The following is a 144,179-nucleotide window of genomic DNA, read 5'->3' as shown; positions in this document are numbered from 1 at the left end:
TCGTTTAATGAATCTTCATGAAATTTTCCAAACTAATTCTTTGTTCATATCAGCTCCTATTTGGGAAGTTTGGGGGTGATTCGTCAAGGGGGGACTGAGAAAAAAGGGGCGTCCCAAAACGTGTGTTCTCCATGTTAATTTCCATAGGAAAATTTAGACAAGGCTACAGGTCGAACGGGTGAACGGAATTGCCCCAAATTTGACAGGGAGAAGGGTCTTGGTCTAGAAAGCACGCTTTTGTTTATTTGGTGTACATCCGTTCAGTAGTTTTGGAGAAATATTGATATTTACAGATATCGATATTTGGGAATTCTGCCATCTGATTGGCTGAGGCGTTAAGAGCACGAGCTTGCTGCTTATTGGTTGTGAGCGCTGCGAGCGGTTGCAACTAGGAAGTGTTGGCCACCATTTTGTGATTCCATTGAAGCGAGTAAGGGGGAATAAGGGCGAAAAGAGTAGGAAACAGGAGGATAGGACAACTGTAACCTCAGTGTGGGAGTGCGAAGCGAAGTAGTCACACCTGCCGGTCTGAAAGTGCAGTGTTGCTCAGAGTGACATGGTGCTGAGATGAGATGGTGAGATGGTGCTACAGTCGGGTATGAAACCTAGAGCCTAAACTGGGAGGTCATTGCTGTAAAGTGATGTGCTCTGGTGTTTGTAGGATACCTGTGGAAGTAGTGTTAGTAGGCGATTATACCATACAGGGAGTGGTGAAGCGAACTACTGAGCTCTACCATGCATTTATACTATAGTGGGAAGTGGGAAACGAAGTACTACGTCTACCGGTGTGAAGACTCGGGGATCAAACTGAGCTGCTTGTTGTAAAGTGATGGGCTGTGTACGCTGTAGCATACTGGCTGCTGTAGTATAACTGTAAGTAGTGTTAGTATGTGTTTATACTATACAGGGAATAGGAAGCGAACTACTCACCCCTACTGGTCTGAAGACCCGTGGATTAAACCGTGAGCTCATTGCTGTAAAGTGATGTGCTCTGTGTACTATAATGTAAGTATGTAATGTTAGAATGTAGGGCTGTCATGGGGGGAATCTTGGGGAGTTTGTACATGGTGCTGGAGAAGACGGAGGCCTTGGTGTCTGGTCCTGTTGGTGGCTGTTTAAGCTGTCTTCTTTTCCTGCAATAAATCTACTTATCGGATCCACTGCTGTCTTGCTGTTCACTACATAAATTTGGCGACGAGCGGGAGAAGGTGAAAAGAAGGCAGCACTCACCAAGAATTTGCACTTGCTTCCGTTGTGCTGAAGACCCGTTTTCTTGGTGAATCTGTTTCTAATCATCCCAGAGTCGTGTGCTGAAGAACCGTTTTCTTGATGAATCTGTTTCTACTCATCCCAGGGTCGTCGGCTGATCAAACTATGTGATCCTACCTGTGGTGGGATTTATATTTTTGGATTTTGGGCTTCCTCTGCCTCTTCACTACACTCTGGTTGCTGTACCACAAGTAGTGCTAGTATGCGTTTATACAAATTCTGTAGTTATGCATTAAACAAAGCATCATGGTCCCATGGAGCGCCACCTCCCAGGCGCAGGTCATACAATGTCCCGGGGTGTGCAAGCGCGGGACATTTATGTTTGCTATTACAGGGCGGGAGCATTGCTTGCACCCTGTGATAGTTAATTCTTGTATGCTTCGTTGAAGCGAGAGGAGGAAAACCTCGTATTGTTTCAATAAAGCGGAACCGGATGGTAAAAATGGAGGAAAAAAAATGAAGCGGGGTCTCAACCGTTCATTTAAATGAGCACACTGGTGGGTAATATTCCGGGGCCAATCCTATTATTATATTGCGGGGTCTCTGCAGCACTGGGGATCTTAATCTCACATGTAAATTAGGTGCGGGAGGGCAGAGAGACGTTTCGCAGACTAGGGGATCGACAGCTCCCCAGGTATTGTTTACGAAATCTTCGGGGGGCTTCGAGGCCAACTCAAGACCGGGGATCGGCAACCTCCGGGGCTTTATTTAAATATGGAGGGTGGGCCTCACCAGTCCTTGAAGCCTCGGTGGTCCTAGGCAGTACCTTATTGGTTCTGAAATCACACGGGCAGTACTCATGGTGTTATAAAGTGATGCACTCATAGAACTCTTGCCATTGAACAATTACCCAGGCTCCATTTGTGTAATAGTGTGTTGGTTCATATTTGGTAGGTGCACTGGAAAAGTAAACAAAATTTCCCTTATAACCTACTATTATCCACCGATTTTCACAATGAACTACAGACAAGTGTTGTCAGAAAAAGAAGACCCATACTCTCAGTTATTTATTGGTAAACAATAATAACTTTTATTAACACAACACAAATTAATGGAAATGTAACTTTATTAGACCAACAGTAAAACATGAAAGAAGTGGGTGGGACTCCTCCTGAAGCAGCATACAAAACCTGCAAGACAAAAAAGAAACATAAGTATGTGTGTCATGTCTAAGAGAAAAAGAAAGGTAGAGAGAATGAACAGTGGAAAGTGGGAATGGGACAGAGAGCGAGTAGGTGGAAGGGAGAAGGGGAGGGAGTGCGAAAAGAACAGAGGGAGGAGGAGACAGAGCGTCGGCCTACTGCACCCAGCCCTCACTGTTCACCTCCCGTCACCCGTGTGTCTGGGATGCTGGGGTCCGCGAGAAAGAGTGCGGTCCAGCAAGTCCTTAAAATGAAACAGAGATATGAATGAGGCCAGAGATTACATTATTATTTATGGCAACATCGCTTGCCTGCACCTGTGCACCCAGGCTGCTGCACCCCAGCCCCTTCCCCCGCACTGTGCTCAATTGCAGCTCCTGCACGCCAAGGCTTGACTGCTCACCTGCCACAACCGGTGTGTCCAAGGACGTGCGGGTGCGAGCTCCAATTCCGGGGTGCTGCATCATCACAGGGTGAGCACCCACTCCGCCCATTTTGGCTCCACTAACCCAGTGTCTGAAAAGGGGGAAAAATATAATGTTGGAAACGTCTTGAGGTAAATGGAGGTTTCTTTCAACGTTAATAGAGAACACCAGTTAAGTGCATCCTTCCTTCTTGAAGTACGATCTTCGAACTGTTAGTGGTAATCATGGTTCAAAGAGGAGTTGGAGTGCACGAGAATACACAAGGTTAAATAATAATATGTTATGCCAACATTCACATACAAAAGGAACAGAGCGCATGCTAGAAGTATAATGTGCGTGTGTAATGCAGTGGTGCAAGCCTGTGTGCATGCACACTTAGTAATCAGCTCACTACAGTGCCCCAAAAGCCAACACCACGTGTCTGTAGGGCAGCGCTGCCCGCTGGCTCAGGCCTACAGTGCGGTCCAGCAGGTCCTTAAATGAGACAGAGATGTAACTGAATGAGGTCAGAGATCACATCGGTACGCAGGGTAACATCGATTGTTCGCACCTTTGCACACAGGCTGATGCACCCCACCCCTCCCGCAGCACTGCGCTCAACACGTGTCTGTAGGGCAGCGCTGCCCGCTGGCTCAGGCCTACAGTACGGTCCAGCAGGTCCTTACAATGAGACAGACATGTGACTGAATGAGCTCAGAGAACACATTATTAAGCAGGGCAATATCGCTTGTTTGTACCTGCGCACCCCAACCCTCCCGCAGCATCGTGCTCAATTGCAGCCCCTGTGCACCCAGGCCCCACTGCTCACCTGCTGTCATTGTTGTGTGTCCAAACGGGCAGCAGTGTTCACAATTCAGGTGCAGTGTTGATTGCGACGATGGTGTATGCCTCATGGATCCCTTTTTTTTATTGCACATTGTGATATGCGAGGTGGATGCGGCCATATCACCTGAGGCAGTGTAGAAGAACTGGGACATGTGGCGCAGTCGTTATCCTATTTATACGTACACAAAGTGGGCTGGGCTTGCGTATGCCAGGCAAGCGTAGGGGTGTGAATAATAGATCCAGGGACCTGGGCGTGGTTCAGTTCCTGCCTGGCCAGGAAGTGTACTTATGTGTGTTTCTGTTGCAGTTTTGACGTCGCAGAATGCGCATTTTACATTAATGTAGCATGTACCGGGAGGGCGGCAACTATCGCTAATGAGATGCTGTTCGAAAACATTGAATGGCCAACATCACATGTTGTTGTCATGGTTGTGGATATGCGCAGACACTCATGTGAATGGTGTGCGGTATTATTGAAAGTGTTGCTATCGCGAAGCGCACACATGTGAATGTGCTCGGATGGAGGGAGGCTCAGCAGTGAGGCTACGTCATAAATAGTGATAACGTTCATTATAGTTAAGCAATGCATGCCAAACGTGAATCTGAAAGTCTCAGATATGACACACTACTATACTGGTAAAGCCTGACAACAGAGAATACAGCAATACAAATGTACGCATTACTGTTTACTGTTTGTCACATGTGATCTAGGATGTGCACTCTGCCCGTGGCTGTTGATACCCCTTCGGGCCAGCAATACCCAGGCCGAAAGGTAGCACAATAATGTGCACACACACACACCAGGGGCATTGTGTAACACACATTTGATTTTTGATGTAACGTTTGAGATGCATGGCAACCACACGTGGAAGGCTAATGTACAGACCATGAATATTGATCAAGATGATCGTTGCATGTTGTGTGTAGTAGAAGATATGTGTGGACAGCAAAAAACTTTTCAAAAAAGCTCACTAAGCAGAAGGGGTGTGTCTCATCAAACGCTGTAGAGAGAATGACTAAAATGGGTGGGGTCCTCCAACTGTTACAATGGGAAATGTTATGAATTAATCAGATGCTTTTTTTAAGGTGACATGGCAATCGCGGATCGAGGGCGCAAGGAGGCCGCACCCGACAAGATTTTGAGAAAATATATTTATCATAATATAAGTTTATTACAGTTAGAAATATACAAATGTTTAAAATATTTTAGATTATCGCTTGCTCTCAAATACAGTTTAAAGTTATTTAGATCTAGTTTTGAGACATAAAAAAACAAGGGAATGGCGTACCCGGCGCGACACCATACGTCTATGACGTAACACAGGGCCTGGCAGAGTGCACTCGTCGCATACGCAACGTGCAGTGGGAGCGACCTCATACGTACATGACGTAACGCGTGGCTTGGTACTGCGTACCCGTCGGATACCTATGTAGCAGCTGGAGCGAACTCATACGTATATGACGCGGTGCCACGAATCCATCGGATACGAAATGCGCATTCTTTACGAGTTTTGCAATATGGCGGATAGGATTCGCGGGGTAATGGAGCTCGGTACACTACCGGTATGGGAGTGCAGTTTACTCAAAAAATAACAAAACAGATATACATATTTTTGGGTGAAGATTTAAAACATTACTTAATTTTTTAAGTTAAAAAAAAGAAGTATAATAGGGTTGCAAAATATTACAAAAATGAATAGAAAAAATATAGGTTTTATAAACATTAAAATATGAAATTAACATTTAAAAAACCTTCGAAATTCACTGAAAAAACCATAGGTTTTACAGACGTAATATTTAGGAATTAGCATTTAAAAAACCTTTGAAATTCACCAAAAAAAACATAGGTTTCAGGGATGTTATAGTTAGTTGGACATTTGACTCATATAAAACCAGAGAAATTTGCCTGTTATAGTTAGTTGAGCTAACTATAACTCGCGCGCCCGCAATGCACTGCTGATGATGTCACATATTACATCACTCATGACATGGTCAGTGACATCACTGATGACATCACTGATGACATCTCAAATGACATCACTGATGACATCATCCACGTGATAATCTGATGCACATACTGATGCTTTAATATAAACTTTGGTACACCCATTCTAAAATGCAGACTACAATTTTTGAAACTATATACACAACAATGCCATACGCTACATACCACTCACTGCTTCCTAGGTCTACACACACATCTAGTCACTTATACATGTAGTTACTCATCAATACAGTAGTATAATATGCACTCATACATCTATACATGCAGTCACACTCCACCGCTCATCCATAGAGTTAGTCACACACCTAGTCAGTAATGCAAAGAATCAATCACATATACATTTACTCATATATACAGTTATACACACCAAGTCTGTTATTTATAGACACACCATATTACTTATTTATAGAGATACTGACACATATTTACTGTCTTATACAATTAGTGATACAAGCAGACACTCATTTATACACAAACTCTTCAAATAACTTACTCACATGTATAGTCATTTATATAGTCCAACACTCACATATAGTGCCTTAAAACATATGTAGTTAGTCACACATATACCACTGAGACATTCATTCACTCACCAACACACCCATACACACAGTAACTCATCCATAGAGCCCTTCCCAAATGCGCTTTTGAATCCATACAACCAGTGAATCACCCACTCAGACATCCATGCACCCTACCACCGACCCATACAGACACTCAGGGACGCATACAGATACTCAGACAACAAATAAATAACCCATATCGATACTCATGTAGCTATTCAGCAACCCATGCAGTTGCTTACACACCAACTGACAGACTAATACAGACTTTCACACAGTGTAGTCACTAACCCATGCATTCAGTAAGACATGTTCAATCACTCACTTATACAGTCAGTCACGCACCTACTAAATAATCCTTTCAGGCACTTGTAAATGCATTCACTCTTCAATACACCTTGGCATAGATATATATGAAAAATATTTAAACTGTATAGTAACATACATTCACTGGATGATGTCATCAGTGATGTCATTTGAGATGTCATCAATTCTGAGGCAATTGACATGATTAATTAATTTGCACTTTAAATATGTTTTAGATATATGATTTAGACATGTGTCTCTTATGAATTTGCTTAATGATGTGCACTGTATGCACTTCAAATAGATATGGAACATGTCCCTGGCATGAGAAATAATGAGATATGGAGTAAGGAATAATAAGTAAATGAATTCTGTGAACTGAAACAAGTGCGTGTAACGGGCACTTGCCTACAACTCTGATGGAATTGCGATGATTAATTAGTTTGCACTTTAAATGTGTTGTAGATACATGATATAGACACTTGTCTTTAATGAATTTTCCTAATGGTGAACACTTTAAAGCTGGTAGTGAAACATATCTTTAAGTTTTGATTCGGACATGAAGCATGTCCGTGTGGTGAGAAAATGATTTTGCTACAAATGTGTTCTAAGGTGTGAGTAATTGCATTTTGGCAAAAAGAATCGCATTCTGTGAAATATCGTTAGGAGTCTTTCTTCGATGTTAGTTTGACTCCCGGAAATAAAAGGCTGTCCACGGCATGTAAACTGCATGTGATCAAGGCCGTCGTGATGGCTGAAGTGCGTCGTGGTTGATGAAGAATAAAGTAGTGTGAGCAAATCCGCAATTGAGTCCGCTCCATTTTGTTTGGGACTTTGACGAGCGAGAAGTTGTCGTCACATATTACATCATTCATGACATGGTCAGTGACATCACTGATGACATCACTGATGACATCTCAAATTACATCACTATGGTTTTTTCAGTGAATTCCTATGGTTTTTTAAATGCTAATTTGTAACTATAACGTCCCCGAAACCTATGGTTTTTTCAGTGAATTTCAAAGTTTTTTTTAAATGCTAATTTCTAACTATAACATAGCAGTCGCGTTTGCAGAGTGGTGGAGAAAGGTGAGCGTGGCCTCCAAACACCTTTTAGCAATCCCACTGTGTGTGATTTACTGGAGGTAACAGGAAGTTGAAGTTGAAGTTGAAGTTGAAAGGTTTTATAGAGCGCTCTACTACCAAGCGGTTTCTAGGCGCTGAACAAAGACTATCCTGGGAAATGCAGGGAGGATACTACAATTGAATAGGCCATGGAGAAGAGGTGGGTTTTAAGAGCTTTGCGAAAGTCCATGTAAATAGAAATGGATCTGATGGCAAAAGGAAGTGCGTTCCAGAAGAGGGGGGCAAGGGTAGAAAATCTTGAACCACCAAGTTTTTTTCTTCGGTAGCGAGGGACGCTGAGGAGGAACTGGGTAGAGGAGCGAAGGTTTCTGCCCGGGACGTAGGCATTGATCTTTGATCTAATGAAGTCTGGAGCCGTGCCGGCCAGTGACATGAAGATCAGGCAACCCATCTTGAATAAGGATCGCTCCAGGATGGGAAGCCAGTGAAGGGTCTTTAGGAGGGGGGTAATGTGATGGAGTTTCGGAAGCCTGTAAATAAGGCGGGCTGCCTGGTTTTGGATGAGCTGCATACGGCGGCGCTCGTACGCAGGAATACCGACATACAGGCTGTTGCCATAGTCCAGGTGGATTAGAATCATGGCCAAGATAATGAGTTTGAGGGCTTCCACAGAGAAGTAACGGGAGATTTTACGGATGATTCTTAGGGACAGGAAACAGGATAAAACCACCAAGCTGATCTGGGAGCGCATAGAGAGGTCTTGGCTGATTTTAATACCCAAGGTTTTCACAGACACAGAGGGAAGAGGAGGGGAACCGAAGGTAGGGGGCCAAAAAGCGGGGGTCCAGGGGTTAAAAGGACCACCGATAAGAACCAACTCTGTCTTGTCGGGATTCAATTTAAGTTGGTTGAGGTTCATCCAATCATAGATGAATGTCAGAGTGGAGCGGAACTTGAGAATAGAATCAGGAGAGGGGGAGAGATTGAAAATGAACTGAAGGTCATCGGCATAGTTAAATACAGTAACCTCCATTTCCTGCAAGGCGGCAATCAGGGGATATATATAAAGATTGAAAAGGAAAGGAGAGAGAGACGAGCCCTGGGGCACCCCGCAAGAGACTGGACAGATGGGGGCGGAAAAGCCCTCCAGTCTAACGGCCTGGGTACGGTCCATCAAGAAGGAGGTGAGCCAGGCCAGAGCCGAATCCCGAACGCCGGCGCCCCCGACACGGTCTAAAAGAAAAGAGTGGTCGACCGTGTCAAAGGCAGCGGACAGGTCAAGGAGGACCAGGGCCTGCGGAGAATTGATGTCAGCGCTCCTCCTGAGCTCATCCACCACGGAGAGGACAACGGACTCCGTGGAGTGAGCAGGGCGAAAACCAGCCTGGTTAGCGGCGAGGAGGTGATTATCTTCGATAAAGGTGGAGAGGCAGGAAGTGATGTAGCTCTCCAGGATCTTACTCAGGAATGGGAGTAAAGAGATGGGTCTAAAGTTCGAAAGAAGGGTGGGGTCGCACCCACCTTTTTGAGAATGGGAATGACCGTAGCGACTTTAAACAAGTCAGGAAGTATTCCCTGAGAAATGGAAGAATTAAGCAGGGTGAGGGGGGGATCAGGGCAGCTGGAAAATATCTCCCTCAGAATATGGGCGGGACAAAGATCTGAGGGGGAGCCTGTCTTGGCTTTCCTCAACAGGGTGAGGAAGGTCTCCTTTGGGATCAGAGGGAAATGGTCAAGGGTGGGGAGGGTAGGCGGTGGTAAGGGACAAGAGAAAGAAGGGGTAGGCCGCGGGATGTGGCGCTTGATCTTGGCAATCTTCTCAATGAAGTAGTCATTGAGGGCATTGCAGAGGGATTGAGAGGGGGGAGGCTTAGGGGCAACTCTATCAGAGGCTGCGAGCTCGTGTACGATCGTGAAGATCTCTTTTGGTTTATTGGCCGCTTGATGGATTTTCTGGGAAAAATATTCCGATTTGGCTGAAACTATGGCTTTTTTATAATCCCGGAGAAGGGCCGAGTAATGAGCCTTCCGATCCGGACAGTACTTGTGCCTCCAGCGGCGTTCAGCCTGCCTAAGCGCAAGTTTCAGGATTTTAAGATCGTTGGTGAAACATCTGTTGGCGTCATGGGAGCGACATGTTCTAACCCGTTTGAGGGGGGCAACTTGGTCACAAGTAGCGAGCAGCCAACTATGGATGGTGGTCACCTGAGAGTTAGGGAAGGTGTCAGCTAAAACAGGAGATGAGGACGCTAGGGAACGGCAAAGAGTGGGCAAATCTACACGGTTCCAGTTTCGGGCACAGATATTTTTGGGGAGGGAGGGGTTAGTAGCCACCCTCAAGTCAAGAAGGAAAGAAATCAAAGAATGGTCTGACCATGCACAGGGAAGCACTGAGGGGGTGGAAATTGAAATATTGGCGGACCAGACTTGGTCCAGTGTGTGACCGTGTGTGTGGGTGGGGAGAGAAATATGAGATGTGAAGTTCATACAGTGAAGGGTATTATCGAAATCTTTGGACATGGGGTCCTCGCGAGGATCACCCGGCCAGAAATTAAAGTCTCCTAATAGTAGTACCGTGGAATTATTGATAACAAGAGTGGCCAATAGTTCCTGTATGGCAGGTACAAAGTGGGACATTGCCTGAGGGGGCCGATAAAGAAGCACACAGGTAAGAGGGGTCGCAAGGTTGGTGGAGCGAACAACCAAGCAGTCAACTGCTGCAATGGGGGGTGGGTGAGAGGTTGAAACTGGAGGTTGGAGCGGGCTATCATCGCCACTCCACCGCTGGTCTTCCTCTCCGGGCGGTCGGCACGCAGGACGTAGTATGGGATGGGAAGGGCTGCTAAAACATCTGGCAAAGAATCGGGAGTGAACCAGGTTTCGGTCAGGAACAAAACATCGGGCTTAGTGGTATCCAGGAGGTCAGAGAGCTCCACTTGATGTTTGACCGCAGAGCGGGTATTGAGGTGGTAGGCGGTGGCCGTAGGGGGAGGACTTGCACGGGGTTGGGGCGGCGGATGCAGATATACAAAAGGCAACGCCAATGTTTGCGGTCTAAGCAGGTGAGTCGGCAAGTTGGTGTAGTTTAACTGAGAGATGCCAAGGGTATTAAGGCGAGCCACCAAGGAATTGCTAATAGGCCAATCGGCATGATAAGCTAGCAATTGTGTAGAAGAGTATATAATAATATTGGCATAGTGAAGGACCCCGGGTCCCGGACTGACGCGGACGGGCGCAGGCGGGCTTGCCTTTGGCACGCCGCCGGCGCGCCCGATGCGCGCCTCCGCTGCGCGGCCGGGAGATGGACATCCTCTTATGCTGGTGAAGAGAGGGCATGGCCTAGCGTGAGCAACGTCACTCAGGGCTTCCCCCGCGATGGCGGCGATCCTCCCCGTAACCCGCTACAGCGCCTAATCGGCTGTGCAGGTAAGAGCGGAGAGGGGAAGTGAGGAATGAGGGGGGTAAGTGCCCAGAAGCTAAAAACAAATGCCAATAATAAAATTAAAAATGTAGCGTTGCTCCCGGCTTTCCGCCTCAGGAATTAGTCAGTGTCTAATTGCGCACGCTGCTAGGGCGCGGTTAAATAAGGGCGAGAGTGGGCGTGGCCTAGCATCAGCAACGTCACCCAGGGCTTCCCCCGCGATGGCGGCGATCCTCCCCATAACCCGCTACAGCGCCTAATCGGCTGTGCAGGTAAGAGCGGAGAGGGGAAGTGAGGAATGAGGGGGGTAAGTGCCCAGAAGCTAAAAACAAATGCCAATAATAAAATTAAAAACGTAGCGTTGCTCCCGGCTTTCCGCCTAAGGAGTTAGTCAGGAGGGGTAGTTAGCCCCCAACGTCAACCTTGGGGGCCAACTACCCCTTTTATTACCTCCAGTAAGTCCCACACAGCAGGATTGCTAACTTGTTATATCAGGCCCGCACCCTACCTGCACCACTGTGCAAATGCGCCCTCTGGCATGTTGTAAGTTGGGGAATATGGGGATATATTATCAAGCCAGGCGATAAAATTAACGCCGCTTCTGCCGCTTAAACGGCGATAATGGACTTGATAATATGCTCTATGGAATTCCAATTGAAGCCCATGTTAAATGTGAAGGACATCTAACATGGGCTTCAATTGGAATTGCATAGAGCATATTATCAAGCCCATTATCGCCATTTTAGCGGCTGTTTTCTGCCACTAAAGCAGCGATAATTTTATTGCCTGGCTTGATAATATGCCCCTAAGTCCTCTTGAATCCTGAGGGTCCCTGGGGGCCAACTAGCCCACCAGGTACTTCCAGTAAGCACCACAGGGCTGTGTTGCAGAGAGGTGTTCAGAGGCTATGCCTCTTTTTACACCATGCTGCAAACACGGCTTCTGGCGCACTGCTGCTTGGAAGATGAAGTCCACTTGTGTCCTGAGGTCCTCAGGACACAAGAGGACCTCATCGCCACACCAGCAGTGCACCAGAAATGGTGTAAAAAGGGGCGTGGCCTCGGACCACCTCTCTGCAATGCAGCTCTGGGGTGCCCACCCCCGGGACATTGCAGGAGCCGGCCCTAAGGGGTGGCAGTCCCCCGGGCCATCAAGGGCTCCACCTCCCATGTGTTTAAAGCCCCAGGGAGGTGATGGTCCCCGGGGCAGGGGGGTCCTTAACGGACACCCGAATTTAAATATTTAGTGCCCCGGGGAGGTGCTGGTCCCCGGGGCTTGGGGGGACCGCGAGGCCCCCCACCCTTATTTTAATTATGCCCCGGGGAGGTGGCGGTCCCTAGGGCTGCAGGGGGACTGCGTGCCCCCGTGCATAAATCATAAAGCCCCGGGGAGGTGGCAGTCCCCAGGCCTGTGGGGGCCCGTGAGTCCTGGCCCACCCGGGGGCTCCGCGCTTCATTTTTTTAATATAATTTCGGCCGAATTCACGCACCCAGCGCGAATTCGGCGGATATTATTTTTAAATGTACGCTTTTTTTGGCCCTGGAGGTCCTTGTGGGACCCCTGACTCAGGCCTAGGGGGTCAGGGTGTTTCTACCCTGCCCACTTTTCTTGTTTTTCACCTTTTTTTTTACTCTTTCTTGTGACTCGGTTCCCGAGTCACAAGACGATTGCCAACACTTCCTGGTTTGGAGTGTTGGCAGACAATCAGAGTTAAGCTCGTGCCCAGGAGGAGTCGCGACTCCTCCTCGGTACTCAGATATCGAAAGTTTCATTTTTTAAATCGCTCAGTAACTACTGAACGGATTTACACCATTTTAACAAATAGGGCTCTTTCTGAACCAAGACCTACCTTTTTTGCCAAATTTGGTGTAATTTCGTTCAGCAGTTCGGGCTGTAGCTCTGTCTAAAGCATGGGTACTCACAAACTTTCTCTTGGGGGCCAAATTTACAGTATGGTTTGTGGCCGAGGGATGCACTGGTGGGGGCAGGGTCAGAGTGGGAGGGGCAGGGCTAAAGCAAAAAAAATTGTGATCATGAGGTTGGACCTGTCCCTGCAGCAGACGCCTTCGTCCACTGAGCCACCAGACCCGGCATACACACATCTCTCTCTCTCTCTCTCTCTCTCTCTCTCTCTCTCTCTCTCTCACCCTCCCCCTCCCTCCCCTCTCCCTCTCCCTCCCCCTACCCCCGCCCTCCCCTCTCCCTCTCCCTCCCCCTCTCTCCCCCTCCCTCTCCCTCTCTCCCCCTCCCTCCCCCTCCCTCTCCCTCCCTCTCTCTCTCCCCCTGTCTCTCTCTCCCCCTGTCTCTCTCTCCCCCTGTCTCAATCTCCCCGTCTCTCTCTCCCCGTCTCTCTCTCTCCGTCTCTCTCCCTGTCTCCCTCCCTCCGTCGCCCTCCCTCTCTCTCCCTCCTCCCTCTGTCTCCCTCCTCTCTCTGTCTCCCTCCTCCCTCTTTGTCTCCCTCCATCTCCCTCCCTCTGTCTCCCTCCCTCCGTCTCCCTCTGTCTCCCTCCCTGTCTCCCTCCCTCTCCCTCCCTGTCTCCCTCCCTCTCCCTCCGTCTCCCTCCCTCTTCCTCCGTCTCCCTCCCTCTGTCTCCCTCCTTCTCCGTCTCTCTCCCTCTGTCTCTCTCCCTCTGTCTCCCTCATTCTCCCTCCCTGTCTCCCTCCCTCTCCCTCCCTGTCTCCCTCCCTCTCACTCCGTCTCCCTCCCTCTGTCTCCCTCTGTCTCCCTCCCTCCCTCACTCTCCCTCCCTCTCCCTCCGTCTCCCTCCCTCCGTCTCCCTCCCTCCGTCTCCCTCCCTCCGTCTCTCCCTCTCTCTCCCTCCCTCTATCTCTCCCTGTCTCTCTCCCACCCTCTGTCTCCCTCACTCTCCCTCTGTCTCTCTCCCTCTGCCTCCCTCCCTGTCTCCCTCTCCCTCCCTCTCCCTCCCTCCCTCTGTCTCCCTCCCTGTCTCCCTCCCTCCCTCTGTCACCCTCCCTGTCTCCCTCCCTCTCCCTCTGTCTCTCTCTCTCTCCGTCTCCCTCCCTCTGTCTCCCTCCGTCTCCCTCCCTCCGTCTCTCTCTCTGTCTCTCTCTCTGTCTCCCTCCCTCTATCTCTCCCTGTCTCTTTCCCTCCCTCTGTCTCCGCCTCCCTGTCTCTGTCTCTCTCTGTCTCCCTTCCTCTCCCCCCTCTGCCTCCCTCCCTCTCCCTCTGTCTCCCTCCCTCGGTCTCCCCCAGACTGCGCCTCTCTGTCTCCCTCTCTCTGTCAACCTCTGTCTCCCTCCCTCTCCCTCTGTCTTCCTCCCTCCATCACCCTCTGTCATCTCACCCCCTGTGTGTGTGTCAGCCCTCAGCCCGGGCTGAGACAGCTTCCCAGCGTGCACACACAGCCACACCGAGTACTTCACAGGTCTTTAAAAGACCATTTACATGTTAATAAAGCTTTGTTGTGTTTCACCTCTTCGGCCCCTGCATCTCCACTTTGACAATCACTGGAATCCTCCGGCCCCACAGAGCAGAATCTCAGAGTCCAGGCTGCTGCACCCGGCAGTGTTGGCAAATTCTTTTTTTTTTTACAACACAGGTAGGATGTCTGCAAGGTCCGCGGGCCGCCAAGGAAGGCTTGCCGGGCCGCTGGCGGCCCGCGGGCCGTACTATGAGTAACCGTGGTATAAAGTTTCCTATGGAAATTAACATGGGGAAAACGCATTTTGGGAACCCCTTTTTGTCTCGGCCCCCGCTTGACGAATTACCCCGTAACTTTCAAGACAGGAGCTGACTGGAGTGGGCCATCGTTTTAAAAAATTTCGCGAAGATTTGTCAAACGGCGCCAAACTTATTGGCAAATCGAAAAACGCTTTTCCTATGGAAAATAGGTTCAAACTATAACTACCTATTGGCGACCGCCAGTAGGTAATATACATATATATATATTATCTACTGGCGGTCGCCAGTAGATAGTTATAGTTAGGACCTTGTTTCCATAGGAAATCCGCAACATTCTATTTGGAATAACTCTGGCGCCGATTGACGAATCCTCACGAACTTTTCAAAATCGGTGGGGCGCTCCGCTCCTACCCTGAAAGTCTCGGGGGGATTCGTCAAGCGGGGGCTGAGAAAAAAGGGGGGTCCCAAAACGCGTTTTTCCCATACAATTTTCCAAAGGGACCTTTAGTCCAAGGTACAGCCCAAATGGCTGAACAGAATTACTTTAAATTTGGCAAAGAGGTTGTCCTCAGGTCAGGGATGTGCCTTTTTCATATCTGGAGTCAATCTGTTCATTAGTTCCTGAGAAAATTGCAGTTAAAAGCATATACATATCTATAGCCTCGCACCGTGCGCGCACGGTGACGTGCGCGAGCTCAATTCTGATTGGTTGTTAGATAGTAAACATTTGAATCGGTCAAAATCAGGAAGTGTCGGCCGCCATTTTGTCTCTCGCAGTCTGAGGCAGTGAAAAACAAAGGTGGAGAACGTGAAAAGGGGGCAGTGTGGACAGTTCCTGACCCCCTAGCCTTTGTCAGGGGGTCACTGAAGGACCCCAAGGGTGAAAAAAACATTTTATTTCTTTTCGAAAAAGCGCGGGGTGCGCGCACCATGCGCGCACGGCACGCACAATGCATCGTGGGCGCTCGGTGCGTGAAGCGCACCGAGCGCCCACAGTGCGCGCACGCTGCGTGAAGCGCACCGTGCGCACACAGTGCGCGCACGGTGAAAACCCTGAAAAAAAAAAATATTAATAAATACATAACTTAGCATTTAAAAAAACGTACAAATTCACTTAAAAAACCATAGGTTTCACACACATTATAGTTAGGAATTAGCATTTAAAAAACCTTGCAAATTCACTTAAAAACCGTAGGTTTCACACATGTTGTAGTTAGCTGGACATTTCCCTCGTAAAAAACCAATGAAATTCCCCCGTTATAGTTAGTGCAGGCAACTATAACTCACGTGACCGCAATCCTCTGCTGATGACGTCAGATATTACATCACTGATTACATATGTGTCTTTCTGAAAAATAAATATTTGTAATATATGTATAGCTAAAGATTAATGGAAGAAGACATGGGTAAATAGGTGTCTAAATACAGTGATGTAATATCTGACGTCATCAGCAGAGGATTGCGGTCGCGTGAGTTATAGTTGCCTGCACTAACTATAACGGGGGAATTTCATTGGTTTTTTACGAGGGAAATGTCCAGCTAACTATAACATGTGTGAAACCTATGGTTTTTTAAGTGAATATATATATATATATATATATATATATATATATATATATATATATATATATATATATATTCGCAAGCACTCTTACACTCCGCGATTCTGCCACCAGCCACGGAAAAAGAGCACGGACCACAATCCTTTAAGATCGATAGTTTTTTAATGTCCTTAGGTTACATCCACAGAGTAGCAGCCATTACGCGTTTCGTCCCTGCTAGGGGACTTGATCACATGACGCTGAACCACCAATTGTGTTGCACTTTTAAAGGGGGTAGGGCATGGTGTGTTTCGACAGTTTTTTTCACAAATGAAACACTGAAACTTTACTCACAGTCGATTAATTTCATCATTGTCCACATGTCTTTAACACTTCAGCTCTTTCGAGTTAGTATAGAGATTTTGATATAGATTTAAATATCAGAATGATTGATCTTATGTTCATCGTATCATGTTTAGAAAGATTAAAATCTTCAGAATAAATATATAAATATATAAATATGTAAACATGCATAAATAAATAGAGTAGTCTATAAATTTATAAAAACTATTCTCTATATCATGATTATAGAGATAAAATCTTATATAAATACCTAAATGTATAGACATATAAACATATATAAAAACATATAAATATATGAATAAATATATAATAAATACGTAAATGCAAAGAATTCTGAGTATATGATTGTAAAATACTTCACAATTTAAAATTCAATCTTGCAATTCGTTTTGTCTTGCATGACCCCTGTTAACTGATTATGTTAGCATATTGGGAGCCACAGTTCTCTACGTTGGATGATCACAGACTCGAAAGACTAAATAAAAAAAGGGGGGACAGATCAGATTGCCCACTATAAAATCATCCCCGATATGTTTCGTCACACTAAAATAATTTTTCTGTAATTTTCAACTTATTAATTGATTTTTTTGTGTCTTATTTGATATTAGTGTTGTTGTGCAAAAAGTGCTTGAATTTAAAACTACTAAAAAAGTGACAAGTGATGATGATATATATGTAAAAAATATATACAAAAATATAAGACTATTATATATATAAAGAGAACGGAGAGAGGAAGAAAGCAGTTTTAAAGATCTTAGTAGCTTCATAGTTACTATGATGTTGGCCGATATATGTATAGTAACTTACTACTAGGGCTTGAAAATAATGTAAGTCGCAGGTCAACAAAGGATCTGATTACCAAACTTAAATTGGATTAAAGTCTCGTTTCAGCAAGGAAAAAAAGGAAAGAGAGGAAAAAAGGGGGGGGGGCCTTTATGTAAAATACAGACTGCAAAAACTATTGTTGTACATATAAATATATGTGAATCAGGGAGTTTACATTTCTTAATGTACACGTTTATAGACTGGCGTGTAGCTCCTCCGAGCTGTTCAATCCATGTGGATGTTTGCTGTCTAGATTTAGAATGTAGTACATTTCCAATACTCTAAGTGATTTTTCACGGTCACCCCCTCTTTTGTTTTTGGGGACAGAGTCAATGAGGAAGTAACTTAAATCCTTAGGGTTACCCTCATGAATTTCTTGGAAATGACGTGCCACTGGATATGCCTGGTCGTGGTTTTTAATGGCACGTATGTGTTGTAATATTCTCTTGTGCCCAGGGAGAATAGTACTCCCTATGTACCTTAGTTTGCATGTACACTCCAAAACATATATTACATGGTCAGATTTATAGTTCAATGATTTGGTAATTTCCTTGTTAGGGCCCCCAAAGGGTGTGGTGTAGTTAGTTGTGGAGACTCCATATTCACAGGCCTTGCAGACCTTGCATTTGAGGAATCCCCGTCGTTATGACAGCCAAGATCCCTTGACTCCCACCCCACACGGATCATAGTCTACCAACATATCTTTCATAGATACTCCTCGTCTATAAGTGATAGCTGGTCTTTTTGGGATTTTTTTGCCAATTATGGGGTCCTGTTTAATAAGGTACCAGTTTCTGTTGAGTATTTTCCTTACTGCTCCCTCTTGACGATTGTATTGAAAGATAAATCTAAAGTTATCAGGTGTTTCATTGTCAGAGGCTTTTAGTTTGGGTGTTGGACAGATCAGCATATCCCTATTGACCTGGTTACATTTGGTAAGGGCTTTGTCTAGGCATTTATTGCTGTAACCACGCATTTTGAAGCGATTAATGCATTCATGATGTGCTGTTTTAAGGGATCCACCTTCACTGCAGATGAGTTTTATTCGTAGCAATTCCCCATAGGGAATGCTATAAATGAGGTGTTTAGGATGGGAGCTGTTGGCATGCAGGATAGAATTACCTGCTGTTGGTTTTCTATGCAATTTCGTTTCTATCCTGCCTTGTTCTATATACACCTCCACATCCAGAAATATTATTCCCGTTTTGCTGATGTTAGAGGTAAATTCTAGGTTTAGGTCATTGGTATTGAGTTGGTTAATGAATTCCCTTGCGCCCTGTTCTGATCCCTTCCATACCACAAACAGGTCATCAATGAACCTAAACCAACATTGAATATTGCTTTCAAAGATGTCATGATATTTGGTCATGAGTACAAGCTCCTCCCACCAGCCCATGTGTAAACATGCGTAGCTGGGGGAGAAGCTTGCACCCATTGCCACGCCGCGTAATTGTTGAAATAATGCATCTTGAAACATAAATATATTGTTAGTCAGACACAGTTCAACCATGTTAATCAGCATCTGGTTATGTTCAGCGTAGGCGGTTCCTCTTCTTGCCAAAAAATATTTCAAAGCTCGTAGTCCATCATTGTGTTTGATTGATGTATACAATGAGGTTACATCTAACGCAATCAAAAGGAAGTCTTCCTGCCATTCAAAGTCTTTTATTTTCTTCAGAAAATCGCCCGTGTCTTTAATGTATGACGTCAGGTTTTGAACAAAGTCTTGTAGAAAAAAATCCACATATCTGGAGGTTTTTTCAAATATACTGTTACGTGCCGAAATTATTGGCCTTCCTGGCGGATTGATTTTATCTTTGTGTATTTTGGGTATAAAGTATAAAATGGGGATAACTGGTTTCTGAGTCCACAGATATTTATACTCTTCAGATGTTAACAGTCCCATTTCTCGCCAGGCCATTAATTTCACTTGGTATATTGAGTTAATTGAGTTCCACGTGGCTCTATTGCTCGTCGCATAACAGGATTTGTCATTTAGGTGGTTCATGGCTTCTTTCAGGTAATTTTCTCTTTTTAATAAAACCACGTTACCACCTTTGTCTGCATTGCGGATTACTATTTCCTTGTTGTTTTTTATTTTGGTCATCAGTTGGTGATATTGTAATTCTTTGATGTTTTTTCTCCTTGTTTGCTTAGCCTTGCAGGTTATTTTGTTGAGATTCTTTAAATCAGCTATAACCTGCTCCTGAAAGCTATCAATTGTATCCTTGATTGTTATTGGATAGAATTTAGATGGTGGCTTAAAGGGGGTTAGACATTTGCCCGCCCCCTGTGCGATTTGTTGTAGTGAGCTTATTGTAGAAACTTGACTTGTTGGATCACTTTCATGTTGTAAATCATATAAGGTATCAACTAACTCTTGTGTGTTCAACGTCGTCTCTTTTCCATCTAGCGGCTGTGATGTCGATGTTTGAGTAATCTGGGCTGCCACAGCCGCTGGTTTGTTGGATTGAGCATGGAATTTCATTAACTTCAATTTCCTGACGCTTTTGTAAATATCTATACGGGATTTGGCGTAGTTAAAAGAGCTTTCAGGGCAGAAAGAGAGTCCTAGGGCCAGTAGTTGTTTTTCCGCCCTATTGAGAGTAAGGTCCGTCAAATTGATAACCGTTGTTTCATCAGTTTCGGTTAGATTGGAGCATTCTATTTCTTCCAATACCTCTTCGGTTGTTTCTTCAGTTGTTTTTTGTTTGCTCCTTCTCCGGTTGGCTTTTCTTCTCTCACTTCGTTTTTTGTTTTTCCCCGGTTTCCGCTGTTTTGCTGCTTCCGTGGTCTTAATGATTGTAGACGTTCCAAGCATAAAAAATCAATTTCATCGGTAAGTGAGTGTCTGCGGGGGTTTGCCCTTGTTTTGTTACGTGCCCTCATGTCAGAGTCACTTTCCACTGTCGAGCTGCCTTCCGATGCCGAGGTCAAATCTTGCTCTTGATTATCATGGTTGATTTGCTGTTTGTTGCTGGAATTATCAGCCTTGAGCGCATCATATTTGCGCGCCAAAGTGAAGATTCTTCCCTGTTCGTAGTCACAGCGATCTCTGTGAAACTTGAATGTTTTTCGCTCTCTTATTGTATCTTCCTCCTTTTTTAAACGTTTTTTCATTTCGCTTTTAAGTTTCTCTGCCTCCTCCTTTTGATCCATAGAGTCGATTTCCTTTGTCAGGTTATCAATCTCAACTGTTAGTTTTGTGCAGTCTTTTTCCGCATATTTCACCAATATACATAGTAACTTTCTAGATGATTCTAGGTTCGTTTCGGCCCATTCACGCATCATGTCTCGGTCTGGAGCTTCATAACTTGGGGCGATCAGAATTCTCAGGCCACGGGGTACTCTCCCCACATCTATGTGTCTTTGAAGCGACTTTGCCTCCCACCAACGTTTTTGTTCCGTTCTGGAGAGTTTTTCTAGTTGCTTGCATTTTTCTTTAAGTCCTGCATTTACCCCCAGTGTTGTTGCATTCTGGGTAGTTGAGTTTTGTGCCGGTCCGAGTTCATCACTGAACATCGAAGCTGCTGCTTCCTCTCTTTCTCTGTAAGCGTCTGCTGCTGACATGTTGGTCTGGATGTATTAACACTAAGGGTGTATTGAAAAATGTCACACAATGAGTGTTGCGATCACTGGATGTTGCACGATTTATGAAAGGTTTGTAACTGACAACACCGTGTCAGATAAATCGTATATTTCCAGCAGTGGATTACCCCACACCCAACTCGGAGCTTAATGTATCAGAGCTTCGTGTCACACCCCCTCTGCAAAACCAAAGAGGCACCGCGCTGGCCGCGTCCTCCGACGTTACCCTCGCTTACCTCTGTGTTTCGCGGTGGGTGTTTCACTTGCGCCCGTTCTTTCGCTCTGTTGGGGGACTTCGTAGCCAATAATCCTAACGGATTCGTTGAAACGTCCGTTGTCAGGCGAAGACTCCTTTGAGGCTGGAAAGTCCGTTTAGTAGAGGGGTCCGTGTAAAGACAGGAGGGGTCCGAACCTGTCTGTAATATTCGCAAGCACTCTTACACTCCGCGATTCTGCCACCAGCCACGGAAAAAGAGCACGGACCACAATCCTTTAAGATCGATAGTTTTTTAATGTCCTTAGGTTACATCCACAGAGTAGCAGCCATTACGCGTTTCGTCCCTGCTAGGGCACTTGATCACATGACGCTGAACCACCAATTGTGTTGCACTTTTAAAGGGGGTAGGGCATGGTGTGTTTCGACAGTTTTTTTCACAAATGAAACACTGAAACTTTACTCACAGTCGATTAATTTCATCATTGTCCACATGTCTTTAACACTTCAGCTCTTTCGAGTTAGTATAGAGATTTTGATATAGATTTAAATATCAGAATGATTGATCTTATGTTCATCGTATCATGTTTAGAAAGATTAAAATCTTCAGAATAAATATATAAATATATAAATATGTAAACATGCATAAATAAATAGAGTAGTCTATAAATTTATAAAAACTATTCTCTATATCATGATTATAGAGATAAAATCTTATATAAATACCTAAATGTATAGACATATAAACATATATAAAAACATATAAATATATGAATAAATATATAATAAATACGTAAATGCAAAGAATTCTGAGTATATGATTGTAAAATACTTCACAATTTAAAATTCAATCTTGCAATTCGTTTTGTCTTGCATGACCCCTGTTAACTGATTATGTTAGCATATTGGGAGCCACAGTTCTCTACGTTTGATGATCACAGACTCGAAAGACTAAATAAAAAAAGGGGGGACAGATCAGATTGCCCACTATAAAATCATCCCCGATATGTTTCGTCACACTAAAATAATTTTTTTGTAATTTTCAACTTATTAATTGATTTTTTTGTGTCTTATTTGATATTAGTGTTGTTGTGCAAAAAGTGCTTGAATTTAAAACTACTAAAAAAGTGACAAGTGATGATGATATATATGTAAAAAATATATACAAAAATATAAGAATATTATATATAAAAAGAGAACGGAGAGAGGAAGAAAGCAGTTTTAAAGATCTTAGTAGCTTCATAGTTACTATGATGTTGGCCGATATATGTATAGTAACTTACTACTAGGGCTTGAAAATAATGTAAGTCGCAGGTCAACAAAGGATCTGATTACCAAACTTAAATTGGATTAAAGTCTCGTTTCAGCAAGGAAAAGAAGGAAAAAAGGGGGGGGGGGGGCCTTTATGTAAAATACAGACTGCAAAAACTATTGTTGTACATATAAAAATATGTGAATCAGGGAGTTTACATATCTTAATGTAAACGTTTATAGACTGGCGTGTAGCTCCTCCGAGCTTTTCAATCCATGTGGATGTTTGCTGTCTAGATTTAGAATGTAGTACATTTCCAATACTCTAAGTGATTTTTCACGGTCACCCCCTCTTTTGTTTTTGGGGACAGAGTCAATGAGGAAGTAACTTAAATCCTTAGGGTTACCCTAATGAATTTCTTGGAAATGCTACAAAATATATATATATATTTCCCAAACAACAAGGCGACGTGAGGATTACCCAGCCATTTGTGTCGGGGCCTGCTAGGCGCGTCACCACCTCAATATTTCCAAAAGAAAAGCACGTCCTTCTTAGTTCGTGCACTCAGGCCCAACCAGACGTGCTCCGGTACAAAATTCTTTAATGATGGCAGATCTCACAGCATTACGCGTTTCGACTTAAAAACAGTCTTAATCATATGCAGCCAAAAATGCGAGTACATCCGTTAGCTCTCTTAAATGTGATTTAGACAGCAATGAAGGACTACAATGTATCAGCATTCATTGTTGAGTATTTCTTAAAGTTGCAGTGGACACAACGTTGCTGTTATTCTACTAATTCACCAAGCAAATTAGAGCGGAATTACTTCTCTATATAAGGAAGTTCAATATCGATCTTTACGATACAGTTTGTCACTTTATTCCTTCACAGTAATTTTCTATCGATGTTAGGAACCACAGCAACCACAATGCTTTGCGAGTGTCTTTTTCACAAAGGTACGTATCCTTCATCGCTCAGTTCTTATGTATATCCCATGAAATATTACATGCACCAACATTCCTTTTACGCCTTTAAAGGATTAAATTCCATGTATGGCAAGGTCTATTAAAATCCATATAAAGTCTGAGATAGCATTCAATTGCCTCCGGAGACTTGCCTCAAAAGTTGTTTTTGTAGCACGCTGTGTAAGGGTAAAATACCCCTGCAAACCCTGGCTCCTCCACAAAGATTTAGTGGAGTCGAAGCAGGCCTCTCATTCGTGGCCCTGCCGTCAATAATTTCAACCTCATAGATTCAGCCGGCGGGCATCCCCATTGAATAATTCCCAAACAACAAGGCGACGTGAGGATTACCCAGCCATTCGGGTCGGGGCCTGCTAGGCGCGTCACCACCTCAATATTTCCAAAAGAAAAGCACGTCCTTCTTAGTTGGTGCACTCAGGCCCAACCAGACGTGCTCCCGTACAAAATTCTTTAATGATGGCAGATCTCACAGCATTACGCGTTTCGACTTAATATATATATTTATATATATATATATATATATATTCGTAGCGCTTTTCCTGTTCGGAAATATTTCAAACGCACTCACGGGTATCCAAACAATTTGCTTTTATTGATCATAACAGCAAAAATAGCAGACAAATAACCCTACGCGTTTCAGTCTCTCCTAGACCTTTGTCACGGGTATAGATATAGATATAGATATTGATATAGATATAGATATATTTATTACATACTGGCGGTCGCCAGAAGGTAGTTATAGTTAGGACCACGTTTCCATAGGAAGAGCATTTTTTGTTTTGCTTATAACTTTGGCGTCGTTTGATGAATCTTCATGAAAGTTTCCAAACTAAATCTTTGTTCATATCAGCTCCTATGTGGGAAGTTCGGGGGTGATTCGTCAAGGGGGGGCCGAGAAAAAAGGGGCATCCCAAAACGTGTTTTCTCCATGTTAATTTCCATAGGAAAATTTGGACAAGGCTACAGGTCGAACGGGTGAACGGAATTGCCCCAAATTTGGTGTAAATCCGTTCAGTAGTTTTGGAGAAGTATTGAAATTTACAGATATCAATATATGGGAATTCTGCCATCTGATTGGCTGAGGCGTTGCGAGCACGAGCTTGCTGCTTATTGGTTGTGAGCGCTGCGAGCGGTTGCAACTAGGAAGTGTTGGCCGCCATTTTGTGATTCCATTGAATCGAGTAAGGGGGAAAAAGGGAGAAAAGAGTAGGAAAGAGGAGGATAGGGGCACTGTAACCTCAGTGGGGGAGTGCGAAGCGAAGTAGTCACACCTACCGGTCTGAAAGTGCAGTGTTGCTCAGAGTGACATGGTGCTGAGATGAGATGGTGCTACAGTCGGGTATGAAACCTAGAGCCTAAACTGGGAGGTCACTGCTGTAAAGTGATGTGCTCTGGGGTTTGTAAGATACTTGTGGAAGTATTCTTAGTAGGTGTTTATACCATAAAGAGAGTGGGAAGCGAACTACTGAGCTCTACCATGCGTTTTTACTATACCAGAAGTGGGAAACGAAGTACTACGCCTACCGGTGTGAAGACTCGGGGATCAAACTGAGCTGATTGTTGTAAAGTGATGGGCTGTGGGTGCTGTAGCATACTGGCCGCTGTAGTATAACTGTAAGTAGTGTTAGTATGCGTTTATACTATACAGGGAGTGGGAAGCGAACTACTCACCCCTACTGGTCTGAAGACTCGGGATTAAACCGTGAGCTCATTGCTGTAAAGTGATGTGCTCTGTGTACCATTTCAATGTAAGTCATGGTACAATGTTAGTATGTAATGATACTATAATGTAAGTATGTAATGTTAGAATGTAGGGCTGTCATGAGGGGAATCTTGGGAAGTTTGTACACAGTGCTGGAGAAGACGGAGGCCTTGGTGTCTGGTCCTGTTGGTGGCTGTTTAAGCTGTCTTCTTTTCCTGCAATAAATCTACTTATCGGATCCACTGCTGTCTTGCTGTTCACTACATAAATTTGGCAACGAGCGGGAGAAGGTGAAAAGAAGGCAGCACTCACCAAGAATTTGCGCTTGCTTGTGTTGTGCTGAAGACCCGTTTTCTTGGTGAATCTGTTTCTACTCATCCCAGAGTCGTGTACTAAAGACCCGTTTTCTTGGTGAATCTGTTTCTACTCATCCCAGGGTTGTCGGCTGATCGAACAATGTGATCCTAACTGTGGTAGGATTTATATTTTTTGATTTTGGGGTTCCTCTGCCTCTTCACTACACTCTGGTTGCTGTACCACACGTGTGCAAGTAGTGTTAGTATGCGTTTATACTAATTCTGTAGCTATGCATTAAACAAAGCATCATGGTCCCATGGAATGCCACCTCCATGGTACAGGTCATACAATGTCACGAGGTGTTCAAGCGCGGGACATTTATGTTTGCTATTACAGGGCGGGAGTATTGCTTGCACCCTGTGATAGTTAAATTCTTGTTTGCTTCGTTGAAGCGAGAGGAGGAAAACCTCGTATAGTTTCAATAAAGCGGAATCGGATGGTAAAAATGGAGAAAAAAAATGAAGCGGGTCTCACCCGTTCATTTAAATGAGCACACTGGTGGGTAATGTTCTGGGGCCAATCCTATTATTATATTGCGGGGTCTCTGCAGCACTGGGGATCTTAATCTCACATGTAAATGGTGCGGGAGGGCACAGAGACGTTTCGCAGACTAGGGGATCGACACCTCCCCGGGTATTGTTTACGAATTGTTCGGGGGGCTTCGAGGCCAACTCAAGACCGGGCATCGGCAACCTCCGGGGCTTTATTTAAATATGGAGGGTGGGCCTCGCCAGTCCTTGAAGCCTCGGTGGTCCAAGGCAGTGCCTTATTGGTTCTGAAATCACACGGGCAGTACTCATGGTGTTATAAAGTGATACGCTCATAGTACTCTTGCTGTTGTACAATTACCCAGGCTTCATTTGTGTAATAGTGTGTTGGCTTATATTTGGTAGGTGCACCAGAATATTAAACTAAATTTCCCTTATAACCTACTATCAACCGCCGATTTTTACAATAAACTACAGACAAGTGTTGTTAGAAAAAGAAGACCCATACTCTCAGTTATTTATTGGTAAACAAAAATAACTTTTATTAACACAACACAAATTAATGGAAATGTAACTTTATTAGAACAACAGTAAAACATGAAAGAAGTGGGTGGGACTCCTCCTGAAGCAGTGTATAAAACCTGCAAGACAAAAAAGAAACATAAGTATGTGTGCCATGTCTAAGAGAAAACGAAAGGTAGTGAGAATGAACAGTGGAAAGTGAGAATGGGACAGAGAGCGAGTGGGTGGAAGGGAGAAGGGGAGGGAGAGTGAAAAGAACAGAGGGAGGAGGAGACAGAGCGCCGGCCTACTGCATCCAGCCCTCATTGTTCACCTCCCATCACCCGTGTGTCTGGGATGCTGGGGTCCGCGAGAAAGAGTGCGGTCCAGCAAGTCCTTAAAATGAAACAGAGATATGAATGAGGCCAGAAATGACATTATTATTTATGGCAAGATCGCTTGCCTGTACCTGTGCACGCAGGCTGCTGCACCCCAGCCCCTTCCCCGCACTGTGCTCAATTGCAGCTCCTGCGTGCCAAGGCTTGACTGCCCACCTGCCACCACCGGTGTGTCCAAGGACGTGCCAGTGCGAGCTCCAACTCCGGGGTGACGCTTTCAGGGTGGCCCAGCAGGTCTCCGGTCGGGGACAGTGTCTTGATACCACGGTGGAAGGCGTCAGAATGCCCAGGGCATTATCACGGGGTGAGGACCCGCTCCGCCCATTTTGGCTCCACTAACCCAGTGTCTGAAAAGGGGGAAAAATATAATGTTGGAAACGTCTTGAGGTAAATGGAGGTTTTTTCAACGTTAATAGAGAACACCAGTTGAGTGCATCCTTCCTTCTTGAAGTACAATCTTCGAACTGTTAGTGGTAATCGTGGTTCAAAGAGAAGTTGGAATGCACGAGAATACACAAGGTTAAATAATAATATGTTATGCCAACATTCACATACAAAGGTACAGAGCGCATGCTAGAAGTATAATGTGCGTGTGTAATGCAGTGGCGCAAGCCTGTGTCCATGTACACTTAGTAATCAGCTCACTACAGTGCCCCAAAAGCCAAGCCACATGTCTGTAGGGCAGCGCTGCCCGCTGGCTCAGGCCTACAGTATGGTCCAGCAGGTCCTTAAAATGAGACAGACATGTTTCTGAACACATTATTAAGCAGGGCAATATCGCTTGTTTGTACCTGCGCACCCCAAACCTCCCGCAGCATCGGGCTCAATTGCAGCCCCTGTGCACCTAGGCCCCACTGCTCACCTGCTGTCATTGTTGTCATCAGGTGCAGTGTTGATTGCGACGATGGTGTACGCCTCATGGATCCTTTTTTTTTTTTGCACATTGTGATATGCGAGGAGGATGCGGCCATATCACCTGAGGCAGTGTAGAAGAACTGGGACATGTGGCGTCGTCGTTATCCTATTTATACATACACAAAGTGGGCTGGGCTTGCGTATGCCAGGCGAGCGTAGGGGTGTGAATAATAGTTCCACGGACCTGGGCGTGGTTCAGTTCCTGCCTGGCCAGGAAGTGTACTTATGTGTGTTTCTGTTGCAGTTTTGACGTCGCAGAATGCGCTATTTACATTAATGTAGCATGTACCGGGAGGGCGGCAACTATCGCTAATGAGATGCTGTTCGAAAACATTGAATGGCCAACATCACATGTTGTTGTCAAGGTTGTGGATATGCGCAGACACTCATGTGAATGGTGTGCGGTATTATTGAAAGTGTTGCTATCGCGAAGCGCACACATGTGAATGTGCTCAGATGGAGGGAGGATCAGCAGTGAGGTACGTCATAAATAGTGATAACGTTCATTATAGTTAAGCAATGCATGCCAAACGTGAATCTGAAAGACTCAGATATGACACACTACTATACTGGTAAAGCCTGACAACAGAGAATACAGCAATACAAAAGTACACATTACTGTTTACTGTTTGTCACATGTGATCTAGGATGTGCACTCTGCCCGTGGCTGATGATACCCCTTCGGACCAGCAATACCCAGGCCGAAAGGCAGCACAATAATGTGCATACACACACACCAGGGGCATCGTGTAACACACATTTGATTTTTGATGTAACATTTGAGATGCGTGGCGACCACACGTGGAAGGCTAATGTAAAGACCATGAATATTGATCAAGATGATCGTTGCATGTTGTGTGCAGTAGAAGATATGTGTACACAGCAAAAAAACTTTTCAAAAAAGCTCTCTAAGCAGAAGGGGTGTGTCTCATCAAACGCTGTAGAGAGAATGACTAAAATGGGTGGGGTCCTCCAACTGTTACAATGGGAAGTGTTATGAACTAATCAGATGCTTTTTTTTAAGGTGACATGGCAATCGCAGATCGAGGGCGCAAGGAGGCCGCACCCGACATGATTTTGAGAAAATATATTTATCATAATATAAGTTTATTACAGTTAGAAATATACAAATGTTTAAAATATTTTAGATCATCGCTTGCTCTCATATACAGTTTAAAGTTATTTAGATATAGTTTTGAGACATATAAAAACGAAGGAATGGCGTACCTGGCGCAACACCATACGTCCATGACGTAACACAGGGCCCGGCAGAGTGCACTTGTCGCATATGGAACGTGCAGCGGGCGCGACCTCATACGTACATGACGTAACGCGTGGCTTGGTACTGTGTACCCGTCGGATACCTATGTAGCAGCTGGAGCGAACTCATACGTATATGATGTTACGAGGGACGCGGTGCCACGAATCCGTTGGATACGAAATGCGCATCCTTTACGAGTTTTGCAATATGGCGGATAGGATTCGCTGGGTGATGGAGCTCGGTACACTACCGGTATGGGAGTGCAGTTTTCTCAAAGAAAGGGGGAAGATATAAAACATTACTTAATTTTTATAGTTAAAAAAAAGAAGTATAATAGGGTTGCAAAATATTACAAAAAAAATTGAAAAAATAGAGGTTTTATAAACATTAAAATATGAAATTAACACCTTCGAAATTCACTAAAAAAACATAGGTTTCAGGGACGTTATAGCTAGTTGGACATTTGACTCCTAGAAAACCAGAGAAATTCACCTGTTATAGTTAGTTGAGCTAACTATAACTTGTGCGCCCGCAATGCACTGCTGATGATGTCACATATTACATCACTCATGACATGGTCAGTGACATCACTGATGACATCACTGATGACATCTCAAATGACATCACTGATGACATCACTGATTACCTCATCCACGTGATAATCTGATGCACATACTAATGCCCTAATATAAACTTTGGTACACCCATTCTAAAATGCAGACTACAATTTTTGAAACTATATACACAACAATGCCATATACTACATACCACTCACTGTTTCCTAGGTCTACACACACATCCAGTCACTTATACATGTAGTTACTCATCAATACAGTAGTATAATATGCACTCATTCATCTATACATGCAGTCACACTCCACCACTCATCCATAGAGTTAGTGACACACCAACTCAGTAATGCAAAGAATCAATCACATATCCATTTACTCATGTATACAGTTATACACACCAAGTCCGTTATTTATAGACACACCATATTACTTATTTATAGAGATACTGACACATATTTACTGTCTTATACAATTAGTGATACAAGCAGACACTCATTTATACACAAACTCTTAAAATAACTTACTCTCATGTATAGTCATTTTTCTAGTCCAACACTCACCTATAGTGCCTTAAAACATATGTAGTTAGTCACACATATACCACTGAGACATTCATTCACTCACCAACACACCCATACACACAGTAACTCATCCATAGAGCCCTTCCCAGATGCGCTTTTGAATCCCTACAACCAGTGAATCACCCACTCAGACATCTATGCACAGAGTCATACACCCTACCACCCACCCATACAGACACTCAGGGACGAATACAGATACTCAGACAACAAATCAATAACCGATATAGATACTCATGTAGCTATTCAGCAACCCATGCAGTTGCTTACACACCAACTGATAGACTAATACAGACTTTCACACAGTGTAGTCACTAACCCATGCATTCAGTAAGACATGTTCAATCACTCACTTATACAGTCAGTCACACACCTACTAAATAATCCCTTCAGGCACTTGTAAATGCATTTATTTTTCAATACACCTTGACATAGATATATATGAAAAATATTTAAACTTTAAAGAAACATACATTCACTGGATGCTGTCATCAGTGATGTCATTTGAGATGTCATCAGTGATGTCATCAATTCTGAGGCAATTGACATGAGTAATTAATTTGCACTTTAAATATGTTTTAGATATATGATTTAGACATGTGTCTCTTTTGAATTTGCTTAATGATGTGCACTGTATGCACTTCAAATAGATATGGAACATGTCCCTGGCGTGAGAAATAATGAGATATGGGGTAAGGAATAATAAGTAAATTAATTCTGTGAACTGAAACAAGTCGCGTGTAACGGGCACTTGCCTACAACTCTGATGGAATTGCCATGATTAATTAGTTTGCACTTTAAATGTATTGTAGATACATGATATAGACACTTGTCTTTAATGAATTTTCCTAATGGTGAACACTTTAAAGCTAGTAGTGAACATATCTTTAAGTTTTGATTCGGACATGAAGCATGTCCATGTGGTGAGAATATGATTTTACTGCAAATGTGGTCTAAGGTGTAAGTATTTGCATTTTGGCAAAAAGAATCGCATTCTGTGAAATATTGTTAGGAGTCTTTCTTCGATGTTAGTTTGACTCCCGGAAATAAAAGGCTGTCCACGGCATGTAAACAGCATGTGATCAAGGCCGTCATGACGGCCGAAACGCGTCGTGGTTGACGAAGAATAAAGTAGTGTGAGCAAATCCGCAATTGAGTCGGCTCCATTTTGTTTGGGACTTTGACGAGCGAGAAGTTGAGATATATATATATATATATATATATATATATATATATATATATATATATATATATATATATATATATATTTATTACCTACTGGCGGTCGCCAGTAGGTAGTTATAGTTAGGACCCCTTTTCCATAGGAAATCCGCAACATTCTATTTTGAATAACTTTGGCGCCGGTCGATGAATCCTCGCGAATTTCTCAAAATAGGTGGGGCGCTACGCTCCGCTCCTACCCTGAAAGTCTCGGGGGGATTCGTCAAGCGGGGGCTGAGATAAAAGGGGGGTCCCAAAACGCGTTTTTCCCATGCATTTTTCCATAGGACCTTTAGAACGAGCTACAGCCCGAACGGCTGAACAGAATTACTAGAAATTTGGCAGAGAGGTAGTCCGTAGGTCAAGGAAGTGCCTTTTGTAGGTTTGGTGTAAATCTGTTCAGTAGATTCTGAGAAAATAGCCTTTAAATCAATCTATATATCTGAGCCCGCTTACGGTACGCTTACCGTACGCGTACGGTGGCGTGCGCGAGCGCGATTCTGATTGGCTCTTAGATCTTAGTAAACATTCGAATCGGCCGAAACCAGGAAGCGGCGTCCGCCATTTTGTCTCTCGCACTGAGTGTTATTTATCAAACATGATGCCCAAAAACATGTTACGGGGCTGTTTTGACAACTCCCTCCCACATAGTCATGTTGAGGGAGTCCCCAAACATCCCCCAAGAGCAAAAACGGTTTTATTTTTTTTTCGGCAATTTCGCCGAGTACGCTTACCGTACGCTTACCGTAAGCGTACGGTAAAAAATAGAAATAAAAAAAACACTATCCACACTTACCCCACCCCCTGTGGTTTTGGTGGCCATAGGCCACCAAATGTACAGGGCTTATTACATCAGTAAAAAAACTATATTTTGGCAACATGAAATTATAAAATCGAAATAAAAAAAACACTATCCACATTGACCCCACCCCCTGTGCTTTTGGTGGCCGAAGGCCACCAAATGTACAGGGCTTATAAAAGTTGATAAAAACCGTGCACGGAACGCACTGCGTTAAGTGGGCGCGCACGCCTCGAATGGCGTAAAGTAACTTAGCATTTAAAAAACCGTACAAATTCACTGAAAAAACCATAGGTTTCACACACGTTATAGTTAGGAATTAGCATTTAAAAAACCTTGCAAATTCACTGAAAAAACCATAGGTTTCACACATGTTATAGTTAGCGGAAATTTTACTGATAAAAAACCAATGAAATTGCCCCGTTATAGTTAGTGCTGGCAACTATAACTCACGCGACCGCAATCTTCTGCTGATGACATATGTGTCTTTATAAAAAAAAATATTTGTAATATATGTATAGCTAAAAATGTATGGAAGAAGACATGGGCAAATAAGTGTCTAAATACAGTATTAGCATCAGCAGAGGATTGCGGTCGCGTGAGTTATAGTTGCCAGCACTAACTATAACGGGGCAATTTCATTGGTTTTTTATCAGTAAAATTTCCGCTAACTATAACATGTGTGAAACCTATGGTTTTTTCAGTGAATATATAATATACTCACTGATAAAACCATAGGTTTCAGGGGCGTTATAGTTAGTTGGACATTTCACTCGTACAGAAACAGAGAAATTCGGCCGTTACAGTTAGTTGAGCTAACAATAACTCGCGCCCCCGCAATGCACTGCTGATGACGTCACATATTACATCATTCATGACATAGTCAGTGACATCACTGATGACATCACTGATGACATCTCAAATTACATCACTCATGACATCATCCATGTGATAATCTAATGCACCTCCTCAAACTCTAATATAACCTTTGATACACCTACTCTAAAATACAGACTACTATTTTCAAAACCATAAACATACCAATACCAGTTACTACATACCCTGCCACTGATTCTTAGGTCTACACACACATCTACTCATTCACCCATACAGACATTCACACATGCAGTCACTCATCAATACAGCACTATCATTTACACTCATACACCTATACAGACACTCACACACCGCCACTCATCCATAGAGTTACTCACACACCTAGTCAGTCATGCAAAGAATCAATCACACTCCCATTTAATCACCTACACAGTTATACACACACCACCTCACTTATTCATACAGATAATAACACATACTTACTCTCTTATACAATCAATGATACAAGCACAAACTCATCCACACAGCCACTCTCACAATCACTCACTCGTATAGTCATTTATATACTACAACACTCACATATACTGCCTTTCACATATGCACTTACTAGTTACTCACACATGTACCACTGAGACATCCATTCACTCACCAACACACCCATACACACACTCACCTACCCATATAGCCCTTCACAGATGCACTCTTGAACCCATACACCCAGTGAATCACCCACTCACACGTCTATGCACAGAGTCACACACACCCCACCCACCCACACAGACACTCAGGCACCCATACAGATACTCTGAAAAACAATCAATAACCCATATAGACACTCATGTAGCTACTCACCAATCCATGCAGCTGCTTACACACCAACTGAAAGACTGATAAAGACATTTACACAGTTTAGTCACTAACCCATGCATTCAGTCAGACACGTTTAATCACTCACTTATACAGTCATACAAATATATAAAACATATTTAAACTTTACAGAAACACACAGTCACTGGATGATGTAATCAGTGATGTAATTTGAGATGTCATCAGTGATGTCATCAGTGGAACTGCTTTCTCTGTAGAGAGAAAAAAATACGATGGGAAGTTGAGGAAAACGGAACCAGTCATGAAAGTAAATCCCTGACGAAGGGCCACTAAAGGCTTGAAATGCATTGGGCATAACAGCATTTATGACTGAGGATATTTGATGGATTCTAGCGTGTGCAGAAAAAGGCCTGGATGGGCATATCTGTCGCATGAGAAACAATATTGAAAACATCAGCATCTTTCGTGTGTTTTGACAAGAAGAATAAAGATAAACAAATTTCTGAACAATTTTTGGATTACTTGGAATAAGTATTTTGAAACTAAAAATAGAAATGTGTGAAAATCACGCAACGCTGTGCGCTTGGTAAAGGAGTGTAACTTCACTTCATTCAACTGCCGTCATCAGTGTTGTCACTGACCATGTCATGAGTGATGTAATATGTGACATCATCAGCAGTGCATTGCGGGCGCGCGAGCTATAGTTAGCTCAACTAACTATAACAGGCGAATTTCTCTAGTTTTATATGGGTCAAATGTCCAACTAACTATAACGTCCCAGAAACATTTGGTTTTTTTAGTGAATATATATATATATATATATATTCACTGAAAAAACCATAGGTTTCACATACGTTATAGTTCGGAATTAGCATTTAAAAAACCTTGCAAATTCACTTAAAAAACCATAGGTTTCACACATGTTATAGTTAGCTGGACATTTCACTCGTGAAAAACCATTGAAATTCCCCCGTCATAGTTAGTGCAGGCAACTAACTCACGCGACCGCAATCCTCTGCTGATGACGTCAGATAATACATCACTGTATTTAGACACTTATTTACCCATGTCTTCTTCCATTAATTTTTAGCTATACATATATTACAAATATTTTTTCTTCAGAAAGACACATATGTCATCAGTGATGTAATATCTGACATCATCAGCAGAGGATTGCGGTCGCGTGAGTTATAGTTGCCTGCACTAACTATAACGGGGGAATTTCAATGGTTTTTCACGAGTGAAATGTCCAGCTAACTATAACATGTGTGAAACCTATGGTTTTTTAAGTGAATTTGCAAGGTTTTTTAAATGCTAATTCCTAACTATAACGTGTGTGAAACCTATGGTTTTTTCAGTGAATTTGTACGGTTTTTTAAATGCTAAGTTATGTATTTATTTATTTATTTTTTGAAGGTTTTTCACCGTGCGCGTACCGACCGCACGGTACGCTTTGCGCACCGTGCGCGCGCTGTGGGCGCGTGGTGCGCTTCGCTCATCGCGCTCCCACGTTACGCAGTTTGCGGAATTTTTCCGTTTCTACCGTACGCGCACGCTATGTGCACTCCGTGATTTTTCTAAAAAAAATTAAAAGAAATTTTGGCCCTTGGGGGTCCTTCTGGGACCCCCTGACAAAGGCTAGGGGTCAGGAACTGTCCACCCTGCCCCCTTTTCACGTTCTCCACCTTTGTTTTTCACCCCCTCAGACTGCGAGAGACAAAATGGCGGCCGACACTTCCTGGTTTCGACCGATTCAAATGTTTACTAATATCTAACAACCAATCAGAATTGCGCTCGCGCACGGCAGCGTGCGCGTACGGTAAGTTTTACCGTACGCGCACGGAGCGCGCCTATAGATATATATATGCTTTTAAATGCTATTTTCTCAGGAAATACTGAACAGATTTACACCAGACCTGCAAAGGGCACATCCCTGACCTGAGGACTACCTCTCTGCCAAATTTCAAGTAATTCTGTCCAGCCGTTCGGGCTGTAGCTTGGACTAAAGGTCCTATGGAAAAATGCATGGGGAAAACGCGTTTTGGGACCCCCCCTTTTTCTCAGCCCCCGCTTGACGAATCTCCCCGAGACTTTCAGTGAAGGAGCGGAGCGCCCCACCTATTTTGAAAATTTCGCGAGGATTCGTCAATCGGCGCCAAAGTTATTCCAAATAGAATGTTGCGGATTTCCTATGGAAACACGATCCTAACTATAACTATCTACTGGCGACCGCCAGTAGATAATATATATATATATATATATAGGAAAACAATGTGCCCTGCAGCAGAGACGCACTCAGCATTGAAAGTTCCATTAGGAAATTAAAAGTCAGAAACAGGCACTTGCAGTCCGATATTCTTTTAATGCCTGACGCGTTTCAGAGCCTTGTGTGCTCCTTCCTCATAGGCTTCACTGTGAGGCAACAGACTTGCACACACGCATTTTCTCTCCTCTGCCTCGTGACACCTAATTGCCCTCCAGTGGGCCTCTGGTGAGTTAAACCTTTGTGCATACTGGGAGCTGTACTGCGTGCCTGCACATTAATCACCTTAGTAGGTTCTGTCTCCTCATCAAATTTGTGATATTTTTCAGCCCTTCAGTGGGCCTCAGACCAATCGTCCTGTTCCTCAATCAGTCTTTCCAATGTGCAGCTACAGGCTCAGCACAGTTCCAAGCCTTCTGCCCCCTTTATTTTCTCGGGTGGTGCTGTCTCTCACGGTGGAACCCCCGTGAATATTTTGGAAAACAATGTGCCCTGCAGCAGAGACGCACTTAGTACTGGGGGTCCCTGCATGGTTAAATAATCTAATTGGAGCCATCTGTGCGGTGCTGAAGTTTGCCCATGATGAAGAGGCTTGTCCTCGAAACGCATCGGCGATGAACTCACCTGAATTGGAGATGCTGACTTTCCCTTAATATAGAACCTGATGGTAAACTGCTGCGAGTGCGCCCTTTGAATGCTTTCGGGCGATTGTAGAACAATATATACTTTAACCAACGAATCCCCCAAGTAATACCTACCTGGACAATAGAACTCTGTGACTAGCAGTTCCTATGATCGGCAAGGGGTGTACGCCACATGACCAGGGGTGGAGTGCTTTTTCACCAATGAGAAAGAAGCAGGATGTATTTAAACGCGGATGTGGTAACATTTCAAAGTATTGGGGCATCTGAGGAAGGCCATTCGGGCCGAAATGCATTATGCCGTGTCATCGCCAATAAAGTATTAGCTTCCATGGAAATCCCTGTGTGGCCTCTGCTTCTTCGCCTCGGAGGAGTTACCTGTGCATATTTTCGTGTCAACCAGAGACATGCTTCAGAGGCCCCATTCAGCAAGTTGGCCTGGGCTTTACTGGTGTCTGCTCCGGCAGTTTCTTCGTTTGTCTTCCAAGGTGTTGGAATGGCCCAGGCCCGCCTCCAGATGCAGACACAGCAAGGGCGGCTGCCGCGCAGTTCATGACTTCATGAAGGAAAGGATGCATTTATTTTCCTGTCCATGCCCGGCGTGTGATTTGTAAACCTGGGGGCTTGAACGTTTAGGGATCCAAGGAAGCCCTGGAATGTTAAAATGAATCAGATGGATTCCTTTCCACAACGTGTGCTGCCCTGCCCTCCAATAGTGCACTGTGCACTTTAACCAACGAATCCTCCACGTAATACCTACCTGGACAATAGAGCTCTGGGACTTGCAGTTCCTATGATCGGCAAGGGGTGTACGGCCACATGACCAGGGGTGGAGTGCTTTTTCACCAATGAGAAAGAAGCAGGGTGTATTTAAACGTGGATGTGGTAACATTTCAAAGTATTGGGGCATCTGAGGAAGGCCATTCGGGCCGAAATGCATTATGCCGTGTCATCGCCAATAAAGTATTAGCTTCCATGGAAATCCCTGTGTGGCCTCTGCTTCTTCGCCTCGGAGGAGTTACCTGTGCATATTTTCGTGTCAACCAGAGACATGCTTCAGAGGCCCCATTCAGCAAGTTGGCCTGGGCTTTACTGGTGTCTGCTCCGGCAGTTTCTTCGTTTGTCTTCCAAGGTGTTGGAATGGCCCAGGCCCGCCTCCAGATGCAGACACAGCAAGGGTGGCTGCCGCGCAGTTCATGACTTCATGAAGGAAAGGATGCATTTATTTTCCTGTCCATGCCCGGCGTGTGATTTGTAAACCTGGGGGCTTGAACGTTTAGGGATCCAAGGAAGCCCTGGAATGTTAAAATGAATCAGATGGATTCCTTTCCACAACGTGTGCTGCCCTGCCCTCCAATAGTGCACTGTGCACTTTAACCAACGAATCCTCCACGTAATACCTACCTGGACAATAGAGCTCTGGGACTTGCAGTTCCTATGATCGGCAAGGGGTGTACGGCCACATGACCAGGGGTGGAGTGCTTTTTCACCAATGAGAAAGAAGCAGGGTGTATTTAAACGTGGATGTGGTAACATTTCAAAGTATTGGGGCATCTGAGGAAGGCCATTCGGGCCGAAATGCATTATGCCGTGTCATCGCCAATAAAGTATTAGCTTCCATGGAAATCCCTGTGTGGCCTCTGCTTCTTCGCCTCGGAGGAGTTACCTGTGCATATTTTCGTGTCAACCAGAGACATGCTTCAGAGGCCCCATTCAGCAAGTTGGCCTGGGCTTTACTGGTGTCTGCTCCGGCAGTTTCTTCGTTTGTCTTCCAAGGTGTTGGAATGGCCCAGGCCCGCCTCCAGATGCAGACACAGCAAGGGTGGCTGCCGCGCAGTTCATGACTTCATGAAGGAAAGGATGCATTTATTTTCCTGTCCATGCCCGGCGTGTGATTTGTAAACCTGGGGGCTTGAACGTTTAGGGATCCAAGGAAGCCCTGGAATGTTAAAATGAATCAGATGGATTCCTTTCCACAACGTGTGCTGCCCTGCCCTCGTTAGTGCACTGTGCACTTTAACCAACGAATCCTCCACGTAATACCTACCTGGACAATAGAGCTCTGGGACTTGCAGTTCCTATGATCGGCAAGGGGTGTACGGCCACATGACCAGGGGTGGAGTGCTTTTTCACCAATGAGAAAGAAGCAGGGTGTATTTAAACGTGGATGTGGTAACATTTCAAAGTATTGGGGCATCTGAGGAAGGCCATTCGGGCCGAAATGCATTATGCCGTGTCATCGCCAATAAAGTATTAGCTTCCATGGAAATCCCTGTGTGGCATCTGCTTCTTCGCCTCGGAGGAGTTACGTGTGTATATATATATATATATATATATATATACACACACTGGAAGCTAGAATGAGCGTACTAACATGCAAAAGTACATTCTTCACAATACATTTTTTGAGTCTAAAATGCACCAGAGTACGGAGTAGGCCTCTGAGCCCAGTCTTCATAGTGGGCAGGCTACAGGAATTCCCATGTGAATGAATTAAATACTTTGTTTGCACGATTAATAAAACCCATTGCAATCAATTACTAAAAATGGGGGGGGAAAAGCATAGTCAGTATATTAGGTACATCATGAACTGTAAAAATAGAAAGAAAGAGAAGTTAAAAAAAGTTTAAGATCGTCACTGAGGGCTAAAAAAGGTCCTGGTCAAGAAGCAACAAAAATAAAGTGCTGCAGTGTCGTTCTTCCTCTTTAGATGGTAAGCGACAGTGGAGTGTATGCTAGTGAGTCCAAGTGAGTACTAGCGGTATACATTCTAAAATCGTCCCTTTGCCTTCTTGCAAGCGCTAAAGTGCATAATATCTGACATGCTTAATGTGCAGAGTTGCTAAAGTGCAGTGCATTTGGCATTGTCATGTTTTGATCCAGTGATAAATGGGGGTCGGAGGTAAGTCATAAAAGTGGGTTATATGCACGCTTCATTGTGGTTCCGCCTTTAAAAAACAATCAGCAAAGCATGCCATGGTCATGTAGTAGCTGTCAGGTTCCCATATGGGCCTTTCTTGTAGATGGGATATATGATTGCCCCTTTCCAGGAGTCTGGGACTCTGTTTTCCTTTAGGCAGGTGTTGTATATTCTACCTAGTTGGGTGCTCCAAAATGATTGATCATTTATAAATCCTGCTGCGGGCAGGCCATTTGGGCATGGAGTGTCGATGCTTCTGCGGGCCCGTAATCTTGCTTTGATCTTTTGTTCTGTGACATTTAAGAGTGGCACTCCACTGAGCGTGCTCGGTAATGGTTCATCTGTATTTGGGTTCTGATACAGTTTAGTGATGTGCTCTACCCACCTTTCTTCGGTCACTGTATTTCCTAGGGCTCCAGCGGGCTCTCGCTCGAGTTGGTTAATGATGGACCATAGTGGCTTACAGGCCTCCACAGTTCTTACCCACTCCTGGTCCATGTGAGCCTGCTTGGCTTCCCATACTGCCTTTTTGCTCTCTTTTCTTATTTCATGAAAACGTTTTGGGGTTGGCACCTTCCGTCTGTTGGGTCTTTAGGTTTCTGGCTGCTTTATTAATTTGCTGCCTCCTTGCTCTATGGCAATTCTCATGTAAAATTCTAGCTGAGCTCTCACTAGAGTTACACAGCTTGTTACACACAGAGAACGGTGATTAGAACGTTCCTTTCCAAGTAGGATAGAGGACAGGCGCAGGCCTCCTTCCTTTATGAAGATATTAAATACCTGATTGAATTTGCTTGCAATACACGGTTGATGTGTGTCTTGTTAGCAGGGCCTTGAGTAGCCAGCCTGGGGTTTGTGGGATGAGATGAGAGATACTACCTTGGGACCCAAGGACCGGGATGACAAATCATTGTCTCATGGGCAGACATTCCCAATGCTGTGTGGGACTGTTGGACTTGAACAAGAAGCACTGCATGGGAGAAGATTTTTAAACCAAAACTACCACACCTGCTGGAAATGAATCCATGTTTCAATATAGCCTTGGGCCTTGGAGGGGGGTTGGGTGGGGTGAAGCAGTTCTATTTGGTCACCTGAGGAATGAGAAGGAAAAGGTAGCGGGTGGAAGTAGTCTGAGTGAGTGAATGTAGAAAGGTGCTGAGTTGGGCGTCAGGAGTGGTCCCTGGATTGCAGTAATGACTAAGAGTTGACAGGAGAGAAGCCAAAAGAATAGCTGATTTACCCAACAGAGGAGTTTTCTAAGCTCTGCCCAGATCTGGACAGGTGTTTTGGTATAGGGATGAAGGGAAGATGCCCTCATTCTAACACGGCATTAGGTCAACATAAAATCTCAAAGTGGGAAATTGAAATTACATTTTAACATGTCTATTTACAAAATCATTTCTGTCTTGTGTTTTGTTTGGCGGGGGGTGAAAGTGTCCCACGTGTGAGACAAGAGACTAGAAATCCGTGGTTGTCACTCACTACTATTCAACACACAAGTAACTTTCCACACATATATAAAAAATAAACTTGCCCTTTGGTTAAAAGTCAACATCTCTATTGTAACAGAGTTGGTCCTGGACAGTACCTTATCTCATGAACCTTGGGTTGTCTCTAGATGATCTTTCATACAGTAGATGCACAGGTTTCACACTTTGCCTACATACACTTAAACAGTTTTTCTCTACACATCTCTTTTCTTATTGACTGTCTATCCCGACAAACAGGAGAAGGTACATGAGCATATGCTTTATTTTAAGAACATGTCAAGATGTCCAGCAATGATCTTTGGAATGCTGAGTTATATTTAGTTTGCTGTTGAACTGTGCAGAATAAGTTTGTTATTGTTAAAATAAGTAACATAAAACATAAAAATGCTGTGCTTCAAGTGCCTTCCAAGCTGAAAGAGGAGTGTTTTACATACACTGAAAACCCATGTTGTACAACAGAACTCAGGGACTTTCTCAGGAAGCATTGCCTGGGACATGACTTACCAGATAAGACTTGGCGAGTGGAGGTGAGCACTACTCCATAATTGTAGGGAAGGAAAGTATGACAGTCCTTGAAGAGTGTCAGTGCTGTCTGCAGCAGCACCCCGATTACAAAGTGCATCTTCCAGCAGGCCGTCTAGGATTCCCGGGTATATCTTTCCTTGTTGCCCACATTGTCTTTGCTAAGCAATCATGACTCTTTGTTGAAGCAGGGCCTTCCTAAGCGGATCTAGGATTTTCTCTGTAAATAACTTGAACCATTTTTCACATTTAATTCGAACTTTGTTAAAAGACTGTAAGATTGTTGTTACACTTATGGTTAGCCTGTAATGGTACATGAAGGGTGATTAGGCCAGAACTATTTTTGCATAAATCAATTACTTTGCGGTGGCATAAGAGTTAAGTAAATCTACAACATCATCTTCCATATAGCAAACACAGTGACTAGGCTTGAAGTTTTTCTCCTGCTGCAAGAGAGAAATGTTCATGAACATACATTTTAGATAATCATTTTATATGCATTTGGTTTCAGGAATAGCAAGTTTGACATTAAAGAATAAAAACTTGGTCACCAAGATATATCATTATGGCGTATCCACTTACTGTTGCAGTTAAATGCAGGACTGTGGTGGCTGGTCACTAAAGATATCTCTTATTGCCGTCAGACAATCCCCTACACCTTGCAGTCCGCACTGCTCATCAGAAGTAACGAGTCAGAGTGGTGGATCCAGTGTCTCTGAGTTCTCTCTTATCCCATTCCCCTTCTCTGTTTTTACCACTGGCGCTTATATTCTTGTGTGTGTGGTCATTGGTAAAGAGAGTGACAAACGGAAGAGTGCATCTCTCCTGTTGGATCTTGAGCACAAGGTAAATAAACTCAGATATTCATGTCAATGTATTATACACATTGACATGCATGCACCAAGCCATTTCAAAGTGGTTCAATACAGGAAAAAGCCAAAATGATCAGATAATAAATGAATGTAATGTCTGCAATCCTTTTTTACCTAATGCTTCAGACTGCTAAATTTTAATGCAACAGTACTGTTTAAATTCCCCACAGAGGAGACTGATTATGGTTCTCTGCGTGTGATTTGGGCCTGGAGAGAGATAGAGTATGGTTTTCCTTTCAAGTAATTATGTTGGATTTTTGATAATGCACAATTCACTGTTGGGGAATTGCTGATTTTCATTTTGACGTTCATTAATAATAATAAATCATTTCAATACTTTATTTGATTTTTGTAAAAATCATTCAAGCGTGCAATAAATTATAATAACAATACTTTAAAAGTGAAGCAGAATGATATTGCACAGATATATTTAAAACTCATCCAATGAAATATAATAGCAAAATGTTACAAATCCAGCACAACGATATCGCACATAATTAAGAAGGAGGCGCCACCACACTGTAGCCTGGTCAATACTCATAATCCAAATTTTACCTGATCTAAATCACAGACCATAGGTAACAAGATAAAACACAACAGATTGATAAAGATATCAGTTGTTGCAAAAACAATAAAGCAGGACACCCTTGCTTGATTTTGTGGTCCTATAAAATAGGCAGGATAAAACACTTCCTAGGTATCTTATAAAACGTACAAAAAAAGATTACATGAGAAGTGCATTGATCAGATAAACAATCACACAGGCATTTAGCTAAGGTGACCGACCAATCACTGGTGTTAGGAAAAGTGACAAGTCGTTAGAAGACATCAAATCTGAATCTCATCAGAACAAAACAATATTGGTGATTGTAAACGTATTTAATATAGAGTTCCATACCATCAGTAGTAAGTAAGCATCATTTGGTTGTTGATGACACCGGGTTTAGCTAGTTTCACAGATAACCTTTGACCTTCAAACAGGGATATACAACTATTTTTTAAATCCCTCCTTCTTATATGGTGTAAAGAGTCAGGGTTATCATAATATTCTGGACAGCATAATTTCAAACAGGTATGCCTTATGCATTTCAAGAATGGAATTTGTAAGGACAGTGCTGGCTTAAGACAGTCATTCACCATCTTTTGATTTAGGGCAGTGTCCTCGCAGGGCCAGATCTTATGCCATAGCAAAATTGGTTGGACTTTAATCATATCAGCTAAAAACTGAACGCAAACAAAGGAAGAGCTACCTGCAGGCACTGCAAGGAGTCTCCTAAGGAAGGCGTTCTCAGCCAATTGGATTGAAGGATTTTGATGTTACTGCATCCCCACACTCCCACCCCATACAATACCACAGACAAACACTTAAGCTTGTAGATAGTAACCATTTCACTCAGGGGTCTCTTTCCAAGCTTAGTTGTGAAATTAAGCAGTGCAGATGAAGCTTTCACAAAGTGCAATTTTCTGGAATCAATGGTCTGTTTCCATGAGCTATGTGCCTCAAATAAAACCCCTTGGTGAGAAAAAGTGGGAGTAAACCTTAGTTTAAAATCAACAACCTTGAAATCACAGCACTTCATAGCTTTAAGCCCACATTTCATTATAAATGTTTTACCCAAATTTGCATTTAAGCCCAAATCCTGTGTATATTGGAGAAAGCAGGTGAGTAACCGCTGCAACCCCATAGGGATGAGACATGAGCACTGCATCATCGGCATAGAGGAGGGCTGGAATAGGGCGATGTCCGCTCTGAGGGAGGTTCGCGCACTGCTCAGTCAAGACTGCACCTAAGCTGGTAATGTACAAAGCGAACACGAACGGTGGAAAAACACAACCCTGCCTAAACCCTATCTCTATGTTGAATTCACAAGTGCATTCACCCTTGAGTCCATAATGTACCCTAGCCCTACTCCCTGTGTACATCTTTCCAAGAAAAGAGATTATTGGCGGGTCAACCCCTAACTCTGATAATATCTTCCACAATTTGTCGTACACCACACAATAAAACGGGCTCGATAAGTCAACAAATGCCAAAAACAATTGACCCTTTTTGGTTTTAATGTATTTCCCAACTAACAGGTTTAAGTTAAGACCCTGCTCAGTCATGCCCATTCCCCTACGAAAGCCATACTGTAGATCTGACAGAATATCATTGTTTTCCACCCATTCTTCCAATCTTTCCAATAATATTCTACCTATGACTTTCACCAGAGAATCAAGTAGGGAAATGGGGCAGTAGCAGACGGTAATAGAACGGTCCCCCTTCTCATAAATGGGAACAATCAAAGAATGTGACCATGAGTTCAAAATACCTACTCTACAACAAGCTCCTAGGACCTTGGTCAATATTGAACCCAAGTGGTATATTAGCCTCAAAAAGGTCCGTAGGAATACGTTCTGGTCCTGGTGCTTTTCCACTCTTGTTATTAATAACAGCCCTGTTGACCTCCTCTAAAGAGAAAGATAGACAGCTAAGGTCTCCTAGTAGTTCCTCAACAGTGGCATAGTCCGGCCAAAATGGTACCAATTCAGGGGCAGAATAGATCTTTGCAAAATGAGCCACCCAGTCAGCTTTAATGATGGCAATCTCTAATCTGGGGGCAGTTTAGTCCTTTAATGGTGGACCACTAATCACACACCAGAAGGTTGAGCAATCCTTAGTCTTGCTTGCTTCGAGTAGCGACTCCCAAGCAGCGTTCCTTAAATTTATTTTCCTCTCTCATCTGAGTAACTTAAACTCAGAGGTACACATAGGATATTTATGAAGAGCTGTTTTGAGTCGCCTTTGGGCCTTTGAGCACTTAGAATCAAACCATCAAGATCTATTACGCACAACGTGGGACACAGGCCTAACTAAACATTCTTTAATCTCTCTAGAAATACAGAGAAAGGCTTCCTTAATTTCATTATGGTTGGAAAAATCATCCAATTACGAGTCAAAAGCCCCCTTGGATATATAACTAAGCTTGCAAAGAAACTTGCTCAACCTAAGGAGATACCATAACTAGAGGCTATTTCGATATTATCAACAGTAAACTCTGTATTATACCTCTCCACACTAAATAGGAAACCAACATTAACATTCTGAGTGTGGTGATAACTCATTGAAATTGTGGTGAAGTTAGATAATGAAGTACCCAACTTTTATGATATAATGAAATAATCCATAACAATATTAGTACCTCGATCATTAAATGTACAATTGAAAAACGTGGGTGGGGGCACACTGTTCATTAGCAAAAACAAAATCATATGCAAACATAAAATCATTCAACTTGGCCCGTATGCATCGTGGGTAAAATGGGAATGATCTATAGCATGCATACCACACCACAATCTATTTTGGGTGTGAACTGACATAAATGAACGTTAAAATCTCTACCTCTGACAGTGCCTCTGTGAGACTACCCCTGCCAAGTAGTGCCTCCTTAGTCCTGGACACATGGAAGTAGACCTAAGGTGCTGTGGCAGCCTCTGGAAATACAGCAAACAAACGTGTCTTCTCTGCTGCGTGGTGCAATCCTGAGCAGAAGCGACACATCATAGCTACTGTGTGGATCAGAACCGTTGCAAAGAACTGCATCGTAGGCCATCACTACATTGGACCCGCTGCTTCACAACACATCTTTGGCACAGGCCCTTATATCCCTCGTCGACGGCAGCCTCAGCGATGACAATAGACACCGCATTGCAGCCTTGCAGCTCTTCAGAACACACTCATCACACAGACGCACAGACGGATCTTTGAGGCAAGATTTTGCATTACAAGTGATCATCAATGGGACCTTCGATGATGATGCAGGACCTCGCACTACAGCTTCACCACATCTCATAACCAATGCATCACTTTGACTGCATGAAGCATTTTCGACACGGATCCTCGCACAATCCACAAACCAGGATTCAAGGTACTTTGTTCAGAGGACCTAACTGAGCCCCTGCAACTGCCCCTTGCTCCATTGCGGTTCAGCCTGAACGTGTGACTTTGTCCTGGTCCAGAGCGAGCAGAAACCCATAGTTGGAGCTATGTGCTTTTTGGCAATATGTCACGAGACTGAGGATGCAAAGCCGATTGAGTTACCTTGCTCTCCTATAGATACCGTATCTGACATACTGTCACTTCACATGCAGGCTGTCAAGGAGCCCTTTAAATGTTATCATGGCAACCACGAGGGAGACTCCCGCGGGGCGTACCCAGTAATGTCAGGCCTATCAGAGGAGACCTGCGTCTGGCGAAGCACGTCGGGCGGATTGATGAAGCAGGAAGGAGCGGCAGAGGGGAAGGAAGAGGAACGGGAGATGCCCACGCCGGTCTGTGACAGATTACTACGGAAGTCCAAGAAAGATGAAGCCGAGAACCCCGTCCTAGAGGAAAGCGAGATGCCAGGAGGCCAACGAGACCGCGCATCACCCCGCCACTCTCCAGGAGGAGGCTGGCTATACAAGGTACGGTCCAGGCTATGGGGCCTCTAAGGGTACTGGGCGGAGAAGGGAACGCTGTAATGGGAGGGCACCGTAATCTGATAACAGCGTCACACCTGGTGCTGGGAAACTGGTGAAAGTCCCTCACATCCCATACCCTGTAGAGGAAGGGTTATAATCCCTCCGACTGACCCCGGTTTTGTTTGTTGTTTTTCTAATTTTTCTCATTTTGTCATGAGAAACCGCTGAAGACCAGTGAACTCGGGATACCTCATGGAGAACCTTGGTGACTACGGAACTGCTCTTCTAACCAGGACTCTTTGGTTATCTCAACTGGCTGTTGCATATAACAATAAAATGAGTTACAGTACAGAATAAACGCGTCTCTTTAGCGTCCATTGCCTTCACAAGAACCCTGTTCAGGAAGGTCCTGTGACACAATATTTTTACTGAAATCTTTAAACCTGCATATCTCCGGTTCTACTAATTGGATTTTTGTCATTTGGTCTTGTTTAATTTATAAAAAATAACTTTATTTTTCTCACTTGGTGTGGGATCTTTTTTAGGTGTTTTTGCCTCACTTTATTAATGTTTGACTTTACATGTTGCCTCTAAGTTAAGCCTGGCTGCTCTGTGGTAAGCTACCAGGGGATTGCGCATAGGCGTGTTCCTCACCCTGACAAGCGTTGTGGTTTGTTTTTTGACCAGGGCTCACATCCCAGTCAACCAACAACCCAATTTCCTACACTGGTGTTCAGCGGTGACAAGCTGGACTTGGGTTTTTGCAGTGCCATATAATCATTTTTTGTTACATTACCACCCCACAATTTTTTTTTTATACCAATTCAAGTTTTTTTTTATTCTCCTTGATTGGCTAGTTTTTCTTTTTCCAAATCTACTGTCTTTGCTACCCGACTGTCAGTGACTATACCTGCAGTAATGAATTTTGAGCTGGCCAACTTGCAAAATTACACTGTGGCTGAGCTCAGGCAATTCTGCAAGGAAAGGGGGCTCTCTCACCAAGAAGGGTACCTAGATGTTGGAGTTACAGAAAGCTTTGAGGGCCTGGTGGAAGGCACACCCGTCACTAGCAGCTACAGAGGAACAGGATGCTGAGGATGTGCAGGATAAGGGCCTGGACATCAGGCCTGAAATGCAGCCATCAATGGAGAAGGATGATCCCTCTCCTGAATTGGAACTCCCCTGCCAGAGCAAGATGCCATGTATCCTCGCATTGGCCTGTTCCCACAGGAGGTGGCGGACATGAAGGCAGAGGGAGTTTCAGCTATATATGGGCAAATTAAAAAGGGAAAAGGAACTAGCTTTGGAGTGTTTTCCTCGTGAAAAGAGCTGAAACTGAAGGCAAAACAAGCAGATTCCAGCAGCATTGGTGGCAGCATACATTCAGTGTATGAATGGGACAAGATTGTTCATATACCCAAATACCTGGTGCTGAGTTGTGTGGTGGGAGATGACATCGACAAATAGTTTTCAACTCGTGAGGTGACCCTGAGAGTACACAAGAACCCAGAGGAGCACTGGGGGTGGCCTGTGGAAGCATATGCCTCCAGTGGAGTGGGACACTATTCTGACCCTAGAAGTAGAGGATCAAACCAGGTACACCCCATGAAAGCCATTCTTTTAGGGAAATGTCTGCTGGCCAATGAAAAGTACAGCCAGAGGTTCAGGGGCAGCCCCATACTCACCGACCAGTCTTGGGTGGATTCCATGGACTAGTCCAGCAAGGCATTGAAAGGCTGGGCGAGGAGCAGCAATGTAAATGATTATGAGTGGCTGTAAAACCTGATTCTAATGGAGCACATGCTCAATATTTGTTTTACAGAGCTGCTCCTAGCGGACAGCAAGCTGACTGACCCCAGGAAGCATGCTGAGGAGGGGGACCTCTGGGTCAGCACCAGAGTGTCCAAAAAAGCATCTGGGGGACTCCCAAAAGGGTGGTCAAGCGTCCCACCAGAAGAAAGGGTAGGGGCTTAAAAGTAAAGGTCCCCAAAATAATTCTCAAGGGAAAAGTGGTAACCAGTCCCAATCTGAATCAAAGAAGAAGGGATTCTTTGACAAACAAACAGGGAGGTATGTCCCTCGATGTACAGAGTGTTACAAGTATGGGCACTCTAAGGGAGACACCAAATTTCCCATGAGGGTACAGCCTCCCATCGGTGGACAGACACCTAGGTTGGCAAGTGTAGCACTTAGGGAGGAGTGGGTCCCAGTTAACTTTGGGGAGCAGGCAGAGGTGACCCTAGTGTCCCTGGGAGATGAGGAGAAGGTGCCAAAAGCCCATATGCCTGCCAATACTTCTAAGTACAGGTCACAATCAATGGGCAACGGGTAGAGGCTCTGAGGAACACAGGAGTCAAGATGACTACTGCCAGCGGTCAGCTGTTGTCCTCTGTCAGGACTGAGATGCTCCTTACCGGTCAGTGAGCAGTGAGTACCTCAACGTTGCAGAGATGATATGGACCCACCTCCTAGTGCCTTATCTGCAGTTTTGGATCCTTTTTAAGAGACCTCCACAATTACCGATAAGGCTCAGGGAGGAGGGCCTTCGAGGATGTCTTCCATCCTAATTCTTTCCTGTTGTTGACCTTAAAAAACAAGGTTCAGTATTACTTAACTCTCACAGATGTCTATCTAGCCTACCAACGAACCCCTCCCTCAAACCTATGTATCTTAACACTAGGGAAAATAACTGTGAACAACTGAAAGGCCACTTTTAAGAAGGATAGACGCGTTGTTCTCGGGTTAGTGCACTGTTCTTGGATTAATGTACTGAAAAGAGGCAAATAGACATAACTCAATGGGTACAAACAACTAATATAAACATTGGCCTAATCGTAAATATAAAGTAAATACTCACGTAATAACATCTCTGGATCATGCATAAACATGAACTGGTAGGTACTAAATGCTCCTATCCTGCTCTCACACTGTCAATATGCATAGGAGTCTGGTGTCCTTGGGTACAGAACAGTCATGCAACACCTTCTTTGAAGCTAGTATGAGTGCATAGGTTCCAATGTACATCAAATGTTAGTATAAGTTATTAGTTGAATTTACTAACATCAAACAACAGTTTGTGCCTTATTATATTCAAAGTAAACAGCGCAAGAGCTGCACGTTACCGCCTTGACGTGTTGCACTTGCATTACCTTGTTGTTATTAGCTGGATGCACTTCTCTTAGCCAAGACACAGCTGTGGCAGTAGGAAGTTGCAGTGGACCCGGGAAGCTCAACCGAGATTCGCCGCCACAGGAAAGTCCGCCTGAAGAACTCACCAGCACGGAAAACGGGAACACCAATGAGATCTGCTTTGGAAACTAAACACAAAGTGTGAGTCAGTGGCCGGGTGTGGTTTAAATAGACCACACCCAAAAGTATGTTCCAGGTGCCGTTGCTCTGTTGCCTTGATCCTTGCGTGTAGGGCACCATCAGCAATTAAAGCGCGATGTGACATAGGCATTGTACATCATGTGGGCGCTGAAGTAGTATCGCTAATACACTGCCAAACAACAACAATATACTGCTTAAGGAAAACAGAACAATAAAGCAGGAGACAGACAGAAATACAAAGAATAATACATACATTAGAGAGGGCAATATAACAGAGGGCTTAGCAGTGCATGAATGGATTACTGCAGGAGATTCTCATTCAGTCAACCCCACACAAAGGGATCTATGATATCCACAGAGCAGGTCCTGTCTAACACATTCCACCAAGTCACTGTTGCAAACAACCATAAGTGTCATCTCCGGTGACTCTGGCTCCCTTTGATTTGCGGCGGGAGTCTCAGGTTCTCTAAAAGTACCTTTATTCTATGCCTGTAGATTGCCTGTTAGGCAATGGCCTGGCACACATTATCTGGAAGGAGGTAGAGCTACGGTCACACTTGGAGAGGTTGGGAGGTGTTGGGATTGCCTGTGTAGGTCTGCATGACCACAAGGTCCATGGCTGCCTGGGAAAGGAGTCAAGGGTGCCTGTACCTGGAATAATGACCCAGGCAGCTGCCAAGAAGAGTAAGGGCATGGGGGGTGGGAAACCAGCCCCTGATGTTTCTACCGACCAGGCTGACAGGGCACCTGAGCCTACTGGGAAGGGCACTGCCACCCTGGGTGACCTGCCTGAGCTTGCTGGATGGCAAGTTGAGAGTGGGCCCACCAGGGAGAAATTCTGCAAGGTGCAGAGAGAGTGTCCCACTCTAGATGGTAGGAGGCAACAAGCTGAGGCCCAGGCAGCAGGTGACACCTCTGGAGATCACCTTATCTGCTGGGAGAATGACCTCCTATACAGTGAGCCTAATGTTCCTGGACCTGTGTTTACCTGCGTGCTGGTGGTCCTCCAGTGTTACAGGGCCTTCCTACTGGGGTTGGCTCATGATATACCTCTGGCAGGACATCTGAGGCCAGACAATACATTTGCCAGGCCTGTTGCCCACATCTATTGGCCCCGGATGAAGACAACCTCAGATCCATTTTGTAGGTCCTGTCCCACCTGCCAGGCCGGTGGGAAGTTCAGGAAAATGTTCAAGGCTTCCCTGACCCTATTACCTGTCATGGGCACTTACCTTTAGAGGGTGGGTACTGACATTGTAGGTCCTTAAGACCCCAAGACAGCTTTAGGCAATCTGTTCATCCTAGTCTTGGTGGACCACACCACTCACTACCCAGAGACCATCCCTCTGAGGTTAGTGAAGGCACCTGCAGAAGCCAGGGATTTTTAACCATGTAGGGTGCCCCAAAAGGTAGTGTCTGACAAAGGCACTAACTTCATGTCTATGTACATGAAGTCCATGTAGGATGAGGGCAGAGTAACTTATAAGTTCTCAACACCCTATCACGCCAAAACAAACAGCCTATGGAGAAATTCAACAAGACCCTAGAAGGCATGATAATGGGCCTACCCAAGATCATCAGGCTTAAGTGGGACATCCTCCTCCCATGCCTACTCTTTACCTACAGGGAGGTACCACAGAAGGTGTTTGCGTTTAGCCCCTTCGAACTCTTCTATGGCCATCCTGTTAGGTAACCTCTTAGACTTGTCAGAGAGGGGTGGGAGCAAATTCTCAGGAAACCCCCTCAGGATTTGATCAGCTACATGCTGACCCTCTGCAACTAGATGCATCGCCTCTGGAAGGAGGAAAAAAGCAATCTCGAGGCCGGTCAAAAAGTTATGAAACTCTGGTATGACCAGAAGGCCACTCTGGGAGAGTTTCAATCTGGCCCGACGATGTGGGCTATGGAGTCTGTGGAGCCCGGAGCTCTCTAGGATTGCTGTTCAGGCCCATATGAGGTGAAGGAGTAGAAGGGGGGCATCCACCTACCTGGTGGATCAAGACCCCTATGAATCCCTTAAGGGTGCTGCACGTGAACCATCTGAAACCACACTTTGAGAAGTCCCAAGTCGGTATGCTCCTGGTGACAGATGAAGGTATGGAAGAGGACAGTGAACCTTTCCTTTCTGTTCTCCTTCAACCCTGGACTCAAACACCTGTGCATCCATGACATTGACACTGGAGACAGTTCACCTGTTAAATATACAATTGACATGCTCGTCAAACAAGGTGAGGGCCAGTATCAAGGAGAAGGTCTGCAAGATGCTGGCATTACGGGTGCCTGAGCCGTCCAACAGTCCCTAATCCAGCCCCATGGTACTGGTACCCAAGGCTGCCCCACCGGCACCACTCCAGAACTTAGGTTCTGTGTGGACTACAGGGGGCTCAATTCTGTCACAAGACCAATGCACATCCCATCCCTCGAGCTGATGAGCTCATCGACAGACTGAGGCCTACCAAGTTCCTGAGTACCTTTACTCTCACATCAGGGTACTGGCAGATTGCTCTGAATGAAGGGGCAAAAGGGAGGTCTGCATTCTTGGCCCCAGAGAGCCTCTTTAGGGTGATGCCCTTTGGCATAAAGGGTGCCCCTGCCAGCTTTCAGAGGCCGGTCAAGGGGTTCCTGGCTGACAAGGAGGCATTCTGTGCCGCCAACCTGGATAACATAGCTGTTTACATCTCCAGCTGGGAGGAACACCTGTACCACCTCCAGGAGGTGCTTCAGGCCTGGCAGCAGGCAAGCCTGACTATGAAGGCCAGTAAGTGCCAGAGAGGGCAGGGTTCCCCGGTATATCTGGGCCATGTGGTGGGCAGAGGCAAGGTGTACCCCCTCCAGGCCAAGGTTGAGACATTCCTGGCCTGGCAACCACCTAAAACTTAAACGAAGATTAAAGCCTTTCTGGGCCTCACAGGATATTATAGGAGGTTTATTAAGGGATATGGCACCATTGTTGCTACCTTAACAGAGTTGACCTCAAAGAAGCAGCCCAGAAAGGTGATCTGGACAGAAAGCCTTTGATACCCTCAAGGAAGCCATATGTACAGCACCAGTACTCTGGGCTCCTGACTTTTCTAAGAAGTTCATAGTGCAGACAGACGCTTCAGAGCATGGTATAGAAGTTGTCTTAGCACAGTTAAATGAGGAGGACCTAGAACAACCAGTAGCCTTCATTAGCAGGAGCAGAGGGCACAGAGGTGGAGTGTGATTAAAAGGGAGACCTTTGCTGTGGTCTAGGCACTGAGGAAGCTCAGACCATGCCTGTTTGGGACTCACTTCCGGGTTCAGACAGACCACAGGCCCCTCAGATGGCTCAAGCAAATGAGGGGTGAAAATCCCAAACTGTTGAGGTGGTCTATCTCCCTACAGGGAATGGACATTAGGGTGGAACACCGTCCTGGATCAGACCACACCAATGCTGATGATCTATCCAGGTTATTCCAACTAAGTAATGAAAACTCCCAAGAGGTTGAGTAGTTCTCCCCACTTTCAGCTGGGGGGGACATGTTTGACCTGTCAGCCTAAGGGTGTTCTTCCTGTCAGTGGTGTAGTCTGGCCTCAATGGTACCAATTATGGGGCAGAATAGATCTTTGAAAAATGAGCCACCCAGTCAGCTTCATTAATAGCAATTTATAATCATGGGGCAGTTATGTCCTTTGAAAGAGGGCCACAACTCACACACCAGAAGGCTGAGCAGTCCTGAGCACTGTTCCCAGTAAGCTGCGCGCTTGAGCGGGCGCTCATAGGGTCTTTTACAAGCGCGCAGACAGTCTCACAAAGCGCGCACGTCTCTGCCTAGCTAGAGATTTAAACCCTTCACCAGTCACCGCATTTTAAATGGTAATGCCGTGAAAAGTACGGTCTTTCAGCAACATGCAGATTGGAGATTCAGGGGCTCTAAGGGGTGAAACAACAAAGCCTCGTTAAAATGTGAATGGTCTTTTAAAGACCTGTGAAGTACTGGGGTGCGGCTCCGTGTGTGCCCGGGAAGCTTTCTCAGCCCGGCTGTCACACACGAGGGATGGGGGGGGTGGAGGGGGGGAGCTGAAACACTTTCAACCCAAAGGGCGTTGCGGGCCGGATCCTGCATCATCGTGCTGCTTCTCTGAAGCCTGGCTGCTCTCGCAGCTGCAGAAGTGCAGATGAAGCGCTCACACTCGGAGGCCCCTCTGCGAGTCAGAATGTATGTCTTCCACTGAAAGTTTACACCTCCTGAAAGTGCAAGTCTCTTTTTCTCTCCGACAGGGGGCCTAATTTTGATGTGCTGATTGATGTGATGACACAAGGGATCTCTCTAGGGCCATCACTGCACTCTCTGCTCGCCATTGTCTGTGCGAGGGTTCATTTTCCGGTTCTCTTCATTTCTTCCACCAGGCTCTTCTACCTTGATGGGGTTGCCTGCCCCTCAGGACGTAACTCTTGTCTTTCCAAGAACGGACGCATTCTTTCATAACCAACTCACCTCCCAAGAAGTGGAACCGGAGAGAAGCCCTCCCCTCATCTCTCCGATCAGGGAGAGAGGCTTTGAGCGCATTTCCAGGTCCTGGGCCCACTGCTGTGGGCACTAATTGAACCAGGTGGGTGTGTCTTTAGAGAGTCTTTGCTGCCGCCCCACTCCAATCCAGGGCCGGCGCTAGGCATGGGCAGCGTGGGCAGCTGCCCAGGGCCCCGCGCCTGCTCGCACCCATGGGGCCTCCCAGCTTTACACACTCCAGAGTTTCGAGGCCCAGGGGCCCCCTAGGACTTTATATTTTTCTTTTTGTTATCAATCTCCCCTGCTGGACCCTCTCTGTGGGCCTAATGGCTGCATCTGCATGTTGATGACAGCAATCAGACAAGTCATTTAAGTGCCCTTGCCTGTGAAGTAGCCCTGCCCCTGTATGAATAAAAGGCTTAATATCCTGCAGGGGGCACAGCAAAGGATATAGAGTGGCGATGGCGGTACATCACAATGGAAGCTGCTCACCAAGGACAAGTGGAAAGGGAGCAGAGAGGCGAATTAAAGGAGCAAGACAAACGGAATTAAGTGGGGGGAGCAGATAGGTGTGAGTACGGCAGCCAGACAAGAGGTGCACGCAGAGTAGCAGAATCCGCATGAAAAAGTGGATGGAGCAGGGTTTAAAGTGTGCTGGGTCACTTGAGTCCTGGACCTGGTAGTAAATTAAAATGGACATTGAAAAGGGGCCCTATATTCATGTCCTTAAGCTTTCCTACAAATACATTGATCAAGTGTCTACACAATGAAAAGTTCTGAAAAGAAGGTGATGAGACGGGCGCTCTCCATTTTTGCCCTCACCCTCAGAGTGAAAAAACAAAACTTAACTCTGCAGCAGTGCCGGCCTTCACTGCCTTTAAAGTAACTTCAACGAGACTCGATATAGTTCTTTCAGTCTCATCATTTCAGAACCAAAGCATTTTCAATATTATATACAAGGAAGCCGTAGATGTTGCTTATTCATCTTATGCAACTAATAGCCACTGGCAAAGCCAATAGTCCTGGCTTGTTGTCGGTATAATGTTACCTGTTGTAATATTTATCTGGAGGCAATGACAGATGCAGCAAAATACCAGTCAGACGGCACACTATGCTATGCACAGATTTATTGCTGACATGTTTTTAAGCCACGCCCTTAAATACATCAGCCATGCCCATTTGAAAGACCCCCCCAGTTTTTTCATCCCACTTAAACCCCTCCTGTCTGGTCAGTTTGTAGGCCGCTTTTTTTTGTGCTAGTTGTTGACCTGGTTTATCATCATGTGAGCCGGTTTTTACTGTTGATTTTTGTTGATATTAAAGTAAACAGTGCCTGCAGCAAAATCAAATCAGTGCAGTCTTCCATCTCTTACAAAACACTTATACCGCATATTTTTACAAGTTGACAACTTCCCTAGTTTGCAAACATGGGGCACTTTTCTAGCTAACTAACTCACTAATTTTCATTTTGGTACATGGCCTACTTTCTGTCCCAGTCTGATGCTGCATGTTAGGCAGGGCCACTGTAATTATGCGACTATGCGGTAACATCAATTTCTGAATAATTATGCATTTCCCGTATTTGCCACATAATCCATCATCTGCTGCAGAATCTACAGATTTTAACAAAATTGCTTTCTATCTCAAACGATTCAAAAGTTACTAAAAATGCAGCGACACATCTTGCTACATGTGGAAAGGCCCTTTGAAAAGCAGGAATAGTCAACTTTTTGTTTCCGCTGCTAAATTTGGGTGTAAAATTGGTACTAATGGGTGCAACCAATCCCCAAACAGTGTTACCAAGTTTAAAAAAGGCAACAAAATGAAGTAATACTCTTTCAAAATGTGCCACATAATGCCGCATAATTTGCCTTTTCTTGTCTCATAATTTACTCACCCTGCCACATAATTTAACCATCTCCTGCCGCACAATTCCAGCGTTCCAGCTGTTATTTTAATCCATGGCAGTGATTTTGTTCCTGTTTATATTTCCCATGCTTTACTTAATGTTGCATTTCCCAAGAGTGCTAACTATTTCCAGCATGAGTGTTTCTGTATTTCATTTCACAGCATATTACTCTTGGATGATGCGCCCTTTGTACTGAGTCGCCTCCAGGTGTTTATCAGCTACAGTTGAGCACTTTGGAGTTGAGGCTGCGGGCAGTACAGATTTCACACTGTGCATGTCTGTGGGTCAAAAAGGTGATCAGATTGCATGATCATTCAAAATATGGCCTCTCTGCAGAGCACAAAGAGCAATGGTCCTGCATTCTAGTTGTGATTCTCTTCAAATGTGTGTGAAGGAGCTACTTATTGGTTAAAACAACAATGTGAAAGTAAAATAATTTATTGTTGTTACTCATTTACCTTAAACAGCTAACAACCATTGACAAAACCAATACTCCGGGCTGTTTTTAGGTGAATGTCAGTTGTTGTGTTATATTTTTGGTTTCTTAGTGATATCTTGCACATATTGATACCTAAACACGATTTCCCTCTGTGGCAGTCAGGTCTCTGCCGAAGAGTATGTTGATATGTGCATGCTAGCGGTTGATTTCTGAATGAAGACAAATTAATCAAAACCTTATAGTGACAAATCAAGGGTTCTCATTTTTAAAGGCTCTCATACCATATGGTGTTCTCTTTGGTGGCTGGTGGAAGTATGTCAATCACCCACATGGGCAGAGTCAGCAAAACATCTTGGATTCATTTTCCAGCATTTTCTCTTGTTTTCAGAATATAATAACCATTTTTCATCCACGTGCCTTTACTACATCCATAAGCAACAGAAAGTCATTCATTTTCTGCCCTCTCACTACCATGAGGCTGTTGTACAGTCAATTATCTTCTCACTACATCAAGCAAATGCCTTTTTTCTTGGGCTTTCTGCCTTCTTGAATTCAGTACCCTTCAAATCATTCAGAACCGTGCTAGGCTCCTCATCTGAGATGGCTGGATCGTTATGCCATTTCTTCTCACCTTTATGCTGTCTGCTGGGTTTTTCGTCCGAAGCCCTCTATCTGCAAGGCACTATCCATTTGTTGTTGTGCACTGCATTAAAAAAGGATCTATCTTTCTGCAGCACTCCTTACGTTCAGTCCGGAACCCCATATTCAGTGCCAACCAAACTACTGTGCCATCCGAAAATTTAGATGGCCCTGATTGGAGGCAGATCCTTCTCCTTTCTACTTGTGCAGGACCCTATCACCCTCTTGAGCTATGGTGTAACTCCAGTCTTTTGGAAGTACACTCAAAGCTGTCTTTTCTCCACATTAGTAAAGTTTCACCTCTCTTTTGGACATCTCTTAGTGGCAGACTCAGAATGACTTGTTAGCATATAATTTTCATTCATCCCATTCAATAGAACAATAACCAAGTTTGAATCATTTAAACTACATTTAAACTTTATTTAATCTACTTAATAGCAATTTAATATCTATGTACGTATTTTATTAGGAATATTAAAGCTTTTTAACCATGTTACTGATGTCCAAACTAGGTAAGTAGCTTCTTGCAAAGCAGCTTAATCAATGCCATATAAATAATGGCCAATTGATATTACTTCCTATGATGTCAATTCCTGTGAGGTTAAATCTTATGCAAATTATAGGGGCCTCGCATGTTCCTATTCTGCCCGGGACCCCACATATCCTAGGACCGGCCCGCTCCAATCATGTTACAGATGGTCGAGGCCTCTTTCGGCCACCTTAGCTGATGCTCAGTTCTACGACTGATATCAGTTTTTTAATGCTTCTTGCACGCTTCTCCTGTCAGCTAAGAATCATTTATGCTCATTTAATCAGATCGTAGCTGCTTAGGCAGAACCACGTCAATATCGAAAATGTATCAGGCCAATCTGAGGTAGACTAGGAGAAGTAAGCATGCCGGCTCCAGAGAAGCCCTGTACTTGGCGCTAGAGACAGACAGGCACGAAAATGAATCCCCGAGCCAAGCCATAGTAAGTAAGTATTTGTAAATCACGTAGCATATAACATGTACAAATATTACAAATAATTGTTAACGTTTATTAATACTGTTTGTGTTTCAGTTTAGAACATAAATTGGACAACCTGATTTAATAATCTCAGGTCGAATTGAAGATACAATTTTCGTGCAGTATCATAGCAATGCGCCCTGAGATTGTTTTAGCACTGCGATGGGTGTTCATATCCGTCATACAGCAAATTTATAGCATTTTGACTTTGGGTGGGCGCTTAGCTAGAGATTTAAACCATTCACCAGCCACGGCATTTTAAATGTGTTTACATCTAATATTTAGGGAAAGTGAGGTGGGTTTTCAATATTGTAACACAGCATCAGTTCAATAATAGTACTGCAAATAATATCTGTGACATATGAATATGTGAGGTTCTGCCTTGATCTGAAAGAGTGAAATATAAACGCATAAGTTCTCTGCAAAATGTCTGTTTCAAATACCGTTTTCCTTTAATTTATTTTGAATAGGGGTGATGTGTGAGAGTCCATTACAATCTGTGTAAGAATTATTCAGGGTCACTACAGCACGACTCTGCAGAACCGAGCTGGCTCTCTCAAGGGGCCCCCTGAAAAGCTAGGGTCCTGGGCCAGAGCCCACTTTGGCTATGGGTTAAAACGTCTCTGAGTAGATCTATAAAAAAAGAAAAGGATGTGAGATAATGCTCAATACTTTTTCACTGAGTATCGTGATAAATGTATACAAGAACTACATTTTATCTTTCCTTTCTCAGGTTTGCTGAGTGATATTGACATATACCACCTGCCGTTCTTGAATGCCTGACCAATAGCATGCTTTGCATTATGTGGCTTGTCAGCGATGTTCCAACATTTCAGTCATCAAGTGCAGACTGTGAACCAGGATTCAGTCACTTGAAAACTATCAAGTCTAAATCAAGAACTAGACTGGAGGAGAATCACGTGGTTACGCTGATGATGACAGAGGCCTATCTCTTAAATAGCAAAGTTGACCTTGATGTAATTTATCAGCACTGGAAGAATGGCATGGAGCAAAGAAAGAAGCAAATGTGTTGCACATCTAGTGATGGCACATTGACTTGTCTGAGCCACCCTTTCCCGCAGTCTATGTTTGGCCTGGATGGGCACATTTCAAACACTTGCTCTTAGCAAATACATTAATCATTGTTGTACATCAAAAGGTAACTGTGTCATGTAATTGTCAACTTGCTAAATATATATTCTCTTGAATAGTCTTCCAGCAATTCCCCACCAAATGATCAGTGCTCCAATCAAGAATATTCAGTAAAATCTTATTTGGGGCTCCCTTCTGAGTCTTGTCCTTTTCTTAGCCTGGGGTATAGGTGCAACTAGAATAAACAATTAATGTCACGATGATCTGTCTTTACAGTGCAAAACTGTCACAAGACCCTGTTAATTAGAGCTATATGTGTGAAATGCACTTCATCGCTATCTCATTGCAAACAAAAGTTTTGAGTGGTAATTGCCACGGATTTATATACTCGCAGGCTGCACTCGCATACTTGGCGCACACAGCCTTGGCTGCAGCGCACAGAGATCTTGCACTGCCGCACACAGAGGAAAAAAATTAGAGGGAACATTGGTCCTGAGTCTTAACAACTTTGAGTAGTTACTCCCAAGCAGCATTCTTTAGCTCTTTTTTCCTCTTTTTAGGTACCAAAACTTTAGTCACACTGGCATGCCTTGACCTCAGAGGTACACATAGGAGATTTAGGAAGAGCTGTTGTGAGTTCCCCTTTGGGCCTTTGATTACTCAGAATCAAACCAGCCAGATCAATTACGCACAACGTGGGACACAGGCCTAGTTAAACATTCTTTAATCTCTAGAAATACAGAGAAAGACTTCCTTAATTTAATTATGGTAGGAAAAATCAGGCAATTACGTGTCAAAAGCCTCCCTTACATCTATAATCAAGCTTTCAAGGAAACTGACTGGCTCAACCTGGGTCTAACGTAAGGGGATACCATTACTAGAGGCCATTTTGATATTATCATCAGTAAACTCTGTATTATACCTCTCCACACTAAATGTGAAACTAACACTAATGCTCTGGGCATTATGATCACTCATTGAAATTGAGGAAGTAGTTAAGTTAGATAATAATGTACAAGAGTTTTATGATGAGAGGACTTAATCAATAACAAAATTTGTACCACTATCATTAAATGTACAATTAAAAGAAGTGGGGGAGACACACAGTTCATTTGCAAAAGGAAATCATATGTAAACATCAAATCATTCAACTTGGCCCCATTGTGGGTAAAATGGGATTCATCCATAAAACTTATATCCCCATACCACAAATCATTTGGGGTGGCAATTGATATAAATGACTGTTAAAATCAGCACCCCAAAGAACGAAAACCTCTTTCCCTTTGCGGCGACATACAGCTTCAAGCCCAATATCCAGTTGAGAAAGCACAGTAAGTATATCATATGAAAATGCATTAGTTTAAAAATTAATAAGAAAAAAACTAAGCATGGAGAAATTGTTATCACAATAATTTGAAAACAGAGGGAATTAGTTACTGATTTCAAAACTGATACAGACAATAACGTTGAAATATAAATGAACAAACTCCCTCTTCACTCTGCCTGAAGGAATAGTTTCAGCCGGCGTGTGGATTGTAATAAAACTTTAATATGAAAACACTCTTGTTAGAGCTGTCATCCTCAGGGGGGTCTTCCCCCTAGCTTTTTGTTTTCCTCCCCCATTTTTATTGCTGATTTCATTTTGCTGGCCTTAGGATTCGGTGAACTGTACTACTGCTGACCAATGCTAAAGCGCATGTGCTCTCTGCTCAAAACATGGAATCATTGGCTTAGCCCCAATTGGTATATTTAATTAACTTATAACTCCCTACTAAAGTGGCACTGCATGTACCCAGTGCCTGTAAATTAAATGCTACACGAGGACCTGCAGCACTTATTTTGCCAACCACTTAAGTAGCCCTTTAAACATCTCACAGGCCTGCCTTTGCAGTCTGTGTGTGCAATTTTTATATGCCATTTTGAACTGCAAAATGATTATTTTGCCTGGTCCAACTTCCTTTTTAATACATATGAGTCACCACTAGAGTAGGCCCTGGACAGCCCAGAGGGCTGGATGCAGTGTACTTAAAAAGTTGGACTCGTACTTTTAAGTTTAACTTGTCCTGGTAGTGAAAAACTCTTAACTTCATTTTTCACTACAGCAAGGCTTACCTCTCTCATAGGATAATATTGGAGTTACCACGTTTCATTTAATAGACTGTAGTTTCCAAATGGGAGCAGGTAACCAGGTCGTGTTTGGTGCCTTTGGAATTGTAATGAAAAATCCTCACTTATGGTGAAGTCAGATTTTAAGTTGCAATTTTGAAAATGCTACTTTTCGAAAGTTGTCATTTTCCTGCCTTAGGCATTTAGTGCCTGTAGCCTGTCCCTGGGTCACATGAATGGGTGAGGTGATTGTTGGGTTTTTTGTACTCCTCCTAGACAGCCACACACAATAGAGAGCTTAGGTGTGTCTCAGTGGGCCATCACTGGCAGAATGGGAGGGCGGAGCTGGGCACAGTCACACTTACACTTGAATAGGCTGCGTCCTGCCTCCATAAAAAGGGCTGCATTCCCTCTGTAGTTAGGCTGGAGACAGGGAAGGCAGGATGCTTGGGGACTTCAAAGGGAAACCTCTAGAAGCTTCTCCCCAACTTCAAAGGCACATCTGGGTATAAATACTGGCCCGCAGACTCAAACTCTTTAGTAGACTTCTGGACATATGAATACTCTGGCCGGAAGAAGGCCTGCTGTGCTGCTGAAAGGACTGTCACTCTTCTGGACTGATGCTCTGAAGGGATGCTGCCCTGCTGTGCTGATCTGCTGCCCACTTGCCTGCGTGAGAAGGACTGGACTGGCATCTGTTGAACCTAGGACCCCAAAGTGACTCCAAGGGATAGTTGGCTGGCCTCCTGACTAGAGCCTCAGGACAGAAGGCTCCAACAACCTTGTTCCGGCACCTGGACTCTGCCATCTGTGAGTCTCCCCTGCCAAGTGGTGCCTCTCCAGTCCTGGACCCTTGGAAGTGGACCTAAGGTGCTCTGTCAGCCTCAATTGATGCGCAGAACCAACGTATCTCCTCTTTTGCGCAACCCAAAGCAGTACCAATTCATCACCGCTGCTATATAGATCGGACTCTCCGCAAAGAACCATATCGCACCCCGTCACCGCATTGTAACTGCTGCTGGACAACACATTCTCGGTGCAGGCCCTTGCGTCCCTCATGGATAGCAGCCTTGCCGACAATGCCATACTCCGCATTTCAGTCTCACAGCTCCACAGAACCGACGCATCGCCCCTACTGCGTGACGTCGGACTTTGCATCGCAAGTCCTCATTGACGGGATCCTCGATGATGACGTGGGACTTCGCACAGCAGCCTCACTGCATCTCAGAACTGATGCATTGATTCAGCAGCACGATGTGTCTTCAACACGGATCCTCGCAACGCTCCGCAATCCAGGATTTAGGGTACTTTGTTCAGCGGGCCTAACTGGATCCTTGAAGTTGGCCCATGCTCCATCATGAACGGCCTGAACTTGTGACTGTGTCCCGGTCTGGCGCAATCAGATACCCACAGTTGGCACCTTGTGATTTTTGGCTATATTTTTACTGAAATCTTTGAATCTGCAAATCTCCAGTTCTACTAATTGGATTTTTGTCATTGTGGTCCTGCTTTATTCATTAAAAATAATTCTATTTTTTAACTTGGTGTGGGATCTTTGTATGGTGTTTTTCACTTTATTAATGTTTGAAGTGTTGCACAGATACTTTACACATTGTCTCTAAGTTAAGTGTGACAGCTCTGTGCCAAGCTACCAGGGAGTGAAGCACAGGTAAATTTAGGGTTGGCTTGTGCCTCTCTCTGACAAGAATTGTGATTGCTGCTTGACCAGGGCTTACGTTTCAGTCACCCAACAACCAACTTTCTTACAACTCTGTTGCCCACATTTCCTAGAAACATAGGACAGAAAATTTAGAAATAAAATCATAACAACCCAGACTATGAATTTTTTAGCATAACCCTGCCACATTCCAAAATAAAATCTACATTGAGGTTGACACAATGGGGCCTCTGGCTCTAAATTTAGAGTTGCATGATAATCCAAGGCCCTCAAAGGAAAGAGCATTTGAAGTCCTGATGCTACTAAAGGGACCCCAGGGTGCGATATGGGTAACCCATCTGCAGGAACCATATAATCGTCAATTGAACCACCCTTCTGTAGACTCTCACTGAGTCAATCCACACCTTCCAATGAATAAATGGTGTGAGAGTGTCTGAGTGGGTCTGTGAGTTGGTAGGTGAATGCCCAGGGCCAGACTGGCCGTAGCGGGCACCGGGCAATCCCCCGGTGGGCAGCACAGTTGGGGCCGGTTTGGGCCCCTGGGGGCCGTTTTTGTTACAGGTCCGTTTTTGCAGCACGGCTGCAAAATCGGCCCTGTAACAAAATCGGCCGAAAACCGGCCCTGGCAAGGAGCACTTTGCCAGGGCCGGTTTTGGTTCTGTGAATGCCTGAGTGTTCTCTGTTTTGGCCTCTTTTGTTTGTTCTCTGTTCGTTTTCTGCCTTTTTTTGTTCACTTCAGACCTTTACTTTGCCTCTTTCTGCTTGCTTCTGATCTTTATTGTGCCTCTTTCTGCTCATTGCTGACCTTCATTTTGCCTCTTTCTGATCTTTATTTTGCCTCTTTCTGCTCGTTGTTGTCCTTTATTTTGCTTCTTATTTCTAATTTCTGATCTCTATTTTGCCTCTTTGCGCTCGTTTCTGACCTTTATTTTGCCTCTTTCTGCTCATTGCTGACGTTTAGTTTGTCTCTTTCTGCTCATATCTCACCTTTATTTTATTTTATTTTGCCTCCTTCTGCTCATTCCTGACCGTTTTCTGCCTCTTTCTGCTTGTTTCTCATCCTTATTAAATCTTTATCAGACCTTGTTCATACCTTTATTTTGCCTCTTTCTGCTCGTTGCTGAACTTTATTTTATCTATTTCTGTTCGTTTCTCACCTTTATTTTCTCTCTTTCTGCTCGCTTCTGATCTCTATTGTGTCTTTCTGCTAATTTCTGACCTTTATTTTGCCTCTTTCTTCTCATTTCTGATCTTTATTTTGCATCTTTCTGCTCTTTGCTGACCTTTATTTTGCCTCTTACTGCTAGTTTCTGAGCTCTATTTTGCCTCTTTGCACTGTTTCTGACCTTTAGCGTGCCTCTCTCTGCTGGTTTCTGATCATTATTTTACCTCTTTCTGCTCGTTTCTCACATTTATTCATCCTCTTTCTGCTAGTTTCTCACCTTTCTCCTGCAACTTTGTGCTCGTTGCTGACCTTTCTTCTGCATCTTTCTGCTTGTTTGTGACCTTTATCCTGCCTCTTTCTGCTCGTTGCAGACTTTAATTCTGCCTCTTTCTTCTTGTTTCTTAACTTTATTCTGCCTCTTTCTGCCCCTCCTTTCACTTTCACTGGCCTGGCCCAGGGAAGTGGTGGTCCCTGGAGCTGAGAACGGCCCAGGAGGGGCGCCCCGCCCTTTCTTTAAATAAAAAGAAAGCCCCGGGAAGTGGTAGTCCCCGGGGAGTCTGTGCAGCGCCTCCCCACTCCATATTTAAGTGAGCCCCAGGGAGGTGGTGGTCTCCGAGACTCGGAGGTATGCAAGGCCCCCCCGGTATTTTATAAGTAGCCCTGGGATGTGGTAGTCCCCGGGGCCCGGTGGGGTCCACTCAGCCTTCCCGTCTCTTAATAAAATTAGCCCCGGGATGTGATGGTCCCCGGGGCTCATTAAAGCATATGGAGGGGGTCCGCACTCCCTACTCCAAAACTGAAATAGGGCCCCCGGGAGGTGGTGGTCCCCGGGGCTCAAACATCCTCATTAGAGGAACCCTGTGCGCCCCCTCTTTTTTTATAAAATGCCCCCGGGGCCCAATTCAAAACAAGCGCAGGAGCCAACGATTGTCTTTTTAATTTTTACCACAAATTGTTGCATTTAGCTGAATTTTTCTTATGCTTTTTATGGCCTGGCGGTGTCCCTCTGGGACCCCATGACCAAGTTTAAGGAGGAGGTACTCTGCTCCCTTTTCTTTTTTCTTATGTTTTTTTGGGGGGGGACTCAGCTGAAGTCGCGTCCCAAGATGGCTGCTAACACTTCCTGGTTGAAGTGTTGGCAGCCAATCAGAGCTTTGCATTTCCCAGCATGAGCTACTTATTATTCACGACTTAACTGCGTCCACAGATATCACTATCTTGAGTCTCTTAAATTTCTCAACTACTGAACGGATTTCAACTAAATAATTGAAAGCATGATCTGCATAACCAAATCTACCTTTCTGCCAAATTTGGTGTCATTCCGTCCAGCGGTTCGGGGTGTCGGCGTGTCTAAAGGGTAATTGGAAATCAACATGGGAAACACATCTTTTTTTTACCCCCTTTTTCTTTGCCCCCACTTCATAGATCACCCCAAAACTTTCCATGAGCAACATGACTCACTATGACACTTTCTTGGGAAATTTTCATGAAGATTCATCAAACAGCGCCAAAGACATAGGCAAGTCAAAAACGCTTTATCTATGAAAGCAATTTTTTCTATGGAAACATGGTCCTAACTATAACTACCTACTGGCAACCGTCAGTAGGTAATAGCCATCCAGCCAACCAGGCAGTAGTCTAATAGCTTGGACAGTGAATGGGCCAGTGGAGTGGATCAACTGGACACTGAGTTTGCTTTACAAGAGGGAATGCACAAACACCAGGAGGACCTAATCTGGCTTCTACCGGGGTTTCTACTGTAGTTGATTTTTCTCTTTACACACAGGCTTTACATATTATGAAGGATGCTTCAAGAAAAGAGGAAGCCATGTAGGGATTGGTGCTATTTAGGCAGTGTTTAATTGGCTATGTTTTATGTTTGTTACTTCCTGCTAGGTATGCAGGGCTGTGGGTATTTTTAGTGTCTTTAAGAACTGTGCTTAATAAACAGTAAGAAAAGACACTGCATAATTGCCTCATTTGTTTTTAACAAAATCAGGACTCCCCTTCACAACTGGCAGGAGAATCTGCAATTCTAATCAGTGTCAGAGAAAGCCCTAAATAATAAGGCTTTGTTTGTACAACACTCTGCAGCCTTTTCCCCGGGCCGGCCTGTGCTTTATAATACTAGAAAGACAAATGTGTCAGAACTCCTGTTCAACTCATTAGATCCCTTTGCTTAATTTTACAGTGGCTGATGCCTCTAATAGAAGTCAATCTAATTTCAAATGTCTCATTTTCTTTCATATCTTTCCACTTAAAAATCTTCTGTGCTGCATATTTATATTGTGCTAGGTATTTGGGAAACCATCTTGAAATTATAATCCATACTGACCCCTCTTAAAGGGATCCTACATTATCCACCCTGAGCGAATATGGCCAGATTGCACCATCTTCAAAACCATCTGCATCGTCTACAAAAGCCAGCACGACCCACACCCCTGCCTTCTTGTGTGATAAATTCACCATCTCCTGCAGCTTTCAGCACACCTGGAGCCAGCACTCCTTCAGAATGGAGAAGAAACAGTGCAAAAAGAAAAAACAATGCATCAGGCCATCTCCATCTATACACCTAAGTTTAGGAACGGTGCCAGGACTGACACCCCCTTGCTCCAATTTAGAAAAACTGAAGAAGACTCGCCTGTAAATAACACTAGAATGATCCAGCAATAGTCCACGAACCAGTTACTCTTCCTATCACATGTTTGCCTTAGACCCTGTAGAGAGCTCCTCTGCTTTTCAGCTAGGTTAGTGCTACATAAATACAGCATACATACCTGTAGAGTGCCACCAGGCCTCTTCTGTCATGATGTGATGCAGTTCGGAGATTAATGTCTCCAAGACCAAGTTTATGGTCTTGAATGGCCCGAACCCGTGTAGGTCGTACAAACCCTTTAGTGGCGTAATTGTAATGAACGGCTCCCCCCTGGAACAGGTGGACGCCTTTACCTATTTGGGAGTAACCTTACAGAAGAATATGTATTGGAAGAGCCAAATAGACTCCTCTATTCTGAAGTTCAAGCAGCAGACTGGTCTCCTCTTAAAAAGGTTTAAAACTTCGCAGACCCAACCGATAGCCCCACTCCTTGAGGTTTATAAGATGAAGGTACGCAGCTCATCCTTGTATGGTTCTGAGTTATGGGGTTATGGAAGTAACTCAAAGCGATTGATCGCCATGGAGAGCGAGTTCGTAAGGAAAGTTGTTGGCGTACCACAAAGCACTCCCTTGATACCCCTGTTCTGGGACTTAGGCTTGAAAACCATACAAGACACTGCCAATTTGCGACCATTGTTATATTGGCGCAGGATTTGGTCAACCGAGGAGTTAAAGCATTACGCGATGGGCCTAAAAGAAATAATGGAAAAAGATCAGTTCCATAGAATAGATTGGTTGAGGTCCATTAAGGTGTTACTATACAGGCTAGGTTGGAGCAACCTTTGGGACGATCCTCTAAATGCTGTTTTCCCTTCAAAGGAAATTGTCAAAACCAGATACTGGGAATTCATCGCCACCGAATCTGCTGCAAAAGGGTGCACCTCCCAGTTAACAGCTAGATATCTAGAGATTAAGGTTTATCCCAGCCAGGAATGCTATTGGGATTTGATAGAAGTACCAACTGATCGCAAACTTTATTTTCAGTTTAGGGTAGGCACCCTCCCTATTGCTGCATTTACATCAAAATGGACGAAAGGGTCCTTGGACAAATGTCCAAAATGTAGGGACAAGATAGAATCTATGAGCCACTTTGTTTTCTTTTGTCCCCTTTACGAGCTCCCACGGAAAAAATGGGTATTACCTGTCTGTCGCCTCCTAGGCACCCGAAGACATGTAGAGGCACTAAGAATTTTATGTTCTGACCCAAGCCCACTAAACGCAATTGCAATGGCAAAATACATAAAGTGGGCCTGGATAATACGCTCCAGACAGACAAATATTAAGAGTGCCAACTTGGCAGCGTTGACCTGAAGTTATGTTTAATGTATTTAATCTTTATTTTTTGGATTTATCTGCTTAATCTAAAGCAAACTAGGAAGTTTTTTTTTTATCAAACTGCCTACCAGACTTCACTGTTGACTACTTAAGTTGTTGTTTATTACAGATGCAAGTCCGGAAATTATGTGTTTATGGAAATACGTTATGTCTTAACTTATGTTTTAGCATGTGTATGAAGTTTGGCAAATGTACGTTACTTTCATGACTTAATTGTCGAATAAAGTTATTTTAAATCGAAATCGATGCAGTTCGCACTCCAAGGCCAGGCGCGGCCAAGGACGTAAATAAATGGGATTTGGATCGCTCGAGGACACTCCTGCAACAGACAACCTGTGTGTGGTGTCAGCAGTGCTTAATTTGAGCCGGTGGTTTGCTGGTGCTAGGCACCTGTACTTCATTGTTAGCACCAGCACTTATGACAGTTGACACGTGGTGGCTCTGTTTGTGTAATCTAGAGCGGAGCACAACAACAGTTGTTTATTAATCAAACAGACATTAAAACAACCAATACCTGCCTCCCAAGCCATTCTTATAGCTTTGAGGGGGCCTCGAACAGTCTGAATCGTCACACTTGTAGCAGTGCGGTGGCTAGTGGTTGTGTCTGTACTGTCATTGACAGCAGGCAGGCAACTAGAGCCAAATTTCGGGGGGGGGGGCTGAAAAATATTTCGGGGGGGGCTAAGTCTTCGAGCCATCGGCAGAGTGGCTATAAGCAGGGGTGAAACCACAACAAACGCCTCATTAACGAGTAAATGGTCTTTTAAAGACCTGTGAAGTACTCGGGTGCGGCTGCAATTAGATGGACGCCAGCCCGCGAGGCTGTCTCAGCCCGGCTGACACACACGACGGGGGGGGCTGAAGCCCGGTGAGCCCAATGGGTGTTGCGCGCCTGATTGACAGTGCTGGCAGGGGCAATGGGTTGTGCAAGCTGGGGTCATCTCCTGACGAGGGCCCTGCACTTATTGTTTTACAAATTAAGCACTGACTGTGTCAGTTATTGTAGCCCACTCATCCGAGTCGGGCCTGTACCCTGGGTGCAAGTTACCACATTTACAATACCTAACAGCGCTCTAATCTTGAAACAGTTAACATTAGAGAAAATATATCAGTTTTGGAACAACTTTTCTACTGAGTAATATTATTATGATGCGTTTCTATTTAATAGAGTTTTAAAATATAGTTACTTATTTTATTAGGGCAACGGCGTTTGCACAAGTGAAGATAACAATTTAAAATAATACGATTTTTCAAGTGAGGAGTGAACAAGTTATGGATTAACTCACTTGAAGAGGTGTGACAAGTAATTAACAGTCTCTTGAGATGCATCCATCTTCTAATTGCCCTAGCTAACAATTTGGGTTTTCATTGCTTTGTGTGTTTACAAACATTCACAGGTGCTACAAACGGTAGATGAAGGTCAATGCGTGCCGCTAGGTGGGCAGGAACAGTCCACGCTTCCACCTCGTTTGGTCACGCACAGCGCACGCGGAGCCCAATCTCGCTGGCCCTGCACCCTGCAGGTGTGCCAAGTCCCTGCTGGGACATACCACAGTGAATGCGGCTAAGGGGACGGCTCTCCGCTTGAGGTCCGGCAGAGGCGCTGCCAGGCGCCACAGACGGCATTTCCACATCACGCACGTCCACAGTCCATGCCAAGCTGAAGTAAACTGTGCCCTTCAGAGACTGTCTGTGAACCCAGGAAAGAGCTGGCAGAACACCGCTTCCCCTCCAACCAATGTACCCCGCCCGAGTTTGGTGCGCCCCTCCTCCACAGAGTTGATATAAAGGCAGACGCGTCGGCTGCTGGGCCAGGGAAAAAGCTGTGCCGGTGGCAACAGAGTACTACCCGCCTCCTTCGCATGAACATCCCTACATCGCAGCAGCCAGGGGCTCGCCATGAAGACCCTCATCGCGGCGTACTCGGGAGCCCTGCGAGGTACGCACTCTGCTCTGTTTGTTATATGTCGCCATTTCTTTCCACTGTATACAACCGCACTGTGTAATCCGATTGCAAATTAGCTGTGTCTTTTTTGGATGTAATCCCATTTTATAGGATTAGGTTACTTTTTCTTTTCCTCTTATTTCATTTATGTGATTCCACCTCCTTTGCTGTTTTTGGTCCGTTCCTGACTGGCAACCTTGCATCGCCCTGCTTGTTTATTTTCTGCAAGGCGCTCTTGTCAGTGAAGCAGTACGCTCACTTGCAAAGTTCACAAGCCTAAAGGGTGTTTTGAAAGATATTTTTTATAAGAGACTGTGGGTAGTTCAATACAACTAAATGAAGGGACCGTGGCCAAAGGATGCTCTTGGTGGCTGTCTGTGAATAAGTAACGGAGCTGTTGTTTTGCCATAGACTTGAGACGTGCGGTGGCGTGCACCTTGAGGCCGAGACCGCGGTGACCAGCTCTGTGTGCAGATAATAATTTACAAGGGTTAAAAGCTTTGATGGTGGTGGGGGGAGCCACCAATGTTCACAACAACTAAGAAAATAGAAGATCACATTGCATTTATATAGCGCTTATTACCCCCTGACGAGGCGTGTAAGTGCAAATATATTTGTTATAATGCAGAGTAGGTGTCATGGACTTAAACTGGGGTAGTTGCCCGGCCCAGCCCCGGTTTGCCCTTTGGAACTGCAATCTGCCCCTGCTACCCCTTTTTCAGGTGTTAGGGAACCAGCAGCAGGGACAGAACGGTCTTACAGTGGACGTGCTTAATTTGGACATGGTTTGCGAGTGAAGGGTACCAGCACTCTTTATTGGGACTCTCGCAGCTTTAAATGGGCCGGTACTGTCGGGCACTGAGTACCGGCACTTTATTTTGAGAAGGAGAGTATCTGCACTTCTCAAGGGAAACATAATACTTTTTATTGGAGAGTACCGTCACTTTTCAGAAGCAAGCAAGTACTCTGGTACAGAGTACCTGCACTTCTATTTTTCGATTTCAAGCACTGGTCACTCACCCTCGACTTATTTTTCATCCGACTTTGACCCATAGTTGGAGAGAAAGGAAAAAGGGGGAGGAATAGAAAGCAGGGGACCTGGAAACAAAGAGGAAAGAGCGGGAATGAGAAAGAACCTGTATAAATTGAGTGAGGAGTCGGTAAGTGTGGCTGGTGAAATAATGCAGCCTGCGGTGGGACCTAGACTGAAGAGCCTTGTCCTACATAGCGCCAGCAGGGGCGACTAAAAAACTTAGGGGCCATGGGCCTTTTTGGTGGTTTTCTGTTTTTTAAAGATTATTCACTAGCCGCGATGGCACTTTACTATTTTGTTGTTTATACATGTTCTTCGGTGGCTTCACAGCAGCAAACGGCGGGGGGGGGGGGGTACATGTGGCATAAGGGGTCAACATTACTGCGCCAGGAGGCCCAGAGGATGCTCGGTTCCACTCCCGCTACCCCAGGCATTTGTTGCTGCTGCGCCCATGGACCGTGCTGTACTGTGGTCTGGATGGTTAAGCGGATGAGGGCGTGGAGAAAGGCTCCCATTGATGGGGGTTCTAGGGATGTGCAGGGGGGTCTTCCAGCACTGCCAGGCCTAGAGAAGGGAATCGAAGGTCGGAGGCAGCATCGACGCGCATCTATTAAATGAGTTTCTCTTGTCTTTACTCTTGCCACGGCTTGAGCGGACATGCTACTGTGCCAACTTTGCATTTTTTCCAGCAGGTGCTACCTTTTTAGGTCTCGGCTAGCGATGGCTGCGCTTGCGCAGTCTCGCTCGCGAGATTTAATGACTTTAAGAAGAGGGGCTTGCACCCGCCCCTCTTCTCTCCTGTTCTCCATTGGCTGGCCTCTTAAATGCTGGCCAGCCACTGGAGAAGAGGTCCAGTCACTCCGATTATGCCCCGTCCTTTTCGGATCGGGGGGCGTGGTTTTTGCGAAAATTCTTAATCATGCTGGCCGTCCCCTTTTTCCGACGATGGACGTGTTTTTTTTTTTTTTTTTTGTTTTCCCTGTTTTCAAGCTCATTTTGTGTTGGTTGCTGTGAGGCGAAGGCTTCCCGGAGCTGTCTGGTAAGTGAGGTTTTTTTTAATTTATGTTTGTTATTGTTTTGTTGCTTTTTATCCTACTTTGTCTTTGTTTGTTTGTTACAGGGCTTCCCCGTTGCTTCCCTGGTTCCAACTTATTCGTCTTCTAAACTTTTTCCAAATGCGGGAATGTATGATCAGTGCAGACTTCCCCATCATCCCTGTTAGCTCCTCTTACTTTCAATGGTCCCTGTCCTCCCCTATTACCAATAGCATTTCAGTTTGTTAGACTCGCCGCCCGCTTTGGCCCGATTATTTGGCTTCATTCTGTGCTCCGTTCTCCCCGCCTTCCTTTTAGTATTGCTCCCAAAGACTCCTTCCTTACGTACTTGCTCCTCCCTTCCACTATTGTGCTTGGATGCACTCTATAGTCAACATTTCCTCCCATACCCGCCGACTCCTCCCCCTTGCTGCCTCCCTTGGGACCACCATCCAGTTAATATCCCTAAGTTGTTTATCCCTCCCCCTTCGTTTTGTGTGTCTAACCGTCGCCCCGGTTATTTTTCGTATGATTTATCTCACCCCCCCCCCCGCCTCCTTCCGTGACCCCTCCTTTGTGCTTCTTCGAATCAGGCGCCGCTGCGGGCAGCCCTATCTCTGCCGCTGGTGTCCTGGCAGCCCGTGCAGAGAGGCCCGGGAGAGCCCGTGCTACCGCCGCCGCTCAGACTCACCACGGTGAGTGCGAAAGAGCGCGGGACGCTAAGGGGGAGCCCGTTGCTGGGAGGGAGAGTTACTAGTTCCCACTCCCTGTGGGCGAGAAGGCCCCGCCTTCCTTGAGGGAAGAGGGTATCAGGCATACCGGGACAGAGGCCCCAATGTACATATCGACACCACAAGGGGGGAGGGGGAGGTGGCGAGCAGTACTACCCTGCCATCATAGACAGAGGGGTGGACTGCAACACAGGACCGTAGGCCTGGGGCGGTGCACAATGAGGAGAAGGCGGCCGGATTATACGGCACGTCATCGTGGGAGCCCGGATTGGAGGAGGATTTTTTAATGTAGAAATATGCGTGTGTGGTTATGTGGATATTAGTTACATCACTGTCAGTGGCACAAGGGAAGGAAGGGAAAATCTGAAGTGTCATTCACTTCAATGCAGGACCCGCAATACCTGATCCTTCAAAGTTACACAAGTGCCTAGGATCCGGCGTGCTTCCGATATACTGTATAAATCACATGTTGCATACCTCTCTGCCTGGTCTGCTTACTTGATGGGAGATGTAGACTGAAGTCCAACTTTTGAAAGGCAGTGCAGATGTAGACTGAAATCCGACTTTTGAAAGGCAGTGGCTTTGTTGCTGCTCACAACCCACTGCAGTGATTTAAAATGTGTTTGTGCTTTGCGTGAAGTTGAGTATTTGTTTTGGGAATTCTTGTGATCCCGATTTATTTGTTGATCTGACTCGTCGAGTTCAGCAGTGTCCTCCTTCCTATTCCGACACGTCTATCGTCTTCACCTATTCAGGTCCGGTCAACATTCCCGATTTTCCCATGAGCAGAGATGCTTGTGTGACCAATTCAACAATTGCAAGTGCCTGGAACGTTAGTCCTACCACAGTTAGTTACTGTAGCTTAGTTAAGCACTCATATGGTTAGTATGGCTTACGATGTAAGCTTTTTTAGCCTGCAATTAGCCAGGACCTTTTAATTCTACAAATATGAAATATATTATATGCTTATTTTCTTTCGTTCTGCCCCATTGGTCTGTTATTGTCATTCACATTTCTTCTGCCCACTACAGCATACAGCACGGCGCAATGCGCCAGCCCACTAAAGCCATTGGATAACTTCAGTGTAAGGGACCGCACTCCTCCCTTTTGCAAGGAGCAAATCGGACACAAAGTACTGGCGACTACCATGACAATGTGTGCTTTTTGAGACCAACAAAATATTTTTACAGTTAGCCAATATTTTTTTTCATTGATGAGGGCACTGCAGCTTTAACAATGCCTTTTTATTTTATTAAGTGTGTTCAGCCCGTTGGAATAAGTCACTTTTGTCTATTTATTTTTGTAAATCATCAAGGATTGGAACATGCTTTAGTTTGCTTTCATCCTTGGTGTAGTGTGACTCGCCTGCAAAAGATCATCATTTAAAGTAACCACGTTTTTGTTACTGAGATAGAACAGTATTTGGATCATTAAAACAGATTTTTCTTTTGTAATTCTTTATACTCATGGTACTGCCACTAGCCCCTGCCTTTATTCCTCAAGTCCTTTAAAGTAAAGCAACCTATTATTGGCCACTTTGTTGTTCCTTTTTTTGCATTTTGATTTGAATAAAACATGTTATCATACATAATAGTTATGGCATGTACAGTGGGCGATCGATGTGTGCCCACACACATATATTAACTGATGGGCATTGAGCTATCAACGGTGCTTCATTAGTAAAACAAGAAGTGCCAGGGCTCTCGCCAGGAGGCCACTGCAGCTGGCACCACACACTGCCCCTCCCATCGCTGCCAATGACGATACTAACACAACTCCTAATTGTCTCACTCCTACATATGTGACAATTCCAGGACCCCTAACCTAAAAACATGACCTGGGAGGCAGGTATTAACATTTTAATGTATATTGAATCAACAAATACCTGCTGTGCTCATCTTTAAATTAGACAGATACCGGCACCAGGTGGCAGACTGCCACAAGTGCGTACAATTAAGTGACGGTGCCGAGCACTGGGAACCACAGGTTTAATGTAGGCACTGTCTGCGAGTTCGCTCTCATCACCTCAAGTTTGCATGTGGGCCTAAGTGTAAAGAGCTGATTGGTATAATTTATTGTGTTGATAAAACAAACTCCCGAAGTAGGAGCACTTTTTGTTATTGAAACAAACAAGTGACCCCTGATATGCAGGGTATCCGCTCCCTATCCTGTGCACGTGGGCTTTGTATATTTTCCTAGTCCATGTCCTCCATGCATGACATATTGGACATGAGCATGAAAAGTCAGTGAGGTTCGCCTGCCCTCAAAAGTGCAGGGAAACCATTGCTTTGGCGTATGACCCACAAGGTCAGAGGTTTACACTGGTAGATCCAGTGGAGGTACGACTTGTGCAAAAATGCCACCCACAACTCTTGGAGCCTTTCCCTTTCCGATGCATAATACAGTTTTTTAGAAATGCTCGCTGCCCTAATTTCTGACTCAAATGACATTTCTTTTTTTGCTTAATATTATGCCAAATAGGTTGCCCATTGTGGTATTGAAGAAACACATTGTCTTTAAACATGGTGGTATATTTGTCTTTGCATAACAATTAATTTGCACTCTTTTTACGGGAGACTTTTACTTATAAAGTACATTTTTTGCGATTGATAAATGTAACCCCTTTTGTGGTGGTTGTTTTGGTTCTGCTTGCCACAGAGGACGCAGTGCTTTCGTGCACTCTAAATATTTGCGCGTTTCCGCCTTTATCGCGTTGTCTGCGAGTGCCCAAGGCAAACTTGAAATTGTTTAGCTACAAGCTTCCCCATTTAGTAACGCGTTTCTAAGGTCTTGGTTTCTGCCGTTCTGTATTACAGATTTGCGGTATACACTACTTAAAAAGTAGGAAAATTGTACACCCTTCTCCACTAGTCAATAACAATAAACAAAATGGAGCAAAAAAATATTCGTATTTTGGGAGTGAAAAACATTAAATATGTTTGTGCATCTAAATGGGATATAAACAGTAAGTCTCTCCATGGTAGGGCCTAATAAGACAATTAAGAAGATGACATTTGTTTATTACTTTTTGTTGCTTAATTCTACCTTTTGGTACTTTCTAAAAACTGTATTTAGAATTTATGAGCCTACAACGGCAAATCCAGATTGCTACTTCGATTGAGAAAGAATGAAAGACTCCAGCGAGTAAAGAGCGAGATAGTTAATCCTTTCTTGTAACGCATGCACACGAAATGGGTGAACTGCACAGATGTAGCCAGCAACCAAAATGGGCCTGCAATGTATGAGAATACAAAGGCATGTTGGCAACATACGTTAATAAAATAATTTTATATATATTTAGGGCTTAATGGATGCACTATGCTAGTTTGAAAAAACAATCCTCCATTTAAGTAGTTAACCTTTACTTCAGTGGTACAGTCCTCTATTTGTGAAATTAGGTGGCTGCAGATGTTGGAAGGAGCGCCAACAGAGTGGACAGGCCAGGATGCAAAAGCAGAAAACTCATAAAGAGACACGTCATTGGTCAGGTAACATGCTGAGTGAAGCATAGCATTGTAGTTCACATGTTTTAAACTACCCTTAATTGCTTAAGCCATGAAAAGCACACTCTTGAGAGAGATTAAGCTATTGACATTGTAAATAACAATGCCGTTTCTTTAAATGTTTTAGAAACAAAAACATAAACAAAAATAATGTCATGAGCAATGCCAATAGCTCTAACTTTAACAATGCCGAGACCATTGCATTGTAAATGCTTGTTAAAGATGGGACTCAAGCCCACAGGGATTATATTTTTGTGCGGAATAATTTTTTTATTCATTTCATTCACCCATATATTTTTTGGAGCCTTATGTCCAGTTTTGGGTTCTTTAGTTACGCCTGTAACAGGGCACAAGTCGGGGTGGGGTGGAATACCCCCCACCCCCACGCCATCTTAAAAAGTTGTTGCCTTTTGCCCAAGGCTTAACGAGGCTCGTGGGGGAAGGGAGGTGTCCTTTTACTATCAACTAAAGTCTGATTTTGCCGTCACTTCCGCCCACCCACCAGAGCTCTCTTGTTGTTTGCTGTTGTACACACACAATGTGGCCTGAGGAGCAGGGGCGGGGGGGAGGGCTCGGACAGCACCCTCCTTATACTTGAGAATGACCCAGCAGGAGGTTATCAGGACGGGGCTGCGACCTTTGACCCTCTCATTCTTTAGGAATGTGTTTATCTGACCCTTTTGAGCTTTTGAAATCACAATCTGGGAACAAATGCACGAGCCCAAGTAATTAACTCTTAACCCAAGCGCTTTTATTTACTTGGTGAAAACTGCACTTTTTCACTCTAATTTCAAAGTACCCTGTGTGAGTATATGTTTGTGTGTGACTATGTGTGCGAGTATAATATATGCATGTGTATATGTCACTCTCAGTTAGTTCTAAACTCGATTATCCCAAAGGGTGGAACATGTGCAAGCAGTTTACAAAAGTGAAGCTGAAATGCAGCATGTTCTTGTCACGTGTTTGTGTATGTGAGTATATTTCTTTTTGTAAAGTTCTCCTGCACTCAAAAGGCAATTTTAGAGCCCAGATAAAACAGAACAAATCTTTCATGTGTCATTGGTAAACGCCCTTGACTTCACATGTCATCAGCTTGAGATAAATCTGTACATTTCACGAAACGCAGAGCTCCGGAAGTAACCTGTGCATTTCCCGACTAACGTATCTTGAATTCTATGGCGGTATGCACGATTCTTGGCTGTGTGGTAAAGTGCAAAATGCTGTTTGCATATATTTAAATGTTTGTTTTTTGTTTCCAAAACAACCTCTCCTTGGAATTAAGACCAAGCGTATCTGATCTAGATAAAGAGTGCATTCATTGTATACGTGCATTCTACACGTACTTAATTAATATATCCATACATCACCTATTGTACCTATTCTCGGACCGTGAAATGACCATTCCTTTTAATGAGCGACTAAATGGAGTGTGAAATCACTTCATGTGATGTTACTCTGTGCAGTTATATTATGCATTGCTTATTCTTTTAACCCCGGCACTGTTTACTTGGCCCTGGCCTTTTGGGGGTGCTTTTGGTGTTGGTGACCATTGCTGTCCAGACACGGTAATTTGCATGCCTTGCCCGTGCGTGCCAGCTCTCACTAGAACAGATCTTTGTTGTCCCGTGCCAGTTAATTCAACATCTATCTTTATTCATCATGGAGTCCTTTTTTTATTTCTGTGCTTGCAGTTTTGCTTTTCCACTTGTAGATGACTGCACAAGTATCAGAGTGCAATAACAGATGGCCTGCAGGCGATCTAGTGCCATCGGGCAGAGTGCACAGAGGTCCTGATGCATGCCAAGGTGGCCCACATGTCCTTGTGGCTGCTTCTGGCCTGTCCAGTGGGTCTGGCTTCTAGGGATGGAGCGGAGAGACGCTATCATGTCTCCCACGTCAGGCATGATGAACTCACCAGGTCCCTTGCATACTTTTAGCGTTTGGTTTTAAAATTGGGGTCAGGGGAGAACAGCATATGAACCAGGACTGGGGTTGGTAATCTCACCTGACATGAAAGCGATGTTTGTAATTGGCATGTGATCCATTTACTTAGCCTGTGGTTACTGGTCTGAGGCAGATCATATTACTTTTTGGGATTTATTTACAGGCCATGCTTTATTTAGTCACTTGTATGCTCCAGAGGAGTTTGGTAGGAAGACTGTAAATTTAGGGTTGGATTTGACCCATCAAGCTTTCTTTGCTGTGGACACAGATGAGCATGTATTCAATCACTAGTTCTTTGGGAGAGCTTAAATCCAGGGGTTCCTCTCCGCTGTCGGCTTCAGAGCATGCAAGTCTGGAGTCTGCCCTTCTCGTCTCCTCCACAATTCTGTGCGAGGAGAATGATCTGATCTTAGGGGATGGGGGCTGTTCTCTGGAAGCTCGTCCAGCCTGTTGTCATGGAAACGCCGATTTTTAGCTTCTGTTCAAAAATACTTTTAAAGTTAAAGTCCTGATAAGTCTTGATCTCCACTATTTTTGGTGGATGTGTTGACCCATGTGCACCGACTTGCGCGGGTGCTAGATACAATACAAAACGTTTTGTTTCACACAAATTACCTCAGATCCAGGTGAATTCTGCACTGTGGCCTCCTGCTTGGATATGGTTCAGAGCTATCTCTAACCTACAGATTACTTGGTTATTCCTAGGACCCAGACGGTCTGTCGAGACCCTTGCTCCATTGTCTCTGTATTCATCCTTTCAGGGTATGTCTTAGCTTCATCCTGTCTACCCACCGTTCCCTCCACCCTATATCCAAGGAGTCTTTGCATCCCTTCTCATGAGAACTGGACCACAGACCATATGCTAAAACAGTGGTGTAAAACAAAATGATGCCCCCCCCCCCTGCCGAGTCTCCAACATTCATTGACCTTGAGCAGAATAGGGCTCCCTCCAGGGTTTGCATTATGCCCCTGCTCTAAAAGTATCCCGCTGTTTAGTGTCCTATCTCCAAGCTTGGTTTATAGCAGTGACTCTTCTGTTTTGCCTCTTTCCTGTATATTTCATAGTTACTTTTGTTGCATAGTTTTTTTTGCAGCTGCGCTGATGCATTCTTGATGTGGTTGCTGTCATGGTCTTTTAGAGACTTGCAGGTTTTCATTGACCACCTTGTGACGGTGCAATTTAGTTCAGTCTTGGTTCATCCGTGACGGTGCTTTGCTTTTGTTGCTATTGCGCCTAACATGTGGACCGGCTGGCTAAAATCGGTCACTTGTTTTGCATTATAAAGTGCAGGCAGTAATTGTACTCTGATATTAAAAGTAAAATGTATGACTGGTCCTGGGATGCCCCTGTGCATGCTCACTTAAACACCTTTATGTCACGATCTGCTTCCTTCCACCCTCACCCTCTTAAATGTGCTCTATGGATTGGGAACATTTTACATTCTCCACCACAAGGTGACCTCTGCACTATGCTGCAGGGTGAGGCTGGATTACAGCATCGAATGTGTGAAAGGAGCTTGGTAATGCCCTTCAGTGCAATCCACTTGATCCACAGTGCCACTGGCTGTTTATGGTGGAGTTCCAGAACTGAGGTAAGGTCAGAAGCTGCACAGCTTCACCAAGATGGGGGGGGGGGGGGCAGAAGCTGCACAGCTTCACCAAGATGGGGTGGGGGGAAGGCAGAAGCTGCACAGCTTCACCAAGATGGGGTGGGGGGGGGAGGCAGAAGCTGCACAGCTTCACCAAGATGGAGAAATTGGAGTCCTGTGATAGAGTAGTGTAATCCTCTGGGCATCTGACGGTGCCCTATGGCACAATCATGTGTAATGTATCCAGAATACTGAGGACAGGGGAGGCAGTGATGCTGTTCCCCGTAGACTAGTGAGTATATTAGATTGCTTAAGTAGACTTATTGTAGTCCTCGTCGAAGACTGTCGGACAGGACAATGTCTTTTACATATTGCAGAGATTAAAAAAACTGACTACTTGTGAGGGCTGGCTATAGGTCAATTCATGGCTTAGTAGCAGCTCGGTATACTAAATTTGGTCGCCCTTTTCACCATTAACTATTGATGTGCAATGTGAGGTGGCATCCCTCAGTTTTCTTAGGGAGACTAACACCCGTGCCAACTTAACTTGTGACCAAAGGGTTTGGCACGAAGAAGTACTTGCCTAAGAAGTTGAGTTAATTTTTTTTTTTTTTTTTTTTTTGATGGCTTGGCCAAGAGATAGAGGATTTCGGATTTATTAGGCTAATCGGTGGCTGAGCATCTGTACTTATTGTCTTTTTTCAGCTGTGGTTTTTCTTCTCGCAAACAGCAGAGTGTTTGAGCCTATAGTCCAAAATCAGACCTAGAGTCCATACTGGCTAAAGGTCACACATCATATGGGGTCCACTTAACTGCTTATCCATGTGGAATGCCATGGAGATCAGGCGGGATGGAGGTGCCAATGCTTTCACTGGGCATTAAAAGACCATCCACCACAGAAGTGGACCAATTGGATCATACACCTTGAATGCATGTTTTCTTTATATAACTGAAGAGAATACATTCTACTTTACTCAGCGTAGGTATGCAGTTAATTGGCTGTTGACTCTCGGTACCAACTATACGTTGTCACATGACCTCGGCACTGTGGAATTGCCCACTGGAGCTGGTGTACTCACATGGTACTGAGTTAAGGTCTGCTAATGTCCTGGTGCCCCCAGTTACCAGTGATTGGTGATGGCATCAGTTTTCCTTTGCCAATGTAGCATTTGAGATTGGGAATGTAAAAGGGGAAGCAGAGACAGGAACAGGTAGTAGTTTGTGTGCTAAGAGCTCTGTTTATTTTCTGCCATGTCTATTCTCTACCTGTCCCCTACCCTCAAATGCAATTAAGAACCTGAAGGGCTAAAAAAGGGGAGATAGGGGGGGGCGCATTAAGGGAATTTAAAATGCATGATTTTTAATATACTCCTGGCATTTTGTGAATTGAGGTCACTTTGGATTGAGGCAGAAGTCTTGCAGCAAACTGTAGTTTTTAGGTCGAGCCTACGCAGCGGGCATGTGCTATCTGCAAGACTGGTTATCAGCTCGATTGGCTTTTGGCATGCCCATGAATTGACACTTGTTCGTAGTTGTGCCATTTAGAAATAAGGGATGTTTATTGGTGCATTGGATCAACATCGTTTGAGGCTGACAGGCCGTTTAACGGAGCAATGCTCTGTTCGGACCTGCAAAGTGGAAATTTCGCTCCAGTAGCTGTTGAGCTATGCCAATAGCTCTAACTCAAAAAAATGCAAGGCCTATTGCATTTCTAATGCTTGTTTAATGCTTGTTTTTGAAACTGTTGATGATGGATGTGCCAGAAAAAGGTATTTCACACACATTCTTACACAGCAGGCAGGATCCCTCGGAGCGAGGTGCGCATCCCTCGGAGCGAGGTGCGCATCCCTCGGAGCGAGGTGCGCATCCCTCGGAGCGAGGTGCGCATCTCTCGGAGCGAGGTGCGCATCTCTCGGAGCGAGGTGCGCATCTCTCGGAGCGAGGTGCGCATCCCTCGGAGCGAGGTGCGCATCCTGTTGAGATGCAGGTTTGAATCCCAGCTATGGCGCCTGCCCTTAACCTTCTGAGATTGATGCACGTACTCCGTTTGTGTACCGGCCTCTTAGTTAACTCAGAAAGACCTGGCGCAAGAGTTATCTGCTTTTTGTCCAGCTCTGGGCTCCCTGAATCCTTCTGACCTTGGACAGCCTGCCTGTTTTCAGTGCTCTTGGCATTAGCTCCGTGGCTATAGTTCGCACAGTTGCTAAGCTTGTTTCCCACCCAGCGAGCAGGGTCAAAGGGCACCATAGCTTCGAGGGGGTTCAAGATCTGGTCTGAATGCAAGGTACAGAGAAACCGAGGCGGGGGGGTGTTTGAGACGATGTCTGGCGTGCAGTATTTGAGAATTTTTTGTAGTGCTAAAATTGTGGATTTTCGTTGCCAGAGCTATATTTTGTTTTCAGAAACAGTGACTGTTTCGTTAGGGTACAAACACCGCAGGATTCCTCAGTAATGCACTGCTAGCATTACTGATGAGGGCGGGGCTCCCCATTTAGAAAATAAATAATTTAATTTTACGTTTATTCAAAAATCAATGACAAAAACAAGGGGCTATATTGTAATTAACTTGATTTCAATGCCCACGTGTTTATTCCTAAATGTCAGCATTTGGGAACTCACTTTTGTGAGTAAACTTGGCAAGTAAACCGCACTGAAAAAACAAGAGCAGGAAACTGTTTACGAATAACAAGGCTAACATTTCTGAAAAGCCTCCACTCTGGTCACACAGTGCAAGTCCAGTCTCGTGTTACTGTGTAGCACAATATGAATAGTCCAGGAAGGAGCAGGCTCCCAGGGTCAGCCGTGGATACTTCGCTGTCCGAGACTGGCCAACCTAGCTGTATGGGCCCCACGTCATTACCCTGGGGCAGGGAGGGTTGCAGCTCAGGCAAAGAAGTACTGCAGTGCAAGCACTCTACTGGTTAGTGATTTTTTGGCAGACATCTGCAGGGCCCTTTGTCCATGCTGCATGCACACCTTCGCATACATCCGCGAGCACTTATAATTTTTAACAGAAAGAGCAATTATTTTATTAGCAGTTGACTTCTTCTGAAATTATAGTTTTTTTTTTTTTTGCATTTCGGCTCAAAAATAGTAGATGTATTCGAGCACTTTTTCTTGAGCATTAAGGCAAAAGGAGATAAAGCAATTTTCTCAGAATCGTAGGATGTCGAGTTGAGGCCAGGAATCCAACCTGGTTCCTTACGCTCGGTCAGCAGCTCTTGCCATTGGGCAAACAAAAATAAGCATTGGAAATGCAATATGTCTCATTTGTTGGATTTGGAGCATTTGGCATTATAAATGCCAATGTTTTTTACCCATGTGATATGCCCTCCCCACCATAATAAAATAAAGAACTGTATTTTTAATGTAGTAAACCTGCAATGGTGCCATCGCACTAGGAGTGAAAATGGCAGTTCTGACTACAGGTAAAAACAAGCATTGGCATAGCCAATAGGTCTCACCTTTGGGACCTTATAAGTGTTTAGCCAACTAAATACTTATAAGGTCCCAAAAGTGAGACCTATTGGCTATGCAAAGCGGCCGCGAAAGTGAAAGTGATCACGATCACACATCAAAGCGGCCGCAAAAGTAATCGCGGTAAAGCGCGGCGCGCGCGCCCACATGCACTGTAGCTCTAGGCTGGCCTGGTAGCACTTTTTGGAGCCCTCTCAATAAGTCTCGCCAGACCAGCGCATGCGCTGGGTCAGGCGAGACCTAACAAGCAGTGTTGTGAGGGCGCAGTACCACAGGCTGCCACTGGGTGTCCTCTGGAGCCTTTTTTGGCCACCTATGGTACTGCACCCTGTAACATGACTAGGCAAAGGATATGTCAGTGGCGAGAGCTGCTGACTGGTGAGCTGGGTATCCCAGTTCGAGTCTATCAGGCTCCACAACCTCTGTATATGGTATTGCCGCTAGGTGGTTATACTGTCCAGAGTCCAGGACTTTCCCAAGTGTATCGGGCTCAATGTAAAACCCAAAGTTCTCTGTTAGTGGTAGTGCGGGCGAGCAGCCTTAGGCCTCACACAGAGCAGTGTAAGACCTGTATTGTACAACATTTACCAGTAATGGACACGACTCGAAGAAAACCCATACCAATTTTATAAAAAGCTTTGTTTGTATTTTACTTTAAAACCAAGATCTTCACAATAAGGTATGTACATTTTTAAATAAAAATACTTTTCACTTAGGAAAATCGACAATTCAAAAGTTTTCAGATATGTTCAATGTTTTCCAATATTGCGGTTTAATAGGTAAGTATCAAACTAACAAATCTAGTTTTCGGGCCCAAAGGTCAGCAAGGGTCAGGTGAGTTCCAAAACTTCACCACTAGCGGCGCAGGGGCAGCTGGGTGCAGAGGTCCAAATCGGATTCGGCACAATGCTTTTCCATGGAGACGGAGTGCCTGGGGCCACACTGCGTGCAGGTAGGTAAATCTGTTGCAGGGGCCAAGCTTTGGGGGTTGGGACCAGCACGAGGGCGCCACAGCGCAGCACTCAACATACAGGGGCAATTGGGTGTAGTGGAGATTCTTCTTTTGGTAAACAGGGTGCAGGTGTTGCACCGGACGTTGCAGGAGGGAGACCAACAACCGTAGAGGTAAGTAGAGATGTGGGGGTGGGTCATAAGGGCACTGTTGGTTCAGCTCACCAAGGCCCAGGGGCTTCGGGTGCAGGGGTGCCTTTAGATGTCGAAGTCTTCTTACCTGAGCCGGTGTGGGGGGTGGAGCCTCTGGAATCACACTGCAGGCACCGCCGAGGAGATCAGGAGAGGTCAGCCAACTCCTGACTTGAGGTCCGGATTGATGGGGAGAGTTCCCTGCACAGGTGAGTTACTCAGATTCTGGCCGTGTTTCTTCTTGGACAGGTCCGCTGTCCATGGGAGACTGGAGTCTTTTTTGAAGGCAGCAGTCCTCCCAGGGTTTTCAGAGGCCTCTGGCTGCAAGACCGGTCCTAGGTTTGCAGAAGATGGAGGCAAGCCGGTAGGGCTGGGGAAAAGACAGTCTTCAGGCTTCTCTGCGGGGACGTTTTCTTGCTTCTTTGGTCATAGCAGATAGTTTCCAGATGGGGGGGGTCCACCTAAATACTAAATGAAGGTACATAAGAGGGGAGGAGCAGGTGGGGCTGATGGGCACCTTACCTGACCACTCCCTCAATTGTGCCACCCTCCTGTGGGAGAGGGGCAATGACCTAGCCCTGATTGGAAGGGTCCACTCATCTTGAAGATGGAAGGGACTGAAAAGTATGCTTAACTTTGCCTCCTCCACCAGAGGGGTGGAGTTGGCAAAGGTGGGCACACCCTAGCCTTTCTAAGTTTTCCTGCCAGTTTTCCCACCCAAAGTGGGGGTGTAAACCAGGGGCAGCCATCTGCTGCTAGCAGCAGAGGCTGGTGGTTGCATTACAAAGGCGGCAGGCATTTGAAGTTTACCCTTCGAGTACAGGCCCATCCTGAGGAGGAGGTAAGACCGCTCTGTCCAGGATGTGCGTTGTTTTTGGTCCCATTGGAAACATGCCTGTGTGTAGCAGGCTGCCTAAAACCAGTCCATGCCCACACCAGGGTCAGCAGGATTTCATGGGGCACCTGTGAGGTGCCTTCTGAATACGTTTTAATAAATCCCACACTGGCATCAGTGTGGATTTATTACAAGGAGCTGTTTGGTCCCAAACGCTCCTGGGTTCAGTGAAGCCATTATGGTGCTGTGGAACTAGAATTTTCAAGTTCCTAGTTGTTCTACTCTCTATGGCTTCCCTGGCACATACATTACTAAGGAGTAGACGCTAATACTGATGAGGCTTTTCTGCTCATGCAGATATACCCACACCTGGGATATAGTGCACCCTGCCTTAGGGCTGGTAAGGTCTGCTGGAGGGGTGACTTACCTATATCTTAGGCAGTGCTAGCTGGCATGGCACACAGGCAGTGTGCCATGTCGATGTGGTCATTTTTTCACCTCGCATGGGCATGTTGCCTGCAGGGACAGGGGCATAGTCCTAGTTAGGGGGTCCCAGGGTCCCTCTTCAGCCTCCAGACCCTAGATACCCAGGTTACCACTTACTAGGGACTTACGGGGGGCGGCAGAAGTACCAATTGTGGACATGGTTTTTAGCGAAAGAACAGTAGTGCTGGGAACCTGGACAGCAGGGACCCAGTACTCTACTGTCAAAGTTACATAAGAGCCAACAAAAAGGGGAGCTACTGCAACAGAGCCCAATTTTCTCAATATTCTCAGTTTAAATGCCTTATGTAGGTTTGCCCACTCCATCTTGCCTGTGATGTAAATTCACTGATTTGTATGTTTCACATTGTTTTTTCGCTTAGCCAAAATCGGGTAAGCATCTTCGGACCCACCTCTTTCTTCAATTCCTTAGCAGTAGTAACTACAGACCACACTTCGTCCTCAGCTGTGATTTGGGTAGAGTAGGGCAAGTTGGTTAAATGTGCAATTAAAGATCTGTTGACTTCCATTAGACTCCAGTTGAGCCCAAACTTTCGTTTGGTGTCGTTTGGACCTGCTCTATAGGTTTTCTAAACCATCCCGGAGTTCCCCTTTGTCTTATAGTCCACTTACAATTAAAATCGTCCAGATTTTCATAATGGAAATCCACCCCAAGAAAGTCCTTCTATTCTGCCTACTTGCTATCATTAACATTAACCTTGCACTTACCCCCAAGGCACGCTGGTCTGTAAGATTTGGATGCGTGCGAACAGTATGACCGTATGTGACTGAGGAGATGGCGACGCGGATCCTGCAACTCCCCAGCCAAATGTTCATGGGAATGGAAAGCTGTTTGTGTAGTGCTTGGATAGATCATATGAGTGGATTTTAGGAAGAGGCCCTCAGCTGTGCGCAGCATTAGAATAAGGCAAGCCAACACCCAGTCCCTTCTAAGATGTGAAACAAAGGAGCAAGTGATAAAATCAAATCCCAAGGAACCAAGTGTATGCCCAGAGCAAATGCCACTTTGTTTCTAAAACAGGCAGTCTAACCAGCTGCAACCAAAATGGTAACATGTTTAACGAGTTAATATATTTACATGTATTGATTTGTACAATGCTACTTATACACCTCCCTTAATTCAAAGATTTATTTAAAGCCAGGCTTATCTAGTAAACACTTTACTGGTATGGATGGCTTGTATTAGGACATAATTTGGCATATGTGTTGATGGGCAGTATATAAATGTGCTTTATCAGCCCTTGCACTAGGCAGTATGTAGGAGTTTAGTGTTTTATTTCACAGGTATCACATTTTAAACAACTGTGATAACTCCTTACAGTACTCTGTACCGTTTTTCCTTTATCCTGCTTTTCCTTTACCCTGCACTTGAAGTCTTCATTTAATAACTGGCATAGTGACCCAACCTGTACCAAAATGTAGATAGATTTTTCCCTGATTACTCTACAGACACAGCATTTGTGTGATTGTGTAACTCACAGCAGGGTGGTCTCTCCTCTGGAGCACGCACAAAGGTATTTGTTTCTGCATTTGGTTGTGATTAGGGCTCCCAGTCTTCCGGTTTTACTGATTTTTACAGATAAATACAAACTATTTTTTTTCGTGTCTGTAATTATTTTTAAATACGGAAAATAGATCTTCTTTGGATGTTTTTTTTAATGTCAATTATGAGTTCGTCAGTAGGTGTACAGATTGAGAGGTAGGGGAGTTGAAAAAAGACAATGGATTTCATAATTAGTCTGAATTAAGTGCAGATCTACTCGTAATTGTGCTATTCTATAATGCAAGTGTTTTCAGATAACTCTATTACACTGTATGCCACTGAACCCTTTTGCTCATTCAAATATGAATATGCATTTATCAGTCAAATGTGGAAAAATACGCATTGCAGCTTAATTTATACCGCAAACAGAAAATAATAAAAATGGATTTATACAGAAAAAATTAGCAAAAAAATAAATATGGATAAATACAGACGGAGATGTAGAAAAAATAAATACCATAAAACCGGGAGCCCTCGTTGTGATCAAGAAGGACCAAAGACTGGGCCTAGGCAATCCTGCCCCCCTCCTCCCTTTGCCAAGAGGTAGTGCTTCAGGAAGTTTAATCAGCAGCCCCTTGCGATCATAGAAAGCCCTGTCCCCTTCCTCCTCAGTGTCTGGATCTCCACCTTCCAGCTACAAGAATGCAGGCAATACGCTTCCGCTGTCTGGGGAAGCTGTCTTCGTCCTCCACTTTGTGCCTTGATACAACCAGGGGCATCCAAAGGGATCCCACTTTTCTTCTACAGAATTATCAGAGGCAAACTGGAGAAGGATCATAAGGCCTCCACTCAGCATTTGCCAAATCTCCTTCGAAATGCTGGTTTACATGCTTATATATTTTCCCACATTGCTCTGATCTTGATGTGCCTGCTTCCTTCAGTCTAAAACTCTTGCTTTTTCCCAGTATGTGTCCAGCCGTATACGTTATGCTTCCAACACCTGAGCTGATGAGCTGACCCTGCTGTGAGCAGAAGTCTAGTGGTAGCCTAGCGGTGGACAAACTTCACCTGATTCTAGTGCCTACACAAAGTACCGAATGTCACTATATTCAGATGCAAACTGTTTCTCTCCAGTTTTGCATCCTAAGATTTGCTTCCTATCTGAAAGCATGAGGTCTCAAAAATCACCAAGTGTCTTTTAAAGTCCTGCATGGACAAACTAACCTTGACCTCAAATGTCCAGTTTTTTCTTTCCCCTTTCAATTGACCCTCTTCTTCCCTTCATCCCTGCTATGCCTCCTCGCTGAGCACAACCTCTCTAAGCCACATACATCTTTGCCTCAATGACTATTAATGTATTTCTGCAAATTGCTAACCACTCATTTCAAACATCGTAACCTCTCCTATTTTTGTCATACCACTGCAACCTAACACAAAATCTCCTCTAGCTCATCAGTTAATCCCACCAAAAATCTTCATAAACTCACAACCCTACTCCCTCCCCCCCCCCCCTCCACCCACACTAATGACCACACCAAACTATTAACTTTAGTCTACCACAAAGTAACTGGAATGAATGCATGGAATGGTTTGCTTGAGTGGACTAGGATAAATAAAGTAACTAACACTGGACTAACCTTGGGTTCTGGTCCCTCATTCTGCACAGCTTAAAACACTAGCTTTGTCAGGATGGCGAGTGCTATATAAATGAATTACAATGGTATCCAAACGGGAGATATATTTTAGCGATTGAAGTCTCGCCAGGAGTTTATGAACTTCACATAGGACAATATGACTTGAAGCATAGTGGAAGGGCATCCATGAGTATGAAGTATGGTGAGTTTGGATGGAGAGATGGTACTTGCCTTTTTGTACCCCCACACTATATGTAATTAAGGCGCAGTTATGAAGGCAATTGGAAGAACATAGCAAATGGGACTCTTAAGTTCTCTGTTTACCGTGTAGTTTGTATACCTTACACCTTCCAGATACACTCAGTAGCATGTAGGAGGCTGTTGGTCTAAGGCTGGGTAGAGGTAATTAACTTTAAGTCTTTTTTTTTTTTTTTTGATTCGATCACCATGGCTATTGGGATTTAGGGTTTCGTTCAATACAGAAGATAAGGAGGGAGTGATTGCAATATGTAAATGTAAATGTTGTATACTTGTAAAGCGCACAGCTGCCCCAGCAACGGGGCGTCCCGGCGCTGTAGACCGCTGGGGAACCCGTCCTGGCTATCCCTGTGAGATGGTCCCTTTCTGGGTATCTCCAAGGTGAAACCGGGCATCCCCGGCATCTGTGGGGGGCCGTTGTAGAGATGAGGCAAGCTTAATGCCCAGAGTTGCCGAGTGTTCCTGGTTAGAGTAGGTACCGAGGCGAGAATTATCAAGTCCGTTTTGACCCTGGTCCACGACCCTGCCGCGTCGGGAATTGAACCCTGGTCCCTGGCCGATTCTCTGCTTACGGGTCTGCCGCCTCTAACCAGTGAGCCACACCTCTCCACAATACTTCTAACCATTACCAATCGCCTTGCATAGCTTCAACCCATCGTTCATTTGCCCACCATGCCACCTCCGTTTCGACCCAGCCATACACCAATCCGTCTTGCCCCTGCTGTAAAAGGAATAGTCCAGTCCAGACCAGACTGCCAGGCCAGGCCCTCCCTGAACTGGAACATCAGCAATCCAAGGCCAGTCTCACCCTAATGTAGGCTCTTCAGGAAGGAGCAGCTTGGTTCCAGTGGCACATTGAGCTTGGGACCCATGTTTGGGCATGCCCATGGCCACTTAGGATGCAGGATCAAACACAAAAGGTAATGGGAGGATGCTTGCTCCACGTTTGGGCTGTTCTGTTCCTATTAGAGCAGGGAATGCTGCCCCGAGCGATTGCCAGTGGTTAGACTTATTGTAAGCATACTCGCCCCACCGGTTCGGTTTGTTGTACCACCCTAAGCGGCTGTGTTTGCATCTCAAAAGCTGAATGTGCTCCTGATGGGCCCCTGTGCTGCAGCCCCGCCCTCCCAGCCACCCATAGGCACCTCTTTCACCAATGACTCACAAAGCAGTAGAGTTGCCTGTTCTGTGGGGTGGTTTAGAGTCCAGGAACCAAAATGCAGGACAATAGGTGCCCCACGGGGCCTCTATGGGCAGCTGGACACGAGCCACGGTTGCAGGAAAACAATGCGGAACAGTGGCCACCCTACTTGTAAATAGTCTCCTTGGACTTGGCAGTCTCTTCGGGGCTGTCTTCTATAGACTGCCCTTTCAACTTGCTTCCGTGCATCCTTCGACTTTGGAGCAAGTCATAAATATTTATGAGCCGTGCGTGTCACAGTAGGATGGTAAGCAGCAGCCCGTCCCAGCAACACCGCAGTTATGTAATGGAAGGGACTCTGCTTTACAGCCGCTCCAGAGGTCTGACTGACCCTGCTGTGCGCCAGGAACAAACCCGGAGAAAGCACATAGGCTTGGTTTGTGTGCAACGCATGAACCAAGGGGTACACACATAGGTACACATGCACAGAGGATGCACACATGCCAACCGACCCCTACAGAGCCCAGAAAAAAGATAGGGACACCAAGTCATGTCACGTGTTCAGACAGTCCTTGTTGTTTTTCAGCAACAGTTTGCATTCTAGTGTTTTAAACCATGTTTAATAGGGTAAAACCAACACCAGAGCTCTTGAAATGCAAAGTTCTGCTGGCTAAAGTCCTAAGCTGTGTGAAGATGCAGCACAGGACTCTGGGCATTTGGCAGCTACTCAGATGGATGGTATTTAAAGAGATTTTTTTTTGCAATAAGATTACTGCTATGAGGGTTTCTTTTTTCAGTCCTGGATTATGAACGAAGTCTCTAGTAATGGTACATTTTCTTTGACCATGCCCCTCTGAAATATGATCTAAGCTGTCATTGAATGTCACTACAGATCAAAAGGGCCACATGCCACAAATAGTAAGGGGGTGTATGACACGTCATTCACTTACCCTGGTTGACATCAAGAATACTGGCTGATTCGAAATGATTGTGTGAATATCCGCGCAGCAAATGCCATAAAAAGAATCCAGTAAGCCCGGAAAACTCCATTCCTCATATCTTACGAAATGTAAGGGGTAGGAGTTGGGCCAAGCCTCATCTCTGGCAGCCCCTGTACCCAGGCCGTCTTAACTCCATATTAAAAACACCGTTTATGATTGGATTAAAACAAGATTACTTGCCATCTTCTGACACTCGCTGGCAATCTTTGAGCCTATGGTGTTAAGACTGTTTTCCCTACATGCTTAAAGTAATATTAGCTAGTCCTGCGCCCCAGCAAAGCCTATATACCAATATTCTGCGATCTGCCTGGTAGATGTCGTTGGGCGTGAAGGACCCTGGTCTTGTTTATTTTTGGTTGAGAAACTGGGGAGTGAGGGTCGAGGTCCATCTGCACTCAATCTTGTAGGTTTCCAGGGGCCCTTTTGTAGTCTGCTTCCACTCTGCCCATACTGACCTTAAGTGACAAAGTGGAGGCCAAGGATTTGTGCCCCAAGGTCAACAGACCTAAATCGAGATATTGGTGTTATAACTGGATTTGTACTCTGGGGACAGGGAGTGGCACTTGCCAAGGCCTCGGAAAACCGCCCTATTAGAAGCGCAGCACATATGTTAAACCATCGCGACCCATGGTCTGATTTCTGTATCTATGGGGTTGGTGCTGGGCATAGCTATATGAATTGGCAGTTTGTATACTAGAGCGCCCCGTGATGAGCATGCTGGTCCATAAATTAGCAGCAGGACTTGTATAAAGAACTGCCAGTACTCTGAATTTGTGTGGTTCAAGTTGGTGGCTTTTCCAGGGGACTTGGACATCTCATTGTAGGTGCACCATGTGAAGATGGTCAGGCCTGAAGTTATTTTCTCTCCACATGTCAAGCTGCTTATATTATGATATATATTGATTTGTATTGCACACTGTCCAGGTGCTTAGGCAGGTGTGAAAGTCTGGCATCCCCAAGGTGCTTATACAAAGAGCCGGGTATTCTGCTTCTAGCAGAAATCAAGAAGTCAGGAGGTGGAGGCTCTGATGTGTTGAGGGTGGTTTGTATTTTTAGACATGGGTTGTGTTTTTATTGATTGGAGTAGTGGTCGTGGTGAGGTTGAAGTTGTATTTGTGTGAGGTATTTGGTTTGGCATATGAAGAATCCATGGACTTTCAGAAAATATGGTAGAGGATGATAAATTTCAGAAGTGCTCCTGTAGGATGACTTGCAGAGGGTCTAGGTAGACCCTCACTGGCGTTCTTCAGGATTGTGCTTGTGATTTGTAGCTTGGCAGGGTGAGCGGTAGTATTAGACACACCTGCCTCACCCTAGAACTGTGCACCCAAAGAGGTGTGTGCTGTCCATTGTGTATATACTAACTTCTCTAGTGCTCCACCCAAGGTAAGAACAGAAGCAAGGCAGGTGATTAAGCCCATGGAAACTAAAGAGGAAGGTCTTGTTGATTGCTGCATGAGCCTAATGTTGACTACATGCACCGGGCATGACACCTTCACTACGGCTGATATGTTCAGATGATGTAAACTATACTCCCCTTGGTGCAAAGTGTTTTCCAATCCATTGGTTGCTGCTCATTCGGCAGACGTTCGCCAAAGGGCCTAGTGAAACTAGAGCCAGATCCAAAGCGTTATATACTCCAATTAATGAATTTTATTGATGGCCCTGGACATGCAAAGAACTTTCTGGGAGTGCTTGTGGTAGCATAAAGATTGCTTGATTATGGCCAAAAATTGTTTTTTTTAAGCACATTGGACTTGCCCAAATGCATTTTTTCAAAGCTTTTGGTAAAAAAAAAAAAAGCATTAGCGGAAATGTATTTTTAACTACTTTATTGAAATATCTGGCTACAAAAAAACATTAACTGGGGAAAAGAATAAAACCTCTGTCACTTGAGATGGCTTTCTGGTGAATTTTCATGTCCTTTGCACCACTGAAGAGGATTGGGGAATAGTATCTGGTCTCTGAAGACAGACACTCCTACCATGTTGGTAAGGCAAGTAGGTCCTGGGAGAGCTCCGCAGGGCATTATGTAGGGAGTAGGGTAAATCCAAAATGGCATGTGGGGCAGATGTGATATCTGAGCCCAAAACAAGTTAGCAACTCTAAGATATTTAGGTCTGCATTTGATCAATTGTAAATAGCATTTTGATCATTTGTTTTCTGCATTGTTACTGATGGGGACATTCAGGAGGTGTCTTGGAGCATGTCTTTGAAACATTACTTTGTGTATTAAAACTAACCTTTCTACTTCAAGCAAAGCAGATGGGGTCACTGTCCGCCCAGCTTCCATGAACGGGTTAAGTGAGCAAACCTTGAGCATCCACTTGAATGTTAAAATTATTTTTAATTAAACATATAGTTAAAAAAAATCCTCAATTGGAATTGAGTATTTTAGTGAAGTGAACATATGGCTTGTTCTACTACAGGGCTCAGTACTTGGATTTAGCTTTTGGTTCCCACTGCTCCTAGCCAGTCAATGCCAACCATAAAAGAGGGTGCGTTAGCTTTCCTAATGGGAACATGGTAGGGCACAGCCTGTGGTGTTAACTTGAAGTATTTGAGTTGTGGAGTCGCAGTATGGCACCTTTTACTCAAAACTGTCCCTGCCAGAAAGAAACCTAGTCGAACAGTACCCTGAATTTGTTATTGCAAAACAAAATAGCCTTCCATGAATTTCGAGACTTGTTGTTTAAATTGTCAACCCCGTGAAGGGACCAGGGTTCACGCGGACCGGAGTACTTTGCATCTTACATGAGGGACTCCTGTCTGAGTAGATTAGTTGTTTAAAGCTCCAGACAGCCTGAACCCTAAACATGACCAGACCATCCATAGATGAGACATACTTGGGTCTCTTAGGCCTCACTAGGCAAAGCTGCTGACCGCTCGCTGGCGCCTGGACTGCTCGCTGGCGTGCTGGGATTGGGGGTAAAAGTAAAGGTTGGTGCATCTGGAAGAAAGCCTTGCCAGCACCTCCGCCGGGCATGGGTTGCCACCTTTTTGAGAAAAAAAACTACCACTTGTTAAATGTCTTTCTCGGTAATTCAACTCCACGCAGGAGGTCTGGTAAAGGTGTCGAGGAGCTAGGTTCAGGGCATGTTGGAAGGGTACGGAGGGGCCACAGAAGCAAGACTCCTGGTCACGGGACCAGCAAACATGCCTGACTTCAGATACTAGCCTGAACTTCACACCTAGCTTCAAGTCACTCACCTCGCGTCACCCCCCTGTTTTAACTACAACAGTGAATGAACACTCAAGAGTTCAGAGACCTGTCTAGACTTCGTTGTTAATTTACTTCCTAAAGCACAGACAAGCCCCAAAGAGCACTTTACAGAAAACACATTTATTGCACCAGGAGCATCGTGTCAGACGAGGCGCTTAAAATGGAACAGAAGGGCCATTTGGGGCCAGATTACTGAACATTGGATGTGATCGGAAGCAGAATGTGCAGCGGGCACAGTAATGGGCAGGGGGAGATTAAAGGTGTAAATCAATCACATTGCTTGTCAGTAAAATGACAGAAGCCTGGATTCAAGGTTACAAGGATTTTCAGTTTAGCAACTTGAGGGCCTGTTCGCAAAGGTATTTTGAAGTAAGTAGAGTTCCTGTTGTACCCCCTTATTCACTCCTACATACTCTTGTGGATGGGCCCCAAAACATCTAAAATACGAATGTTCAGGGGATAGGCATGTAGAGTTCGTACAAACAGAAAGGGCTCTGCACATTTACTGACTGGGAGCTGGACAGTTCTGGGCCTATTCACAGTCATTTAAATGTCTTACAGCTGTGTCTAAAAAAGTGAAACCTTTTGTTTTTCTGGCACCCATACATTTGTTTACTCACTTTAAGAAAACAGTGATAATGCACCCACCTGAAACATAAAATATGCACACACGCAAAGTACAGAGTTTAAAGCGCCTTACTCCATACAGTTCATGGCAAGGGTGAGCAAAGGGCAGACCATCCGTAACATATACATTGCCTTAAATAGCGATGAAAAAGGAACCATAAATTGCCCCACAATCGTTGTCCTCCATGACCTTATATAGGCAATCCCATCTGTGTAGAGTGTAATATCGCTCTAGATATATGTGTATGTATATATGTGTGTATGTATATATGCGGGGGGGTCTGTGCACTGAATAAACTTACAAGGACCAGTGAGTGCTCTCCTATTTATACTGCGGAAGTGTGTGTGTGTGTTCGATCTACACACAAACACTTATGTAAAAATAGTTTTTGCGGATACACCAAAAAATGCACCCATGAAACTTTTTTTGTTTCTTATAATCTTACAATATATAGGCTCTCCAGAACCTCTATGGTAGGAAACCGTGGCAAAGCCAGTAAGCATGTGTAAACACCAGGCATGTGATTTCACATAACATAGTTCTAAAACTAATTCTTTGGTCAACCTAGTCAGATGAGTGATTCCGTACCAAACTTTTCAACCCAGACTTTGGTCGTTAAATAACCATGCTTATGTTATGCAGCGGCCATCTTGTAATGGAGTTTGTCATTTGTTTTATAGATAGCAGTGATATATATTTATGCATGTCGGCCCAAAAAAGAAAACCTTGGCAAAGCCAGTATGTTGGCTTCCAGCAGCAAAGGCTTGCCTTATTAGCTTTGCCAGTGCTCGTTTTACATTGTATTATTGGTAAAATATTCTCTCTCCAAAGGGAAGTTCCATAAATGTCAATGCTCTTAAATTCCCCCACTCAGAAATGTATTAAGTAGCCATATTCAGTTTTGCCATACTCATGCACTATTACCTCTCACTTTTCTGCAGGCAACGGCTCCAGTTTCCGGTCTGCTGTACAGGACTTTACCAATTTTTCTTGGCTGTCCAAGTCTAAAGTGGAGAAGCAGCTGCAGATTGTCTCAGTTCTACAATGGGTTATAACCTTCCTTATGATGGGTAAGTTAACAAGCTTTGCATTTTTAGGTTCTTTAATTTGTAGTTAAGAGTAGCCTCGATGCATTGTATTGCAGAAAATGGAAAATTAATGAACTTTGCCTTCTATGCCAATCTAATGGCAGGTTTGACACATGCCAAACAGGCATTTACAAATGCAAATGGTTTGACCCTGTATAGTATTTCATTGTCTTGGAAGTAGTTATTTAGGTAATAGGAAGTAAGGTGCCAGGGAGTTCTGTTTTGTAATATTTGATAATAGTTTCTTAAAGCCATTTTATATCTTCCTGGCTGTTCAGAATGGTAAGTGCTATTAGTAGGAGTTATTGTTATTGCCTACCTAACAAGGGCTCAAGTAGCCAGCCTTGAAGGGTGGAAAGCTATGGTGGCCTTTCCAGACTCCTATTTGTAGACTTCAGTGGACCATTCAAGTCAGAAGTGAACTTTCAACTCACTGATTCGCCATGCTGAATTCTTGCAGTCCATGCGCCAAATCTGATATTGCTAAAGAGTGTTGGTGCAAGTTGGCAATTGTTGCACGGTGACTTGCGTGTTAATGCAAATTAACACGCAAAGCTTATGTACAATAGTCTGTATGCTCAAGAGATCCACTCTGTAAAATACTGGATAAATGAGGCTAGTTACGAGTGCCATACCCTGAAAGAACTAGCGTGGCCTTTACAAATGCCTGCCATTTAGTAAGGGATGCCTTGACTCATGGGCTCAGAGGAGCTGGTACAAACTGAACCTGGATAGCATAGAAGTGTGCATACTCGACAGACCGTCTGTGCAGAACCTGGTTACTGCCAAGACTCATCCATTCCGGGTTCTGTGTAGAGTTGTGCCTTAGCACAGAGTTCTTCAAACTGGGGGGTGGGGTGGGCCCCCCCTAAGGGGGCCTTTAGTTATCTCGGGGGGGCACCAGGCTCTGGCCAAAAGAAGCACTATGCTAATAATGCTTTGTTTTTAATGGGAAAAGATGAGCGGCAGTAAGCCTCTCTGTAATGAGCCACCACTAACGTTTTGCCATGTATATGGGAGGATGTGTCAAAAGGGAAGGGACTCCCAATATTCTTCAAAACCTCCACCCCATGTCTGACAATCACTCTATGGATACGTTTACACATTAGGCCTGGCCGACTAAAATATTATGTTTGGCAATCATGTTTTTGATTACATTTTTAAAAGGGTACCACAACTTAATTAATTATAAACATATTAAAACTGCCAATTTAAAGGAATATTTATAAAAATTCTGAGGGGGGCCGAAGATTTTTTTTGTTTACACTGGGGGGCGGGGTGGGGAGGGGCGCGGGTCTAAAGTTTGAAGACCACTGCCTTAGCATGTACCATACACATTGTAGAAATGCACTAGCCCTACAGAGCCTTGCTGTTACCACCTCTCTAAGAGGTGTCGGTGAATATGCAGCATGTGAACAATGGTGCATATGCCAGCCCAACCCATTCTATAAAACCCACCCACTGTTCCGGAACTCTGGGTCTGAAGACCATGCCTCCTGCACTCAGAGCTCACATCTTGATATCTGTCACTGGGCCCACAGATCAATGCAACTCTTATTTATCCCCAATAAAAACCTGAAATGCATAAATCTCCCTCACATGACCGGTCTTGCCTGGTCTCATAAGGCAACCTGCCCAATACAAGCGAGGATGAGATGTAGCAGTAGGTATTAATGACGTTCGAAGGACCATTTTGTTATGCATGACAACAGTACTCTGTTTTCCTTGGCAGCATCCGGCATCTGTTGGACTACTCAGCTTGTACGAAGCGCCTATTATATTGCCATTGACAGTGCACCATTAAAGTTAGTGTAACATTAGATTACTACAGAGGGTGGTTCTGCCTCTGAGGCCTAAGTAGTCTTGACCTAAAAACATTGACCATATTTGCTTATTGGGCTATTTGGTGTCATCCAAAAAGAGGAATGACTCTGTATATGCAACAAACACAAAACTTGTGACAACTGAAAATTGAATGTCTTTTGAGGCAGGATTGAAAGTTTGCACCCGATGACCTGGGGACTTTATCACTCAAAATTGATATACTAGCGCATGCATAATGTATTACTAGAATATAAGACCACATAGCAGCAACATGTGTCCAGCAAGCTCTAGAACATATGGGCATAGAGGAAAATAAGCGGAGCCACCACCTGATTGCTCTGGTTGAGAGGGGCTCAATGAGCGGAAGCCTACTAGTTTTCCTTGCTCTAAGATGATTCTGGATTCTAATATTGACAGTCATTGAGCATTTCTGACTCTTTATTGCAAAGTGACAATGAAGATAACCCAATAGAATGAAACCACATTACCCATAAATCATAGGAGTGAAGTAGTCCTCTGTCAAAGGAGGACTCACTGGATTTTCTCCAATCATGCATCTCTTGGTCCTACAGTCCCCGCGCCTGCTCTCTTGGTAGATGATACACTCAGTTCCTCTAGTAAACCAATAAACAATAAGCTTCTGTCCACTAGACCCAAATTTAAGTCTTGTGTGGCTTGTGATCTGCCTCCAAAAGAACTGGCTTTTAAACATGTTTGGGTGTTTGTCAGTCCAAACAGCATATTAGAAGTGATACTAGATTTTAAACCTTAAGAGCATGTGTATAAAGCAGTGTATCAACCTACAGTGGGCATAACACGCAACTCGATGTCCTAATGAAAACCAAGCTTTTCTGTTATTTTGGCTAAGAACCAGAGGCGTACAAGCCACCAATGAGAATCCCTGACTGGAGTGATCACCACTGATTATGACCAATGGTGGATATTTGGATGTCATTCCTTGCTCAGACTGCAGAAAGGTATCAGTTACCTCCTGGTTCAGTGGCTGTGTTAGAACCAGGCCCATTGGAATTATGCATTTATGATTCTGCTGCGTTTTCAGCAAAATTATGGGTTTGCAGCATTTTGCTACATAATCTGCAGATTTTATTAAAAGTTTCTTGCTCAAAGAAATCAAGTTATTAAACATCTCATCAAATGTTCGTAAGCAACAGAAGATACTCTGCAAAAGTTGACTGGCCATCTTTCAGTTGCTTATTACTGTATTTGGTTGTTCAACTGGTACTAATGAAGTGAAATCTTTGCCCAGTGTTACCATGAATAAAATCGAAAAACAATGAAAGACTGTTACAAATTGTGCTGCCTTATGCCACATTTCTTTTTTTTTTTTCTTGCATCATTCAGTCAACCCAGCTGCATAATTTGGCCCTCATTGCCGCATAGTTCCATTGACCCTGGTTATACCTGAAAAATACTAGCAGCTGGATAGTAAGGTGACACGAACTGCTCCCCAGTATGGGCTCCTGATTCCTCCATGAGCATGTTTCTGACCCTATGGTCCGAGCACAATCTTTTACTACTTCTACATGTCAACTTGGGTCTCAGCCCATTAATTAGTTCCTCTAGGTATTTGTCAGAACCTAGGGTCACATGTCACCCAGGTGATGTGTGCAGCTCATGACAGTATTATCCAGCTGCAAGAGAATAGAGCACTGACTTGATGGCAGGTTGGACTCACTAGCATGAATGATTACCACAAACTACTCCAGGCAATTGGTGTGCAGGTTAAGGTCTTGTAGATCCCACTTTTGTGGAGGCATCCCTAACCAGAACTGGTAACGTCAAATAACCAATTCCATTCTAAAGTGTTCCTGAAAATCTCTTCCATTCCAGGCATCCATGTAGTCCATCTATCATTGCAGTTTCATCCTGGTCTTAGAGGAAAGTGTTTGCTTTTGGTGCAGGCCATACAAGAACCTGAGGGGCTTAATATTTCAGAGCTGGAAAGCCATGGAGTCATCCAGCAGAGATGGCCTGAATCAATGCTGCTGAGGACTAGGTTAGCCTTTTCTGAGATATTGTGAACCTCTGTAGAGCCCACTTGCATTGTATATCTCCTGCATCTTGTGAGACTGTAGCTTTCCTAAAGTCTATGGCAAATGCCCAGGAAACTCATGCACTTCTTTAGTCGTTGTTGCCTTGGCTCTTATCTTGAATCCCAAGTTGTACAGTAATCTCTCTGCTAATGCTAGCTAACATTGCAAATGGATCCTGTTTTGCAATCACAGTAGGTCATTCTGATACACCTTGTGTGAAGGGCTTCCGCCACACGCTTTAACCCCTGAGGGAAAACACAAAGGTGCCAAGGGAACACACTAGTGAAATGTCAGACCTGCTTATGCCAAATAAGATGGAGAAACATTCTTTGAAGACATGGAGGAAGACAATCTGGTGTATTTTGGATGCAAAATGATTTTCAGACGACTAACCACCCTGTTGCATCTCAATTTTCTTAGTGACTGCGTGAATTGCTTCAATTATTCACAAGCTTCACAATGTAAGGCCATGCTGACTTTCATTATGCCCGTAATGTCTCAGAGCCCTCTTGAGAATGCTGCTGGTACCATGAATGAAGCTACCTGGCATGGATCATAATGAATCAAAGGATACATTTGGGCTTTATTTCTGCTTCCAAATTTGCAACCATCTGGCGATCACATCATTCACAGGAACAGGCATTTATCAGTGGCTTATTTTCTGTGAATTTGAACCCGAAAATCTGCCTTTGTGTTGGTTTCTGCGTTGTTGATGTGAGATCCAATAGACTTGTTGCAGCATGGTTTGCTGCCTTCAGAATTATGCCTGGAAAATACCAGTACAAATCCTATTGTGCTTGAGATAATCCACATGTGCATAACTTGTAGTACTTTCACTAATGTGCTTTTGTAAATCATGTATCTTAATCTTGAAAGCCCCTTGCGCTGTTAAAGGTAGTTTGGTGTACCATTTGAATACATTGACACATCTTTAGAAGTCTCATGGCAAAACTGCCAATCATAAGCTGCACCATGGGTCAAGTCTGACTCCTTTCATACTTGCCGTTAATTGTGATGAGTGCTGTTGCATGTTATTACCTTTTGATGGTAAGGCAGTATGTGTTGTGTGGGATGAGTACAAGTGGACATGTACTGGAGGTAACAGTGGAGCTCAAGAGCAAACTTTGTCCTGACAGATATCTCATTTGGTGAATGTAGTCATCACCCATCAAGACATGGAGTTCAACTGTTTTCATGATGTGCTGTGGGATTGGGCGAGGCCAGCAGGTTGTGGGAATGCTTTACTGCATTTGTCATGTTAGTTTCTATAACCAGTCGTAGTAGATGCCACTCGGACCTGTTGTGCGTCAGGTTCACAATCAAAGGGATCATAACTGCGTGACCACACATTGGTAGTCACGTTTGTCACTGGTATTTTTCCAGCTACTATTCTGAATTCATGCCACTCTAATTTTGGCACAATAGTCATGCAGCAGTTTTCTGATGACTTGAGTTCATGGGCAGCTGGTGTATTAAATGGGACAATCAATCAAGAAATTTATAGAGCGCGCTACTCACCCGTGAGGGTCTCAAGGTGCTGGGGGGGGGGGGGGGGGGGGGCGGCGGTGCTGCTACTGCTCGAACAGCCTGGTCTTGAGGTGTCTCCTGAAGGTGATGTGGTCCTGGGTCAGACGTAGGTGGGCGGGGAGGGAGTTCCATGTCTTGGCGGCCAGGTAGAACAATCTTCCTCCGGTGGTGGTTCTGCGGATGCGTGGGATGGTGGCGAGGGCAAGGGTGGCGAAGCGGAGCTGGCAGGTTGGAGTGTTAGAACGTGAGGCGTCTGAGGTATTCGGGTCCGGCGTTGTGGAGTGCTTTGTGTGCGTGGGTGAGGAGCCTGAACGTGATTCTTTTGTTGACGGGGAGCCAGTGCAGGTCTCAGGTGTGCGGTTATGTGGCTGTGTTGGATGTCCAGGATGAGGCGTGCGGATGCTTTCTGTATGCGCTGGAGTCTGTTCTGAAGTTTTGCTGTGGTTCCTGCGTATAGGGCGTTTCCGTAGTCCAACCGGCTGGTGACGAGGGCCTAGGTGACCATCCTTCTCGTTTCGGTGGGGATCCACCTGAAGATCTTTCAAAGCATGCGCAGGGTGTTGAAGCATGAGGACGAGATGGCGCTGACTTGTTTGGACATGGTGAGCAAGGAGTCCAAGATGAATCCTAGGTTGCGTGCGTGGTCCGTGGGTGTCGGTGGGGAACCCAGCACGGTGGGCCACCAGGAGTCGTTCCAGTCAGATTATGATGTTCCCCGGATGAGGACCTCCGTTTTGTCTGAGTTTAGCTTTAGGCAGCTGTATTTCATCCATTCCGCGACATCTTTCATTCCTTCCTGGAGGTTGATTCTGGCGGTGGCTGGGTCTTTGGTGAGGGAGAGGATCAGCTGGGTGTCGTTGGCGTAGGTGATGAGGTTGTGTTTGCGTACGATGGTGGCGAGGGGGCTCATGTAGACATTGAAGAGGGTCGGGCTGAGTGAGGAGCCTTGGGGTATGCCGCAGATTTTGGTTGCCGCGGACCGGAAGGGAGGGAGGCGGAATCTCTGGGTTCTGTCGGAGAGAAATGAGGTGATCCATTCAGGGCCTTTCCTTGGATCCCTGCGTTGTGGAGGTGGGATCTTAGAAGTCGGTGGCAGACGGGATCAAAGGCGGCAGAGGTCTAGAAGGATGAGGGCGGCGGTTTCCCCGTTGTCGAGCATGGTCCTGATGTCGTCTGTGGCTGCAATGAGGGCGGTCTCGGTGCTGTGGTTGGCTCGGAAGCCTGACTGAGAAGGGTCAAGGGAGCCATTTGCCTTGAGGAAGGTGGTCAGCTGTTTGTTGACGGTCTTCTCGATGACCTTCGCTGGGAAGAGAAGAAGGGAGATGGGACAGAATTTCTTGAGATCCTTTGGGTCTGCTGTGGGTTTCTTCAGTAGGGCGTTGACCTCGGCATGCTTCCAGCTCTCTGGGAAGGTGGCGGACAAGGAGTTGTTCATGACGTTCCGGAGGTGGGGTGCAATGACGGCGTCTGCTTTGTTGAATGTGGTGAGGGCAGGGGTCTGATGAGCCGGAGTGGATGGTGTTCATGACGTGGGTGGTGTCCTCGATGCTGACGGGGGTCCAGGTGCTGAGGGTGTCGGTGGGGTGCGTTGGCTCGGTGGCTGGTAGTGGGGTCTGGGCGTCGAAGCTGTTGTGTATGTCGGCGATCTTGCGGTGGAAGTAGGTGGCGAGGGAGTCGCAGAGGTCTTGCGAGGGTGGGATGTCATTGGAGTTGGCGCTGGGGTTGGAGAGTTCTTTCACAATGCTGAAGAGCTCCTTGCTGTTGTGCGCGTTGTCTAGGTGTTCTTTGAAGCGGTCCTTTTGGTGGTGCGGATCAGTTGGTGGTGTTTGCAGGTGGCGTTCTTGAGAGCTGTGAGGTTCTCGGTTTGGTCGTGGCGCCAGGTCTTCTCGAGGGTTCGGCATGATTTTGTGTTCTTGAGGTCGTCAGTGAACCAGGTGGCTTTCTTGTTGCTGGGCTTGCCGGAGGGGTTTTTTAGTGGTGCGAGGGCGTCTGCGCAGTCACTGATCCAATGTGAGGATGCGTGCGGCGGCGTTGGCGTCAGTTGCGTCGTTTGGTTCTGGCTCAGTGATGTGGTCAGCTGGTCTGTGGTGACTTTGCTCCAGCATCTGCGGGGGATCTGTTGTGGGCGGTGGTGGGATGTGGTCTTCTGGAAGGTGAAGTGGACGCAGCTGTGGTCTGTCCAGTGTAGGCAGGTGGTGTGGCTGAAGGAGACGTTGCTGGCGGAGAAAATGGGGTCCAGCGTGTGGGTGGGGGTGGTCACCAGTTGCTGGAGTCCGAGGTTGGCGAGGTTGTCAAGTAGGGTGGTGGTCTTGTCGTTGTTGGTCTCCAGGTGGAAGTTCAGGTCGCCCAGGAGAATGTAGTCTGCGGAGGTGAGGGCATGGGCAGTGATGAAATCGGTGATGGCTTTGCTGAATTGTGTGCGTGGTCCTGGGGGTCTGTAGACTAGGTTTCCTCTGAGGGTGGTCTTGGTCGGTGTGGATCTGGAAGTGTAGATGTTCGGTGGAGGGGAGGGCGTCCTCGTGTTGGTCGTGACGCTGATCGAGTTCCTGTGGATGATGGCGATTCCTCCTCCGGTATGGTTGATGCGGTCCTTCCGGGTGATCTTGTAGCCATCCGGGATGGCTATGGCGATGTCGGGGGCTGAGGAGGCATTCATCCAGGTTTCCGTGAGGAAGGCGACGTCCGGTGCAGTTGTGTCGAGGAGGTCCCAGAGTTCGATGGCGTGTTTGTGGACGGAGCGGGTGTTGAGAAGGATGCACTTGAGGTGGTTGTTGTTGCATGGTCTGGGGGGGCGGGGTGGCGGTGCGGAGGCAGGTGAAGTTGCACGTTCGGCAGGAGAAAGGTCCGTGGGTGCGCTTCGGGGTGGCTTGGTAGCAGGTGGATGATCGGCCGGTGTTGAGTGCGTGGAGGGTGGCGGTGTTGTAGCTCAGCCTGGTTGTATGGCTCTGCAGGGGCCAGGGGTTATTGCGTTGGGCGCGGTTCAGGCGCGGACTGGTGCAGACGGGCTTGCCTTAGGCGCACCTACGGTGTGTTAGCAGCGCAGCCGCGCAGCGGCCTGCATTATGAGGGGTGGAGAGAGGAGCAGCTGGGAGGGGGGAGCGGGAGTGAATCAGGGCTCTGGGTGGGGCCGCAGGGGAGGCAGCGGCGGGAAACAGATGCGGGATGGGGCGATGTTAATGAGCGGCACAGACAAGGCAATACAGAATAATGGGATACAACAGTGGGTAAAAAAGCACAGACAAGGCAATACAAGTTGGGAAATAAAAACAATTGGGAAAGCAAAGAAAGATAGAAATCAAGACAGCAAAAAGAAAGACAGAAATTAGGGAGAAGAGGCACAGAGAAACAGGTACCACTGAAGGAGACCCACCACTGGGCCAGCAGGGATCGAACCGGCAGGCAGCAGGGCTCAGGGGCACGACAGTGGGGACTAATGTCAAAAACCCCATGAACCAAACATACGCATGTCTCATTTGGTCCGTTTGAGTTTGACATTGGCATATATTTGTATTTCAGCTTTTGGTCATGGTCCGGTTTTATTGCTAACCTAAGCATGACGAGTGCAAAAGTATCTTGATGTATTTGCACATCTGCCTGTTGTGGTAAGGAATTGCATGTGCTAATGTATAGATACTGTGCAATGACCTGCCACCAAATCATTAAGACAAGTTCTAATGGAACAATCTTCCCCTTCAGGTGTTGGTTGTACAGTAATAATGATCTATATCTTCTGCACCGATTGCTGGCTGATCGCTGCCCTATATCTGGCCTGGCTGGTTTTTGACTGGAATACTCCAAATAAAGGTCTGTATGACTTGCTCACTATACTGCTTTCTCCATCACTCCCCAATTGTCTTGATGATCACATTCGCACTGCCATCTGGCAATTGTCTCCTATGTGGTTTCTTATTGTTGGAGGGTCCTGTGCAGTTTAGGAATCCGAAGATTTCTACAGTTGCTTCTGAACTAAAGCCGGTATTCTAATAGTTCTCGCCTGTTTGACCGGCCAAACATCTCGAGGTGCCTGGGAGGCTTAGTTTCCATCGGTCTTGTCTAAATACTTTATTTATTTTTGCAGGTGGAAGAAGGTCGAAATGGGTCAGGAATTGGACTGTTTGGAAATACTTCAGGGACTACTTCCCAGTCAGAGTAAGTATTCTTTTTTTCTAGAATGCATCTCCAGAGTGTTTGTGTGAGGCAAGCTTTCAGATTCTAGTCAAGCCAAGCATGCCCATGAATTTGAAATTCCTGCCACCAGCACTGGAGGGCAGTCTGGTAGACGGACTGGTTTGACTGCTGTAGGTTCTATTTGGCTCTTGTATTTTTCCCAACTTGTTTATCATATTGCTACCTGTGATGTGGTCAGTTTGGTCTCAAGCCAAAGATTCTGCACTAGACTCATGGGTCATATTTAATTTCAGCTTCTCCATTCTGTCCTTGTTGCTGCAGTCATTTATTTACAATCTTGTTTTTAGGTTACAGTGCTACCATTGCAATACTACACAATAGAATGCTTTAATCTACGAATTCGTAAATTACCCCCAGTTGAAAAGTTGTTATAGCGCTGACCAAGCTCCGACTTTGCTGCCTGTTTTCCAAAGTAAAAATACGCGCTGATTGGGCAACTTCACATGCTTCAAACGGTGACAAGCCCTATCTGCAACCGTATCTTGGACGGATTGCTGGCGTAACACTGCAGTCAACATAGCCCTGTAGAAAAGCAAAATTGAGCTGCTGAGCAGATTAAAATTGATCTGCTTGAGAAGACTAAATGGTTCTGCAATTGACAAGCCAAAGTTTAACTCACCCATGACTGCATCACATGGTTCTGTTTTTCAACCACTGTTGTAGCACTATCACCTTCTTGCCTATCAGCCAAGCCTTGATTATTGTCCAGGCTTGTGTTGTGAAGAGCAAGTGGGCAAATAAGCATTTTGTGTTCTGAGGCACCTGATCCGAGATGATTCATTGAATGATCTGTGTTAAATGGTCTCAAGTCAGGATCCCTTCAAACTGGGTTTAACCTGCCTGTTATACACCCATGTCATGGTCTATGGAATGCAGTTGAATATAGGCCTTTTTTCGCATGCGTTTACAACGCATGCCATAACACTGTTACAACGACCACGTTATTTCGCATACTGTTACAACGCAAGTCGAAACCACAACTTGCTTTTAGGGGGTGCTGGATGTTGGAATAGTATAATTTACTATTCCAACTCCAGTCTTTGCGGACATTAGGGAAGATGTTGGATTTTAAATCCAACACCTTCACCCTAACGCAAGTCATGGTTTCGACTTGCGTTGTAACGGTATGCGAAATAACGCGGTCGTTACAACGACCGCGTTATGGCATGCGTTCGGCATGCGAAGTAAACTCTGTTTACCAATGCAGTTTACTAGGTGCAGTTGAAGCACCTGTAAGCAATTAGACATCTGTGCTCTTTTCTTTTGATGGGTCATATACAACATGAAATTGTGGTTGTGTAAGATTAAAGAAACCATTCCCCTTATACTTCCTGTGGCCTTTTCCAATAACCCCATTTCTATTTAAGCTTTATGTGCAATAGCAGTAGTCCATTGCATTGAGGTTGTACAAATTATGTTGCTTAAGGGTACTTGGAGTGTTTTTAAAATTGAAATATCACCCCTGCCTGTATATCAGAATTATTTTGACCACCTTTTCACAATGCTGAAAACTTAGAATCTGGTATCTGCTTGATGTTGTACCTTTATTATAATGACAGTATTCTAATCATTTATCACTTAAATGCAAGTGTCTGCTATTGATGAGCAACCACCTTCGCGGAACTCCGTGAAGTGACAAAACTCAGCCAAGCTATGCGGAGTTCCGCAAGCGGCGGAGTGGGTTATTCGCAATAATGTTTAGTGCCGTGTTAGGCCCGTGCTTTAAAATCAGCACGAATGGCATCTCACAGTGCAAAAGGGCGCTGCTTCTTTCTGCCACTTGATTTGAAGTTCTCCTCGAACTCCAACTTCCTCAACGCAAATGGAAGGTTTCTCAGCATGAGCGATAGCCACCATCTGCAACCACCCGCATTGAGAAATCTTGCTGGGAAGTGGTCTAGCGTTGGATTTTCCTCGCTCACCAACTTGCATTGGAGAGCGAGGAAAAAACTCCACTCCATGAAACTCTGAGCTGCGCGGAGTGCAAAAAATGCTGTGAACTGAGGAGTTTACCGCCGATGGTTAGTGAAGAACTAGAAACAACCAGATGGACATGAAACTAAAATATTTGTGGTACCTCGTCAATTACATCCCAAGAAGCACCTAGTACATAAACAATGCATCTTCTGTCTAGGATCACTGCAGAAACTACTGGCCGTGATCACCCTTGTTACGTCAATTGTAGACTAGAAAAATGGTGCTCCAGTGGCGACTTCCGTCCTTCAAAAACTGCAGTGGAATCGAAGTGGTGGCAAGACTGCTCCGAAATGTACATACATTAAAACATGTGCCAGTGCTGATGGCAAGTAAATAGCTCCCTACAGAGTAGGGCTTTGCTTTCAAGCCTTTCTGCATCCTCCAAAGGACCAGGATGAAGGCCTCTTTACTCAAGCTTCAACAATACTCCCAGAATACTCCTTTCTAGTCTAGCACCTCGGCTGAACATCTTAGAAGAAGCTCCTCCGTGGAACTTCCTTCTCCATACAAGCTGCATAATTATGGAAGGCCCACTCAGTAAAGTTTTAGTTTATTATAGTTTTTCATTGAACTTTGCCTAAGTTCTGAATAACAGTTCGAGATCACCTGGAATTTGGGATGGCTGTAGACCTCTCTTTAATACCAATGATACAGATTTACACTAGCCATTTCTGTTGCCCACAAACACTAGTCTGATTTGGGACAAATATCACCTACCTGATAGATGAGGATAGACGCACAGCTATGCGTTGGTCTGCACTGAAAGCATCAATGCAGCTACACAATTGCATCAACATGAGGTGCATGCCTTTAATCATCTTGCAGGACACCAAAATACTGCACTCCTGGGGTACCATAACCCACCCCCAAAATACTCCACGATAAAATAAATGTTATAAATCTCATGTGCGGTGTTCTGTTCTCCTCTTCTGCTACCTGTCCACCTATAGCAGCCTGTGTCTGGAAAAGAGCATCAATCACTCTCCACCAATTCTTCCCACAAAGCATGCGCTGTACTTCAGCTTCGGTCCAACCAAGCACTCTTCATCAAAGTCTGTAGCGTTAAGAGTGGACTAAGGCTCTACTGCCGTCCACTAGATCTGGTGCATCGCAATCTGTGTGCTTGGTTCACGGTTCGAAATGAGACCAGAATTTCCTTATGTTCAGTGTTGAATTGTTTTTAAACTTTCGTGCTCTGTCAGCTCTTTTCATCATTGCCCTCGTCCTCCTGTCACTCGAACGGTGTTCTTGACTTGATTCATTTGCGGATATCAAATCCCTGATGTGCAGTGTCCCTAGTCTCTTTTATGAGGCAGTGTCTGTCATTCGGTGTCTGATAAAATTCATCTTTTGGGATTGGGTGTTTGGTTTCCTCCCTTTCGCAAATACTTTTACAGTGGCTCTTGCAAGGTAACTTTACTTCTCCTTTGCTTCCTATGGCTTGTTTATTCCATGTTAAATAAACTGTTTGTGTAGGTGCAACTCCTTCATTGTTTGGTAGGGGGGGGGGTTGATCAAGTGTGTCCACTCCCTTGAATTTCTTTTGTAATACCATATTTGGCTCGATAGCCCATGATTGGACTGCTTTATCTTCATTTTTTTTCAGTGAGCTCACTTGGTTTGCCTTGTTCTAAAGTTGTAACACTTTCGCCAATGAGTTACTTGGCCCGGCTGTCCACTAAGCTTTCGCCCTTTGTTGTACTCCTCTTTTCTGCTTGTACAGGAACATTGCTTCACATGCCTTCGCCTAGTTGATTTCATTGAACTTTGCCTAAGTTCTGAATAACAGTCCTTCGGATAGTGGCAGGCAGGAGAACGCCGATCTGGGGAATCCATGCGAGGCCTGACTCATCTGCTTATCTATTTGTTTTGTTGAATCCTCTGTCAACATTCAAAGTCCGAAACTGATTCGACTCTGACCATGCCCCGGGGGATGTAGTCACAGGCGCGTGCAATGCCGATCTGGTTTCTTGTCCACACTGCTGGGAAACCGGAAGTGCTACCGTTCCTAATCCAACAAGCTCTAAGCTAAATTGACCCATGGTGTTGACCTGTTGTCTTCCAAAATGAGGTACTTTTAAATTGCAAATGCTCAGTGTAAAGCAGTGTAAAAACAGGAAGTTTTGCAAAGGGGTATTTCACGTACCTTAACTGAAATCACTGTCTCTTAATACAGAGGTACGGTGGCACATTGTGGCTGCACCTGACTGTATGGTGCAGCCGGGGGGAGGGAGGGGAGCAGGAGGGCTAGGAATATCATGCCCCCTCCGAAGGGCTAAATACTAGGGTCGTCGTACAGCCTGCCCCACTTCATCGGAGGTGCATAATTGCCGTGCCTCTTGGCCCGTTTGATGCTGTTCCTCTAATACAGCGCTGGTGCAGAAGTAAAGGCGTTCCATCACATGCATGCAAACGAGGGGACACTCCCTTGGGATTGCCTGGGCACAAAGTGTGCCCTTGTGATCCGTATTGCAGAAGGGACTGCACCGGAGTCTGCAGCCCTTTCTGTTGTCGCAAAGTGCCCAGAGTGCAAACACTACTGCGCTGTGGGTCACTTCCTTAATACAGCCTGATGAGACCATTCTAGACAACCATTTTGTTCCAAATCCCTAGTGTACTGTTTACGACTAAAGCATCTACAAATATTAAAATTTGAGAACTGATGATGAACAACTAGTGGTAATCAACCTACCTGTTTAGTGTATAGCGTTAATGAAAAGTGGCGGGGAAATTCTTGCCATCTACTTGTAATGTTTCTTGAGTATGTATGGTGAGGGGGGGTTTCATGTTTCCTTGGTCTGATGTTCGGCAGGCTATTGGGGTTTTGTGTAATGTATACAGAGGTATCATTTGACGCTCTTCCTTTGTATTTCTCTTGTTGGGTTCTGCCCATCTGGTACACTGACTGAAAACTCAATAAAATCTGAACTGTGGCGCTTAACCTGTGATCCCGGGACCCCTCTGGGTCTGCAAAGCCTACTCCAGGGATCTGCAAGTGCTTAGAAAATTTAATATTAACAAATGAATTAAGTGTTTCTGAATAAAGACCAAAAAGTACCATTGAGAATTTAAAAACCGAATTTAAATGTGAAGGAATTTGAAACTGAAAATTAAGGTCTTATCCATAAACTGATATATGGGAGCAGTGTGAGTGCATCAAACGGAATATAGTCTGGACTAAGATTGTATTTAGAAAAGGTCCAACCTTCCCATTGGAATTTAAATGTTTTCATATTTGTATATTTATTTCATGAATGCTTGTTCTGTATTATTTTAAGGTTCAAATGATTGAAAATGCTTAAGCTGGATTCCCCAGTTCCAATAATGATTCCGTGGGGGGTCCCTGGGTTCCAGTAATGATTCTGTGGGGGGTCCCGGGGTTGCAGTAATGATTCTGTGGGGCGTCCCTGGGTTCCAGTAATTCTGTGGGGCGTCCCTGGGTTCCAGTAATTCTGTGGGGCGTCCCTGGGTTCCAGTAATTCTGTGGGGCGTCCCTGGGTTCCAGTAATTCTGTGGGGCGTCCCTGGGTTCCAGTAATTCTGTGGGGCGTCCCTGGGTTCCAGTAATTCTGTGGGGCGTCCCTGGGTTCCAGTAATTCTGTGGGGCGTCCCTGGGTTCCAGTAATTCTGTGGGGCGTCCCTGGGTTCCAGTAATTCTGTGGGGCGTCCCTGGGTTCCAGTAATTCTGTGGGGCGTCCCTGGGTTCCAGTAATGATTCCGTGGCAGTTCTCAAGTTCCAGTAATAATTCTGGTGGGGTCCCTGGGTTCCAGTAATGATTCTGGGGGGGTCCCTGGGTTCCAGTAATGATTCTATGGGGGTCCCTGGGTTCCAGTAATGATTCTGGGGGGGTCCCTGGGTTCCAGTAATGATTCTATGGGGGTCCCTGGGTTCCAGTAATGATTCTGTGGGGGTCCCTGGGTTCCAGTCATGATTCCGAGGCAGTCCACAGAAGTCAAAAGGATAATCGCTGTTCTAGAACAACATAGATGAGCAGCAAATGTCTCCTTGGTAAAATGCAGCTGATGGGTTGAAGGTTGAATGCCTGACCAGGAGGTAGCTTTGCAAACCCTGGGGTCCTCATACTACTTCATGTGAAGCTCGCCTACTGGCTTGGTTTTCCTGCACTGATGCATAGGGACCGGATAGATTGATCTGATGTGTGTAGCCCCTTTGGTCATGCTCCCTAAAGCGCTGCAACTGTGGTTCACATTCAGTCTCTTTGATGTAAACGTTTGCAAGTTTCAATTTTGAACTAGTTTGCAATCTTGTAAGATTGCACCACATCTCGGGACTGTCATGTCTTCTGCACTGTTCTATGCTGCCCACAATGGGAGTTTGTGATAGAAAGTAAGGTCTAGCTGTGGATGGTTGGATGGAGGCTATTCCATGTATGTACCTTTAGGAACTGCATTGTTTAAAAGCATTCCAAACAAGTTATTTCACCATGTTGGAAACTCACTTTTCTTTACCCTTTACGTTTTCTCTAAAAAAGCTGTAGCATTAAGCCATGTTCGCAGAATAGTTTCTTCTGGATTCGAAACCTTCGGAGTTTGATAACCTGAGCGTGTTCATATTGGCAAGTTAACTGGACAAACCCCTATTACATAGTGTCTGAAAATTAAGATGTTCATTTAGCAAGCGGTATCCCTAGCAACTTAATGATTACAAGTTAGATTGCAAGTTATTTATTTCCTTGTTTTCACAGTGCGGATTGACCTTGCCAGATTGTGTTCATGAAGTCCCTTCAAAATCCGACTTTAGTTCTGAAAGTGTTGTAACCTATAGAGATGCTTACATGCATACCTGTTGTGAGTTCTAGCTGTGCCATAAATAAAACTGATGCCTTTTGTGCATCCTTGTCCAATTAATTTTCTGGACGAAAGTTCAGTGTAAAGAGCTCAGACTAGTTCTCCCTCCATTAACCAGAAGTCTGAACACTTTTCCATGACCTGCATTTCACTGTCGATTGCCATTGTTTCAGGCATTATAATCACAACTGGACTGTGGTAACCCCTCGAGTATCGTGATGTTCTCAGTGCAGGGGGAAGAGTGACGTTGCACGACTGATATCCATTTATTACAGTATTTAGTGTAACATAACTAGATTACATTGGTGTCGCAAAATATTATATCTGTACTATGATAAATTAGTTATTACAGGTGAGAAAAGCTACACTGAGCCATTAATAACATCAAAGATTTTTCATACATTTATTACAGCCTTAATTTTATTGTAAGATTAGTTTACTATCTGTCCTTGCTGTTTCTTTTTGGGATTTGTAACAGCAAACGCGATTGAGTATCCGAATTGTAATGCGGGGGATTGAAGTCTGGGGAGTATGTCTGCCATCTTCCGTGGATCACGAACTTTGGGGTGCAGTAATTGTTCATGCACCTAAGCTTTCTGCAGACTAATACTTTATGCATTTTATTGTTTCAGCTGGTTAAAACTCACAACTTGCTGCCAAGCAGAAATTACATATTTGGCTACCATCCTCACGGGATCATGGGTCTGGGTGCATTCTGCAACTTTGGTACTGAGGCCACCGGTTTCTCGGTGAAGTTTCCTGGTATCCAATCGTATCTTGCTACTTTGGCTGGAAACTTCCGGTTGCCTCTGCTGAGAGAGTACTTGATGTCTGGAGGTAAGGATGAAGGCCCACTCCCCTCAACCTGCAGATGTAGCAAATAGTTTCATGTGTTGGAGTCAAATGTGAGGTGGAATTGCTAGTTTATGCAACGGGAGGAAGATGCATAGTTGCATTCCTCTATGCAGTCTGCTTCTCATGGCATTTGGGCACCTAGCCATTTACCTGCCCATGTTTGGGGATTTACGTATACTAGCGGAGCAATTTAAAGGTACAAGCCTCTCTTCCTGCCTTAACATCCCCTGCCTCCCAGCGACAGGCTCCTAAATAGGCAAATACTGTTCCATTGCCTTTCCAGCAAGAGCTTCATCCATGCTATTTAGGCTACACCCATCTTCCTTTTGCTCATCCTATGCTGACAATGCCTGTGTTCCCTCTCTGCACAGAATTCACTTCCTTTTTCTTGTCCTGTGCTTCAACCTTTAGTAACAAACAGTCTTTCATGGATCATGCATTCCGCTGCTGATTAAGACCCTTCACGGACATGACTTACTGGGATTACGTAGCACTGTTTGTAATCAACTTATATTTTAGACACGTTTATTTCACTGCTGTTTAGCTGTAAATATGAAGCTAACCACACAGCAAAAGCCTATGCTGCCCTAGGGGACTGTTTGTTTGAGCATAATGTAGTGGGAAGGGGCTCTGTAAAACAAAGCACATTTAAACGAAAACCAGGAGGCTCACTCTCTGAACTTGGCCTTTCTTAATGATGGAACGGCAGATTTTGGGGTAACTACTCCTCTGAATGTTCTGTAGCATCTGCTGAAGACAAAGGCTTGTATGAAGAATTCAGATACTAGATACAACACTGATATACCTGTCCGCCTTGGGGTGGTCTTCTGTCAAACGTTTTGCCTGCACCCTCCTATTTTTCTGAATTTGTTTTTGACTTTAAGACTCTAGCACTGGTTAGAGGTAAAGTGCACAAAGTGCTCACTCCCTAAAAGATGGTAGATTTAGCTTTAACATGATTGGCATATTTAATTTACTAATAAGTCTCTAGTAATTTGGTATTCTAAATAACCAAATTAAAATAAATTCAACACTACTAGTGGGCTTGCAGCACTTATTTTGCCTCCCACTTAAGTAGCCGATTAAAACATATATACCAGGTCTGCTAATACAGCCTGAATGGAGTTTTAAACCCCTTGCCAAGCCACATCTGGGCACAGCCTCACTTGTAAATAGATAGGCTGTGTCCTGCATTCACATAAGTACTTCACACTAGTGCATTGTGCCTGCAGCCAGGCGGGAGCCAGGGGAGGAAGGATATTTCAAGTACTTCAAAGAGATGCTCTAGAAAAGTCTTTCTTCAAAGAAGACACCAGGTATAAAAATAAGACACTCTGACCCACTTTCATTACACTCCTGGACCTGCAGAAGGTCTCTGAGGACTGCCTGCTGCTGTTGCCAGCTGTGTACTTCAGAAGACTGCTTTGCTGCACCTGGAAGGACTGCTTTGCTGCCTGAAGCTGGTCTTGAACCCTCAGAGCCCTGCACTGCTCCTTGAGTCCTGTTCCACTGCTTGATCCCAGAACTACCAGAGTGACTCCAAGGGCTAGTTGGCTGGCCTTCTGATTAGAACATCACGGATAGAAAAGGCTACAACCATCTTGAACCCGAACCTAGACCTAGCCTACGCGAGTCCTGACCTTCCAAGTGGTGCCCCAGTCCTGGGCCCTTGGAAGTGGTGCTAAAGTTGCCCAGATAGCTTGGGACTTAAAAAATGTTTGGTAGAAAGTGCTGTGAGAACAGAGTGGACCGGGACCTACCCGTTTGTCAATCCGTTTGTCAATCCGGCCACAGTGCATTGTCGGTCGGCCTAACTTCACAGCAGCTCCTGCCATGTTCTGTGCCATAGCAGCAAATCCTGTTCAGTGGTCCTTCGCTGAAGGGGTTTCTGGCCGCGTGGAGCTTGCAGCTTTGTCCCACTCGAGGTTTTCGACTCCCAAAAAAGACTGAGGTGCATATATACAAGGGAGGTGGCAGAGAGGGGTATTAAGCCTCTTTTCTCCCCCTCCCCCCACTTCAGAAACACTGGACTATATATACAAGAATATGGTGCAGCCCTGCATTTCCCCCTGTGCTGGCGCTACACTTAGCAGCCTAGTGCCAACGCAGGGGTGTCTGCGTGCAGGGGAAGATAGTTTATGTGCAGGAAGGTCTTCCGTCCTGCACATAAACTATCTTTAAATGCCGTTTTGTAACTTCTGTGTGCTGATAAATGTAGCACACACACAGGTTGCAAAACGGCATTGAAAAAAAGATTGTTTATGTGCAGGAAGGGGGACCTTCCTGCACATAAACAATCATTTGCCTTTTGCTGTTTTTATGTGTGCTGAACAAGGCAGCACCCAAACAGCAAAAAAGGAGGAGAAATGAAACCTTTCTCCTCGTTGCGCCAGGGTTAGACCAGGGTAATTCTGGCGCTGCCTCCGATTTACGTGACTTGTAAATAGGAGGCAGCGTCGGAATCCATGGGTGTTGCGGTGGAATGCCCACAGCAACACCCATTGCCCTCCCCTTTCACGCTAAGCATAGCACGAAAGGGGGCCTATTCACAAGGCAGCGTTAAGCCAAGTTATGTGGCATAATGCTGCCTTGTAAATAAGACGAAGCCCCTATCGCCACAAACGTTCCAAAAAGTGACCTTCCCATGGCGATAGGGGCTTGTACATATGCCCCCTGAGTCCGAAAGTGGATATGTTCACTGGGACTGTCCAGCAGCTCCTCCATGATGATGCCTCCTCCGCTGACACCGCCTGCAGCCTTGCCCCGTTGAACTTTACCTTCTCAGACATTTTTCCATAAAATTTCTGCTAAGTTCGGAGGTAAATACCGACTGAGCCCAATCTACTTCTTGGTTCCGACCGTGCTCCATGGCCAGTCGTAGATTTTGACTTTAAACCAGTCTTGAGCAACTAGATGTCTGCAGTTGGCGTTTTCATCTTTTAGATTCTAGTTTTTTACCTCCAACATTAAAATTTCAGTACTCTGGTTCTAATGATTGGATTTTTATTTTGGTGTCAAATAATTAAAAAAAAATATATAAAAATTGGTGTGGAAGTTTTCCTATTGTGTTTTCACTTTATTATGGTTTGTGTGTTGCATGAATACTTCACAAGTTGTCTCGAAGTTAAGTCTGACTGCTTTCGTGCCAAGCAACCACAGGGTTAAGCACAACTTAATTCAGTGACTTTAGGGGATTACCCTGACAGATTTCCACGCCACCCAACCAACAACCCAATTTCTCACAAACATTGGGGACACCCAACTAAATTTAGTTTTTCTGTGTTCCAGGGTGCTAGAGCACTTCAAATACTGGAGAAATATATTTTTTAAAGTTCATGTTAAACAGAGCATAAATATAATGTATGACGCAGGTACCAAGAAACACTTCTGGGTTCAAATTTATGTAGTGGTTCCGGTTCTACAATGGCTGATCGACATATGAGATCTGAATCTGCAGGTAGCCATTAGGAACATTTTCAGCCTGGCCTTGAAGACTGCGAAGGAGGCGACAATAGATGTTTACGTGGGAGTAGAGGCAGATGCAATCTCACAAAGATGTGAGGACTTGAATGAAGGAATTTTGTCTTATTGTTCTGAGAAGAAATTAACAGATGAGTGAATAACTGTTTTTCATGGTGCCAGCTTAGTGCAGATGTGCAAAGCACAGCCATGTTTTCTATGAGACGTCACTGACTCGAGCTAAGACTTCAGATCTGGGCACAAAATATCAGATGTTCCAGGTGATTGAGATGGTAATTGTGGCCCCTTGCATTTGTCTGTGTTCAGGCTAAGTTTAGGATGACACCCCTGGATCTTGTAAATGACCGATTCAGGTGTAATACCCGTATTTTGCTAATCTTGAGTCTAGTAAGTTGATTGTGGTTCCTTGAATAAAAGAACAAGGAACCCGGTTTCCCAGATATTAAGCTATGCCTTCATATTTTTCATACCAGTGTTTCGAAAGTGGTTTGGGTCAAGCAGATGTTTGGCAGAGAGCGCATCTATTGAAATCTGTTCATGACTGTAGTAGTCCTACCTCACCAACGGTGTCCTTGACTTCCGTTATCTGTGGTCAGAGAGCGGCTGTCGTGATGCATTGTAGCAGTTGCTGAGGTTAGAACAGGCAGTGCAGAGAGGAGTTCCCTTTGTCCGGGTGTTGGATGGGGTGGTATCTGATCTTGTCCTGATGTAAAGGCCTTAGAAGGTGGTTGCAGTACTCCTTGAGTTTCAGTTATTGGGGATCGGGAGTCGGTGGGGGGAAGGGGGTGGGCAAGAGTAGGTCTGAAGTTTGTCCTCTGGTGAGGTAATTGACTGCCTTTATTAAACGGTGTATGTAACTGGTTTTGGTACAGTTATTTTCTGGAGAGAAGCACCAATGCAGTTAGCCAGAGGTGTAGGCCTCTTTGGCCATAAAGGGGTGAAAGTGTCCGAGTGTTGTGATTGTCCAGACCCATGCAGTAGATGACCTATAAGCCGATTTGTGCTGAGCATGTGTGGGACCTAAAACCAGTCTACTTTTTGCGGACCGGTTCATCGGTTTATCTGTTTTATAGTAGTATTCCTCCAGTAGCTAAGGAGTTCTGTATAAGGAGAAAGTATATAAATAAACATATTGTGAGACTCCAGTAACTGAGGGTGGTGCAAAGTACTATTTCCCACAAAGTTAGTAAGCGATTACCTTGCAAGGTAAATTATTTCAACTGAAAATCCTGGGCTTCCCATTGGTAGCCTATGACCCATCTGGTCTGCCTTGCACTCAGAAATGCAAGTATTAAAGCATTACTAAAACGTGCTAATGTTTTCAAACTAACTTATAAATGAGGAAAAACATGTTGAGCAAGCCAAAATTACAAATCTGATGGAGATTGGCAGTTGCTTAAAGAAAATGCCAAACTACCATGCATCACAATACAAGGTTAGTCAATGTTAGTCTGCATTAACTAAAGTTAACACCAGATGGTACTGCTCTACACACACTGACTGCAAGGGCAGGGTCAGTTAACATGCAGAATGGTGCATGCAGATGCTTCCAAATTCCCAGGACACTCTGGTGGACCAGGCCACTGGCTAAAGGAGAGACTGTCCATGTGCAGTATGCTATTGCCATTCAGATAGGATAGAAATATATAACATTTATATACCACCTCAATGTGCCGGTTACTGCAGGCAACCTGTCTAGAGCCCTAGAAGTATCACCTCTACTAAAGTGGTAGGAGGCGGAACAGTTGTGTGTATTGCAGTCTGCCTGATTCCAATCCCTACCAGTTTTTCGGAGGCAGGTGGTATGTGAAAGGGATAAAAGAACAAGTTATGGGATAGGTATCTATTGGTATGATGTAGGTCTCCTACATTTAATGGGGTGACAGTGTATTGGCAAGGGAGGTGGCCGAAACGAGGCTGATCGTCACATTGAGGATGGGAGGGCACTATCTTCTCCAGATCTTCTGCAAAACCACCTACTTCCTGTTATCTGGATCAGCCACTTTTACATACCTATCACACTTTTTTTCTTCTTACCACTCTAACTACTCGCATCAGTCTTTCACACGTTTTAACAGGTAATGGACCAAAGTTAAATGCACTAACTTTTCAAATGAATTATCTATCTCTACCAGTGCAGATGTGGACACCAATGCAGATAAGGAACACTCTGGGATTAACCCCCCACAAGCTGATGGCTCCTATTAAATACTGTTGCTCTCATTGCAAGGCAATTCGGTTCCTTGCTTTCCAAGCAGTCCTAGCTGTTAGCCATTAAGACATATAAACATTTGGTTAAGACTGCTCCATCTTCCTTTTCTGCTATCCTGACTAAGCTGTCAACAGTTCTCAAGAAATTTTCACTATTAAAATCTTTTTGCTTCCCTCTTGTAAAAAAAGAAAAGCAGATACCATAGTGCTTTTCCAGCAGTTATGCTCTACCCAAGCGAATTTCTTTGAGGACCAAATGCTCTATATCCACTCAGCCCTTAGTGCATCTTTCTCCTCCATTGCTGAGGGCCCCATCTTCTCTATCATTCCAATGAAAAATGCCCAGGTGTGCCACTGCATTTCTCTATTCAATTAGAGCCTCTTTCAACCACCATATCAGGTTCTCCACTTGATCCCCACCCTCCATGCTTTCGATCACTGGGCCCTGGGTCTATTTTGTTCTACATTTTTGGATCTGTTCATCTAGTCCTAGTCACCCCCTGCCAAACCAGATCTGCTGATCTTTCAGTCTTAAGCAACTATCACACTGATCTCCTTTCTCCCTTTCCTTAATAAAGTCCTTGAGAAACTATCAGTGTTCAAGAAATTGATCTTCTGAACTCCTCTAAATCTGGATCGACGCCTCCCAGGGGATGCAGACTGTGAGATCTGAAATTAGATCATTAATTGATCACGGTGGAACTTCCACACTGATTCTACTTGACCCATTGGCAGCTTTTGATACCTTCTCTCAAGATCTACTAATTTTCCATCTTGACACCATTTGAGTCCAGGATCAAGTACTTGAGTCTGCAGTTTTTTCTCAAAATACAAATGGTTCATCTACCTCCCATCCGTTCTCCCTTCCGTCCTTCAGTCCAATTATCAATTGCTTTTCTCCTCTTGACTTTATCTGATCCTTTGACTTTAACATGTTATATGCCAATGACACTTGTATCATCCTCTCGATCATCGACTATTTCTGCTATGTAGACAATGTTCCTCTTGTATGCTTGCAATTGCAAGGTGGATGTACAGAAAGTCGAATCAAACAGCAATGGGTCAAAGGCTGTCATCCTGGGTGGTAACGCTTCCATTTGGTCCTCCCTTTGGTGGACCCTGAACTGGGCATCTTCTCCCTTCCAAAATCCACAGCCAAAAACTGGGTGTTCTGTTTGACTTTTTTCTCTCACTGGAGCAGGATCACTACTTCTATCCTTTCTAAATTGTCCCTCTCTCCACTAAGAAAGCCATTGTTCTAGTAAGATCTGTTTCAGTATAGAAATGTGCTCTATCAAGGCATCCCCACCCACCTATCAGTGCCTTTAGATTATTAAGAATACTGCAGTCCATATTTTCCTTGGGGATTTGTCGGCTCGCCCGTTACCCGCTGTTCTATTACAAATCAGTCTTTGTTGGCTTCTAATTGCCAATCTGGCTATTTGTTTAAATCACTATGTATCACTCCTCTGGCCATTCACAACTTAAGTCCTTTGCTTCTCAGGAATAAGTTCCTGCCTCATGACAAATGCTCCTCTTTGCACCCTATGTCCCAACATGCTTACTCTTCCCAGTTTTAGATGGTCCCGTCTTGGTGGTTGCGCCTCCTTTTCTTTTTTTTTTTTTTACAGCCAAACTTTGGATCTCTTTCGTCTCACATCTTTCGATTCAGAAACCTCTCAAATATTGGCCTTCTCAACTTTGGGAAACATTATGCTAGCCTGTTTCGCCAGGGCAAAGGTGGTTCTTTTATAGGTGTGAGGTTTGTAGGGGCCACCATTATTGGCCTGAGAACTGGTATTTAGATATTTAGTTGCATTATGGAGTACATAGGAGCAAGAGGCTCCTAGTAGGAGCAAGAGGCTCCTAGACTGCATTCAAGAACAATTAGGCTCTGATTACCCGTCTTCCTTGAAATGGAAAAAAAAACGCACTTTTCATCAGGAGTGCCCATTCATGAATAGAATGCAGGTATTTTAATAGAAAAGCAATTCTTGGCTAGTGTGGAGTGCCCTCCACTCTTGAATTCGAGCACTGATCATGGTAATCTGTCGCGGTAGATGGATTATTATGTACAGCGCCATGAATGCGAATGAGCACAATACAGGGGCAGCCTCTACATATGCTACAGTTTATAGGCGGGGTTTTTGATGTAAATAGCGTGCCGCAGAAAAATGTATGATTTGGCTATTTCTTGGTGCGCTTGTCTATAATGTTTGCATATGTGCCTTCATGTATCTACAGTGTGCCTGACCTATTGGCAGTGACAATCCTGAGCAAGTCTGTTATTATGGGAGGAGCTGAATAGTATGCACAGTCGCCTCTCCTTAAAAGGAGCACTTCTGTCCCAACTGCTGGGTAACATTTTATCTGCTTGGGCAGACTAGCATCTGCTCTGCTGGGGTGTTTTCTGTCTGTGCGAGTACACTAGCATCTCCTCTGGTGGGTTGCATTCTGTTGACGCATACACTAGTCATCAGTGATGTGACTTGGGGCCTGGTTATGACCTTTGGCTGTGCAGGAGCGGGTGGTAGGGAGACCAACTGACATGGATGCAAAGTCTGGACATGACTGTAACAAATTCAGGACAAAGGGTCAAAATTCAGGACAAAAATTCAGGGCAAAGGGTAAAAATTCAGGACAAAAACTCGAGACAAAGGGTCAGTTTTACAGACCCATCGAAGAAGAGGCCATACCCCACTATTCTATCAATGTGTTTATTTACTATTTTCTACATAGTACCATACATTCAATATGGTGTAATCGACTCCATTTGTTCCTCGGTGCACTCATTCCAGCCATCTCAGTGATTACATAGAAGGGCTGTCTTGCAGGCTTCCTTTCAGGTGTTGTAACCTCAGACCTCGCCATTAGGAGCTAATACAGAAATGGTCGGTTAAGCAAAAACAGCATGCGAGAAGGTAAAGCAAAGGTGTAGATTAATGTTTCTTTATCGTGCACTTAGGCCATAGCTTTACTTCAGAGGAAAAAATTAATGCACTCAAAACAAATAACTGGAGGAACGTCTGTTACCGAGAATATCAAAGAAATGTATTTCCATTTTTGTTTCAATGGGCCGGTGAGTCTGGGCATTGCACACAAAATGTGGCAAACCTTCCAGTGATAATCCACCACTTTTTCAAACGCCCTCTTGTCTATCCGAGTGAATGGGCTGACACTTTTGAGGCTAGGGAGAAGACCAGCAGCGCGGTCTTGTTGTAAATCTGTTTTACCTGTGAATATTTCAGCAATGTTGGACACTGGATACAGGGCCCACTGCGATTCAAAGCCATCTTAAAGTTATAGGCTCGCGCATAGCAGATGATGCCTGTTATCAGGAAGTTTCATGTGACTTCATCCATTCAAGGAAATACCGGCTCCAAAACAGCCTTAACATTTGCTAATTGCACACATTTGCATTTCTTTGGGGAAGCAGACTCTGGCTAGAAGGCTCCTTTCTTTTTCACCTTCTGCCCCTCTCTCCGGAATGCAGCACAGGAGACTCCCTCTCTTCAGCTGGGTAATCGCAATTGGGGGAATTAACTTTTGTTTTTTAGTGGAGAAGCTAAACTGACAGTCAAATGCCGTCCGTTAACACACCTATCGCAGACAACGGACATTAGGCCTAATTTATGGGCAGTTACGAAAATTATGGACAGTTGGTCACCCTAACAGGTGGCACACCACCAAGAGTCGCTGCCACCGGATTGCAAGTAATTTTGTAGTCGGGCGGGGGCAATGGCGGTCCCACGGAGGTGATTTTTTTTAAAGGCTCATTGTGATCCTTAAACAGCACCACTGTGGGACCGGCAGTTCACATTCCTGCATGGGGAGGAATGCACCATATTGTGCATTCCTTTTTGTGCAGGAACTGGGGGTGCAAAACTATGGGTGGGGACCTATAGGCCCCCACTGCATGCACCCCTGTACACAGGGGCAAGAGGGGTCCTGTAGGGCCCCCTTTCTTTCCTCACCGCCAGCAGTTACATGGAGGGAGAACCTCCTTGACCTCGCTGGCTGTGAGGAAAGTCGTAATATGCTAGGCAGAGCCTTGGGGCACAACAAAGCATAATGTGGCCCTCAGACCACCGCAGGACCACCAGGAAATGCAGTTAATTGGGAAACAGCTTTTACACCGCAACCGTTGCAACACATGCAGTTACCCCCACATGCTGTTGCAACAAAAAAGATGTGTAGCAGTGGGTAGAAGGTGATGGATTCAACTCCAACACCTTCCCTACTGTTGGGCACACACTGGAGTTGGAATAGAAAATTAATCTATTCCAATTTTCAGCGCTCCCCCCAACAGCAAGTCTGGCTATAGTTTGGCATTTCAACGGCATGCTGGGTAATGGCATGCATTGTAATGTCACATAACTACTTGGCAGAGCCTCAGGGCACAACCGAGCATAATGTTGCCCCCAGACCATTGCAGGACCGCCAGGGAATGCAGTTCGTTGGTGGCTTCTGCAGTGCAATGGTGGTCCAACCATCAAAGTTCTAATAGGGCAGTCGGACTGCTGGTGCAGCGGTGGCTGGGGCACCATCGCCATGCCCATGCAAGTCTGGCAGTCCTCCGACCGCTAGACTCGTAATCAGGCTTTAAGTAGAAAATAATCTTGACTATCCCTGTAGGTCTAGCTTTGTCTAGTGCCGCATTGCAATCCCCAGATGTAAAGCAATCTAGCATATACTAGGGAGCCTTTGCATCCATTGACATTTTCCTAGTCTCTAAAAAGCCAAAAGGATGCCACGAGGCCTGTGGAGGGACTCTCATGATGTATTTATTTATGGCAAAGCGTACAGAGCCAGCATTCTCTCAGCCATATTTTTAAACTAAAGTGGGATGGGCTACAAACTACCATCCATGTCTTCATGGAGCATGCCGTGAGCACCTTGCGAGTGGTTCTCACACACACACCATTCTGTATTGATTGATGTTTTCAGTGCTTAATGTAAAAATAAGTGCATGGTGCAATATTTTAAGGGCTAGCTGCTGGTGCTGTTTAATACCAATACTGCCTATTTTTGATTCCACCGCTTATCTATCTTTAATGAACCTACACTTCTGTTTTTTGTGTGTCTTACAGGTTGTTTTTATTCCTGCTTTTTTACAGTATACCTATCATTCTCTTCTATGGTCTTTCTCGCCTTTGTCTTGCTTTGTCAGTCTGGTCAACACTGTTCCATGCCCACCACCTGCAGAATTTAAGTACTGTTCGCTACTGGCCTCTACAAAATTAAACTGACCTCTATTTTACATTCTACGCTGCTTTTATCTGTGCTTCATTCAGTCCGATCTAAAATATAGGAATATATTGCAACAAATGCACTCGTGCATTGAGCATAAGCCAGTTAAAGCACATGATTGTTCTTTATCGTGTTCTAGGCATATGTCCTGTGAGTCGTGATACAATTGACTACATCCTCTCCAAGAATGGCACTGGAAATGCAGTGATCATTGTGGTTGGAGGAGCTGCAGAGTCGTTGGATTGCAGACCAGGAAAGCACCGTGTCACCCTGAAGGAGCGAAAGGGGTTTGTGAGACTAGCCCTCCGGCACGGGTAAGAGTTCAGCTCTGCAGGTTAATGGACTAACTTCAGTGGGTGCACATCACCTGTGATCTGCTTTGTACTTGTGCATTAAAGGAAGTAATGTAATGGGCATGGGGTGATATGATACGTAGAGCACTATAGTGTAATGTGTAGTCCATAAACTTGCTTCCGTTTAGTTGGACCTCTACAGGAAATTGACCGGGGCGCGATCACATACAAAAGCCAACTCGTCGATGGAACGTTTCCTGATGGCGTTTGATTGGAATACATTTTGTGCTAGAGATAAATTCTTAATGAGCTTAGTCTTTGGAATTAGGGACATCAAACAAATGGAGAGGGCAATTGTTTTCTGGGTGAGGTAGGATGCAGGCTACCGACACTTCATCGGACAGCTCATAGTGGCTTCTGGAGTTGTACAGGAATTCCATTTCTTGAATAAGGTGCCTGTCACAGTTCAATTCTTGAGAGGATTCTGTGCTTTAATGGATGAGGAGTGTTCTGACTCCAGTTTGGATGAAAGTTCCATTTAATTGGAGTTTTGTGTAGGTATGGTTGTGAGAGGTAGACTGACATTTGACAGCACAGTTTGTAGATTTTGACCAGGATTTGTGTGGTATTTATACACAATAGGGCAACCCAGTATTTCCCCAGGAAAATGGATAATATTTAAAAATAAAATAATCCTGAAGGGAGTAGTTCTAGTGTAATTCACGTTTTTGTTGGTCTACTAATCCAAATATCTATCTAATACACTGAAAACCCTAGACACAAAATAATAAATATAGATGCGGTGATACTCTGGCGTACCGATCAAGGAAACGTTCTCCTATTTTGTTATTGGAATTTCTTTTTATCATACAAAAATAGTTCATCACATACACAATGTATATTCCGGGTAAAATTCATACAATATCACTGCCGAACTCCAGTTTGGAGGAAAAGATCCATTTAACTGGAGTTTTGTGGAGGTAAGGTGGTGAAAGCTAGACTGATGTTTAACACCATGGTTTGGAGATTGTGACCAGGATTTGTGTAGGACACAGGTGATTGGTGTGACGCTGGTATAACTAGAGTAACAGGCTGAGCAATTGGGGCGCGCTGTTGGTACCCTGAACCTTCCAACCATGCATTGGTTGGAGTGCATTGGAGATGCCACTGAATACCAGCTGAAACCCGGGACCGTCTAGGGCACATTTGTGCATCTATTGCTCTAGGACCTTTCATAGCCTGCTTGCATGCTCCTTAGGAAAGGCACTGGTTTAAAGTTCAAACTGGAAGGATATCGCAATTGAAGATGTAGAATTTAGCTTTTTTCTGCCCTAATAAACCGAGGGGGGTGTTTTTTTAGTTCACTTAGAACCTGTGGCTGTGCAACAAATGTAGGAACTATCTAGTAGGGCCTCTAAGTACTTAGTACATCCAGAAGTCATTTGGCCTTGTTCTTGCACCACAGCACATGCAGTCCCAATTCCAACCTTTGGCAGCTTCAGCATTGGCAGGAAAACGTGTCTACAGTCTTGGGCCTGAGCCATCGTTGGGTGACGGACCACAATGCAGTCTGTTGGCCATGCAGGGCCCACCCCTATGCCAAGAGTGATGGTGAAATGAAATAGACTTATAGAGCGCAAACAATTTCCCAAAGGCGTCAAGGCGCTGGTAGTGGTCGGGCTTAGGAAGGAGGAGAGGCATTTAATAACTTGTTTTTCCAAGAATCACTTAATAGTGCACTATTGACGTTCTTTAGCTCTGTAAGGAATGGTGTTGCTATTTAATGATAAACAAGTTGTCTACTTCGAAGGGATGAGCCTCCCACCCCCAGATTGAAACTCTTGGCACGCACTACACAGCATAGATCAGCAGCGAGTGTTTAACTCAACCATGCACCCGAATTTTAACAGCAGCTGGTTCCTTTTCATAAAGGAATCCCTGCTTTGTTTCAGTAGTGACTCCCCTTGGGAAAGTTTCAGGCTCAGCACCAGAGGCATCCATCCTAAAAGAGGCTTCTGTAGCCCTAAGAGGCTTTAAGGCTCAGTGAGGACAGCAGGGTCTGGGCAGACCTGTTTCTAGCACCGTGGCTTTAGACCAACTCCCAGCTGCAGCACTGTGACGTCTGTTCTCGTTAGCATTGCTGATTATTCATACTTGTAGAAGATTTAGTCAGGGGTTGTGAAATAGCACGGCCAGGTTAAGCACTGACACTATCCAGTGATTCAGTAACTGATTGGTGGTTGTGTATATTTTGGAGAATGTGGACTGATGTTTATTCTCAGTTAAAGCATTCAGTACTACAGTATGTCAACAACCTGGAGCAATTTTAGGGAAACTTAAAGAACCCAATATCTTCCTGTGAGGGGGTCAGGTTTTTCCAAGGAGTGCCATCACAGGTGGGGGCACTTGCCTCTGTGTGGTGCAGAAGCAGGGTGCCTCCTGACATCTTTGCCACTGCACCCACCTCTGGAGTACAATGGCAGATAGTTCCCTCATTTACACTGGGCCACACCCCAATGCAAATGAGGGAGCACCCTCTCGTGGTCATGCAGGCTCATTCTGCACCAGCACAATCCATAACAGATTGCAGCCTCTTCTTTAATACCAGCTGGCATGAGCCTCGAATGACTAGGCCATGTTTAGGGGGTGGGGAGGTTGAACACATTCTGGAGAATGCGAATCCTTAAGCTCCGCATCTAGAAATGTAAACAGTGGTCTATGGAGGTGTCTTGGCTCCTATATTTGTATTCATGGACCCCTTTTTCAGCCTTCGAGGCCAATCCGTAAGCGAGCTGCAGCTTCTGAGGTCTTTTCTAGTATCGGCCCAACCAGACTATTCCACAAAGGTGAGTCTGCTGACTTGCATCAAGACAAACATCTTTGACTTGGTCAGCTCCACTTACCTCACCTACAAAGCATGTGCCAAGTGTGCAGCCACTGCTTACCTCTTTTCACTTCAGACATGTCTGTCATGGACAGGTGAGGCCAACCAACGCATTTGGGGCTAGATTTACTAAACACGTGCATTGCCTTTCTGTCACGCCAGGGTTTAAATGAGATTTACTAAGCCACTTAAAGCCACCTTTTGTGGCTGTGCGTGGTTTAGTAAATCCAGAGTAGTGCACTGCAGCACAAATCACTGCCTTGCTTTAATCTGCTTTGAGAAGGCGTTTGACACACTCTCAGATTTACTAAGGTCAATAAACCTGGGACAGTGTCAAAATGGTACATCTTCTCAAAAGAGGTGCAACAAGGAGAAATATATTTATTTCTCTTTGGAATGTTTTTGTGCTGGGAGGTGTCCCTTTGTGCACAAAACCAATCCTACCTGTAATGCAGGCGCCCTTGCACCTTGGCTCAAGGGTACGTTTGTTGGTGCTGGGCAGCACTCAGCGTGCCAGTGCAGGGAGAGAGCAGGAGTGAGTTTTCTTAGTAGATATGGTGCATTCCGGCTCTCTCTCAGTTCAGCAAGTTGTCTTGTTACGTTGCTTGGTAATTTGATAAATCGAGACCAAAAACACAACCTCTGGCAGCTGCAACTCAATACCCTGGACATCAAACACTCCTTCAAAAACCATAGGCGACATTAAACCCACCCGCAAAAAATCATGACTGAAGAACCTGCCCATATTGCAAAACAAACTTTTTGGAAGCCACAAAACCCTTTCAAACGAAGGATTCCACCAAAAGGCTGTAAAGCACCTGATCTGCCACTGAATACTGTGTGGAAATGTGCACCACTCTTAGCCAGTTCAACGAGATTGATCAACTCGACCACACTGACCCTGCAGTTTCAGAACCACTATCCTCCATGTTGAAATTTAACTCTAGTGTCATTTGACACACTGCTCTTCACTGAAGGCTTCCCCAAGGATACGTTTCCCAGCATCAACAGTGAAGACTGTTCTCACAAGGCTTTGGGGCTGTTCAAAATGGCCTGTGCGTAGACCCCACCAGCCTCTCCCAAACTCTCTCAAGATCAGACAGATTCAGCCAACCTGGACCCTGACTATCTTGCAAACTGAATGCTCACCCACCTACTTGTTCTGAGCAAGATCAATGCACTCAGACTAATAAGGTGGCAGAAGACTGCCTAAAGCAAAGGAATGCCACCATAGATAGTTTCACTCCAGATCACTGATGCCAGCAGTCCCAGTTGCTTTATTGTGCAGCACTAGACAGTTATTTAAGCTGTGCTTCCCTTCGTATTGGGCTTTGGCGCTGTAGTGCTCTGCTTTTCTACCAGAACAGATTCTGCTCATTCAGTTGACTTCCAGGTTCCAAATCCATCCACTGAACTTGCATTAAGCCCGAAAGCTCTATCCTGTTGCCAGTGATCCAAAATATTTACTTGGATTCCTCCTGGGTGATGTTGGATTCATCGGTGTGAGGATGTTGTCCAGCTTTACCCAAAGGTTTTACATTGACACACCACAGTTCAGTCCTATGTTTTGTGTGCTTACCTGGATATCCGACCTTTGAAGAAAAATAAGTACCAACAAGTGCAGTGCTAGCACAGCAATGAACATAAATGGTTTCACCCCCACAAATCCAACCGTGCCCGATCCCTGAGGTTCCACTCAGATGTCAGGCTTAAAACTCACATTGCAAACAAAGCAAACCTTACACCAACCGTTGCTGTGCAGTACGAAGTATTTGTTGCTGGATTCATACTTGGAAGTGCAGTCGCCATATGTAGAGCCCTGGTCCCAGGCATCTGAACCACATCAGTCCTCTTCAATGCCCTATGTGCAGAAGTAATTAATCAAGGGATTGCGATTTGACAAGATCTGGACATCTACCTACCCACTTTGCCTAAAAAGCCTATTGCATAGTCTGTGAGGTGATAAACTACAATACCCCCTCTCCCCACCCCAGGCAAGTGAAATGACAAATGGTTATTTGACCTCGGTACACCTGCAGTGGTAGAATATGGCTCCAGACCAGAGTCCATGGAGTAAGACGAGACTTGCTTTCACCTGTGCCCAGAGGATCTCAAATCCTACAGATCTGAAACTCCCTCCCCTCTGAAAGGAACTGAAGACCGTACCTGTGTGCATGATCTAGGTGTGCTTCCTGCAGATGTCGTCCAACTCTGAAGAGCTCTCCGTTGAATGCAATCTTCTCCAATACCTGATGTGTAACTTTGGCTTTCTCCAGTCTGTAGCTAACTGTAAAATCTGTTTGTACCATTATCTTTATGTAGCGTTCTGTTGGTTTGGGCTCCCTTTGAAACCCTGGACACATTAGACTTTACTTTGTGAGAGTACCTCGAATTTTGTTTCCCTTATGAACTAAATGCCCTGTCTACAGAATGTTTTGCTTAGTTAAGTGCACTGTTCTGCGATGGTATACTAGAATGATTGGACTTTTCTTTTGTTTCATTAGGGCAGACCTTGTTCCTCTGTACTCGTTTGGAGAAAACGATACTTACAAGCAGATCATCTTTGAAGAAGAATCCTGGGGGCGATGGGTACAGAAGAAATTTCAGAAATATGTTGGTTTTGCCCCTTGCATCTTCCATGGCTGTGGTCTATTCTCACCCAGTAGCTGGGGCTTGGTACCCTATGCTAGTCCCATCACCACTGTGGGTAGGTCTCCATTTTGTCATCTCCTGAATCTGCTACTGACTTTGGCTGCATTAGACGCTTGATCTAGTCAATTTAGGAGGTTTGAAGGCCAAAGCAGTAAGTTGTGTAGTCGGTTAGGATGCAAGGATGGGTTCCTCTATTAATGGGTGGCTTATAGTTATGGGAGTATGGAGGAAGCAAAGAAAAGGTAAGGATGTCAACTTGCTCCATGTCAGAATGTCATTTGTAGTCATGGGCTTTTCTTCGACAAATTATTCACTCCGGTGTTCATTTTGCCTTGAAGTCTGGTCCTTTGCTGACTCGTTCAGCTACCATTTTACAGGTGTGGAGCACATCCATGTCCTAGCTTCACCTTTACTTAATTCCTACTTCCACTGCGCTCTGTCTGCTTGTGGTGATTTAGTTTTCTGCCACATTGTATAATAGCAGAGCAGTATTGAGCATTTTTATATATACATTTCTGATTTTGAATAAAATGTTTTACATGTCTAATGTCTTCTATGCTCACCTAGTCTTAAAGACTTTTCTGTGGCATGGCAATGTTGCCATTGGCTGCAACACTGGCATGGAAAATACCACTTCTTTTCACGGCACGGGGCTCAGTTTTGAGAACAAGGGTGACAAATGGTTCTTTCAAGGGTTTCCATGAGAGAATGCCTAACGTCCAGAGGTGTAATAGTCCTAAGGTTGGGGACTTGGGAGCTCAGGCTCTGTCTGTTCCTGGCTTAAAGCAGCATTGGAGGAGTGGATTACGTTGGTTACTGCCTATTCATGTGGCCCCTTCTGCACTATGTAAACACCTTAAAGCTCGACTTGCTCACATTTAGAAGGTGGCGGCTGGTCTCCATGCCAGCAGAGGAGAGGGACCTAGCAATAGGCCAGCTGCCTGATTTAAAAACCTTCAGAGCAACCGCTTCTGTGGCTGCTCAAAAAGCAGAATAGTTTACCAAACAAGTGCCATGTTTGTTGCATCTGCTTAGTAACATTTTGCTTTTTTGTTTGTTACTGAAACCAAAAATGTATGCCCTTGACACATGGGGAGTTGTTCTCACTGCAGCAGGGAGTCCATGAGTAATCTTCCTGTTGCCCCACCCTAAATAGGTCAGGGTGCCGTCACTGTGTCCCCATGGCCCAAAGATGGGGGAGGCCATCATTTTAAGGGTTCCTGATACTTTGCTCTAACTGTGAGTTGGGAACTTTGAAGTTCCTGAGTGGGACATCTGCCAACTCTAAATGGCCGGAGTCTCAGTCCACCCCTCCCCTATTGTAGAGTCTCAGTACCACTACTGCGTGCCCTGAATACATCCTGACTGGTAAATAGTCATTGTGGTATCCTCAACACTGATTCCCACAAACAACACAAACACCTGGTAGAGTTGACTGTACCTACATTATTACTCATCACTCCCCCCACACCCCCCCATCTCAATCTTCCTCCTCCCTACCTTTCCCCTGAATTCTCCTTGAACCCTCGAGGTCCTTCTTTTTTCCCCCAAAGGCAAGGCATATTCACTTCCAGTCAGGGTCCTAGTGCCTGATCTTGCGTCTTCTGCCCTCTTTTTAATCTGTCTTTGCTCCAGTACTTGCATTTCTTCAATCAGTCTCCTCTGTTAGCTCACCTGTTGACCCGATTGAGTGGTCGACAGGGTGTGAGCAAATTGGAATCTCCTTACGCATTGATTACATCAAGAGATTCCGGTCCGGTATTGGACTCCATAAGGCTGCTCACTTTTCAGGACCGAGTCATGATCTGCTTGAAACGAGACACATTCTGGGTGATGGATTTCCCACTACGAGGCGCAATGACCATGCTTTCTTTTTGTTGAGTCCCCTGCATTGGCTCGAGGCTGTATGTAATGTCTGCCTTCCATTGTGTTTGTTGTCTAACCACCACCCAGCCGGTCACAGCCTCCTGCACCCGACGCTTGGTTTCGGTGTACCACTCCATCTCCTTCTTTGTCAGTGGAGTGAAGCCAGAGGGCATCCACTTCTAACTTGGAAGTCCACTGAGGGAGTCTCGTTCTGAGTGCACGTCCGAACATTAGAGTTGAAGGCTTTCTCCCATGGTAAAGTCAGGTGGGGTTCTAGAAGCACGTAGGACTTTGCACAGGGGCTGGTCATTCATTATTCCTTCGTCTGTGACCCTTTGGACAGTTCTTTTCAGTGTGTACATGAAGCGTTCAATAACACTATTGGCTTGGGGCCAAAACGGGGTGATCTGAATGTGTGAAGTCTAAGTGCTTTTGAGAGTCTTTGAATTATTTGCTGGTGAATGGTGGGCTGTTTGATTTCAGTGTTTTAGGGAACCCCCACGTTGTAAATATATCATCCAGTGCACAGATTACTTTCTCAGCCCCATTGGAGGACAGTATGTTAGAAAAGGGAATGTTCATCCATCAGTACTAAGATATTTACCAGTGGCGATGGGACCAAATAGAATCTACAACTACTCACTCTTACACGTTCTCAGGTAGGTGTGCCATTATTAGAGGATATTGTTTGGTTGTTGAGGATTGGCACATGCAGATGTGACATGCTTTCAACTTTTCTACCTTGTCAAGTCTTGGAAACCAGAGTCTCTCGTGCAGGGCACGTTTGGTGGCTACGATTCCTTGGTACCCTTCATACGTCAGCTCAATTGCCTGTTTCTGTAAACTCTTGGGTATTACTATGTGTGATCCGCTCAATATAATTCCTTTTTGGTTCACTGGTAACTCTTTCTAGATGTCACGAACAACCTTATTTTCTCTGTATCCTCTTCATCTGGTTTGCTGTGTTTCTACTTTTGCATGTCAATGAGGCATTTGATCTGTGTCTGACTAGTGTCCTCCCGTCTGGCAGCTGCAATTTGTGGGATTGACAGCGCAGGGGAAAGATTTGTTTGTATAATGGAATGGAGGTATTCCTCAGCCATTGACTGGCTAGTTCAGGTTGATTGCAATGGGTGTCGTAAAAAAAAATAATCTGCTGGATTTTGTTCTTTCCCGGGCTTGTGGAAAATGGTGTAGTCATAAGTCATACTCCTGCGGTTGCTTCGCCCACCGTTCAATTCTTGGGGGAATTTTCACTTTGGGGTTGGTGAATATTGTTAGGAGAGCCATGACTATGGTGAATCATTTTCCATCGAGGAAAAGGTGAAAATGTTCACAGGCCCAGACAAATGTCCTATTGAGTAATCTAAAGAAACTGTAAATTTTATGTATAAGACCAACACCTCCTTTTGCTATACAAATGGAGGCGATGGACCTAATGTGTGAACAGAAATTAGAAGATCAGCCCGTTCAAAGAACTTTCTGGTGTACATACCATCTGAGTCTATAGCAAGGAAACCTGATCATGTGCAACAGTAAATATCAGAATGACTACTTTTTTGATCCTAGTTTCTTCTTTGAAAGATGACCTTGACTTGTCTCTTGATGATGATCCAACAATCTGGGGTAGTCCTGCTTTGTCCGGTTACCTTCGAATTATTCCAGCTTGTTTGGTTGAATTTCTTCGGTCATTGGTAGAGAGTTGTTGAGCAACATGTGATTGCTTAGTGTTGTGTGTTGGTACTTCTCTCTATTGAGGTGAAGATGGAATCCAGCAAGTCAAAATAATCTTCCGATTCATCAGGTTCCATCTATTGGGACGTCTTGTTGTTTAGGCTGATTACCAAATCAGACATGTTAAGGATAACTGGCACTTAATGTCTCATTGGCACAAAGTGGACCACAGTGACACAAACTTCATCCTCTTGATTTTATTGGATATACCATTGAGCAGAAAAGGTCTGTTTTCTTACCAGTTGCAAGGACTGCCCAGACATGTTAATGTTCAGGAAGCATATGATTATCCGTCATGGCTGGTCTTCCCTGACTGATTACTGGGGACTTGCATGGTGAGCTCTTTGGAATCTATGGTTCTGCAAATTGTATGTCAAGCAGTGAGGTATTAGTTCCTGAGAGAGAGCCCATCATGTTTTTCCTCTCAGATATGCAATAAAAAGTGACTTTGTGGCAGTGGTCTTCAGATTCAAGCTCCACACCTGAGGTGCCATGTCATGGTCCCAGCCTAGGTACATGTCCAGATCATAGGATATCAGTTTTCCGTACCTTTTTATGGAAAATCTCACTTGCATAACTGGTGAGGCTTAATAAGGTAGTGGCCATTTTGACCATTTCCTAATTCGGCCTTCTTGCACTGGTATTCTGACTCACCAGAGTGATTTTCTGGCTTGCAACTTGTCCACATCACCAACATCACTTGTGTGTCAAACAGATTTTGGAATGTAGATGCTACATACATCTGTAAGCTTTCCTCTTATGCACCTTCAACTCTGCTAAGGAAAAGGATTCTTCAAGGGCATTCAGATAAATGTACAGTGGGGGTGGAGGCTGGCAGGTGCCCTTTCACATGAATTGAGCAGGGATCTAGGCAATCTCTTGCAATATAGATACAGGAGCATGTCTCCCTTCAAGTGAGGTACATTCAATCACTAGACATTAGAACAAAATGCATAGTGCACTCACACAGCATCAGTTTAAAAATGCAGCACAATCATTTACTTTTTAAAACCCCCATTGCTGACTCCGTTCATGCAAAATACTGGGTGACCCACTTGTACCTGAGACTGCATTACAGTAGTGAATGCTCACAGCCGATGCTCAAGTTTCTCAAATATTCCAATGTGATCCTTTTTCTATTCTTACCACAGTAAGTATTAATGCTGCTACCGCCTATCCATCTAGAAATGGTTATGCTTCCCTTATTTGACCCCACAAAGTAGGGTCCGATTCTGCGAGCCCTCATTTGTATCTGGACTTGTGACTTTGATACCCAGCCTATACTAACCAGTTTCATCTTCCACAAACCCAGCTGCCCCCTTTAAGAGTGGAGATGGGATAGATGTAAGTTGGTAGAGGTTATTTTTGTGAGTTCTGATACTCTGGTCCTAGAATCTTCTACTAAGTCATTTTCACATTTTATCACTGAAGGGTTAGATTAAGTGCTAGGTACTGCAACTAATGCCTGAATATGCATTGCAGGCTTATATTGGGCATGCTGGGTTACAAGCATGCCCCATTTAGCCCACAGAGGTGCTTCAAATATAACAGTATTAATGTGGCTTATACTTCATAAACAAAGAAATGCAAGGTTTGTCTCATTCTCCCATTTTACTACAGTATCACTCTTATAAATGTGAATATTTATTTTAATTTTGCAGTTGGTGAACCCATCACTGTTCCTAAAATTGAATGTCCAACTGAAAAAGATGTGGATCTCTACCACAGCATGTACCTGAACTCCTTGATCAAGCTCTTCAACAAATACAAGACTAAGTGTGGTGTCCCAGAGACCGAAGACCTCGAAGTGAACTAAAGGACTGGCTGCAACCATTTAGACTGGCAGTTCTTCCAGAAAGTTGTCCCATGACATGCATCCCACCTCCAGACTTGCAGTAGACAAAGCATACTACTTGGATTTTGAGAAACACATTTAGATAGTTTTGTGATTTTTATCCTACAGGAATTGCTTTGTAAATGCTTCTGATGCCAATGTGTTAACTTCCCATTGAGGAGGGATGTTCTGTGTTGGGACTGCTTAACCATTTGAGGAGGCTTTGCGCTAAAAACAGTGTTCTGGCAGAAAGAGCGGAGCCCTAGTAACTATGGAATTTTAAGGCTTTCTAGTGACATTGGGGGGGGGCTTGCAACTTGCGTCCACCTTCAGTTTGTGTTCGAAGCCTTCAGGATTTTTCTGTGGTCACTCGACCATAAACGTTGACACTGTTCTGCGACTCTCCAGAAGACGCTTGCATTCTGTCAATGCAATCTGGTTGTCGCTTTGTGACTAAGACAGGCCACCAATCTAGGTGAGCTGTGTAGTTTAAAGCATCTCCAGATTCATGTTGCACAAAAGATCACGTGTGAGCTACCTTGGTTTCTGGAAATGTCTTGAGAGATGCACTAGATGAATTCTCTCTGGAGTATGATTTCTGTAAGTCTAGCACAGGAGCACCTTACGTAAAGATATATATTTCATTGTTGTCTTTTTGAGTTGATCTTAAAAGCCTGATTTATTTTTCCTGATTATGTACAACAGAGAGGACCTAAGATGCAATATGAAGTTTATCTAATCACATATTTGCCAATTGTACTAACTGTTTCAACTGCATTCGTTTTCTTTTATGGATTTCTGTCATATACAACAAACAATCTTACAGGAACTCTAGGATCTAGCCTGCAGCCGCTTTATAGTCATGGGCTTGCAGAAGCAAATGTCTACAGAAGCATCTGACTTCATGAGAAATGACTTCTTGAATGCTATGTCCACAAGAAAGACTTATTGAATGTAATATGGTATTAGGAAGTGTCCTTTTGGCCTTCGGTTGACTCTCGCACAAGGGAAGGGGTGTTATGGGTCACATTGATCCAATTTGTAGGCAGGGGGGTGTTCTATATTAAAACACTGCACGGTAACCAAAGAAGGAAAAGCTAAAAAGCAAAGTGAGGTTGTTTTCTTTCCTTAAGTCATGTTTTCTCTCTTCTGAGTGCCTTTAATGATTATGCTGGTGCATAATGGTTAAAGGAGAGGTGTTGGCAGTATTAAGGACAGGAGACTCACCACCACCATGATGGTCCTGGGAGAAAAATATGCATTCTACTGATTGATAGAAAATGTAATTCCTCCATTGAATGTATTAAGAAAATATAGACTTTGTGCTCACCATTTGACATTTTTATTAAAAATGTTTGTTTACATGAATGTTAACTGATGTAATGATGCTGTAAGAGGGCATAGCGTAGTTTTAAGATATTGCACAGGCTTCATGGGTAATTCAGCCTTTGATTCTAAGTGTGTCCTAGTTATAAAATGTGCCTTCTGCAATGAAGGAATGTTTTACTTTCCCGTCACTGCATCTTTCAACTCTATTTACCAAGCTATTGCTATTTTTTGTACAGTTTACACGAATAAAACTCATAAATAGGTGTCTCTTTCATGTTGTTGGGAATGTGCATGCTAAAGCTGTAACTAGGTCAGAACTACAAAAAAAAATGAATATAAGTAGAGGGCAAATATGAAATGAGCAACAAGATCTTCATCTAGCTTTCAGTGCTGAAGACTGATCTACTAAAAGTATATATTGGCACAGCTGGCAGATTTCCAGCTGGAGGGTGTTTATAGTTTGCACAAAAGACTAATGCTTAAAGTGCACAATCTAGCTCTTCTGAACTATGATTTTTCTGTCCAGGCATCAGTTGATGGATTAAAGGATAGAGGCCATTTGTAGCATTAGAAAGTTTGGATTACCCATAATGCTAAGTGGTTCGGAGATCATTAACTTATTATGTGCTGTGCTTAATTCAATGCTGGTTGCTGACAAAACCTTTTGTGTGTCATTGTGAAGAGTTTTCTGCACTTGTGCTACTGCACCTTGCTTTTTGGCTGCTATCTGCATTACACATTTCAGACCTAAGAAGTAGGACTCCACTTTCCTGACACATTTTAGAAAGTTGCGAGCAGTATTGAAACTGCAAAAAACTCCTGGAAAAATGAGCGTGTGCAAATACTCCTTTGCGCAAACCCCTACTCTTGTTTACTTGACCAGTTGTGCACTGGAACTTTCAAAGGCTTTGTTATGAAAAAAAAAAAAAGAAAGAAAATTCGAGGCTCAAGGCTGTGCCTAGTACAAGACAAGTGTTGGATCGTGTATAACGGTACTGCCACAATCTATTATGGAACAATCTTAATTGGCGGCACCTCAAATCCTAGTGCACTGTGCACAATTCCGAATGCTAATTGGACAAGAGCTTTCACCTACCTGTGGGTGAATAAACAGTGACCGAGCTATCCTACCAGTTGGTGGCCGGAGTCTGGAACAGAAAAATATTCATCTGCCAAAAACAAACCACAATCGAACACTGCCTGATAATGTCCACCCTGTGAAACTGCAGTTGCTACTTTCATTAAGTACATCACTTGCCAGCTCATGCTGGATAGTCTTGGCAAATGGATGCACTGAATGCCTGGCTACCCTGTCTACCAATGAAGAAGCCATATCAACCGAGGCAGACTAAAGCAGAAACTCTGCATTGCAATGCAAGGAATCTGAATGTCGGCCAGAGCTGTCGACTTTGGAATTGGGGAAACCGGTTCAAGTCTGTCAGCTCAACATCCTGTTATTCTGGGCAAATCACTTAATCTCCCTGTTGCTCCCTGAAAAATTAATGTTTCCTCCTTGTGTGAATGAACTGGTGCTTATGTAAAGCGCTCCAATACCTTCGGGCCGAGTTCATGCTATATAAAACTGCAAAAAAAATTAATAAAACAATAAGTTGAGTTTCTTATGCTCAGTTGATAAAGAACTCGATCCGGTAGTTCATAATAACCTTAAACTGTCGTGTAGCCTTTATAACCAGAATGTTATATTCTGAACTGTGATTATCAATCTTTCCAAGTCAACCAGCTCAAAATCGACATTTCAAAATGGACTCTTAAGGGGTGTGGTCAGAACAGAATGTGTGTCTCTCAACCTCTACGACCCAAGCATGCGGATGGAGAAAAAAATTTACTCTTCTACCATTATGCAGAAAATGTAATGATAGGGGGTGCAATGCTACTTTGCAGTGGGGAGAAGATGAAGGCTGGAGCTCTTTGATCTAAGGTGTATCTGCTGGCACCACCCTGTGCTCGAATATAAACTTCATCCCAAGATGGCGGCAGCTGCTTTGGGGCAGTCACTGTTTTGTGCTGTTGAGACTGAGGCATGGTGTCTTTGGCTCACTCATGAATTGTAATCCTGCCCTCTCCTACTACTCAGACAAAGACGAGAAGAGGAAGCTTGTATGGTGGTGGTCACACTGAGTTGGATGCCTCCGCTAGAGGTGGCAGCGATTGGGCAGAGAACTGGGAAGCCGGGTCACAGATTGAGATTTACAGGGGACCAATAATCAAAGGCATATTCTGATCCCTTCTTCGCCTACAACGATAGCTGCATTCACCTGTGGGAGGATCATGGGAAGGACAAACTAACATCTGTGACCTGCCACATTGTGTCCTTATTAACTATGCATGAGACTGTAGTGTTGGCTCTGTAAAGTAGCGATTGCCAGGTATACGGCCCCAAGCACACTCTTGCGCATGCCTCAACAGCAGGTCTCTACTTGGTGCTACTGGTTTTCCATATATATTCATACATTTCTGGAATTATGTTATCACTAAGACAAAAGCAACAGTACAATATCTATGCCTTTAGTTTCAAGCCATTGTAATACCGCTCTTCAATTCATGGGGAAATTAAGCGCATATATATATATATTCCAGCTGAAAATTTAAACAATGGTCTTTTTGAAGAGTTATTGGGGATGTCTACGTGAAATTTATGGGCATGACCACGTTCAGAACATCTAAAGCATCAACCGGATCACTTAATAAATTCCAGTTGATTGACAAACAATGGTTGCTATGTGAATTGTATGTAAGATCTGGGTTACATACAGTAATAATTATTTTGTCTGGTGAGACCCTGGGAGAACACAACAATATTCTGCTGTAATTATAGGGGGAATAAAGAGAATGCTGCAGAGCAAAGATAGTAACTGACTAAATAAATATAAAAAAAACTCAATTTAACCAGCTCAGCAGCTTTGGATCCCTGTCCTTTAGAAATGGTTCACATGAGAACCAACGAGGACGCAACCATGTTTTATGTTCAATAAATGTTATTGATTGTCTATTTAATATAAAGAAACAAACAATAAAGCTGTACGTTGGGCTACACACCCAAGGGTTTACACAAGGTAGATATAATATCGTAGTGGGTAATAAACTCTACATCCAGTGGAGGTCTCTAGCTATAAAGGTAGAGTTTGCTATACAGGATATGACAAGGTTGCCTATCGTTCAAGTACTCCCCGTTAAGGGTCTGTATGCAAACAATCCCAGCATAAAAAGGGAAGAGCAAAAAACACATCAAGTACAACCACAATGGATCAGCATCTAGAACTGATGTAACAACTAAAACAGGAGGGGGAAGAAAGGAAGAGTGGGAAGGGGAAAGAAAGGAAGAGGTGGGAGGGGAAGGAAAAGAGCGGAGGATGTAAAGGAAGAGTGGAGAGGAGAAAGAAAGGAAGACCAGGGAGGGGAAGGAAAGGAAGAGCGGGGAGTGAAAGCAAAGCAAGAGAGGGGTAGTGAAAGAAGACCAGGAAGAGGAAGTAAAAGAGTGGGGAAGGGAAGTAAAGGAAGAGCGGGGAAGTAGGGAGAGAAAGTAAAAAGAGCGGGGAAGGGAAGTAAAGGAAGAGCGGGGGGGAAGGAAAGGAAGAGGGGAAGTAAAAGAAGCGAAGGGACGTAAAGGAAGAGCGGGGAAGGAAAGGAAGAGCAGGGAGGGGAAGGAAAGGAAGAGCGGGAGGGGAAGGAAAGGAAGAGAGGGGAAGTAAAAGAAGAGCAGGGAAGGGAAGTAAAAGGGTGGGGAGGGGAAGGAAAGGGAGAGGAAGTAGAAGAAGCGAGAATGGAAGTAAAGGAAGAGCGGGAGGGGAAGGAAAGGAAGAGAGGGGAAGTAAAAGAAGATCAGGGAAGGGAAGTAAAGCAAGACCGGGGAGGGGAAGAAAATAAAGAGCAGGAGGGGAAGGAAAGAAAAGAGCGGGCAGGTGAAGGAAATGAGTGGAGAGGGGAAGGAAAGGGGAAGGGAAGTAAAGGAAGAGTGAGGAGGGAGGGGAGGGGAAGGAAAAGAGCAGGGAGGGAAAGGAAGAAGGGGGAAAGGAAGTAAAGTATAAGTGGAGAGAGGAAGGAATGGAAGAGCGGAAAGGAAGAGCGGGGAGGAGAAGGAAAGGAAGAGTGGGGAGTGAAAGCAAAGGAAGAACGGGGAGAGGAAGGAATTGAAGAGTAGGGAGGGGAAGGATATGAAGAGCATAGAGAAATAAAAGAAGAGCGGGGAGGGAAAGGAAGAGCGGGGAGGGGAAGTAAGTACAAGTGGAGAAGGGAAGGAATGGAAGAGTGGGGAGGGGAAGGAATGGAAGAGTGGTGAAGGGAAAGAAATGAAGAGATTGGAGGAAAATAAAAGGGAGGGGAAGGAAAGGAAGAGTGGGGAGGGAAGTAATGGTCAGTAAGGTAGAACGTTTAGCTGGCCACTGTTCCATCATCTAAGTGAATGTCTATGAAAGTCACATACATCTGGTTCCCTCCTCTCATGGACAACTGGGAAAAACAAAGAAAACTAAAATAAGTACACGTTTACAGCTCGGTAAAAACTGAATGGGACACGTTTGTACAGCATTCATAGTGTTAAAAATGGCTTTTATGTTCCACAAGTCCACTGACCATGGAAGTAGTTATATGGGAGTGAAGTCTTTAGGTGGGAACTACAAAAAACACAAACTTTCTTTGACCTAATGTAATCCTCAATTGAAAACCTGCTTAAAAAGATTTTGGGAGCCTTACGTGGTATCGGAAATTCGACCCAAATAAGTAGTATGGCATTGATCTCCCAAATCAATATAAAACCAATCTAGCAGCTGGTACCCCCAACTTGCCCTTTGGTGCATCTGTTACTGTCCTTGCTACTCCTTGTCTTAGGGAGTCTTGAAGGCAGGGGAAGAAAAAGTAATGAGAGTTCTTTGTTTTTTAATCATCTTTATTGGCATTTACATTAAGTTGCAACCAGTCAATACCATAATGGTTAAGTTACGGTCAATTAATCTATGTCCTTTCTGATATATACAGCTTAAATGGCCGAATATACCAGGCCAGCTGTGTGTATACATCGTTCAACAAGGCTAAACCAGGTATCTGTTATGCCTACGCAATATTCGTGGAACTCAAGATAGGATTAGTTCCTCAATAGCCAAAGGCGATCACCAAGGGTTGATTGACCCTTAAGGCTGTTCGCCTTGTCGTCAGAAGACCTGAAAGTCAGATCTTGGTGCCCTCACACACCTGTTAGGGTGTCATGCTTCATCATTGGGTGCTCCTTGTCAGGCCTGACGGGTCTGGGGGCTCTTTATCAGCGATCTTTTAGATCTGAAGTTGCCGTCAAGATGAGTGCACGTGAGGGGGTTACCTAACCGTGTATCTAATGAAATGTGTGTGTGTAGTGATTAAAATAGGCTCTGGTATTCTAAGGACAAAACTTTATGGGAGATTGTTACCAGGTCTAGCTAAAACCAGTCGAGCTATCATGTTGTCTTAAGGTACCAGGATAGCTTCTAATGTGCGGTGGTCAACATGTTTCGTGCCTCAGAGGCCTATGATTGGGCGGCACTTCGTCAAGTCCTCATTCCAAAGCACTTCAGGACAATCCCCCTTTTGGCCAGTTCCTACGCTTGCGCAGAAACTGCAGCTCTCTTACAGAATTCCACAACGAAGCCACACAACTGAGCAAGAACCTGGAAGCCAGAAAATACCTGACAGCTGTGATAAAGAAATCCTGAAGGAGGGCTCAGAACAATCATAGAGAAACACTATTGGAAATATGGCATAGAGAGAAGGAAGACCCAATGACGTGTGTGACCACTTTTACACCTAATGCTAACCAGATACAAAGGGTGATAAAGAAACACTGGCGGACACAGCCTGGTGAGGAACATGTCCAGGCTCCCACTGCTTGTATGAGTGCCAAACCACGGCGCTCAGACCAACCACAATGCTGTATTGCAGCGTTGTGAATGGCTTAGGGGATCCTGGGTGCTTCCTGCCTCCCTGACGTGCTGTAGAAAGAGTGGAGAAACGGTCACAGCAGCTGTGAGGAGGAAAGTGGGTTTCTTTTTGTATTCTACAACCCCCCCCCCCCCCCCCTGCCAACACCCTGCCCCTCCACCCCCGTTCCCTGCCAGCTGCTACTGTTGACTTCACACCTGCCAGCGTTCTAGAGCTGCAGAGGAGAAACAGCTTCGAGGACTACAGTGTGAATGCAAATAAGTGCATCTCCCTTTTTGCTGGAAAACACAAAGCAATTTATCTGAGGCTAAATATTGAAACAAGAACAAAGTGACACCAATCTTGTAGTGGCTCTACAAGAGTTGACATTCAAGCCATTAAGAATAGGCAACAATTTTGTGTGATCT

At 44.7% G+C, this 144,179-nt stretch overlaps 1 protein-coding gene across 1 annotated transcript; it reads left to right on the top strand.

Moving 5' to 3' along the window:
* Positions 1–70,700: 70,700 nt before the first annotated feature.
* DGAT2 (diacylglycerol O-acyltransferase 2) lies at positions 70,701–138,110 on the top strand. The gene is made up of 8 exons (XM_085623283.1): positions 70,701–70,826; positions 96,935–97,063; positions 106,183–106,290; positions 106,565–106,635; positions 114,092–114,296; positions 125,395–125,569; positions 130,937–131,139; positions 136,346–138,110. Exons 1-8 carry the CDS (start codon positions 70,787–70,789, stop codon positions 136,498–136,500), a joined length of 1,086 nt encoding a protein of 361 aa, XP_085479409.1. The 5' UTR covers positions 70,701–70,786; the 3' UTR covers positions 136,501–138,110.
* Positions 138,111–144,179: the final 6,069 nt, after the last annotated feature.

This window comes from Triturus cristatus, chromosome 8 (genome assembly GCF_964204655.1).
Source record: "Triturus cristatus chromosome 8, aTriCri1.1, whole genome shotgun sequence".
Classification (NCBI taxonomy): Eukaryota; Metazoa; Chordata; class Amphibia; order Caudata; family Salamandridae; genus Triturus; species Triturus cristatus.
This window is presented reverse-complemented; position numbering and strand designations above follow the sequence as displayed.

Coding starts and splice junctions, on each gene's coding strand:
- DGAT2 (XM_085623283.1), top strand. CDS start 70,787: ATGAAGACCCTCATCGCGGCGTACTCGGGAGCCCTGCGAG. Junction 97,064..106,182: donor TATAACCTTCCTTATGATGG/GTAAGTTAACAA, acceptor CTTCCCCTTCAG/GTGTTGGTTGTACAGTAATA. Junction 131,140..136,345: donor TAGTCCCATCACCACTGTGG/GTAGGTCTCCAT, acceptor TTAATTTTGCAG/TTGGTGAACCCATCACTGTT.